The following is a 144,179-nucleotide window of genomic DNA, read 5'->3' as shown; positions in this document are numbered from 1 at the left end:
GAGGCGTCTCGATCTATCTCTATAGATCTTGATGCCTAATATATAAGCAGCTTCTCCAAGGTCCTTCATTGAAAAACACTTATTCAAATAGGCCTTTATACTTTCCACGAATTCTATATCATTTCCCATCAATAGTATGTCATCCACATATAATAAGAGAAATGCTACAGAGCTCCCACTCACTTTCTTGTAAACACAGGCTTCTCCATAAGTCTATGTAAACCCAAACGCTTTGATCATCTCATCAAAGCGAATGTTCCAACTCCGAGATGCTTGCACCAGCCCATAGATTGAGCGCTGGAGCTTGCATACTTTGTTAGCATTCTTAGGATCGACAAAACCTTCCGGCTGCATCATATACAACTCTTCCTTAAGAAAGCCGTTAAGGAATGCCGTTTTGACGTCCATTTGCCATATCTCATAATCATAGAATGCGGCAATTGCTAACATGATTCGGAAGGACTTCAGCTTCGCTACGGGTGAGAAAGTCTCATCGTAGTCAACCCCTTGAACTTGTCGATAACCCTTAGCGACAAGTCGAGCCTTATAGATGGTCACATTACCATCCGCGTCTGTCCTCTTCTTAAAGATCCATTTATTTTCTATGGCTCGCCGATCATCGGGCAAGTCAGTCAAAGTCCATACTTCGTTTTCATACATGGATCCTATCTCGGATTTCATGGCTTCTAGCCATTTGTCGGAATCCGGGCCCGCCATCGCTTCTTCATAGTTCGAAGGTTCATCGTTGTCTAACAACATGATTTCCAGGACAGAGTTGCCGTAACACTCTGGTGCGGAACGTGTCCTTGTGGACCTACGAAGTTCGGCAGTAACTTGATCTGAAGCTTCGTGATCATCATCATTAACTTCCTCCCCAGTCGGTGTAGGCACCACAGGAACATCTTCTCGCGCTGCGCTACTTTCCGGTTCGGAAGGGGTGACTATCACCTCATCAAGTTCCACTTTCCTCCCACTTAATTCTTTCGAGAGAAACTCTTTCTCCAGAAAGGACCCATTCTTGGCAACAAAGATCTTGCCTTCGGATCTGAGGTAGAAGGTATACCCAATAGTTTCCTTAGGGTATCCTATGAAGACGCATTTTTCCGACTTGGGTTGGAGCTTTTCGGGTTGAAGTTTCTTGACATAAGCATCGCATCCCCAAACTTTTAGAAACGACAGCTTAGGTTTCTTTCCAAACCATAATTCATACGGTGTCGTCTCAACAGATTTCGACGGAGCCCTATTTAAAGTGAATGCGGCAGTCTCTAAAGCATAGCCCCAAAATGAGAGCGGTAGATCGGTAAGAGACATCATAGATCGCACCATATCCAATAGAGTGCGATTACGATGTTCAGACACACCGTTTCGCTGAGGTGTTCCAGGCGGCGTGAGTTGTGAAACGATTCCACATTTCCTTAAGTGTGTACCAAATTCGTGACTTAAATATTCTCCACCACGATCTGATCGTAAGAATTTTATTTTCCTGTCACGTTGATTCTCAACCTCTCTCTGAAATTCCTTGAACTTTTCAAAGGTTTCAGACTTGTGTTTCATTAGGTAGACATACCCATATCTACTTAAGTCATCAGTGAGAGTGAGAACATAACGATATCCTCCACGAGCCTCAACACTCATTGGACCGCACACATCGGTATGTATGATTTCCAATAAATTGGTTGCTCGCTCCATTGTTCCGGATAACGGAGTCTTGGTCATCTTACCCATGAGGCATGGTTCGCACGTGTCAAATGATTCGTAATCAAGAGACTCCAAAAGTCCATCTGCATGGAGCTTCTTCATGCGCTTGACACCAATGTGACCAAGGCGGCAGTGCCACAAGTATGTGGGACTATCGTTATCAACTTTACATCTTTTGGTATTCACACTATGAATATGTGTAACATCACGTTCGAGATTCATCAAGAATAAACCATTGACCAGGGGGGCATGACCATAAAACATATCTCTCATATAAATAGAACAACCATTATTCTCGGATTTAAATGAGTAGCCATCTCGAATTAAACGAGATCCTGATACAATGTTCATGCTCAAAGCTGGCACTAAATAACAATTATTGAGGTTTAAAACTAATCCCGTAGGTAAATGTAGAGGCAGCGTGCCGACGGCGATCACATCGACCTTGGAACCATTCCCGACGCGCATCGTCACCTCGTCCTTCGCCAGTCTCCGCTTATTCCGTAGTTCCTGTTTTGAGTTACAAATATGAGAAACCGCACCGGTATCAAATACCCAGGAGCTACTACGAGTACTGGTAAGGTACACATCAATTACATGTACATCACATATACCTTTGGTGTTGCCGGCCTTCTTGTCCGCTAAGTATTTGGGGCAGTTCCGCTTCCAGTGACCACTTCCCTTGCAATAAAAGCACTCAGTCTTAGGCTTGGGTCCATTCCTTGACTTCTTCCCAGCAATTGGCTTACCGGGCGCGGCAACTCCCTTGCCGTCCTTCTTGAAGTTCTTCTTACCCTTGCCTTTCTTGAACTTAGTGGTTTTATTCACCATCAACACTTGATGTTCCTTTTTGATCTCCACCTCCGCTGATTTCAGCATTGAATATACCTCAGGAATGGTCTTTTCCATCCCCTGCATATTGAAGTTCATCACAAAGCTCTTGTAGCTCGGTGGAAGCGACTGAAGGATTCTGTCAATGACCGCGTCATCCGGGAGATTAACTCCCAGCTGAGACAAGCGGTTGTGTAACCCAGACATTCTGAGTATGTGCTCACTAACAGAACTATTTTCCTCCATTTTACAGCTGAAGAACTTGTCGGACACTTCATATCTCTCGACCCGGGCATGAGCTTGGAAAACCATTTTCAGCTCTTCGAACATCTCATATGCTCCATGTTTCTCAAAACGCTTTTGGAGACCCGGTTCTAAGCTGTAAAGCATGCCGCACTGAACGAGGGAGTAATCATCAGCACGTGATTGCCAAGCGTTCATAACGTCTTGGTTCTCTGGGATGGGTGCTTCACCTAGCGGTGCTTCTAAGACATAATCTTTCTTGGCAGCTATGAGGATGATCCTCAGGTTCCGGACCCAGTCCGTATAGTTGCTGCCATCATCTTTCAGCTTGGTTTTCTCTAGGAACGCGTTGAAGTTGAGGACAACGTGGGCCATTTGATCTACAAGACATATTGTAAAGATTTTAGACTAAGTTCATGATAATTAAGTTCATATAATCAAATTATTCAATGAACTCCCACTCAGATAGACATCCCTTTAGTCATCTAAGTGAAACATGATCCGAGTTAACTAGGCCGTGTCCGATCATCACGTGAGACGGACTAGTCAAGATCGGTGAACATCTCCATGTTGATCGTATCTTCTATACGACTCATGCTCGACCTTTCGGTCCTCCGTGTTCCGAGACCATGTCTGTACATGCTAGGCTCGTCAAGTCAACCTAAGTGTATTGCGTGTGTTCCGAGCCCATGTCTGTACATGCTAGGCTCGTCAACACCCGTTGTATGCGAACGTTAGAATCTATCACACCCGATCATCACGTGGTGCTTCGAAACAACGAACCTTCGCAACGGTGCACAGTTAGGGGGAACACTTTCTTGAAATTATTATAAGGGATCATCTTACTTACTACCGTCGTTCTAAGCAAATAAGATGCAAAACATGATAAACATCACATGCAATCAAATAGTGACATGATATGGCCAATATCATTTTGCTCCTTTGATCTCCATCTTCCGGGCACCATGATAATCTTCGTCACCGGCATGACACCATGATCTCCATCATTGTGTCTTCATGAAGTTGTCACGCCAACGATTACTTCTACTTCTATGGCTAACGCGTTTAGCAATAAAGTAAAGTAATTTACATGGCGTTATTCAATGACACGTAGGTCATACAAAAAATAAAGACAACTCCTATGGCTCCTGCCGGTTGTCATACTCATCGACATGCAAATCGTGATTCCTATTACAAGAATATGATCAATCTCATACATCACATATATCATTCATCACATCTTCTGGCCATATCACATCACATAGCACATGCTGCAAAAACAAGTTAGACGTCCTCTAATTGTTGTTGCAAGTTTTTACGTGGCTTGTATAGGTTTCTAGCAAGAACGTTTCTTACCTACGTAAAACCACAACGTGATATGCCAATTTCTATTTACCCTTCATAAGTACCCTTTTCATCGAATCCGTTCCGACTAAAGTGGGAGAGACAGACACCCGCTAGCCACCTTATGCAACTAGTGCATGTCAGTCGGTGGAACCTGTCTCACGTAAGCGTACGTGTAAGGTCGGTCCGGGCCGCTTCATCCCACAATACCGCCGAAACAAGATAAGACTAGTAGCGGCAAGAACAATTGGCAACATCTACGCCCACAACTGCTTTGTGTTCTACTCGTGCATAGTAACTGCGCATAGGCCTGGCTCATGATGCCACTGTTGGGGATCGTAGCAGAATTTTAAAAATTTCCTACGCATCACCAAGATCCATCTATGGAGTATACTAGCAACGAGGGTAAAGGAGTGCATCTACATACCCTTGTAGATTGCGAGCGGAAGCGTTCCAATGAACGGGGTTGATGGAGTCGTACTCGCCGTGATCCAAATCACCGATGACCGAGTGCCGAACGGACGGCACCTCCGCGTTCAACACACGTACGGAGCAGCAACGTATCCTCCTTATTGATCCAGCAAGGGGGAAGGAGAGGTTGATGGAGATCCAGCAGCACGACGGCGTGGTGGTGGAAGTAGCGGAGATCTCGGCAGGGCTTCGCCAAGCTTCTGCGAGAGGGAGAGGTGTTGCAGGGGGAGAGGGAGGCGCCAGGGGCTGTGTTATTGCTGCCCTCCCTCCCCCCCACTATTTATAGGCCCCCTGGAGGGAGGGCGCCGGCCCTGGAACCCATCTACATGGGGGGGCGGCGGCCAAGGGGGGAGGGGGGTGGCTTCCCCCCCAAGCCAAGTGGGGCGCCCCCACCCCTAGGGTTTCCAACCCTAGGCGCAGGGGGAGGCCCAAGGGGGGGCGCCCCAGCCCACTAAGGGTTGGTTCCCTTCCCACTTCAGCCCATAGGGCCCTCCGGGATAGGTGGCCCCACCCGGTGGACCCCCGGGACCCTTCCGGTGGTCCCGGTACAATACCGATAACCCCCGAAACTTTCCCGGTGGACGAAACTGGACTTCCTATATATAATTCTTCACCTCCGGACCATTCCGGAACTCCTCGTGACGTCCGGGATCTCATCCGGGACTCCGAAAAACTTTTGGGTTTCCGCATACTAATATCTCTACAACCCTAGCGTCACCGAACCTTAAGTGTGTAGACCCTACGGGTTCGGGAGACATGCAGACATGACCGAGACGCCTCTTCGGTCAATAACCAACAGCGGAATCTGGATACCCATGTTGGCTCCCACATGTTCCACGATGATCTCATCGGATGAACCACGATGTCGAGGATTCAATCAATCCCGTATACGATTCCCTTTGTCAATTGGTATGTTACTTGCCCGAGATTCGATCGTCGGTATCCCAATACCTTGTTCAATCTTGTTACCGGCAAGTCACTTTACTCGTACCGTAATGCATGATCCCGTGGCTAACTCCTTAGTCACATTGAGCTCATTATGATGATGCATTACCGAGTGGGCCCAGAGATACCTCTCCGTCATACGGAGTGACAAATCCCAGTCTCGATCCGTGTCAACCCAACAGACACTTTCAGAGATACCCGTAGTGTACCTTTATAGTCACCCAGTTACGTTGTGACGTTTGGCACACCCAAAGCACTCCTACGGTATCCGGGAGTTACACAATCTCATGGTCTAAGGAAAAGATACTTGACATTGGAAAAGCTCTAGCAAACGAACTACGCGATCTTTGAGCTATGCTTAGGATTGGGTCTTGTCCATCACATCATTCTCCTAATGATGTGGTCCCGTTATCAATGACATTCAATGTCCATAGTCAGGAAACCATGACTATCTGTTGATCCACGAGCTAGTCAACTAGAGGCTCACTAGGGACACGTTGAGGTCTATGTATTCACACATGTATTACGATTTCCGGATAACACAATTATAGCATGAACAATAGACAATTATCATGAACAAAGAAATATAATAATAACCATTTATTATTGCCTCTAGGGCATATTTCCAACACGGAGTCCCTAGGGCTTCTAGTGCCTGCCCACGGTGTTGCGCTTGGGATCCTTAGTAATCCCAGTACTGCTCTCTCCGGCAAGGTCGGGGATGACGCTGAAGATGGCGGTGTCCTCCTGCCCACCAAGGTGGGGAGTGGTGCTCCCCGTGCACCTCGGGCACCGCTACCACTGTCAGCCGCTTCTTCGAGGGAGGTGATGGGCCAAAGGCCCGGCATCCTCCCAGAGTGACAGTGACGAGGAAGAAACGAGCGAAGACGAGAAGGCAGGTGGCAGGCCATCAGGTCAGAGTACGATGGTACTGACACCTTCGTCTCGTACTGCCGGCTCGCTTCTCCGTCCTTCTGCCCTTCCCCTCCCTCCCTGGCACCATCATCACCAGCTTCTTCTGGGCGGTTGCCGGGGAGGGGAAGCTCTCTTGGTGCCTTCTGCCGGGTGCATCTTCTGGTCCTGGCGGTGGCGTCCCGGGCATCTCCTATCCGCCCCTGCCGCCTTCGCAGCCTCGTCACTCTCGATCTTATCAGGCCGCGCCTTGTGGGCCCTGACGAGGTTAGGCTGGGCTTCTGCCCAGGCACTCCTTTTGCCCTCTTCACCTCCCACCATAGTTCGTAGGAGAGGGACAAGAAAGGGATTACGGGGCACTTATCTTTTTTCAATCTAAAATGTGTAGGCACTTGCCAAACTTTAGTTTCAAATATGTAATATCTTCTATCGATGTTTGCACTCTGTAAGCTTTGTACTCGTTTATCTGCATATAATGAAAAAAGACGGTCTTGCGAGGTACTTGTGCATGTACTACATCCATGCATAGGAGGAGTGCCTCTATACTTTTAAGTAAACAAGTTTTCTCCAGCAAGCTATCATGCCGGTGCGTTCCGTTTGTTGCCACAGGGCTTGTCCTACCGGGCTCAAAGCTATGGAAGGGGACCAGCCCCTTGTCGAACCTTCTTCGTCAAATGCCACTACAACCATCCCGACCAAAATATCATCCGAATCGAGGGATGGGAGCACAAATGCTTCGAAGGTGATATTTTTTTATGCACAAGCTTTCTTCTTACAGAGACGACATGTATGGATAAAAAAGAACTTATCTGTTTGGCTTGTCGGGGATCGATATGCAGGCTTGTTTATGTTTCTTCTTTTCGGGACCGAGTCCGCGGCAAGAGCCCTGCAGTTAGTGCAGAGGAAAACAAAGCAACATATGATCTTACCTACATGATCATGGCAAGATTATACACTACAAAAAAATATACTTCTGTGATGATACGTGTTTGTCACAGTAGGTCACGTTTTCTGTCATGCATGTACATCCATGACAATTTTATGACAGATCAAGATAGTCATACTTGTGTTGTCGTGGAAGTGTTCCATGACATTACAAAAATTATCATCACAGAAGTGTCCACTTCCATGATGATAAATCGCGCGTCATAGAACTATAGAAGTGCTTTCGTCAAGGGTAACCGACACGTGGCATCCACCGTAACGGGTCGCCGTTAAGCTATCGGGTTCCGGTTTGGATCCGATAACCCGTTAACAGCATGGACCAGTGGGGATTTTCCATGTGTAAAATTCCCATTCGCCGGCAGATCCACGTGTCGGCCCGGCATTCGGACAGTTGTCATCCAGCGAATGGACGGAACGCGCCTATGATACGTCGACACGTGTCTCGGCCCAACAGTGGCCCATTCAGGTTAAAAGGTTGGGCCTGTCAAAATAAGCAGGCGGGCCCATTAGAGGCCTACTTGAGTCTGACCCATTCACAAGCACGGCCCATACAAGTTACACAGAATCGGCCCATCAAAGGCCCATTCTAGATTTGACAATTTCCAGCCCATCGTCAGTTTCAGCCCGTTAACGGCCCACTACGTCTTTGGGCCCAATTACGGCCCGAGCTTCTTTCGGCCTGTTAGCAGCCCATCGTCAGTTCCAGCCCATTAACGGCCCGGAACATCTTTCGGCCTTTTCTCGGCCCATTCTATAGTTGGGCCAATTCTAGCCGTTGTGACTTTAGGCCTGTCCTTGGCCCATTCAGTAAATGGGCCTATTCCTAGCCCATTTTGTCTTTCGGCCTGTTAACGGCCCGCACAACATTTGGGCCTTTGACTTTTGGTCCATTAGGGTCCCACGTTCCGTAGGGTAAAATTTCAGCCCGACGCGACTTTCGGCCTATCAAAAGCCTAGTTTGCAAATTGGGCCTCCTTTGGCCCATAACACTTTCGGCCTCTTACTAGGCCGTAACTAAAAGGGCCGAGACAAAATTGACATTTATTTCGGCTTGGTAGAGGCCCGCTGGCCATTTCCATTTATACGGCCCTATCGAGCTTTTGGCGTGTTAACGGCCTGCTAAGAGCCGTTGTTACGGTGGGCCACATCATTTGGGATCCACTAAATATTATTTTGACCAGCCCAATTAAGGCCGATTTGACTACACATGTTTGTGCGTTTGTATGGCGTCCACGAAATGTTTGGGCGTGTTGTCCCCCGTTTTAACGATATAGCATATTCAAGAATTATCCTACTCTATACTAACGCCTCTAAAAAACATACACTATACAATAAAAAGACTAAGGCATAGAAATGTAGAATAATCCTACACTATACAATAAAGAAATTACAGCCAAATATACCCACTGGGCATTATAGTTCGGCACCAGTGATAATAAAGCATGCACAAACAACAAATTACATACACTGGACAAATAAAGCTCATACATCATGGACACGCATCAACAGAACTTACCATTTGAACTATAATCTCTTCAAAAAATAGGATTGGCCGGATTCAGATAGCACAAATTTCAGTCTGCAAAATCTCCAATTCCTTCGTGGTTACCTCAGTGTTTCGTTTCATTTTTTTTACTCCTGCCTCTAATACCTGCAAGTCCAGTCTCAACTTGTTCATTGTACGTTGAGAATCATGTACACGTTGTCTTGCCACCTCTAGTTGATGCTCGAGAACATCAGCACATTCCTATTCCAATCCATAATCATTTGGTAACAGCCATGCAGCACTGCTCGCAGATCTTTGTGTTGATGTCACTTCATCTTGAAATGTTTCTGTAAGTACACATGACTAGGGCAAAAATATAGTTACAACAGTGAAGCGAGCAAGGCAGACTATTTTGTACATGGCAAAATAGGACTAATAATAATGTTACACATCATGAAGCATAAGCAGGTGATATTTTAAAAATTATAAAAATGGTAGTCTGTGCAGCCCGCATATAGAAATCTCTCTTAGCTCACCAGAGGAGCATGATGTTGGGGCCAAATCCAAAACAAAGACAGGTTACAAATTTAGACAGCATGTTGCGTATAAGTAAGCAAGCAGTTGGCCATTCTATAGCTCAATTAAAGTCTTAGGGAGCATAATGAACAACAGAGGGATCCATACAAACGTACTACAGCAAGCAAAACTATGCAATCATTAGCCTAGTATAAAGTAGATTGTGAGCCTCATGCAGTAATAGTTGGTTAATAGACTTCAAAGCTTCAGGCACACTTCTCTAGAGTAATTAAATGGTAAGGCCTTTAATTATGTCAACTAATAGTTATACAAGTACCCAACATCAGGCATCATTGTTTGGGCATCTCATTAACTAAGGACAAATAAAGAAATTGAAAAGAGCAAATTAACTATGCCTGAAACAAACAAGCAATTGAACTGTTGAGTTGGATACAGTGACTTACCTTAACTGGTTGAACAGGCTCAGTGCTGCTCCTCCTTCTCTTGCAAGGCTCCTTCCTAACATCTTGTACTTGGAAATCCTCAATCTTATCTTCATTGCACCCCCTCTGCAAGGTGACACAAACTAGTTACTCATCTCATTGGAAGATAAATATGCATACTTTCCAGTCTGTGAACAACACAAAAGGATAAGATTATAACAAAACAACACCACATAATGAAACATGCCACATCTCTTGCACTTGCACACAATGAAATGAGCATTTACTATATGTGTACTATGTAAAAACTAGGCATACCTTTGAGCTGGATCTCTAGGTACTCTTGGAGAGCCTACTTTAGTGTACAGGCAAACCTTTATGTCACCTATTGTCAGGGCTCAGGAACAACACCTATGCGATCCCTCGGGGAGTCCCTTCTACGGTTGGCGGGGCATGGAGCTGCGCAAAGAGCGGGTCTAGAAGATCAACACGGGGGGGGGGGGGGGGATTTTCACCCAGGTTCGGGCCGCAAACGATGCGTAAAACCCTAGTCATGCTTTGTGTGTATTTAGTGTTCTTGAGCTCTTGAACTAGCTGCGGTGCATGCCCAGTCCAAAAAGTCTGAATCCTTCCTCAGTACGCCTCGGGCCTCCTTTTATATGTCAAAGGGGTCACCACAGTGGCACACAGGAGGTGCAAAGCATCTACAGTGTACAAGTCTATCCCTGACATCATGGGACAAACGCATTTAATGCGCCACCTACGTGTCCTCTTGCTTTATCGGGGACGGCAACGAAGCTCGTCCCGTCCGTCGCCGCCTCGCCTTGCTTCGACGCGCGTCCGAGCTGACGAGGCATGCAGCGCCACGCTGGCTGGATGGCTGTTGCGCTGGTGCGGTGGCAGGGTCTTCACAAAGATCTACATGCCACCACGCAGGTGCTTGACTGGTTGGCCTAGAAGTTGCTTGCTGCCACGTAGGTGTGTGCCTAGTTTGGCAGGCTGGTTGCCATGTCGGAACGGCCGTGGGACAGCAAAACCTTGGTAGGTGCGAGCCTGGTTGTGGCCTCACAGATGTCCCCGGCAAGGGTCTTGCCGGGGTCTTGTGGGCGTCCCCGGCAAGGATCTTGCCGGGGGCCTTTGTCTGTCCCCGGCAAGGATCTCACCGGGGGTCTTCGTCTTCTGGTTCCCATCTAGATTTGCAGGCCTTTGGTCTTCACAAAGATCTGCATGCCACCACGCAGGCGCCCATGAGCCTTGGTCTTGATGTTTGTCGATGGTGTCAGGACTCTCAGGCTCAAGGGTGGCGGCCTTGCTAGTGTTGGGCAAGTCGCCTCGGCAAGGCTCTTGCCGGAGCTGTGTAGGCCGCCCCGGCAAGGGTCTTGCCAGGGGAATCCACCTTGCCCCTTTGCTCTTCAAGCTTCTGGCTTGAGTGCTGCCTCGGCAGCCTTGTACCTTCCCTTCCTCTGCCCTGCCAAGCCCGGCCGCAGGCGTGGCTACGACTGCTCGTGCACAAGTAAAGGGGTACAGAAAAGGCCCCTACTTTTGTACACCGACAGGAGCCCCCGGTCCTGGGCCACACACAAGCGCAAGGCGTTGTTGGGCCAAGCCCAGAATGGTGCGTGGGCATGCGTGGCAGAGTTTTAACTATGGTAACTCACTCGCCAGTTGTGCTTCCCCATGATCTGCATTGAGTGCGTGACGTGGGGGTCGTGCGTGGAGTGGCCGCAACACGCTTGCGTCATCCTACGGTGAATAGTAAAGAGGCGGCCCGCGTCTTCCCCATAAAAAAGAGGAAACTGCAGGGGCGCTATTCATTTACCCTCTGCGCCCTTTCCAATCTCGGAACCGCTGTTCCCTCTTCTTCCTCAAGCGCAAATGGAAGCTCTCGCCGCTGCCGCGCCCCCATTTCCCTCGATCCTTCATCCCCTCCCAGTCGCCATGGCGCCCAAGACAAGTAAGGGCAAGGGAGCGGCCAAAGACGACGGAGGGAAGGAGGTGCCGGAGAGCGAGTTGGTGGAGCTTCGGACACAGCGTGCCCTCTTCACCTCGACGGTCGATGCACTCACCCTCAGGGACATGTTCAGGCCCCTGTGAGGAAGGGAGACGTCAGGGCACCCTGCCACGCGCATCGTCCCTGCCTCCTTCGCCGAGGCCGGTCCAAACCAGTATCCCTTCTTTGTCGGTTATTTCTCCTGCGGGCTCTGCCCCCCTTTCTCAGATTTCTTCAACGACATCATGCACACCTATGGCTTCCACCTTCTGGATTTTACGCCGAACGCTGTGGCGTGCATGGCCTTCTTTGCCCATCTTTGCGAGGGCTTTGCCGGAGTGCATCCCAGCACGACGCTCTTCCGCCATTACTTCACCCCTCACATCCAGCCAGGGGGCGCCATCTCCGGCTGTATTACTTGGATCCCGAGGACCCAGAGCAGGGGCACGTACCCGGAGGGTGCCCAGAAGGAGAGGTGGGACAAGTGGCGGGGCCGGTGGTGCTGGATTGAGGAGGCAGATCCGCAGGAGTTCTGCCGGGCCCGTCGGAGGCCGCCGGTCCGCAGCAAGGACTGGGGCGAGCTCGATGCCGATGACAAGAAGCTCACGGTCGCCACCACCAGGATCCATCGCCTCACTTCGGCCGGGCTCACCCTCGAGATGATTGGGGCTGACTTCATCCGCCGCCGGATTGCCCCACTGCACAACAAGGGGAGGCTGGCCTGGGACTTCAGGAACGCGGCCGATGTCATGAGGCTCCGCCCCGGCCTGAAACACAATTTCACGATGCTGCAGCATGCTCATCTTTGCTAGAGGCTTTTTCAGCTCAAGGTTGACGAGGGCGGCGGGGTCGAGAGGACCGGCAAGGCCGAGAAGGCCAGTAAGGCCGTCAAGGCCGGCAGGTCCCTGTTTGGGTTGCCAGCGGGAGTGGTCCCATTGAGCAACAACTCTTGCCAGACCGCCATCATCGCGATGATGCCGGACTTCAACGCGCACGGCCTCGATCCAATCTGGGGCGAGCCGGAAGCGGAGCGGGTGCAGGCATTCTTCGACAACCTGTCGGAGTGGTATGTTCGTCACGAGCCACTGCTCGTCCGTGACACCACTGAGGAAGAGCTGGCGTATATTGCCGCCAGGGCGGAGGAGGCGGCACTTTCTAAGGAGGTCGGTAGCGTTGTCACCATGGAGGACGAGGCCGACATGGACGCAGAAGAGAAATAGTTCGCAGAGTGGGCGGGGTCCGCCGGGGAAGCCAGCGGCGCCGGCGCCGGGGCTCCCCTTGTTGAGGAAGCGGTCGAGGAGTCGGCCGAAGGGGAGACCAAGGCGGATGACTCCTCGGCCCCGGGGAGGAAACACGTCCTGCGGCGGGCTAGCTCTGGCGAGCCGGTCCGGCCCGGCAGGACCACGCAGCGGCAATAGGCCCAGGCGCAGCCCGTGCACCAGGCGAGGTCCGTGGCAGCAAAGAAGGCAGCTGCCTCTTCCTCGTCCAAGCGGTGCAGGACCCCATCCCCTTCTCCTCCTCCTTCGGACGGCACCCCGGAGGCCGATTTCTACCTCGGGTCCTTCAGCCCGAAGAGGAAGAGGAGGCCAGAGGAGGAGGACGAGTAAGCACCTCGCCCTTCATCATTTCTGACCCTCAGCCTGTGAAATATTTCCTGACATGATCTTATCTTTGTAGCGACACGGAGACGCTGGCCCAGAGGGCTGTGAAGAGGGCCAAGGCTTCGACGGGCGACAAGCCCCCGGCGAGCACTCCGCACACGCCGGTGTTGGTGGAGATCAGCCCGGACAACGGCCCTCAACGCAGCCCTCGCTTCAGCCCCCAGCGTGAGTTCACTACTCACTCCTCATCGATGGGCGTTGGGGCATGAATCCTTGGTGCTGACCTTGCCGGGTTTGCAGGAGGAGAGCGGCAACAGGAGGAGCCCCTGAGGGCAGCCCCAGACACGCCGCCCCCATTGACCACACCGCCCGGAGGGGCGTCCCCAGCAAGGGCATCTACCGCCGAGCCCACGCGCACGGAGGAAGAGGCGGCGGGCATGGGTACTGGCGGCTTCGTCCCGGCCACGAATGTTGGCGGGGAGGGAACCACTTCTTCTCAGCTTGGTACGGGTAAGCGGCCTGCCTCCCGTTCCTGTTTTTTTTTCTTTGTCCTGAACCTTGATTTTGGCCTTGTTTCATTCTCCTTTCTGGTTCCCAGACCCTCCCTCGATGGACCAGGAAGATATCGACACCGTCATCGAGGAGGTCACCAAGGATGCCGAAGCCGAGGCCGCCAAGATCGTAGCTGGGAAAGCCGCCAAGTCTGCTGCCGAGGAGGCCGCCAAGGGGCTTGCCGGGGAGATCAGCGAGGCCACTGTCGGGGAGGCCAGCAAGGGGCCTGCCGGGGAGTCCGGCGAGGCCGCTGTCGAGGAGGCCGCCAAGGAGCCCACCGAGGAGGAGGTGGCCAACGACCAACCTTCCTCCCCCGCAGCCTCCCGCCGCAGGCAAGTACCTGAGGGTGGGTGACGACCTGTTCGTCCGCCTCCCAAGGACGGCGAGCACTAGAGCGCCAGCTGAAGGGGAGGTGTTTGATGACGAGGCACTCGCCACCGCCTGGCTCCAGGTTGTTGACGAACCGAGCGCCGGTGGCGGCGGTTCCCAAGAGGAGCAGCTTCTCCAAGCCATGAGCGCCAACTTCCAGAAGCTCCAGGCGCTCCATCGTGCCCGCCAAGACAAAGTGAAATCCAGGATGGCGGCGGTGGACAAGGCAGAGGCGGATTTTGAGGAGCGCGTCGCTCAGACGCAGGTCTGGTTTGGCGAGGCCCAGGAGGAACTGAGGACTGCCCAGGGTGAGCTGGATGAGCGCAAGCGAGAGCTCATCGTGAAGCAGGCCGATATCGAGAAGGCCCAGGAGGCAGCAAAGGAACAGGCCGCCAAGGACGAAGCTGCCCGGCGGCAGCAGCAGGCTCTGCTGGACACCCAGGAGGAAGACCTCGTTGCTCGTGAGCAGGCGCTTGCCGCCACGCTCCGCGGCAAGGACGAGGAAATCAGGAAGATCGTCGTGCAACAGACCCAGGAGGTGGAGCAGAAGCACAAGGACGCACTTGATGCTCTGGCCCTAGACCACGCCAGCAAGGTGGAGAAGCTGGAGCTGGAGCGGGATGGGCTAAAAAAGGAGATCTTGGAGCTGACGGAGGAGAGGGACACGGCCAACCGCACTCTGGCGGATTCGTAGGTCGCCATCTCCGACAAGGCCAAGCTGCTCTCCGAGGCCAACGACTCCATCAATGATCTAAAGCTGAAACTGGACGGCTTGTAGGGGACGCTTTCGGAGGCCAGGGCTCGTGAGGAGACCCTGAACAAGGCCCTGGAGGACGAGAGGCAACTGCGGAGCGATGACGCCACCGCCCACAAGGACTACATGAATAGTGTAAACCTCTGGATCGGCCGCCTCGTCGTCATCGCGGGGAAGCTCACCACCCAGCTAGCCGTCATGGGCATGCCGGACGTCAGGTTCTCCAAGGAGGCGAATGTAAGCCCCAAGCCAGGCTAACCTTGTTCTTCGATCGCATCCTCGACGCCCTGGAGCAGCTCCGCTCGAATCGAGCAGCTTATCTGGCCAACGAGGCCCGGAGGCTGTGCCGGGGAGCCCTGACCAAGGTGCTCACCAAGGTGGCGTTCTCGAACCCCAGCGTCGACTTCGCCAATGCGCTGGAGAGCTTGCCGGAGGATGTAGACCTCACGGCGCTCGAAGAGCGTATCGAGCCCATCATCAGCTGCGTCGACAGAGTCAAGAGGGTGGAGGGCCAGCACCGGGACTAGGCACCCCATTTCTCATCGCGGCTGCGAGTTCATGAGCAAGACAATTTTATCTTAAGTTAGAACCGAAGCAACTATTGATGTAATAGAACTTTGCAGCATTCTGAAATGGTGCGTGCTATCTTCCTGTTTGATCTTTCTTTGTATGTATGCACCCTACGCTTAGTTGGATAGGCTTGCCGGTGCGTAAACCCGTGCTATGGCGCTTTGAGGAACGGATCCTTAGCAGCCTGTCGGGGGGCGCTTGCTGCCGAGCAAGCCACCTTGCCGTTCTCAGCGCGGCCGCTTGAACTGTTGAGCGGACTCGAAACAGAACAAGGGCGTTGCCAATAGCAGAAGGGTTCCATTGCGTGCAGGTTTTCCATCCAAGGAGCAAGATCTTTTGAGGAGAATAACCTTACATAAAAAAGAAATTGCTCAAGGTTTTGCGTGACTTAGCTTTTCCGTCGCCACGTGGATGGTTGTTGTGGCTGCGGACGGCACTAGAGTGTGGCTGATTGACGTCGCCTTCTTCTCTCGAGCCATCCCGATGAGGGAGTCGATGCGTTGGCTTAAAAACTGGATTTTCACAGCTTGCGTCCCCCTACCTGGCACGCCAAAGATGTCGGGGATCAAGAACGACACCTATGGGATCCCTCGGGGAGTCCCTTCTAAGGTTGGCAGGGCATGGAGCTGCGCAAAGAGCGGGTCTAGAATATCAACGCGGGGGGGGGGGATTTTTACCCAGGTTCGGGCCACAAACAATGCGTAAAACCCTAGTCCTGCTTTGTGTGTATTTAGTGTTCCTGAGCTCTTGAACTAGTTGCGGTGCATGCCCAGTCCAAAAAGTCTGAATCCTTCCTCAGTACGCCCCAGGCCTCCTTTTATATGTCAAAGGGGTCGCCACAGTGGCACACAGGAGGTGGAAAGCATCTACAGTGTACAAGTCTATCCCTGACATCGTGGGACAAACGCATTTAATGCGCCACCTACGTGTCCTCTTGCTTTATCTGGGACGGCAACGAAGCTCGTCCCGTCCGTCGCCGCCTCGCCTTGCTTCGACGCGCGTCCGAGCTGACGAGGCATGCAATGCCACGCTGGCTGGCTGGCTGCTGTGCTGGTGCGGTGGCAGGGTCTTCACGAAGATCTGCATGCCACCACACAGGTGCTTGACTGGTTGTCCTAGAGGTTGCTTGCTGCCACGTAGGTGCGTGCCTAGTTCGGCAGGTTGGTTGCCACGTCGGAACGGTCGTGGGACAGCGAAACCTTGGTAGGTGCGGGCCTGGTTGTGTCCCCGGCAAGGGTCTTGCCGGGGTCTTGTGGGCGTCCCCGGCAAGGATCTTGCCGGGGGTCTCATGGCCGTCCCGACAAGGATCTTGCCGGGGGCCTTCGTCTGTCACCGGCAAGGATCTCGCCGGGGGTCTTCGTCTTCTGGTTCCCATCTAGATTTGCAGGCCTTTGGTCTTCACATAGATCTGCATACCACCACGCAGGCGCCCCTGAGCCTTGGTCTTGATGTTTGTCGATGGTGTCAGGACTCTCAGGCTCAAGGGTGGCTGCCTTGCCGGTGTTGGGCAAGTCGCCCCGGCAAGGCTCTTGCCGGGGCTGTGTAGGCCACCCCGGCAAGGGTCTTGCCGGGGGAATCCACCTTGCCCCTTTGCTCTTCATGCTTCTAGCTTGAGTGCTGCCTCAGCAGCCTTGTACCTTCCCTTCTCTGTCCTGCCAAGCTCGGCTGCAGGCATGGCTACGACTTCCCGTGCACAAGTAAAGGGGTACAGACAAGCCCCAACTACATCAGCCCGTAGTGTTTAAATCGTTGACAAGCTCTGTTAGAGTGTTAGTTCAAGAACAGTAAGCAACCAAACCAAACAGTCCTAGTATGGCTGGCTGAAACAAAAAAGCAATTGAACAGATGTGTGAGCAAATCTTACATATCAAGAAAAGAAGCAAAGAAGGAGGCTTAAAGACCATCACTTGACTGACCAGATTTAAGGGGCATTTAAACATCATGTGCAACGTATGAACTAACATAAACATTGCATATTCCAGATTCTACAATGGAATGCACATGTATTAGGTTATGCCATGTATGATGATGCCTAAATGTACACTATAGCAGGCAGGAGTGATTCATCATTGCACGCACAATTGAATTGCAGGTTAAGGGCCAGTTCTATTCCGCCTTTTCAGATATTATTGTCAAAATAAGCCATAAAAGATGTAAAGAAGTCGATTTTGATTTATGGGCTTGGGCTTAACTTATTTCGCTTTGGAGGGGGGTGTTTCGGGTGGAAGCTCACTAAAAATTGAAGGGAAGGGGAATAGTGAAATGACTATGTTGTGTGCCTATATTACACTCAAAATGCCACTGCTCACGCCCGCGTCACACCTAACCCTCAAGTAAAAACAAACACACAAGCGTTCATTGCCCTGCCTGCTTGCATCTCCCCTTTCCCTCTACCTCGATCCCCTGCCTACAGCGCTAGGGTTCCTCCAGTGAGCCGTCACCACTGGTCCCATCTGGCCTAGTCCTCGACGATGCTCTGTCCAGCTAGGCTACATGGCCGGCGGGTAGGGCCAAATCTCCCCGGCTGCTCCTCCCTCTGGCGCCGCCTCTCATTCTCATGGTCTCCAGCAGCTGCTCCATTGTGGTCCATCCAATGCACTACTCCGGCGGGCGCCGCACAACTACGGCTGATGCCACACTGCGGCAGAAGGCACCTTATTCCCCCTCCCATCCTCCCAGGCCATGGCCTTGAGGTGCTGTTGAAGGATGAGCTCATCCAACAAGGTGAGGATCTCCTCTGATTTTTTGCCAAATTTTCATTCTGATCCGCTATACGATGAATTGCTATGAGCTGCTTCTGCTGCTGGTATATGATGCATTGCTATGAGTTGCTCCTGTTGCTGCTATATGATGAATTGCTATGAGGTGCTACTGCTATATGATGAATTGCTATGAGCTGCTGCTACTTCTATATGATGAGTTGCTATAAGCTACTCTTGTTGCTGCTATATGATGAATTGCTATGAGTTGCTCCTACTGCTGCTATATGATGAATTGCTATGAGATGCTCATGCTGCTGCTATATGATGAATTGCTATGAGCTTCTCCTACTACTGCTATATGATGAATTGCTATGAGCTGCTGCTGGTATATGATGAATTGCACACTGCTGCTGTATGATGAGTTGCTATGAGCTGCTGCTGCTATATGATGCTTTCAGGTGGTGCTGCTATATGATAATAACCAACCACTTGGACCATCGAATTTCGATAAAAAATTGTTCTTCATTTAAATTTGGGTCATGCGTTCTTTGTTTAAATTAGGCAATGGGATCTTTATGGAAGATGTTGACCAAAGTAGATTGTGCCAAGTAGATGGTATCTTTGTATTTGCATTTTGAACAAATAGTGATGGTATGTTTTCCTATCATATTAATTACTACACTGGGTTCAATTTGTGATGTTTGAAAGTCAAATTAATTTTCATATGGGCAGCAAAATGACAAAATATAATGCAATCTAGACTTTTCACTGATCATACCAAAGATAAGCTGAAAAGGAAGGCAATGAAAAGAACTGGTTGGCTTATTACCTAGAGCTTATATTCACAGGTGCTTATTTTCTTAGGATAACTCGTAATAACTGCCCCTAAGAAACTTGGCCAATAGAACTGACATACAAATAACATCTCACGATGATTGCAATGGAGGAGTGACCTACCATAGCACACTGTATAGGCTCACCGCTGCCTCTCCTCTTTTTGCGATGTTCCATGAAATTGCCACATACATCTTGTACGTTTTCATTGCGTAACCCTATATGGAAGTTGACATGGCTAATTTCAGACATCTCTACATTATAATAGATTGCATATCCCTTGCGCATATTTAAACCACCAATTAACGATTGTGTGCGTAGCATAAACTAGCCATGACTCCGTGTGCTGGACTAGCAGGCACTCTAAGGGAGCCTAATGTAGTGCACTGGAATTCCTACATGCCACCTATGATTTTGTGTAATGTATTACCTCTGTTCCTAAATATATGTCTTTGTAGAGATTCCAGTATGGACCACATACAGATGTATATAGATGCATTTTCGAGTGTAGATTCACTCATTTTGCTCTGTATGTAGCCTACAGTGGAATCTCTAGAAAGACTTATATTTAGGAATGAAGGTACGAGGTAGTATCATGTATGACATCTACATATCTAATTTAGCAGCCAGTAGTAGAAATCATTGTCTGCACAAAGGGATTACTGGTCGAAATCCCTAGCAAAGCACGCTGGCAGGCACACAACAATACAAGAGAGAAAGAGACGCACTTACAAGATCATAGCAATGCCTCAGTCCAGGACTTGGTTGGCCAAGCTGTTAGGTCCAGAAGAAACATCGTCCTTGTAGTTTTTGCCAGCTGCATAACATGTAACAGCGACCTGTTAGTATATTTGAAGTACATCAGGCAGGTGATGCTAGACGGGTTTAAAGGTGACAAGTACCTAGGCCGTGGCGGGTGCTTGGCATCTTGCCAGACGGTGGGAATCAGGTTAGAAACATCAAGGGTGATGACGCTACGCTGCCTGTCGGGTTCGGTAAGGAGATCTAGAACCGCCGAGTAGGGTGTTTGTGGAGCGGCTCCGGTAGGGTGGACTACCGTGTGGGCGAAGCGGATCTGAGGCCGTGGATGAGGGGGTCGGTGAAGCTGCTCCGGTGGTTGGGTTCAGGATGGTGTCGACGATGTGGATCTGCGGCCGTTAGGTTGCACGAGGGTGCGACGAAGCGGAACTGAGGCCGTGGACTTGTGAGTTGTGTCGTGGAATTGTCACGGTAGATGTCCTCAAGCTAGGACTTAGTCGTGGAGCCATCGCCGCTAGGAAGCTTGAAGGGGTTAACGGGACAAGGAACACGAGGGTTTATACTGGTTCGGCCCCTTACGGTGAAGGTAAAAGCCTACGTCCAGTTGAGGTGGTATTGATTAGGGTTTCGATGACCAGGGAGCTTAATTGCTATGCCCGGCTTTCGAGGAGATCTTTCTTGTCCCTAAACCGCCGCCGGGTCGTCCCTTTATATAGGGAGGCTGACGCCCAGCGGCTCTCAGAGTCCCGGCCGGCTCATAAGAGTGTCCGGCTCGGACTCTCAACTATTCTTGCCTTACACTACAAGTTCTACCATAATGACGGTTGTAACTACGGGCCTTAAGCCATATTCGGGTCTTAAGCCCGTCTTTGGCCCATCATCTTCAAGCTTGGCGCCGGGCTTCTGGCGATGACCATTATGAGTAACCCGGCCCCTCCTGGCGGGTGACTCTAAGGTCTATATCCTCAACATTAGGCCCCAGATTGATTTGAGCCGGCTCATGTCAATCTTCAATTCTTCCGACAGAAAACCTCCGGCTTACAATTGTGTGAAGGCCGTAACCCGGCGTGACGTCATCCTCTAGATTCCGGGTAATCCGCCGTGACGTCATCTTCCATTAAATCCATTTTTTACTCCACCAGATCCGCAACGGATCTTATCTTTACTGCCATCCCGAAAATCGAGGCGCCTCTCGGGCGAGATAACCGCGCCGTGGCCTCCTTGTTTCTCGCGCCCACTTATGAGACTGGCCTTATAAATAGCCCGACCCTCGGGTCTTTCCATTCTCCCCATTCAGTCGTCCTCTTCCTCTCGCTACCCTCGCGCTGCTCGAGCTCCGCCGCCGCCGCAACAGAGCTCCGCGTCCTCGTCGACCTTGGCCGCTGCATCACCCTGATCCGTCCAGAGAACCGCGGCGAACCCTCGCAGCACACCTGCCTCTGTAAGTTCCTTCCTCCTCGTAGAACAGATCTACGTTTAAGCTCCTGCTGTTCTTCCGTGTTCTTCGCCGCCGCCCGCGAGCTCTTGGTAATCTTTATTTTTACTGCCCTTTTTTTATCTTAGCCTTGTATAGAACCACTGCGGTAGCTGTTTAGCACCCATTTCACATGCAAGTAGACCTCTTTTTACTGCATAAAGGCTCCGTTCAGGCCCAAGAACTTCCCTTGCGTCTGTTTTTAGGTCTAGAAATTTTCCTTTTAGCCGACCGTTTTGATCCAAATTATTTACTGCAATGTGTGAAACCTGTTTCCACCACACTTAGTAAAAAACTGCACCTGTTGAGTCTTGGCGGTTTACATTTCCGGTTTAAAGAAGCCACGCGCCGTAGAACCTTCCGGCTCAAAGGAGGCCATGTACCATCAAATTCTCCGGTTTATCTGTGACAAGGTCGTAGACAACCGAATTACTCTTAATACCTCCAACGGCTTAGATAACCCGATGCAACTAGATATATGTCATTAGTCCCCAACATAAGCCGCCACTTTAACATTGAACTATAGATTTCCTCCGGCTTATAATTAAACCGGACGTTTCCTTTTATCATAGATTGCCGACTTTCACCATGCCTCCCAAAGCTCCTAAAGCATCCATCACTTGCAATTGGATGAGGTCCAATGTCACCGACGAGACCTTAGCGGATTTTGTAAAGTCGGGTTACCTGCCTAAGAAGGACGTCATGTCCTACCGTGCCCCTGACCCGTTAGAGGAGAGACCACAGCCAAAGGACGGGGAGGTGGTGATTTTTGCAGATCACATGAGCCGGGGCTTCGCACCGCCCGGCTCAAAGTTCTTCAGGGATGTACTGAATTTCTTTGACCTGCGGCCACAAGATATAGGACCTAACTCGGTGTCCAACATGTGCAATTTCCAAGTGTTCTGCGAGGTTTATCTTGGAGAAGAGCCCGGCCTGCTACTCTTCCGAGAGCTCTTCTACCTGAACCGCCAGAACGAGTGCGCCAACGGGCCAAGTTTGGAACTTGGCGGAATCTCCATTCAGCGATGGAGAGACTGCCTTTTCCCTTACGCCGAGCCGCCGAGTCACCCAAAGGACTGGAACCAGATGTGGTTCTATTGCCAAGACACGTCGCCGGCTGACGAGAGCCCGCTGCCCGGCTTTCGCCCTTCACGTCTGGAACCAACTCACCCTCTATCTGACAAGTTAACTCAGGCGGAGCGCCAACCTCTGCTCCCCACCATCAACAAGATCAAGGCTCTCCTGGGCAATGGTCTCAACGGAATTGACCTGGTCCGGGTCTGGATCTCGTGGCGGGTGATCCCCTTGAGCCGCCGCCCCGGCTTAATGTGTGAGTACACAGGCCGGAAAGATGACCCCCTGCGACACAGCCGCAACGATCTCCCTGAAGACGTTGCTGAGGACATGACCAAGGCTCTATTGAACGAGAGCTTGGCAGACTGCGGGAGGACCGGGTTAGCCCCCTTCTGCAAGACCAACCCAGCCCAAGCAGTAAGCCGCTGATCTGAACACCTTATCTTCTTCTGTAGATAACTTTCATCTGAATCTTTAAGAAATCATCATTGTATTTTTCAGGCTGATGACAAATTCTGGAAGGTCAAATATGACCATGAGGTGGCCAAGAAGGCCAGGAAGGCAAAGAAAGCCGCCAAGAGAGCCGCTCCCCGCAAGAAGGGAAGTAGGCCTACTGCTTCAGAGCTGATGCAACTAAGCGACAGCTTCGAGTCAGAGGTAACCCCTGAACCTGTAAGCTCTTGTTATATCTGTTATTTATTTCTATCCACCTTATCAATACTGTTCATCAACAGGATGACACCGGAGCAAGTAACCCGGTGGTTGAAGAGGTAATGTCACTTTCCTCCGACTCGGAGCCCTTGCCAAGGCTGAAAGTCCGAAGGGTAACCCGGAAAGTAAGATTTTCTCATCCTTTAGCTTATCAAGATCCTCAATTTCTTTTGAAGCAACAGACTCATGAGAGCCGGCGGCACACCCGGACCAACAAGGACGCTGACCTCTCCTCCGGCTTACCCGACGCATCGAGGAAACGCCGAGCCGAGGTTATCTCCAACTTGTACCCTTTTCATCCTTTGGCGGGTGTTATACGTCAACCGCTCAATTCCTCCGATTCAAACTATCAGGAAACCTCGCCCTCCTCTGGTGACTCGATGCAATCAAACCTGCCGGCCTTCAAGACCATACCCGGGTAATGATGACCATTTCTTGTTGTGCTTATCTTTACTCATACTTTTGACTAACCTTTTTGTCCTTTCAGTGCCCAGGAAAAGCTCAGCAAGAGGGCGAAAAAGAACAAGCCGGTCGACGAGCCAGACTTGCCTGAACCGGAGGCTGCAGCTCAAGAACCGCCAGCTGCCTCTGCTCCCGCAGCCGCCGCTCCAACCGACAAGCCAATCGCAGAAACCTCTGCTAACCCGGAGACCTTCAGCCTGGCTCACCCGGCCGATGACCCGGACGTGGTAATCACCCGGACGGAGTTTGTTGAGTCGGGGAGACCCACTGCACTGGCCAAGTGCTCCGCCAAAGAAGAGCTGCTAGGGCGCCGCCGGGCCAATCTGGACCTCACCGACTATGCCAATCTGAGCATCGGAGAGATCGTCTCCTGGTATGTCAGTCAGGTGCACAAGAGCCGGGACTTAGAGATCGACATGGTGAATCAGATTCAGCAGAAATCTGAGGTATCCCTCTTCTTGCTTACTCCATAGTTATCTTTACCATACTAGCCCCCAAGTCGACGACTTATGATTGAATATGTTGTAGACTTAAGTTCCGGGTTACTTCCATGAACCGGTAATTTGTAGATAGAAACGTTCGATATGCATTAGCCCCCAAGTGCCAAGTGTCTTTTCTTGGAAAACGCTTGGGACTTAAAAATTGCATAATAACTGTTCATCCTATAACCCGGAAATTATGCAGGCTGCTTGCAAGAAGTTCGAAGCTGACATCTCCGATCTGAAGACCCGCCTGAGGACGCAAGAAATGGAGACCCGGAAGGCCAATGCCAAATTTGTGTCCAGTATTGCTGCGCAAGAAAAGCTGAAGACGGACTTTGACGCTGAACGGAAAGCTTGGGCCGAAGAAAAGGCCACTCTGGTGAACCGGGCTGAACAGGCGGAGAAGGCTCTGACAGAGAAGACCGCCGAACTCTCCAGCTTAAAGCGCCAAGTGTCCCAGATGGTTGCCGCAATCTTCGGTAAGTCATTTCACCGGCTTTCATCAAGTTTATAATCTTTATATCTCATAACTCATCCTTGTCGGTGGCTTATCTTATTCTGTTAAACAGGTCCCAGAAGCGCCAACCTCAACCAAAGTGTGGTAACCAAGCTGAAGGCCGTGTACACCCTGGTGGAACAACTCTACACCGGGTCACAGCGTGCTTTGGCTGTGGTGGCCCTATCCAATGAGGTGCCAACTCACCTGGCGGAAGTTCTTCGCCGGCTCGCCGTTCTTCCTCAACGTGTCCAAGAGCTGCGACGGGCCTCTGCAAGAGCCGGAGCCATAGCTGCTCTGAGCCGGGCCAAGGCATTCCTTCCAGAACTAGACCCGACGGACATCGCTCTGGGCTACCCCAGCTTGAAGGAAGACGGCACCCCCTTCAACCAAAGGGACTTTGCAGCCTGCGTGAAGATCGTACGCCCGGTGGCCACTCTGATTGGCAATGATACGGATCTGACTAAGTACCAGCCGGGTTACGATTCAGAGAATCAGAGGATCCCCACTCCGCGCTACGAAGCCATCAGCTTAGTCCCGCCGACTCGGAAGCACACCTTTGCCCGGGGATTGACCCGGCCGGGTTAATTGACGAGGAAGCTCAATTTGAAGCTCTGAGCGGCATTGACTGGAAGTCATCAACTTTCCAGGTCTTGGGAACAGCCGGAGGAGCGGAGAGGGATGAGCCGGAAACTTCAACCCAGCAAGCATCGTAACTCTGCAGGCGGCTTATTAAACAATGCTTCACCTTTTTGGACTCGATGAGTCTTGTAATAGAGTAGGACCAACATTTTAACTTTGCCGTGCCATCGTGCACGCGTTGAATGCTGAATTCCATTGAAGCTGTCTCCTTTATACTTCTCCGGGTCATAATTGATCATTCATTTTCCTTAAGCTCAAATAGTTGCCTTTAACTATCCTGCCTAAAAGGACAAATCACAAGTCTCTAGGCGGCTTACCGCACTGAGAATCATAGTTTTAGACATATAACCTGGAATATGAATCAAAAAAGGCTGGTCCTCAATTATGTCCTTGATATAGCCGTAATAACATACTTATCGGTCTGCAAGCACACTTCCGGCTTATATAACCCGGGAATAAGGTTGGTACCTCAATTCTGGTTTACCAGTCTTAATGACACCGAGTGTATTCGACTAGTACCATAAATCAAAGTTAACCGGCAAAGTGAGACCCGGCCGTGCATACTTGAAATAATCAGAAGAACTCGCTATAAATCAGAAAAACTTAGGGGCTTCCAGTTCGAATACGACCAGAGACCCGTCCCAAAGGGGTTATGCTAGGATTCGAATACGATCATATAGCCCCCAGCGGGTGTGGCGATGCCAATCAAGAGGGTACCGACAGCTATGTTCTCTTTGGTTCGAATACGACCCATGTTTGAACAGGAAGCCCCCAAATGACTTTAAGAATTGTTTAACGACGCTGATTCGAATACGATCCACGTCGGTTCCCAAAGAGGTTAAACTATGATTCAAATATGATCAAAGAAAACTCCCCAATGAGCTCGGCACTTTGCCAATCAAATGGGTATCGACAGCTATGTTCTCTTTGGTTCGAATACGACCTATGTTTGAACAGGAAGCCCCCAAGTGACCTTATTGCCTACGGCTAGATTCGAATACGATCATAAGCCGGACCCTCCTTCAAGTTATCATGTAATCTTGTAATGAAAACAACACGCGCACATTTGGAGGAGAAAAAAGGACAGAGGTCCTTCTTTATTGCTTATCATAATATATACATGGCTTAGAGAAATATGTACATTATGAGAGCCAGTGGCTCAAGTGTAGTAAGGCCGAAGCTGAGCTATATTCCACGGCCGACGGGTCTCTTCCTCCGACTTACGTGAATCTTTGTGCTCCCGAATGTCAATGAGGTAATATGACCCATTGTGCAAATTCTTGCTGACCACAAAGGGCCCTTCCCAAGGCGGGGATAGCTTGTGCGCATCTGTTTGATCTTGGATGAGCCGGAGCACCAGATCGCCTTCCTGGAAGACCCGGGATTTAACCCGGCGACTATGATAACGGCGCAGGTCTTGTTGGTAAATCGCTGAGCGAGCTGCTGCCACATCACGCTGTTCGTCCAACAAGTCAAGAGCATCTTGGCGCGCCTGTTCATTATCCGCCTCAACATAAGCCGCCACTCGAGACGAGTCATGACGGATGTCACTGGGGAGGACTACTTCTGCCCCATAAACCATGAAGAAAGGCGTGAAACCTGTAGACTTGTTAGGAGTAGTGTTGATGCTCCATAACACGGAGGGCAACTCTTCCACCCAACAACCCGGCGTCCGTTGCAAAGGGACCAAAAGCCGGGGCTTGATACCCTTCAAGATCTCCTGATTAGCCCTCTCAGCTTGACCATTGGATTGAGGATGAGCCACTGACGAAACATCAAGTCAGATATGCTCTCGTTGACAAAACTGCTCCATGGCGCCTTTGGATAGATTGGTACCATTGTCAGTTATAATGTTGTGCGGAAAGCCAAAGCGAAAAACCACCTTTTTCATAAATTGAACCGCCGTGGCTGCATCACACTTGCTAACTGGTTCCGCTTCAACCCACTTGGTAAATTTGTCAACTGCCACCAAGAGGTGGGTCTTCTTATCCTTGGACCTTTTAAAAGGTCCAACCATATCAAGCCCCCAGACCGCAAAGGGCCAAGTAATTGGGATCATCCTCAGCTCCTGAGCCGGCACATGAGCCCGTCGCGAGAACCTTTGGCAACCATCACATTTGCTGACCAAGTCCTCCGCATCAGCATGAGCCGTCAACCAATAAAAACCATGACGAAAAGCCTTGGCCACAAGAGACTTTGAGCCGGCGTGATGGCCACAATCCCCTTCATGAATTTCACGCAAGATGTCTTGACCTTCCTCAGGGGAGACACATCGCTGGAATGCTCCCGTAACACTGCGGCGATGCAACTCACCATTGATAACAACCATTGACTTAGACCGCCGGGTTATTTGCCTGGCCAAAGTTTCGTCCTCAGGCAAATCTCCCCGGGTCATGTAAGCCAGATAGGGCACTGTCCAGTACGGGATAACGTGGAGAGCCGCCACCAGCCGTGCCTCCGGGTCAGGGACAGCCAAGTCTTCCTCTGTGGGCAACTTAACAGAAGGGTTATGCAGGACGTCCAGGAAAGTATTAGGCGGCACCGGTTTTCGCTGAGAGCCCAGCCGGCTTAAAGCATCAGCCGCCTCGTTCTTCCTGCGATCGATGTGCTCTACTTGGTAACCCTGAAAGTGCCCAGCAATGGCATCAACTTCGCGGCGATAAGCCGCCATGAGAGGGTCTTTGGAGCCCCACTTTCCTGATACTTGTTGAGCCACCAAGTCTGAGTCGCCGAAGCACCTTACCCGGCTCAAGCTCATCTCCTTAGCCATCCGAAAACCGTGGAGCAAGGCCTCGTACTCAGCTGCGTTGTTGGTACAAGGAAACATCAATTGCAACACATAATGGAACTTATCACCCTTAGGGGAAGCCAATACGACTCCAGCCCCCGAGCCCTCCAACTGCCTGGACCAATCAAAGTGAATAGTCCAATATGTGTTATCCGGCTTTTGTTCGGGCACTTGTAGCTCTGTCCAATCATTGATGAAATCCACCAAAGCCTGAGATTTAACAGCAGTGCGTGGCACATACTTCAGACCATGAGGCCCGAGCTCTATAGCCCACTTAGCCACTCTCCCTGTGGCCTCTCTGTTTTGAATGATATCTCCAAGGGGGGCAGAACTGACCACAGTGATGGGGTGACCCTGGAAATAATGCTTAAGCTTCCGGCTGGCCATGAACACACCATAAACAAGCTTCTGCCAATGTGGATACCGCTGCTTAGACTCAATGAGTACTTCGCTGAAATAATAAACCGGCCGCTGAACCGGATGCTCCTTACCCTCTTCCTTGCGCTCTACCACCACGGCCACGCTGACGGCTCGTGTGTTAGCAGCCACATACAGCAATAAAGGCTCCTTGTCAACCGGAGCAGCAAGGACTGGGGGCTCGGCTAACTGTCTCTTCAAATCCTCAAAAGCAGTATTAGCTGCATCATTCCAGACAAATTCATCAGTTTTCTTCATCAACTGATATAATGGCATAGCCTTCTCCCCCAAACGGCTTAAAGCAACAATACGACCCGCCAGGCGCTGGATGTCGTTTATACACGCCGGCTTGGCCAGGGAGGTGATGGCCTTGATCTTCTCCGGGTTAGCTTCAATGCCTCTGTTAGAAACCAAGAAACCCAAGAGCTTGCCTGCAGGAACACCAAAAACACACTTGGCCGAGTTAAGCATCATCTTGTAGACCCGGAGATTATCAAAGGTTTCCCTCAGATCATCTATCAGGGTTTCCTCCTTCCTGGATTTAACCACAATATCATCCACATAAGCATGAACATTGCGCCCAATCTGGTTATGAAGACAGTTCTGCACGCAACGCTGATAAGTCGCCTGTGCACTCTTGAGTCCAAAGGGCATAGACACATAGCAGAAGGCTCCAAAGGGAGTGATGAATGCCGTCTTCTCCTGGTCCTTAACTGCCATTTTAATCTGATGATATCCAGAATAAGCATCCAAGAAACTTAGGCGCTCACAACCCGTCGTAGCATCAATAATTTGATCAATACGGGGAAGGGCGAAAGGATCAGCCGGACACGCCTTGTTCAAGTCCGTGTAGTCCACACACATCCGCCAGGTGCCGTTCTTCTTGAGTACGAGCACCGGGTTAGCTAACCATTATGGGTGAAAGACTTCAACGATAAACCCGGCCGCCAAGAGCCGGGCCACCTCTTCACCAATAGCTTTCCGCCTCTCTTCATTAAACCGCCGAAGGAACTGCCTGACCGGCTTAAATTTCGGATCAACATTGAGAGCGTGCTCAGCGAGTTCTCTAGGTACACCTGGCATGTCAGACGGCTTCCATGCAAAAATGTCCCTATTCTCACGGATGAACTCGATGAGCGCGCTTTCCTATTTTGGATCCAGATTGGCACTGATGTTAAACTGCTGAGATGAATCTCCTGGAACGAAATCAACAAGTTTAGTCTCATCAGCCGACTTAAATTTCATTGCCGGCTCATGCTCCGTAGTCGGCTTTTTCAGAGAGGTCATATCTGTTGGGTCAACGTTGTCTTTGTAAAATTTCAACTCCTCTGTTGCACAAACAGATTCTGCATAAGCTACATCGCCTTCCTCACACTCCAGGGCCACCTTCCGGCTGCCGTGAACCATAATGGTCCCATTATGACCCGGCATCTTGAGCTGTAAATACACGTAACACGGCCGTGCCATGAACTTGGCGTAAGCCGGCCGCCCAAATATGGCATGATACGGACTTCTTATGTTGACCACCTCAAAGGTCAATTTTTCCACCCTGTAGTTGTGCTTATCTCCAAAGGCCACTTCCAACTCGATCTTGCCGACTGGATAAGCCGACTTACCAAGTACTACACCATGGAAAATAGTGTTTGATTGGCTGAGGTTCTTATCAATCAACCCCATACGACGGAACGTCTCATAATAGAGGATGTTGATGCTGCTGCCTCCATCCATGAGCACCTTAGTGAACTTATATCCTCCCACCTGAGGAGCCACCACCAAGGCCAAGTGACCCGGATTATCCACCCGGGGAGGGTGATCCTCCCTACTCCACACTATAGGCTGCTCAGACCACCGCAAGTAGTGTGGAACCGCCGGCTCAACAGCATTCACAGCCCTCTTATGAAGCTTCTGATCTCGCTTACACAGACTGGTGGTAAACACATGATACTGTCCACCGCTAAGCTGCTTTGGATTGGTCTGATAACCCCCCTGCTGCTGTTGATGACCCTGGCCAGACTGCTGATTAAAGCCCCCTTGACCGTTCTCAGGATTAGAATTTGAGCCGCCACCCGGGCCATGAAAGCCGCCGGCGCCTGAGCCACCGCCCGGGCCATTGTTGCCGTTAAAGGCGTTGGAATTCTTAAAGGCCTTCATGATTGCACAATCCTTCCATAGATGAGTAGTTGGCTTCTCTCTAGAGCCATGCCTTGGACAAGGCTCATTCAACAGCTGCTCCAGCGTCGGGCCTGACCCGCCGGCTCGGGGAGGGGGCCTCCCCTTGCGTCGCTGGTTATTACCCTGTGAGCTGGCGTTGGCTACAAACTCTAGGTTGCCATCGGCCTTGCGCTTGCCACCTCCTTGGTTCCCCGGGTTATGCTGATGACCCTTGCCATTGCCGTTCTTCTTTCCCTTCCCTGTCCTTTCATCATCTGAAGCGGGGTCCTTGGTACCATCAGAATCAGCGTACTTGACAAGAGCCGCCATCAGTGTACCCATATCATTGCAGTCGCGCTTAAGCCGCCCGAGTTTCATCTTCAGGGGCACGAAACGACAATTATGTTCCAACATTAAGACTGCAGAGCCAGCATCCATCTTATCAGAGGAATGTATTATCTCCTTAACCCGGCGAACCCAATGTGTCGTAGACTCACCCTCCTGCTGCTTACAGTTAGTCAAATCCACAATTGACATAGACTGCCTACAGGTATCCTTGAAGTTTTGGATGAACCGGGCTTTCAGCTCAGCCCAAGACCCGATGGAATTCGGTGGTAGCCCTTTCAACCAAGTGCGGGCAGTCCCATCTAACATCATGGTGAAGTACTTGGCCATTGCCGCTTCACTGACTTCCAGCAGTTCCATGGCCATCTCGTAACTTTCGATCCAGGCTGCAGGTTGTAAGTCAGCCGTGTAATTAGGCACCTTCCTAGGGCCTTTGAAGTCCTTTGGTAGACGCTCATTGCGGAGAGCTGGCACTAAACAAGGGACACCTCCAGTCCTGGTAGGGATACCCACGTCGACGAAAGTCGTCGGATAAGCCGGGGGAGTCTAGTCAGCCGTCAACTGAGGCACCTGCTCCGCCTCTTGCCGCGCTTTGTCTTGGTCTGCTGCGTGAAAGGCTCCGTTATGAGCCGGGCCATGGCCAGGGGGCGGGTCATGGCGTCGGACATTACTTGAGCCGGTCGCTGAAACCATGTGTCTGCTATAACTCGGGCTCCGGCCTGGACGAGGGGTCGAGTGGATCCTGTCCCGGCTGTAAGAGTACGCCTCTTGCTGCGCCAGTGCTGTCTGAAGGAGTTCCCTGACCCGGCGGGTTTCAATAGCCGTCGGAGAGTCGCCGTCAATTGGGAGGGCCACCAGCCGTGCTGCTGCGGCAACCATGTTCTCCAGCGGGTTAGCGTAATGACCCGGTGGTATTGGCACATACTGAGGCGGGGCAGGGCTCACCCGGGGAGGCCCCATCACTTGCGGCTGAATAGGGTTCCCAGACCCGGGCACTATAATCCCTGGCGGGTTACTAGACCCTACACCTGGCGTGTTGAAGAGGTTTCGAGGATCGTAAACCGGAGGGAGTCGAGATTGGGCCTTTTGATGCCTCCTTCTCATGACCTCATTGGACGCGTTCTGATCCATCGTGAGCCGGAAGGACTGCGCCTGGATCAACTGAGTTTGGGCGTCGAGAGCCGCCCTCTCCGCAGCCATCCTGATCCCTTCCGCTGCCAGATCCTCCTTAGCTTTCACTAGATCTAACTTTAACTGCCCCACCTCCGCATCATGCTGAGCTTGATCCGCCGGGTCAACCGCGGCGGTCAACAGGGTCGTCATCTTGTCCGTGAGATCCATCAGCACCTGAGCCGGCGAGGGCACCGGGTTTCCCGTTCCAGCAGCAAGGTTCTGAACAGGCTGCGCACCGGCCATGAAGATTCCAACCCGGCTTGGCGGCTCAATCGGGTCCGGAATACTGTCACCATCGGAACAACCCATGAGCCTGCCATCTTGAAGTTGATACAACGAGTTTGACTCATCTGTGGACGACTCGCCGTCAGAGCCGGCGGCCGTCTCATCACCAGATCCAGATCTATCAAAGAGCCCTCCATGGATACATCCCACAAAAGCATGCTTTAAGGCAGGCAGGGCCCGGGCGGGTCGTGCACGCTGAGCTGTCTCGATGAGATCGGCGCAGAGATCCGGCTCAGGGCCCGGCTCACCAATCTTGCCAATGAAAACATGAATTCCGCCGAAGGGGACCCGGTACCCGTACTCAATTGAGCCGGCGTCGGGGGCCCAGTTTGCATCGTCGATGTAGAGCTTGCCGCGACGACTCTTGGTCATCCGGCCCACAGCGTATCCCTTGAGCCCTTCGAAGCTGCCCTTCAAGAACTCAAATCCACCGTGCGCTGGCCCCACGGTGGGCGCCAACTGTCGTGGAATTGTCACGGCAGATGTCCTCAAGCTAGGACTTAGTCGTGGAGCCATCGCCGCTAGGAAGCTTGAAGGGGTTAATGGGACAAGGAACACGAGGGTTTATACTGGTTCGGCCCCCTTACGGTGAAGGTAAAAGCCTACGTCCAGTTGAGGTGGTATTGATTAGGGTTTCGATGACCAGGGAGCTTAATTGCTATGCCCGGCTCTCGAGGAGATCTTTCTTGTCCCTAAACAGCCGCCGGGTCGTCCCTTTATATAGGGAGGCTGACGCCCAGCGGCTCTCAGAGTCCCGGCCGGCTCATAAGAGTGTCCGGCTCGGGCTCTCAACTATTCTTGCCTTACACTACAAGTTCTACCATAATGACGGTTGTAACTACGGGCCTTAAGCCATATCCGGGTCTTAAGCCCGTCTTTGGCCCATCATCTTCAAGCTTGGCGCCGGGCTTCTGGCGATGACCATTATGAGTAACCCGGCCCCTCCTGGTGGGTGACTCTAAGGTCTATATCCTCAACAAGTTGGCAAAGCGGCCCCGGTAGGGTTGAGAATGGTATAGGCGAAGCTACTCCGGTAGGGTTGACGATGGTGTCGGCGAAGCGGCTCCGGTAGGGTTGAGGAAGGTGTCTGCGAAGAGGATCAGAGGGTGTGGACGAAGCGTCTCTGGTGGGGAGTACGAAGGAGCCGCTACAGATGCGCTGCGGTTGACAAGAGTACCGGCGAAGCAGATCCGGCGCCGTGGACAAGGCCGGCACTGAATGGGCTGTGGTACAGTGGTGGATGAGTAGTCTGCTTGTTTCTAGGGAAGGTGGGAGGGGTAGATGCGGCTGCAGAGGCAGATACGGCGAGGTGGACGCCGCTGGCAGTGAATGGGCTCTGGTACGCCGGTGATGAGCAGTCTAGGGTTTCGAGAGGGGAGGGGTAGAAAGGGCGATGATGTACGAACGGTGTGATGTAAGATGCTCTGGTGCTGTGGAGTTAGTCGTTTTTTGCGGGAGGGGAGAGGAAATGGGGGTGCCGTGTGGTGGGGGAACCGGAAGTTACAAAAGCAGCCCCGACCTTTATGTAGATGAGGGCGGTATGGTAACTATTGTTCTCCGTGCACCAAGGAAAAAAGGGGAATTTCGCATGCTAAAGACTAGGTGGCGGAAATTTTAGAAGGAGGCGGGAGATTTTTCCGCCCGCAGGATCATTCATATCCAGTTTCAACTAATTTTGGACAGTGCTAGCGGGAAGGTCATGCGAGACTATATATGTACATGGGGCACGCGTCAGTAGTTAATAACCGGTGTGATGTCCACCCCAGAAGAAAAGACAATAACTCGGGATATGCACCGATAATTTGGACGTTCACACGGGCGCGGCCAATCGTACGGGTGTAGAGGCGCGTTCACAAAAAAGGGATCAAACACTCAGCCTATGTATTTCTCGTGTAAATAGATAATTTAGTGCCATTGGTTATTTACTTTAAACATAATGCATTGACGTGTTATTGTAGAGGCGCACAAAAAGAAATGGATATTGTAGTCCCACAAAAGAAATGGATATTGTAGTCGGCTACTTAAAAGTGTTACCTCATATGATTACATAGCCTCCATTTCATAAATTGCGTACCCGTTGAATTCATATATAAATATTACATATATTACTTCATAATAGAACCTTAATTCATCCAAGACTAATGAATTTGAATGCAAGACTAACAATGGTGCATGTACATGATAGTTACATTGGTTGTTTGAAGAAACATCACTGTAACTTTGGCATGCACAATTGAAAAGGATTATTCAGAAAGAAAAAAATGTGATATGTGAGTGTCCAATCTTTATAGCGTTGAATCGATATTGTATCTTTGGCCACGATACAAAGTAGATATTGATTTATGTTCAAGCAATGCACATCCATGATCGCTAGATAGTGATACGTGAATGAATTGTGCAATCTCTCTCACACGCATACATATCTCATTTCTCCATGGGCATCGGAATCACACACGCGCACTTCGTGTATTTCTCTCCCTCCGTCAAGATTAGAATTCGTCTTTCTACCCCGTCCTACAAGTCTCTCACACAGAAACACACACGCTCTCTCTGTCGAACACGCCCACCCCTTTAATTCTTCCCACCCACTGCCACTAATGTCTCAAAGTATAATTATGTCTCTCACACACATATGCCTAAGCTTAACTCGAGTTATGGAACCATATGAATAGATACAATGGGATTCCAGCAGAGCACCTTTTGTTTTGAGATTTCGCTCTCTCTCACACACACACGCGCGCGCGCGCACGCGTGGACATTGTTTCTCGCTTCATTTTTTCCAGCACTTGCATGCACACCGTTTGTTTATCTCTGTGATGCTTTAGGTATGCCTTGCACACATGCTATCTACCTATCCCTTAATATAGATATGTGTCACACGAACTCCTTCTCCCTAGCTATATCTAAGTGTCACTGCCCCCCCCCCCACACCCACACACACACACACTTCCCGACACCGAAGGAGTAGGGTGACACCTCGATCTTGATACTAATCTATCGGCTTCTCTCTCAAACACACACACACACTACTCGACACCAAAGGAGTAGGGTGGCACCTTGATCTTGATAGTAATCTATCTATTGCTTCTCTCTCAAACACACACACACACACACACACTCGCTAGTTGTGCCTCTGTGCCTACCGCGCACACTCTCAATACGTCTTTCTCTCCCTCCCCCCAACAATGACAGCAGAAGGGTGACAACTCGATCTGATCTTAATCTATCAATTGGTTTCTCTCTCAAACATTGTGTCTCTGTGCCTCGCTCAGACACACTCGGTACGTCTTTCTCTCCGTAGCCCCCTCGATATGTAGACTTCTCGCGCGCGCACAGCTGTAGTGACGATGAAGCAAAACCCAGTGTGCCTTGTATTTACCGGTCTCATGTGATAGTTTTCACCCTGTTTTCTGTTAATTAACAAGGCAACCTTTTCTTTGTTACTACTAGTGAATCTGAAATCATTCGGGGCAGACATAAAATATATCACTTCAACCCAATTATCGCAGTAACTATTTTAAAAGAAACTAGCTAGATGCCCGTGCGTTGCATGGAACATCAAGATGCATTTGTATGAGTAGTTTATCTTGTGAGAGAAAAAGATGAACGAGGGAAGGCCTTATTTGCAAACGTGGAGAGGGGTGTGGGTATCTTTTTGCAAAATTGCCATAGTTTCCTTCCTATCCGTTAGATATAAATCCGACAGCCTATATTGCAGGATGGCACGCACACCATCATCACCAACTCTGTTTTCTACTCCCTCCATTCCTAAATATTTGTCTTTTTAGAGATTTCAACAAGTGACTACATACGGAGCAAAATGAGTGAATCTACACTCTAAAATATGTCTACATACCATTTCGTATGTGGTAGTCCATTTGAAATTTGAAAAAGACAAATATTTAGGAACGGAGGGAGTATAAGAGTAGACATGGAGATATATCTCCAGCATGGTCCACAACGAAAATGTGCTGGACTGATTAGCGCCGAATGCTCGCAACGCAATGACCTGAGTTTGAATTCTGTCTTTTAACTTTAGATTTTTTATATTATATTTTTTTTAATATATACTTCTTTCGCTAGTGTACTGATAGTGGAACTCACAGATTACTTAGAATACAAGATTAAGGATGGACTTGTTTCTTTTTAACTTTCTGTACGAAGCTGTAGCCACCCTGCAAGTCAAGTGCACATTGTACATGCAATTAACTTTTTATAGAGGGAGAATCATACACGCAATTAACTCAAATGGATTGGATGTGACTCTATTATTTCAAGCATAAGAGCATCTCCAACGGTAGCCAGCAAATTTCCTCCCGCTTCCTTCCGCGGAGGACGACATCAAACGCCAGCGGCATACATTTTCACAACTCTAACCAACTAGAGGAAATTCATGCAAACACGGACTGATTTCATATAAGCATGAAGGATTTCGTATAAAAAGCCGGATCTTCATATAAACATGATGGATTTCATTACATTTACATGAACTAAGCGATACTAATCCGGCTCTCGTGGTATAATTAATACTCCCTCCGTCTGGAAATACTTGTCCTAGAAATGGATGTATCTAGACTTATTTTAGTTATAGATACATCCAATTTATCCATTTTGAGAACAAATATTTCCAGACGGAGGGAGTGCCTAATATAAATGGCCGCCCGCGGATCCCTTTGTCTTTCTCCTGTCCGGCAGACACTTGCGGGGTCGATGAAGGTCCTCGGAAGAGACGAAGCAGCAAAGAAACCACTTGAATACGCAGTCGTCGCCAAGGCGGTGGCCTTCATGGGACCCAAGTGGCGGCGGCTTCCCGTGTTCTACTTCCCCTCGATGATGATGGCGGACACGGAGAAGTTGGCCACCGACTCGTCGCTCTCCATGCACCCGGCTTCTGTCTCTGCTTGCATGGCGCTGCCGCAGGCACGGGAGGCGCACCCGCAGGTATTGGAGATGCGCCCACAGACATGGGAGGCACGGCCACCGCAGACACTGGTGGCGCGGTACGAGGCGGCAGCAGCGACGCCCGTGCTGCCATGCTCGCTGTCGTGCCGGCGTGGAGCAACTCGCCACTCCTCATTGAGCTGAACTGGAGCGGCGAGTTGCTAAACCACGCGCCGGCTTGGGACGGCAAATGGCTCTGTCGGGCCAAGCGAGGTTGGTGAAGCACCGAGCGGCCTCGCCCGTATCCAGAGGGATCGGCGGGCCACCCAGCCGGGTAGTATGCCGGAGAACGGCTCCTCAGAAGCCATCGAAAGAGTGGAGAAAATGGTGAAGGAGGAGATGGGGGAGCGGCGGAGGGGTGCGATTCTTGCCCACTGTCTGTCTGGCCTCGTTTAAATAGAGGGAGGATGGTAGGAGCTTGGCCGGCGTCTGGCCTCATTTAAACTGAGGGCGGATGGGAGGAGCTTGGCCGGTGTTGCTTTAATTCTGGCCCGCTCATGAATGGACGTGTGGCCGGAGTAGGTTTCCCGGTTTGCATGCGGGTTTAATGGGGGCGTTTGATGGAGGCGAGGAGGCGTGTTCAGCCGGGCGTGCACCGGTCGATTTGACAGCGGGCGACGCAGTTCCCGATACGGCTTTAAAGTAGACGAGGGAGAGGGTAGCGGTTCCCGAAATGTTGAACGGCCAATGATGCATCCTCCTTCAATTAGCATCGTGAATGCATGAGGGAAGTAATGGGAGGAGGACCGGGAAAAGAGGTAGCATTATGTGAATGCAACGCGGTTTGCACTCATATAAAGGAGCCCATCCATTCCAGTGCATCTACCACATCGTACGCACCTAAGCATTTGCCTAAGCACCTACACTAAGCACAAAAGTGCTCACTCCAGACCCATGGTGGCGATGCACGCGAGCGACCAGCGGCTGTGCCAGATGGTCCATGACGCCGGCCTGCGGCATGGCGCCGAGGATCGTCTCCAGACGGTGTTGGCGACCGGCTGGTGGATGGCCCTCGTCGACGCCAGCTACGACTCTCAGTTGGACCAGATGGTCGTTGCCACCACCGACAAGTTCACCGTCGTCAAGAAGCTATCGGACAACATCACCGTACTCCTCCAGCCTGCGCGCCCGGCCTCCTCATTGCCTGCCACCCTAATCGGCCTCCATGGCCGGAACCTCTTTCAAGCACTGGTGGCCCTACGACTGCCCGCCTCCACCACGAAGAATTTCCACCTGGAGGTCGCGCTCGCCGCGAGGCGCCTTGCCCTGCAAGAATTCGTCGAGCTACACATCCACGTGTACGAGCAAATCCTGTACATAGGTATCTATGAGGCTAGTGAGGACGCTACGACGTTGGCCTTCCTCAACCGGCTGGAAGCCTTGGATGCCTTTGCCGAGAAGCACCTTGACCTCGCCACAAAAGCCGCCACTCCTTAGCCGCCGGTCGGTGGCCCGGCGCACTGAGTTGAGGAGGAGGAGGTCGTACGTTGATGGATGCGTCTTTCTTCTTGCCTCCTGTAACCACCACTGTGATCGCATCATCGTGGCTGATACGTCTCCAATGTATCTATAATTTATGAAGCATTCATGCTATTTTATTATCTGTTTTGAATGTTTAGGGCTTTATTATACACTTTTATATTATTTTTGGGACTAACCTATTAACCGGAGGCCCAGCCCATATTGCTGTTTTCTTGCCTATTTCAGTGTTTCGAAGAAAAGGAATATCAAACGGAGTCCAAACGGAATGAAACCTTCGGAAAAGTTATTTTTGGAACAGAAGCAATCTAGGGGACTTGGAGTGCAAGCCAGGGAAGCTTCGAGGTGGCCACGAGAGGGGGGCACGCCCCCCCCCCCCTTACTGGGCGCGCCCCCTGTCTCGTGGGCCCCTCGTGGCTCCCCCGACCGACTTCTTTCGCCTATATATTCCCATATACCCTAAAATCATCGAAGAGAACAATATATCGGGAGTTCCGCCGCCGCAAGCCTCTGTAGCCACCAAAAACCTCTCGGGACCCTGTTCCGGCACCCTGCCGGAGGGGGGATCCCTCACCGGTGGCCATCTTCATCATCCCGGCGCTCTCCATGACGAGGAGGGAGTAATTCACCCTCGGGGCTGAGGGTATGTACCAGTAGCTATGTGTTTAATCTCTCTCTCTCATGTTCTTGACTTCGCACGATCTTGATGTATCGCGAGCTTTGCTATTATAGTTGGATCTTATGATGTTTCTTCCCCCCCCCCCCTCTACTCTCTTGTAATGGATTGAGTTTTCCCTTTGAAGTTATCTTATCGGATTGAGTCTTTAAGGATTTGATAACACTTGACGTATGTCTTGCCGTGCTTATCTGTGGTGACAATGGGATATCACGTGATCCACTTGATGTATGTTTTGGTGATCAACTTGCGGGTTCCGCCCATGAACCTATGCATAGGGGTTGGCACACGTTTTCGTCTTGAATCTCCGGTAGAAACTTTGGGGCACTCTTTGAAGTACTTTGTGTTGGTCGAATAGATGAATCTGAGATTGTGTGATGCATATCGTATAATCATACCCACGGATACTTGAGGTGACAATGGAGTATCTAGGTGACATTAGGGTTTTGGTTGATTTGTATCTTAAGGTGTTATTCTAGTATGAACTCTATGATAGATTGAACGGAAAGAATAACTCATGAATAGATCGAGCAAAAAGAATAACTTTGAGGTGGTTTCATACCCTACCATAATCTCTTCGTTTGTTCTCCGCTATTAGTGGCTTTGGAGTGACTCTTTGTTGCATGTTGAGGGATAGTTATATGATCCAATTATGTTATTATTGTTGAGAGAACTTGCACTAGTGAAAGTATGAACCTTAGGCCTTGTTTCCTAGCATTGCAATACCGTTTGTGCTCACTTTTATCATTAGTTACCTTGTTGTTTTTATATTTTCATATTACAAATACCTATATCTACTATCCATATTGCACTTGTATCACCATCTCTTCGCCGAACTAGTGCACCTATACAATTTACCATTGTATTGGGTGTGTTGGGGACACAAGAGACTCTTTGTTATTTGGTTGCAGGGTTGCTTGAGAGAGACCATCTTCATCCTATGCCTCCCACGGATTGATAAACCTTAGGTCATCCACTTGAGGGAAATTTGCTACTGTCCTACAAACCTCTGCAGTTGGAGGCCCAACAACGTCTACAAGAAGAAGGTTGCGTAGTAGACATCAAGCAGTTTCTGGCGCCGTTGCCGGGGAGGTGAGTGCTTGAAGGTATATCTTTAGATCTTGCAATCGAATCTTTTAGTTTCTTGTTTTATCACTAGTTTAGTTTATAAAAGAAAACTACAAAAAAATGGAATTGAGTTTGTCTCATATGCTTCATCTTTTTAATATTTTCCGTAAGTATGATGAAAAGGAAAATTGTGCACAAGTGCTAGAAGAAGAAGTCTATAAAATGTTTGATACTAAATCTTTGAATGATGAGCATGATTGCAATGTTGTTAGTATGAACTCCTTGAATATCCATGATGCTAATGATGATTGCACTAGTTATGATGAAAATGTCTCCTATAAGCATGTCAATTTTTGTGGAGAGTATTGGGTTTGCAAGTACACACCAAATAGGGAAGATAGATATTGCAAGAGGCATAAGCGTTTAGAAACTAAATTGTTGCAAGAAAGGCTAGATGTGTGTGCTGAAAGATTCAATATTTTTCGCGCTCCTTGTGAACTTTGCAATGAACGTGGTCATTTAAATCTCCAATGCAAACTGTTTCATGATCGAATCGTGTCCAAAAATTGTGATAACTTGATTACCCTTGAGCATCATAAAGAGCTTAGTCTTCTTTTGGGGTATGAAGAAATGAAACGTATAACTGAGGGTATTCCAAAATTTAATCTTGATAGATTTCTTGATTTTGATCTAGAGGATATTTATATGTATTGTGCGGTGAATTGCATTGAAAATCCTTATATTGCCAATTACATAGAGAAAAGAAAGCAAATAGAAGATGATGAGAATACTAATGAAAGGGAAGAGACTTCCCAATATCCTCCTATTATTTCTTATGATGAATCAGGTAACGAGGAGGAGCTTTCTATTCAACCAATCTCATCAATAAGGAGTTCAGAGAAGAAGGTTGAACCCACACATAATGTGAAGAAGAAAAAGAAAAAACGGAGAAGCAAAGGTAAAAAGGTATCCCTCCCAAATGATGTTGCTCCTACTACTCATTGTGATGACGATAATTGCTATACTATTGGTGCTATCCATACTATTAATGATGAGAGTGATTATGCTTATGATATGAAAAGGCCCAAGCTTGGGGAAGCTATGTTTGATAAGGATGAAATATTTGAGAATATATTTGCTGAAATTGATGTTTGTCCCAAGCTTGGGGATGCTACGTTTAATGAAGATGATATTTTTAGCATCCCAAGTTTTGATATTCAAAGTTGTTATGATAGCATGCCTCTTACCTATGATGATTATATTGATGAAAGTGGGTTTGGAAGAGTGTCAACTTTAGGAAGTAATGATCCCACTATTTTGGAGGATGTTGAATCTTATAATATTTATGAAAGTGGATTTGGAAGAGTGTCAACTTTATGTAGTGATTCCACTATCTTGGAAGAGGTTTCAATTGATTATGATGAGAACAAAGTTGCTACTTATGATGATTATTGTGATGAAACTTATGCTATAAAAAGTAGTGATGATTATATTTATAAAACTTGTCATGATTATGATTACCCTTTTTCTGAACATTACTCTTTTAATGTGGAAACAATTTTTAGTATTCGAGTCTTTTATGATACTCCCACTATTCCGAATGAGAAGAATTTCGCTTATGTGGAGAGTAGTAAATTTACTATGCAAGTAGATCATGAAAAGAATGCTTTAGGTGCTGGTTATATTGTTGAATTCATTCATGATGCTACTGAAAATTATTATGAGGGAGGAACATATGCTTGTAGGAATTGCAATAATATCAAGTTTCCTCTCTATGTGTTGAAAATCTCGAAGCTATGCTTGTTTTATCTTGCTATGCTAGTTGATTATTGTTCCCCTAAGTTGTTTGCTAAAAAAATCCCTATGCATAGGAAGAAGGTTAGACTTAGATGTGCTAGTCATATGCTTCATGATACTCCCGTTATGTTTCAATTCTTATATTTTATGTGAGCATCATTTAAATCATCATGCCTAGCTAGGGGCGTAAACGATAGCGCTTGTTGGGAGGCAACCCAATTTTATTTTAGTTTCTTGCTTTTTGGTTCTGTTTAGTAATAAATAAATCATCTAGCCTCTGGTTAGATGTGGTTTCATGTTTTAATTAGTGTTTTTGCCAAGTAAGACCTATAGGATCTTCTTGGATGATAGTTATTTGATCTTGCTGAAAATTCCAGAAACTTTCTGTTCACGAAAACAATTGTTAAAAATCACCAGAACGTGATAAAATACTGATTCTAATTGCAGAAGATCAATAATCAAATTATCTTGGCCGTCCTATTTTGGTAGAATTTTTGGGGTTCCAGAAGTTTGCGTTAGTTACAGATTACTACAGACTGTTCTGTTCTTGACAGATTCTGTTTTTCGTGTGTTGTTTGCTTATTTTGATGAATCTATGGCTAGTAAAATAGTTTATAAACCATAGATAAGTTGTAATACAGTGGGTTTAACACCAATATAAATAAATAATGAGTTCATTACAGTACCTTGAAGTGGTGTTTCGTTTTCTTTCGCTAACGGAGCTTACGAGTTTTCTGTTGAGTTTTGTGTTGTGAAGTTTTCAAGTTTTGGATAAAGATTTGATGGACTATGGAATAAGGAGTGGCAAGAGCCTAAGCTTGGGGATGCCCAAGGCACCTCAAGGTAATATTCAAGGACAACCAAGTGCCTAAGCTTGGGGATGCCCCGGAAGGCATCCCCTCTTTCGTCTTCGTTCATCGGTAACTTTACTTGGAGCTATATTTTTATTCACCACATGATATGTGTTTTGCTTGGAGCGTCATTTTATTTTGTTAGTATTTGCTTGCTGTTATTTAGAATAATGTTTTGCATCTCTAGTTTCAATAAAAATGTCAGGGATAGCCTTTACCATGTTTATTTTGCAAGTCTACATGTTGCTGTTTGTAAACAGAAAGTTTACCGCTGTTGCAAAAATTCCCTAGAAAAGTCAGAATGTGATAAAATGTTGAAACCTTTTGCATAACAAGCTCTGATAAATTTACTACAGTGGGAATTTTCTTTAATAATTTTTGGATTTAGGGAAGTATGATGAATCTTGCATTCTTTATAGACTGTACTGTTTTGGCAGATTGCTGTTATGTTTGCATTGTTTGCATATGTTTGCTTGTTTAATGATTCTATTTGAGGATAGGAGTATTAATTATGCAGAGGCATTTAGTATTCAATGTTGAATAATAATTTTAGTGATTTGTTACAGTAGAGGATGATAATGTTATTGCGTTGATTTATACTAACCTATCTCACGAGTTCTTGTTGAGTTTGGTGTGTATGAAGCTTTTGAGATTTAGGAAACCGAGACATAAAAGGAATTAAGGAGACACAAAAGCTCAAGCTTGGGGATTCCCAAGGCACACCAAGATAATAATTCAAGAAGTCTCAAGCATCTAAGCTTGGGGATGCTCCGTTAGGCATCCCGCCTTTCTTCTTCAACAATTATCGGTTAGTATCGGTTGAACCTAAGTTTTTGCTTCTTCACATGAGTTGTGCTATCCTTGCAATGTCATTTTATTTTTGCTTTGCTTGATGTTTGAATAAAATACCAAGATCTGAAATTATTAAATGAGAGAGATTCTTCACATAGTTACATAATTATCTAGCTACTCATTGATCTTCACTTATATCTTTTTGGAGTAGTTTGTCATTTACTCGTGTGCTTCACTTATATCCTATGAGTAAATGGTTGAATGAGTTGAATGTCATAAATCTGAAATTATATATGTTTCATTTGCTTATCCCATGGGGAGTAATGACTTCACATCTAAGAAGTAGAGGTTGTAAATTTATTGAAGGTTAGCAAGCATTGTATTGGTCACTTGAACAATTCATGAAAGAATATTGAAGGAAGAGAAATTTCACATATAAATATACTATCTTGGACATCTTTTATAATTGTGAGCACTCATTATGTATGACATGCTAAAGAGTTGATGTTGGACAAGGAAGACAACGTAATGGGTTATGTTTTCTCACATCTCAGTTAAAGTATATTGTCATGGATCATTCAAACATGTTGAGCTTGCCTTTCTCCCTCATGCTAGCCAAAATTCCTTGCACCAAGTAGAGATACTACTTGTGCTTCCAAATATCCTTAAACCCAGTCTTGCCATGAGAGTCCACCATACCTACCTATATGCGGTATTTACCTGCCGTTCCAAGTAAATTTGCATGTGCCAAACTCTAAACCTTCAAATAATAATCTGTTTTGTATGCCCGAATCGCTCATGTAGCGACTAGGGGCTGTCAGTATCTTCCATGCTAGGTGGGTTATTCTCATGATGAGTGGACTCCGCTCATCATTCACGAGAAAATGGCTGGTAACCGGGATGCCCAGTCCCATGATCAAAAAGATCAAATCAAATCAAAAATAATTGCAAACAAAACTCCCCTAGGATTGATGTTAGTTGGAGGCACCCGTTGTTTCGGGCAAGCCATGGATTGATGATTGTTGGTAGAGGGGGAGTAAAAACTTTACCATTCTGTTTGGGAACCGCCTATAATATATGTAGTATGGAAGATATTGGGAACTCTTGGTTGTTATGTTGACAATGAGATCATACCTCTCAAAATTATTTTCATCTCTATTTTAAAATCGAGCTCTGGCACCTCTGCAAATCCCTGCTTCCCTCTGCGAAGGGCCGATCTTTAACTTTTATGCAAGAGTCAAGGTGATCTTCACCTTTCCCTTTTTCATTTTATCCTTTGGCAAGCACCTCGTGTTGGAAAGATCCTGATATATATATATATATATATATATATATATATATATATATATATATATATATATATATATATATATATATATCCAATTGGATGTAAGTTAGCATGAACTATTATTGTTGACATCACCCAAAGGTGAATACGTTGGGAGGCAACATTATAAGCCCCTATCTTTCTCAGTGTCCGATTAAAACTCCATAACCATAAGTATTGCATGAGTGTTAGCAATTGTAGAAGACTATATGATAGTTGAGTATGTGGAGTTTGCTAAATTAAAGCTCTAACATAGACCCTTCCCGAAAATAAGATGAATTGCAATTGTTTGATGACTGAGAATGAAGTTTGCTAGTTTCCAAGAAAGTTTATGATTAATGCTTTAACATGTGAATATTTGTTACTTGATCTTGAGAAGTTTTATGAGATGAACTACTGTTATGACATATAATCATGCTAGAAAAGGTGATTGAAATTATCATTGATCAAACTTGTGCACCTGCTAGCATTCACACTTCATAAATTCTTTCTTTTACCATTTACCTACTCGAGGACGAGCAGGAATTAAGCTTGGGGATGCTGATACGTCTCCGACGTATCTATAATTTATGAAGCATTCATGCTATTTTATTATCTGTTTTGAATGTTTATGGGCTTTATTATACACTTTTATATTATTTTTGGGACTAACCTATTAACCAGAGGCCCAGCCCATATTGTTGTTTTCTTGCCTATTTCAGTGTTTCGAAGAAAAGGAATATCAAACGGAGTCCAAACGGAATGAAACCTTCGGAAAAGTTATTTTTGGAACAGAAGCAATCCAGGGGACTTTGAGTGCAAGCTAGGGAAGCTTCGAGGTGGCCACAAGAGGGGGGCACGCCCCCCCCCTACTGGGCGCGCTCCCCTGTCTCGTGGGCCCCTCGTGGCTCCCCCGGCCGACTTCTTTCGCCTATACATTCCCATATACCCTAAAATCATCGAAGAGAACAATAGATCGGGAGTTCCGCCGCCGCAAGCCTCTGTAGCCACCAAAAACCTCTCGGGACCCTGTTCCGGCACCCTGCCGGAGGGGGGATCCCTCACCGGTGGCCATCTTCATCATCCGGCGCTCTCCATGACGAGGAGGGAGTAGTTCACCCTCGGGGCTGAGGGTATGTACCAGTAGCTATGTGTTTGATCTCTCTCTCTCTCTCGTGTTCTTGACTTCGCACGATCTTGATGTATCGCGAGCTTTGCTATTATAGTTGGATCTTATGATGTTTCTTCCCCCCCTCTACTCTCTTGTAATGGATTGAGTTTTCCCTTTGAAGTTATCTTATCGGATTGAGTCTTTAAGGATTTGAGAACACTTGATGTATGTCTTGTCGTGCTTATCTGTGGTGACAATGGGATATCACGTGATCCACTTGATGTATGTTTTTGTGATCAACTTGCGGGTTCCGCCCATGAACCTATGCATAGGGGTTGGCACACGTTTTCGTCTTGACTCTCCGGTAGAAACTTTGGGGCACTCTTTGAAGTACTTTGTGTTGGTCGAATAGATGAATCTGAGATTGTGTGATGCATATCGTATAATCATACCCACGGATACTTGAGGTGACAATGGAGTATCTAGGTGACATTAGGGTTTTGGTTGATTTGTGTCTTAAGGTGTTATTCTAGTATGAACTCTATGATAGATTGAACGGAAAGAATAGCTTCATGTTATTTTACTACGGACTCTTGAATAGATCGAGCAGAAAGAATAACTTTGAGGTGGTTTCGTACCCTACCATAATCTCTTCGATTGTTCTCCGCTATTAGTGGCTTTGGAGTGACTCTTTGTTGCATGTTGAGGGATAGTTATATGATCCAATTATGTTATTATTGTTGAGAGAACTTGCACTAGTGAAAGTATGAACCTTAGGCCTTGTTTCCTAGCATTGCAATACCGTTTGTGCTCACTTTTATCATTAGTTACCTTGCTGTTTTTATATTTTCAGATTACAAATACCTGTATCTACTATCCATATTGCACTGGTATCACCATCTCTTCGCCGAACTAGTGCACCTATACAATTTACCATTGTATTGGGTGTGTTGGGGAAACAAGAGACTCTTTGTTATTTGGTTGTAGGGTTGCTTGAGAGAGACCATCTTCATCCTACGCCTCCCACGGATTGATAAACCTTAGGTCATCCACTTGAGGGAAATTTGCTACTGTCCTACAAACCTCTGCACTTGGAGGCCCAACAACGTCTACAAGAAGAAGGTTGCGTAGTAGACATCAGTGGCCTTAATTCTTATTGTGCTATTGCATTCTCGTTCCAGCCAATATAGGCATGTGCGATCCCTTTGCTTAATTATGTGCATCATTGTAACTAGTACTCCATCCGTTAATTTATAAGTTGTGCTTACCTTTTTCGTCAACTTCGTGCAACGTACGGGCATCTTGCTAGAAACACTAGAACATGTCGGACCGCATGTGAGCAAACCGACGATGCGCCAACGTAGCTACTACCCTACTTATCTGGCGGAAAAAGCCCCGCCCAGCGTTTCCAATCATTATTTCTTTCTATCGATCGTGCCAAGGAGCAGAACCAAGTGTTACAATTTATACATGTTTCTCTACTCCTACTCCTATAAAGGACTCAGTTGGTGATGGTGGTGTGTCTGCCATCCGTCGTTTCTGACCATTAGATCTGCATCTAACGGCTGTGAGGTAAGTTGTGACATTTTTGCAACAATAGCCCACTTCTCTACTCCAATTTGCAGAAAACCCCTTATTATCTTGAAAGCAACCATGTACCTCCCTCACCTCATCAAAACCGCCTGAGAAATATATTTTGAGTGAAAAGTAATATACTTTTAGTGGTATATATGTATATCGAAACAAGAGTGTTTTCCTTCAAGTGTACTACTTTGGATCCGTCGCAACGCACGGGCACGTTGCTAGTAAAAGGAAAAGTCATGTCGCGTTCGCATCGCACCCCCACACGCCCGGGAATCGGGAGTACTCCATGGCCCGTACGGCATGCCACATAGCTAGGGAAGGCGTGTTGCCTAGCATTTTCACTTTCATGCGGGACCGTAGTTGAGCAAACCGACTATTGGCAAACCGCACCCCGCCGCCGTGTTGGAAAACAGAAACGAGGAGGGGAAGATCTAGCTGTAGCATGGAAGCCAAGAAATTTGGTGTCAGATGGGGCTCGCTGATAGAGTAGGAGCATTCTGTACTACTGCTCCTACTGGTACGAAGTTTGTACTACAACTAGCACTACCACTATACAACTAGGTACGTGCACGGCACAACATCGTAGGAACAAAAACCGGGAAGATCTTGTTTTGGGTGATTTATCTTTTTTCCAGTCAACGTAGTATGAATAATATGATGTGGGGGGCACCGATGAAGCTTATGTGGCTTGGTTGCATGGCTAGGAAAGGCTAGAGAAAAACAAATAGATAATGCGTTTAGAGTGCACTCCACTAAATAGATATACTTTGGATCCCTTGCAACGCACGGGCCGGCGCATTGGTAGTAGTAAGAAACAAATTCCGGGTTTGGCACGAGTTCGTACTGCGGGAGCACCACAAGGCCTGCAGCAGGAGTTGCATTTCCCACTCGAGGCCCATGGGACCGAGCTTCAGTGGCTTAGTGCACCGGCCTATGAGGCAATGACATGTGGACCTTAAATGCGGCTAGCCCGCATGTCATTCTCATGGTGGTGGTGTGGTTCGCGACTCACTCGTTCGAGATGAACCGGCCGGTGGTGGCGTGGCTGTGGCGAGGGTGCCACAACTGGGCGTCGGGGCATTACGAGGCGTAGATGGCCACACCGGCGGGTACTACATGTAGTACAGAAGTACTCCAGCTGAGGATTGATGCCCGGGACGAAATGTGTCACAGCCGTTGGATGAAAATTCGATGGTGCGGGAGTACGGATCGGAGCACAGGAGCGGAGCAGGCAAACCGAGTCCAATCGGGTGTGGCTGTGGTAGAAACTTGATGGTCGCCGCAGTTCAGCTGGCCCGCATGTCATGCACACAAAGGTAGAGGAGCGGTGGGGCCGAGAGGGATGAGGTGCACGTGAGGGGATGTCGTGCGGTGGGTTGGAGCGGCGTCGTGGGAATCGCATGTGGCAGTGGTAGAAACGTGATGGTCGTCGTGGTTCAACTTCCATGGACAAGCTGTCATGTATGCTGACACATGCGTTGCATACCGCTCACTTCAAGGAGCAGTAGTAGAGAAAACTTGTTCCAAAGATACCATTTTTCCGATAAAATTCTCGAGATATCATTAGTTTTTACACATGGGATTACTCCTGCAAGGGTCAATCACAATAGGTGTTTTGTAAAAAAATGCATCTTGATGTTCCTTGCAATGCACGGGCATCTTGCTAGTTATAGAAGAAGCCCACACGGGCATCTTGCCACAGGGTGTGCCACCGACCCAAACTCAATTTTTTTCAGACGCTTAGGTGCACCGGATGCTGTGCCATGCTACAAAATGTAAAAAAATAGCTCCAATTTTTTTAACACTTGTTATCTTCAAACCAGACACACCCGTCCCTCACCTCATCAAAACAGCCCGAGGAATATATTTTGAGTGAAGCATGATTTAATTTTACTGATATATGTATATCAAAACTAGAGTGTTTATATTTCAAGCCCATGCACAAGTATTATTCTACTACTTTGGATCCAGTGCAACGCACGGGCCGACAAATTGGTAGTAGTAGTCTCTAACTCTACTCTTATAAAAAACAGAGTTGTTGATGATGGTGTGCCTGCCATCCTGCAATATAGGTCGTCCGATTTATATCTGACAGATAGGAAGGAAACTATGGCAATTTTGAAAAAAGATACCCACACCCCTCTCCACATTTGCAAATAAGGCCTTCTCTCGTTCATCCTTTTCGCCCACAAGATAAAATACTCATACAAATGCATCTTGATGTTCCGTGAATCGCACGGGCATCTTGCTAGTCTACTACTCTTATAAAAACAGAGTTGGTGATGATGGTGTGCCTGCCATCCTGCAATATAGGTCGTCCGATTTATAACTGACAGATAGGAAGAAAACTATGGCAATTTTGCAAAAAGATACCCACACCCCTCTCCACATTTGCAAATAAGGCCTTCCCTCGTTCATCCTTTTCTCTCACAGGATAAACTACTCATACAAATGCATCTTGATGTTACGTGCAATGCACGAGGATGTTTCCTTGGGGGTCTCTCCAGCACGGAGTGGCCGTAGTTGCAAGTTGACGCCCCTTGAGATGCCTACGTTAAGGGGCACTCAAATTTTGCCTGATGAACAGGTAAGTGATGAGTTTGATCATGTAGTAAATGCATTCTAAAGACTAATTTTGTGTCCATTTCCTAATTGTCCCGCTGCCCACTGTTTCACAGGTTAGGCTCGGTGCCACTGGAGATTGGCTTGCATATGTACGGGAGTGTACCAACATCAATTTGCACAACATTTACAATGGTGACACCGTCCCTGTAGAACCTTTGTCCAACATTGGGATCAACCATGCAACGGGCCACCGCCAGAATTGGTACGATGGAACCACGGTGAGATTGAAGAAGATAGCAATCATGGAAGCCCCGATAAGGTCGTCTGCCAACCAAAATTACACTCTCATCATGGTGTTCGACATCGTGATTGCTTTCACGAACCTTGCACATGGCGGTCAAAGGTGGACCATGTTGTCTGCGACCGATTTGTTGTCGTACAAGTACGAAGATGATGTGCTCCTTTCTAACCGCATCTTCGCGGTGACAAACCAGGGGACTTGTTTCGTATGGGACACATCCTACGGTATACTCCCTCTCTTCCAATTTATTTGTTTTGATTTTTTTTTTGTTTTATAAGTTTCAAATTCAAATTTATAGCTCCCCATCACATGTTGAGATTACAATGTCCATTAAATCGTTGCGTGCATGTACTAGTAAGAAACAAATCTTGAGTTTGGAATGAGTTCATGCAGCGGTAGCACCACAAGGCCTGGCGCAGGAGTTACATTTCCCTCTCGGGGCCCTCGGGACTGAGCTTCAGCGCCTTACTACACCTGCCTTTGAGTCAATAACATATGGACCTGATAGGTGGCTGGTCCACATGTAATGCTCCCGAAGGCAGAGGGGCAGTGGGGCCGAGAGGGGTGAGCCACAGGTCGGAGGACGTGTGGTGTCATGGGTTCGAGCGGCGTCGTGGGAATCGCGTGTGGCTGTGGTAGAAACTTGATGCTCGCCGCATTTCAGGTGGCCCACATGTCATGCACACAAAGGCAGAGGGGCGGTGCGGCCGAGAGGGGTGAGGCGCACGTCGGGGGACGTGGTGCCGTGGGTTGGAGCGGTGTTGTGGGAATCACGAGTGGCAGTGGATGAAACGTGATGGTCGCCGTAGTTGAACTTCCATGGACAAGTTGTCATGTCTACTGACACATGCATTGCATACCGATCACTGGAAGGAGTAGTAGAGAAAGCTAGGCGGATAAATAGTTCCTAATAGTCAAGCGGACCCACGCTACACTTGTTCCAAAGACATGCACACCATCGAAATAGTCCATCTATATCAATATACACACAAAGGAAATAATTTTTTTACAAGAGAGGAAATAGTTCATCCATCCATAATGCCCTGCTGCTGGTGCAACTTCTTCTTCTTCTTCTTCTTCTTCTGTGGGAGACGGATTCGCAACAAGCTCTCTAGACCTTGCAGCTATCTCAAAACTCACACGTGCATCGAGGGAAGCATATTTTATCCGCTCGTACGTCAAGGGATAATTCTCCCATACAGACGACCTTAATGCCAGCGTCTCGTTACCCTTCTAAAGATTTGTTCCGAGCACAAAATTTGCTATGTCGAATAGGGATGGTGTCGGTTTATCACAATCTTCTACAGGATTTTTATTTTGGTTTGTACTTCAACGATGCTTTTCAAATCAAGGTTGTACGACTCCAACTTCTGTTTGTCCCTTGCGATGGCTGCCCCACAGAAGTATATGTCCTCCCGACACAAGAAATCGTGGAGCTCACCTGGTATGGAGGGCACGTGTATGATGTGGTACACCAAAACATCATCTTTGAGGCACAGCTAAAGGACGATGGCGCGTTGGATCTTCCCAGTGGTACGCTCCGTGTACTCTGCGTCGAGACCGATGACCTTCATCTCCACCTTTTGGAGGAAGTTGGATACAATGTTGATCCACTTCCGAACAACCCTTGGGTGGTCGGTGACGGTGGCAACTATGCTCAACGAGCCTTCGACGAGGACATGTTGGATGCTAAAAACCTGCATCTCGATCTCCTTCGCCATTTGGAACCGCTGGACTGGAGGGCTATGGTTTGGAGAATTAGGATTAGATGGCTAGTCTAACTTAAGAAGATGATTATTTAAAGGGGCTTCAGAATTACTCCAGGAGTATGTGAAGAGGTTAAAACAATGTGAATGCAGTGTGGTTTGGATGCAAATGAAGATGAAGGAGATGTGAAGAAGCAAGGAAAATCGGTTCCCGATGGAGAAGTAAATGGGAGAAGTGGCATGCACGCAGTTGATTAGACGGCTAGGTAGACTAAACGAAAAGGCTATGCGGGTAGACTGAGGAGTGGTACCTATCCGTGTACGTGCCCATCCTTCTAGCGCTACATGTGCCACTGGCTAGTTGAGATCACTCTTTCGAATCACCATGGCGAGACATTTTATGATTCCTTTTTATTTCTGCACCCCTCTTGACAGGTGGGACCTATGCAAACAGATAAAAAAATGTGTCGTAGCTGGTTCGGATGGATATTGGCGCATGCGTGGGAGACACAACATTCTCTGGTTAAGGAATATGCGGTTATCCTCAAAAAAGAAAAAGCCTTCTTCGCGCTTCCGCATGCACGAGAATTTGGTTCTGCTCACAATATGGATGATACCTGGAGGATGAAGTGAACCCAGAGGCATGCTAGCACGGGAGACCTATTTCCGCTATACAGTACTACTCATGTTCCTACTACTCCTACTACTAGTAGTAGTAGTACAACTATGGTACACTTGATGGTCAAAATATTATTCATCCGGTCCTCACAGTGAAGTGACAAGACCCTGCGCCCGAGGTGACACTAGTCTAGGCGGCGTGTTCGGGTTACCAAAGTCAGCCTCACCTTGTGCACTGTGCAGTCACTATCACCGCGCTGTATAGCATGCCTCGCCTCGTCTCCCTCTCCCCTAGCACCACTTCATCTCCATCTCTGTCTCGTCGGAGATCCTGAGGTCACTCTTCATCATCTCACTGTGCCCCCGCGTACCCTCGCCTCGCTCGCCTCCCCCAGTACTACTATTCCCTCGCTAGCTGCTCCAGCACCAAGAGCCTTCTCCCCCGTAAGTCAAGCCCCCAAAAACCCCACCTTCCAAACTGCACCATGATCGAACGCGAACCGCGCAGCATCCATATGAGCCGCGATTGGAGAAGTGGCATGCACGCAGTTGATTAGACGGCTAGGTAGACTAAACGAAAAGGCTATGCGGGTAGACTGAGGAGTGGTACCTATCCGTGTACGTGCCCATCCTTCTAGCGCTACATGTGCCACTGGCTAGTTGAGGTCACTCTTTCGAATCACCATGGCGAGACATTTTATGATTCCTTTTTATTTCTGCACCCCTCTTGACAGGTGGGACCTATGCAAACAGATAAAAAAATGTGTCGTACCTGGTCCGGATGGATATTGGCGCATGCGTGGGAGACACAACATTCTCTGGTTAAGGAATATGCGGTTATCCTCAAAAAAGAAAAAGCCTTCTTCGCGCTTCCGCATGCACGAGAATTTGGTTATGCTCCCAATATGGATGATACCTGGAGGATGAAGTGAACCCAGAGGCATGCTAGCACGGGAGACCTATTTCCGCTATACAGTACTACTCATGTTCCTACTACTCCTACTACTAGTAGTAGTAGTACAACTATGGTACACTTGATGGTCAAAATATTATTCATCCGGTCCTCACAGTGAAGTGACAAGACCCTGCGCCCGAGGTGACACTAGTCTAGGCGGCGTGTTCGGGTTACCAAAGTCAGCCTCACCTTGTGCACTGTGCAGTCACTATCACCGCGCTGTATAGCATGCCTCGCCTCGTCTCCCTCTCCCCTAGCACCACTCCATCTCCATCTCCGTCTCGTCGGAGATCCTGAGGTCACTCTTCATCATCTCACTGTGCCCCCGCGTACCCTCGCCTCGCTCGCCTCCCCCAGTACTACTATTCCCTCGCTAGCTGCTCCAGCACCAAGAGCCTTCTCCCCCGTAAGTCAAGCCCCCAAAAACCCCACCTTCCAAACTGCACCATGATCGAACGCGAACCGCGCAGCATCCATATGAGCCGCGATTGGAGAAGTGGCATGCACGCAGTTGATTAGACGGCTAGGTAGACTAAACGAAAAGGCTATGCGGGTAGACTGAGGAGTGGTACCTATCCGTGTACGTGCCCATCCTTCTAGCGCTACATGTGCCACTGGCTAGTTGAGGTCACTCTTTCGAATCACCATGGCGAGACATTTTATGATTCCTTTTTATTTCTGCACCCCTCTTGACAGGTGGGACCTATGCAAACAGATAAAAAAAATGTGTCGTAGCTGGTTCGGATGGATATTGGCGCATGCGTGGGAGACACAACATTCTCTGGTTAAGGAATATGCGGTTATCCTCAAAAAAGAAAAAGCCTTCTTCGCGCTTCCGCATGCACGAGAATTTGGTTATGCTCCCAATATGGATGATACCTGGAGGATGAAGTGAACCCAGAGGCATGCTAGCACGGGAGACCTATTTCTGCTATACAGTACTACTCATGTTCCTACTACTCCTACTACTAGTAGTAGTAGTACAACTATGGTACACTTGATGGTCAAAATATTATTCATCCGGTCCTCACAGTGAAGTGACAAGACCCTGCGCCCGAGGTGACACTAGTCTAGGCGGCGTGTTCGGGTTACCAAAGTCAGCCTCACCTTGTGCACTGTGCAGTCACTATCACCGCGCTGTATAGCATGCCTCGCCTCGTCTCCCTCTCCCCTAGCACCACTCCATCTCCATCTCCGTCTCGTCGGAGATCCTGAGGTCACTCTTCATCATCTCACTGTGCCCCCGTGTACCCTCGCCTCGCTCGCCTCCCCTAGTACTACTATTCCCTCGCTAGCTGCTCCAGCACCAAGAGCCTTCTCCCCCGTAAATCAAGCCCCCAAAAACCACACCTTCCAAACTGCACCATGATCGAACGCGAACCGCGCAGCATCCATATGAGCCGCGATTGGAGCAATCTCCCCAGTGAAATCCTCGACCTCTATTGTTCGAGTATGGATATGTTGAGCGCCCTGCGGCTGGCTGCATGCTCGAGGGACATGCACACGACCATCGTCGAAGCGAGGCCTAAGCTTTTCAAGACACCCTGCTTGCTGCTATCTCGTCTTGCGAGATTTGCTCACCATGATAAGGAGGCGTACATGATGCTCCTCGAATTCAATCCGACCTCCATTAGCCGAAACTTCTTTGCACGTATGTAGTGGGTCGCCATACATCATTTCCCTCGACTTCGATCCAATCACCATCGCCCGAAACTTCTTGGCAGGTCTGTACTGGGTCGGCATGAGCTCCCACTGGATGGCTGCCGTCAGACAAGACCGGAAAAAGTTGGTGCTCGTGAACTTCACACCTCACATGAGATTATCCTTCCTACGTTGGATTATATAAGGTTTTACCATCGCGGTCCAAGTAATCTAGATTACGAAGTCAGTTGGACGCACCTTATTTTGCAGAAGATTGTAATCCGCCAAGTGCCCACGCGAGATGTGAATTACGCAGACTTCAAGCTAATTGCCTTGTTCGACCGCGGACTCGCCTATCTTTCCGTTGGTGCCTTCTTTAGCTGGAGACAGCTCACCTCGCAGTGGATCATCAAAGCTGATACACACTTCTATGATGCTATTGAACACAATGGCATCATCTACGCGATCGACAAAGCAGATGGCACCACGTATTGCTGGGACTGCATGTGTAAGTTGTTTCCGTCTGATGTTAATGATGACGCCATGACACTGTTTGAACTTTTTGTGATGATTGGCATATCCCTGTTTGAGCAGAATTTGAGTAGAACTATGGCAATGTATTAGAGACGCCGTAAATCAGCTATATTTGGAATGAGTTAATTCATGCGATTGTGGCCATGTCATTACAACCAATTTGTACCCCTGGATAATCAAACGGTTAGGAAGATGTGGATATTCTCCTTATATTATAGTAATCTATATACTACTAAATATGAGTGTGTATCAATGGCCATGTTAGTTTCCTCATTTTCATGATGTAGGAACATGCATCACACTGTTGGTTTCATCTAACTATACATTAGGGAAGTAAATGTGCATATAGGGAACTATATATTTGGAAGTAGTGAAATCCTGTAATGCTTACCATGTGTACATACCTATATTCGCACTTCAGCAATCAATGGCTAGAGTAATATCCTCACAAAAAATTTGCCCACAGAACATGAGTATATAACAATGCATGGTCTGTTAGTTTCCTTGAAGAATTTGTTTGTGAGGACAAAACATGATTACATAACATGCATGACATGGTAGTTTCCTGTGAAGAATCGATTGCGGGATAACATGAGTATAACCATGCAAGGCACTTCTATATTTTCGAACCCAATATACATTTCCCTGTATTTTCCTCCCAGTTCCAACAGGGACATATCAGTGCTATTTCTTGCATTATCCTACTCATACTCTGAACAATGTTGATCTTACATTAACAATGCCTCTCCTTTTTGATATGATGCAGTGTCCCTACAGTTACTGCCCTTTGTAATCACACCACCTTCGCCGAAAACAGGGAAGCACAACTGGTTCCTCACTCGATCAGACGACGGCAAAAGACTGATGATCATTCGGACACATGAGACGGAAAAGTTATATTGCAAAAACCCCACTATGTACAAGCACCGTGAAATATGTGAGTATCCGGACAGTGGCTGTTACGTCTATGAGCAGGATACCAGTCTATTGGGGCCTTCAGGATTTTTGAGTTGGAGGCAGGTAATCAGCCTTGGTTCACACTCTCTGTTTCGCAGACTCAATTATCCGATTAATCAGGAGATCACCGTTGGCAAGGACCTTGATGGCAGAGAGGCTCTGTTTGCTATGGAAAACCGTGTCTACACGGTGAGCCCTAGGCCTTCGGGAGCAAACTCCCCTGATTGTCAACGATACATCCTGCAGCCAAAAGAAGGTGAGAATGACAAAGGCATCCAGATTAACTTTGATCCTTGGATGTCTCAAGTCCGACAGGCAGTGATATGGTTCAAGCCTTCAGGTTGATAGGTAATTGGGCTGTTGCGTCGAATGGGTGGAGTACTGGTGTCTCTAGATCACTAGTCGCTGAAGCGGGGCTGCAAATTATGATGGTGTTGGATCATCCCTCTTCGAATGACTTGTTGTCTTTGCTGCTTGTTCTGGATGGGTAGTTCTCTCTTTTGTTATGCATATTCCTTGTCATTTGGTCATCCTCGTCTATGTCACTCTTACTATGTAATAGTTGCCTCTATTTAGAATGTCATTCTTGTCTGGATCACGAGAGTCTGAGCGCTGCAGATGGGTGCGTTTTGGTGGTGTAGCAAGACTTCTTATGAACTATCATGTCTTGCTGTTTATGTCAGTAGTAGTCACTAGTCAGTGTTTGAATGTTGTATGTATCGTTGTTTCGAACTGTTTATTGTCTCGAACTGCTGGTGGGCTAAATGAGGGCATCACCATTCTCCAGTGTTCAGAGTATATCTCCTTTTTTCAAGTTATAATTTGAGCTCAGTGTCTTTTCGATGATGTATGTACACTTGTTTGGGCTAGTAAGGTGTCATTGAATATGGGCCAAGTAGTAACGCAATGCCAAACAGGTCAATTATGACTCTCAGGCCAGGCTCTCAAAAGATCCTAACAAAAGGTCGGGCTCCCACAAAAAGAAAGAATAAGGACTCTTAGGCCGACATGTGGGCGCCACTGGTGTTTTCGTGCGCTTGCGCGCCGAGAGCATATTGGCGCGTGTTCGAAATTCGTGCTACCTTTTCATCCCCAATCTCCCGCCCCTCCCCCACCTCTGGAATCTCGATTCCTACTCCAGTTCCCCCAAATCCCCCTCATGTACTCCCTGTACTCAAGCGCACTATCATGTCACCGGTCAATGCGGATCTCCGAGCCGGAGATCCTAAGGTCCGTCCTGCCTTCAGGCGCTGCGTGCTATCGCTCAACAGTGACATGGCGGTGCTTGATGACCAGTTTGTCGACAAGGTGCTGATGGTAACCATCAACGGCGACCGACCTCCCGTCTCTCCGGATGACCTTGTCAAAGCTCTTGGCATTGCGCACGGCATCCAAATAAGTGACTTGCTCGTCGAAGTCTGTCCGCCACCGGCTGATTTCTTCGTCAGGTTCCCGACAACTTTCGACTGCAATCATGTGTTTGTATCTTCCCGGCATTTGTTATGCGATGGCGTGCTGGTGAGCTTTGATCGGTGGCACCCAGGATGGGGCCTGGTGCCCTCTGAGCTTGAGTTTTTAACAAAGCTTACCTTCCACGGCATGCTTCAACTTGCTTGGAACAGCGAGTCCATGAATGAGCTTATCAACGACCTTGGAGGTGAGCTCGTAAGTATGTTTGTTCCTCTAGATAGCTGGGCTCTGACGGTTATGGCATGCATGAAGAAGTCGTCCACCATATCGAAGGTGATTGGTGTTGAGATACCGGTGCAGGAACCGGGGTTGTACTATTCGTCGCCACCAAGGCCGCTGCTGACCACGTTAGGGATGTACCTGTATCGAGTGTTCGTGCATGTCGAAGAAGTGGTCAATCCATCAATCAAAGTCCTGCCGCCGCTGGTGCCAGGGTCCGTCGACGACATCCATTACAGGAGTCAACGTCAGACTTTCCCCGTGTTGCTCGGAACGATGGATGGCACAGGGCCTACTCCATCGCGCGGCAGAGGCCACTGCTTCTTTGGGAGAAGGGGCATGGCTGGCTGCCTGGATGTGCTCTAATTTGAGGTAACAACTGAATCTTGTCAGATACTAGTTAAATCCGAGATATGGGTGTGAAGCACTGATGTGCCAGTACATTTGATTGTGACATGTTCTATTTTTGTACCTGAACTTTTTTAGAAAGGGTTGTATGTCAACTTAACGTGCTAGCATAACTTATTGTGTTGTGTGTCTGTTTTCTTTGCACAACATTCAAGATTTTCCCCATCATTCATAAAGACGATGAACCATTATGTACAACTTCGTTGGTTTCAACATAGCCCTACCCGTAGCGATCCACTGCTTCCACCCTGATTGTGCCGCCTGCGTGAAATTTTTGTATGCAAGTTCAGTGTGCTATGATGTTCAATATGATTGTGTCAACTATATAAGTTTTTATTGAGCATCAACAATGCATATGGCTGAAAGATGTATTTACGAGCATCGACCGATGGGTCTCTCTCTCTCTCACACACACACACACACACGCACACACATACACATGCACACACACACGCACAAGTGGGACCCGTTGAATTATTTCTTCGCTCGTGACAGCTTTTAATTAGGTGCCACTGTACTCTAACTTTTTTATTAAGTTATTAATTGAGCTCAATAACTTCAAAAAGTTGTACAGAAGCCTTGTTTGGGCCTTTCCGGCATCGCTGAATGTGGGCTGAGTAGCCATGTAAAGTTGTACTGTACTACATATGCCTTTTTTTTAACATCAGCAATGCAACTAGGCCGACAGTTGTACACAATATCCGGGTCAACTTGTTATTCTCCGTCCCACTGGGCTGCAAATCTTCCCTAGGAGGGATGCATTAGGCTTAACAAGAAAATGGGCTTTAAGAAATAATAAATGGGATGTAATTATAAAAACTGGGCAATAACTATAAAAAATGCACCAAACACGTAATTAGTTTAAAAAAATAATATTTTTGGATTTTGAAAATTTTAATTTCATTACTTGTTGCGCGCGCAATATTTCATTGGATTTTTACGTAATACAAATTTATTTTGAAATTATATTTAATCTGACTAGAAATTTCGGGATAAAAATATTTCAGATCTCATCAAAATATGGGAAATTTTATTGAATTTTGTTTTGAGCGGTTGGTTGAAATTATTGATCGTTGTCCTAGCTAGAAAATGGGCTGTACTTTTAACAAACTGTAAATGGGCTGTAGTAAATTCCATTAGAATTCAAAAATGGGATGTACATTCTTACAAATCGCAAATGGGCTATATGTTCTCTGCCACACACTTGTGGGCCTACTAAGTTGACGCGTACCCTAAAAAAACTAAGTTGACGTGTATGCAAGGCTTTGTCAACTTATAGTCAACACACGGTTCTAGCAACAGTGGCCGTTGGATGTCCATCCAACGGATGTCGTGCTTCTTCTTCAATCTCGGATATTCTTACTTCAGCCGCCCAAAAAATGATTCCTCCCCCTAACATCTGGGGCGCACCGTTTCGGAGGCTGACCTGTGGGCCTAGTAAGTTGACGCGTACCAAGGGCTTTGTCAACTTAGTCAATATAGGTGATTCTAGCTGCAGTGACCATACGATGTCCATCCAACGGCCGTCGTGCTTCTTCAACATCTGGTCTTCTTGCTCCAGCCGCCCAAATCAGCGCCGGCCGTGCCGCCTGCTCTTGCCTCCCGTGTCCGACTGTGCTGCCACCGCTGGCCATGCCATCCCTCTATACTCACCCACACCTCCTTTTATTCTCCAGCGATGGCAGCCTCACACCGCAGCCGACCCACATACTCCCCTCCGCATGGGCATCCACTGCCGCGTCTTCCCCGGCTCCGCGTCGTTCCCTTCCTAGGCCTCGCCGTCGTCCACCGCCTTGGTGCTCTCGGCGCGGCATGGTCAACATGGTCAACGAAGGACAGCCATCGGAAGAGGACTTTAGGCGGTGAGGCTGACAGCTGGACCCACCAGCTACATCTTCGAACACAAGGAAGTGCCTCCTTATTGCTCGCAAAATAAAAAGAATTCCTCCCCCTGACAGCTGGGACCGACCAGCTATATCTTCTCACGCAAGGAAGTGCGTCCTTATCCTCCCTGACCGCTAGGACCCACCCGGTCAAAGTGTACGTAGCGTTGTCTGTCTGGTCCCGAACGTGTACGTACATACTGGTCGATCGGTCTCTCTGCAAGTATGAACCGTGGCCGAGTAAGTAGCAGCACGTGTCGTTGTAGAGCACCCGACATAGCAGTTCACGCAGTCCCGTCTAAGTCCTGTACACGTACGTACAGCCACAGGAAAAAAACACGGCCATGTACGTACGTACGGGCGGGGTCTAGAGTGCGTACTCGCGCATATATACGGACGGCCAGGGCTTGTGTACATGGAGAGGCAACGGATAGCAGCAACAACGTCCTGTTCATCGGGCAGCGAACAGGCTGGGTCGGAACGGAGAAACAACGTCCTGTTCATCGGGAGGCAACCGACTGGGTCGGAATGCGTCCTGTTCAACGGGAGCCAACCGGCTTGGACGGAACAGCCGAAACGGGGTCTGGCGTACCACAAAATGGAGGAAACGGCCTTCTGTTCGACTGGTCACGGTCGAAACAGGAACCTGTTCATCAGGAGGGGTTTGGCGTACTGCAAAACAGAGCAAACAGACTTGTGTTCGAGTGCCTACGGTCGAAACGGGGTCCTGTTGATCGAGAGGGGTGTGGCATACCGCAAAACGGAGGAAACGGACTTGTGTTGGAGCGCCTACTGTCGAAACGGGGTCCTGATCATCCATCGTCTACCGCCTCGCTCCAGCCTCCATGGGCTACTGTTCATCCACCGTTGACCTCCTCCAGCCTCCACGAGCTACTGTTCATCCACGGCTACTGTTCATCCAGCCTCCACCCGCTGTTGTTCATTCCAGCCCTCCACGGGGTCCTATTCATCCACCCCCAACCGGCTGGGGTGCGGCGGCCTCCTCGGGGTCCTGTTCATCCAGTGGCAACGACCTACTACCACGGGGTCCTGTTCATCCAACCCCCACCGGGAACGGTTCATCCACAAGCAACCAACCGGCTCGACTCACCATGTCTCGACTCGTTCTACATACCACGCGCACGGTAGCAATGGTCACTGTTCATCGAGAGGCAACCCAACACCGGCTCGATCGGCTTCAGTAAGCAGCAGCAGTGATCGATCGCTCGGGTTCAGTTAGCAGCAGCAGCGAAGGAATTGCTCAGGTTTAGTCAGCAGCGAATGAATCGCTCGGGTTCAGTTAACAGCCAAGGGATCGATCGCTCGGGTTCATTAACGTGCGATCGCTCCAGGTTCAGTTAGCCAACGCCTCGCACACACGCGCGTACACGAGAGAAACGCGCAAACCATAGTGCATCGCTCAGCCCCGACCACCCACCGTAACCGGGAACTCCACGATATTTTCCTCGCCCTCGCTTCTACCACGATTTTTTCCGTCATGGACGGCCCAAAGAATGTCATGCAGCTGCGTCTCCGGCCTGCCCAGGACGAAAAGCCCATTTCTGTCATGATTTTTTTGTCATAGAAGTAGGAGCCCACCACATCTATGATGATACCGGGTTTTGTCACAATTATCTTCATAGAAGTGTCATAAGCATGACAGAAACAAAATTTGTTCGGCCATAAATGTCACGGATGTGTCTTTTTTTTGTAGTGATACTAAGCTATGCATGCATGCAAGTTGTCTTTAGGGCGCCAGCGCTTCATTTCATTGTCTGTGCTCAGGGTCTGCGCCTGGCTTTGTACAAAGGGTTACATGCGCATCGGCAAGGCTTGTACAAAAGGGTGGCTGCCGGGCAGGGCCCGATAGCCGCGCCTTACGGGTAGAACTTACGAAGATGCTCAATGTTCCATGAGTTTTGCAATTGAATGCCATCTTCGGTCTCCAGACGGACTGCGCCAGGTCTGGTGACTCACACTACCCGGTAAGGGCCTTCCCACTTTGGTGTCAACTTGTTTGCACCCTTGGCGGACTGAACACGCCTAAGGACAAGGTCGCCTTCCTCAAGGCTCCGGGCATGAACCCTGCGGCTGTGATAGCGGCGCAGAGCTTGCTGACACCATGTAGCACGCGTAGCGGCCCGGAAAAACACCCACGAATGCACACGCCATCTCTTTAGGTTTGTATCTCTCTCACCCACACCCACGTAGGTGGGGTACGTGCATGAAGAGAAGAGATGCACGCACGGCGCACGTACTCCCGTCTCTTTCCCAACCACACCCGCGCGGCATTTCTGTACGAAAAGGCAGCCCACGTGGTAATTTGACACGTGTACTAGTTGTCCACCTGATCGAGGATTGTGTACCACAGGTGAACAAACAAATTGAGACTTGACGCGTTATTTAAAAATATATTTTGTTCCTCGATGGCACTCGTACAGAATATAAACCAATTGTTATGGAGAGAAAAAAGAAAATTGCTCCACTATACTATACTATATAATATAGGCTGGATCCTCAATGCTTGCTTTCTAGGGTCGGTCTCTTCTACTCTCTCACACAAGATGGCAATGGCCACTCTCTCTCTCTCTCACCACTGGTCCCTGATTTGGCCGGATCCAGTCCGCCCGCAGAAAGGGATGATGTGCAGCATTGCTCCGGCCGCCGGCGTCGACACAGGAAACCCACTGCCGGCGCGTCCCGATCAGCGGTACCCGCCGTTCTCTCTAAGAAATCTCCGGCGCGGTAGTGCCTTTGCCCCTTGCTTGCTGCCGCAGTATGCGAAGATCCCCGCTCGCCGGTGCCCTCCTAGTTACATCCCGACGACCCTCAGGTACAACTTCCTCTGGAACCGGCCTTGCTCCATCGCCCATCTTCCCACATCGCTGCATGTGGATCTTCTGTAGTTATTTGCGTAAAACGTACTATAGCTCGGTCGGCGTACTTTCCATGTTTCATCAATAGTGCCACTATTATTGCAATCACACTTATTCAATATCCTTGTCAACAGGGATGCTCCGCTCCATTTTAGTGCAACTGCACAAAATGATGGGATGATGCATGCATCCAACTGCTACATGTCTTGGCGGGCATCAACAAGCCGCGTGAAAATGGCTACCAACATGTCCACCGTGGCTAGGAAATGAAAGCGTGCTTAGGGACCTGATCGGTCATTTTTTTCTTTATTTGTACACCTTCTCACAACTTTGTCTTAAGTTGTGAAGTAAATATTGGGTCTGATATGTGAATCATTGACATGCATTAGCATGCATGTTAGTTTCCTTTGTATTTGTTGGAATGTTGTAACAAGAAAACCTTCAAGGCAAGACACATGAAAGAAAAGTTGAAAGCTTTGTAGCATTGTAGTAGTATAATTTTAGCTCGCTGAGAAATTACATTTACTAGCACAATATATATAAAAAATGCTGAAAGGTCGATGGCATTGCGAGAAGCCATTCTAGGAGCACATAACTTCCTTTCCTCGACATGTGGGACATCCAGCATCTGGGTCCACATGCCATGCACCAAATTATGAGTGCACAACCGCAAGGAATACCACTAATGAGCCGTTACATCTTAAAGCTACACTGATACGTCTCCAACGTATCTATAATTTATGAAGCATTCATGCTATTATATTATCTGTTTTGGATGTTTACGGGCTTTATTATACACTTTTATATTATTTTTGGGACTAACCTATTAACCGGAGGCCCAGCCCAAATTGCTGTTTTCTTGCCTATTTCAGTGTTTCGAAGAAAAGGAATATCAAACGGAGTCCAAATGGAATGAAACCTTCGGGAGCGTGATTTTTGGAACGAACGTGATCCAGGAGACTTGGAGTTGAAGTCAAGGAAGCTTCGAGGTGGCCACGAGGGTGGATGGCGCCCCCTACTGGGCGCGCCCCCTGTCTCGTGGGCCCCTCGAGCGTCCCCTGACCGACTTCTTTCGCCTATATAAGTCCATATACCCTAAAACCTTCGGAGACGAGAATAGATCGGGAGTTCCGCTGTCGCAAGCCTCTGTAGCCACCAAAAACCTCTCGGGACCCTGTTCCGGCACCCTGACGGAGGAGGGGATCCCTCATCGGTGGCCATCTTCATCATCCCGGCGCTCTCCATGACGAGGAGGGAGTAGTTCACCCTCGGGGCTGAGGGTATGTACCAGTAGCTATGTGTTTGATCTCTCTCTCTCTCTCGTGTTCTTGATTTGGCACGATCTTGATGTATCGCGAGCTTTGCTATTATAGTTGGATCTTATACTGTTTCTCCCCCTCTACTCTCTTGTAATGGATTGAGTTTTCCCTTTGAAGTTATCTTATCGGATTGAGTCTTTAAGGATTTGAGAACACTTGACGTATGTCTTGCCGTGCTTATCTGTGGTGACAATGGGATATCACGTGATCCACTTGATGTATGTTTTGGTGATCAACTTGCGGGTTCCGCCCATGAACCTATGCATAGGGGTTGGCACACGTTTTCGTCTTGACTCTCCGGTAGAAACTTTGGGGCACTCTTTGAAGTACTTTGTGTTGGTTGAATAGATGAATCTGAGATTGTGTGATGCATATCGTATAATCATGCCCACTGATACTTGAGGTGACAATGGAGTATCTAGGTGACATTAGGGTTTTGGTTGATTTGTGTCTTAAGGTGTTATTCTAGTATGAACTCTATGATAGATTGAACGGAAAGAATAGCTTCGTGTTATTTTACTACGGAATCTTGAATAGATCGAGCAGAAAGGATAACTTTGAGGTGGTTTCGTACCCTACCATAATCTCTTCGTTTCTTCTCCGCTATTAGTGACTTTGGAGTGACTCTTTGTTGCATGTCGAGGGATAGTTATATGATCCAATTATGTTATTATTGTTGAGAGAACTTGCACTAGTGAAAGTATGAACCCTAGGCCTTGTTTCAACGCATTGCAATACCGTTTACGCTCATTTTTATCATTAGTTACCTTGCTGTTTTTATATTTTCAGATTACAAATACCTATATCTACCATCCATATTGCACTTGTATCACCATCTCTTCGCCAAACTAGTGCACCTATACAATTTGCCATTGTATTGGATGTGTTGGGGACACAAGAGACTCTTTGTTATTTGGTTAAAGGGTTGTTTGAGAGAGACCATCTTCATCCTGCGCCTCCCACTGATTGATTAACCTTAGGTCATCCACTTGAGGGAAATTTGCTACTGTCCTACAAACCTCTGCACTTGGAGGCCCAACAACGTCTACAAGAAGAAGGTTCTGTAGTAGACATCACACACCTTTCCAATAGTAAGTTGGACACACGAACAACACATCATTTCACACATCGTCGAATCCTCTCGTAATAATTTCCAAGAAAAACACCACACATGAAAGATTGGACGGTACTGTTGCAGCAAGGCATATAACCCTTCTCTGAAACATCAAGTATGGCCGTATGGGGATGGTTCCAGAAAATAATATTCCCTCTCTTCCGGTTTATGGGCCTCAAATCCAAAATTAAACCAAGCAATGAACTAGTACTACTGGATAATGAGTGTTTACTATTGTATCATGTACGTATTAATTGCAATGCATGCATGTGTTAGCAGTACAATGACCACGTACGATTTGATCGTATGATTTGTGTAAGTTGCATGCCATATTATTGCTCTAACATGTGGTCAAAGTTAGCCTAAAAAACGCACTGTAGACCCTATATGGATTGAGGGAGTACATGCATTGCTGAGTTTTCTCTTAATCCTTGCATGGAACGTTTTTATTGAAGCTTGAAATGTGAACATGTGAATGGGACGGACTATTACAACCCTTCCAAAAGAACTGTAGTACTAATGGTATCGTACTCCCTCCGTTCACCATCTCACATGCCCAGTACTTTTGCGAACTATGGAAGTAAAAAATTTATTCCACCACTCAGCATCTATTATGGTTAGGGAGATTTCAAATTGAGTCATATAGACCGGAAAGTAGGCATCCACAATGTATGCTTTTTGTTGCCTCTAAGCCCTCTCTCTCCTCTTAGAGGCAGACTCTATACATTGCATGAACTGCCTCTAACAAAAAATTGGCTAGCATCGCCTCTAACCTTAGAGGCTGCCTCTAACAATTTAACAATCCATGTGAGTGGGAATATTTGGGAATTTATAGAGCTGGAATTAGGTCAAGAGGTGCCACAAGGTCCCCACAGGCCCGGGGGCGCGCCTGGCAGGCTTGTCGCTCCCTCGTGACTCTTCAGGTCTTCTCTCGAAGATTATATGGTTCCTTCTAGTCTAGAAAAAATTGTCAAAAAGTTTCGTAGCATTTGGACTCCATTTGGTACCGATTTTCTGAAAAGCCAAAAATAAGCAAAAAATAGCAACTGGCACTGGGCACTAGGTTAATAGGTTAGTCCCAAAAAATGATATATAATTGCATATAATTTCATAATAAACATCCCAGATTGATACTATAATAGCATGGAACAATAAAAATTATAGATACGTTGTAGACGTATCAATTCCCTAACAGAAGGGACCGTAGAAGTAGACGGGGAAGGGTCGTGTGGTTGCCCCTCCTCCCTTCCTCCTGACGGTGGGCGAACTTGGGGCGCCTTCCTAGCCCTAAGCCAGTCTATAAATGATGTTGAGGTCAAAAAATACATCATTTGCTTCCTATGCGGATTTTGATTGAATGCGAGGTGATCATGGAAAAAGATTGGCAAACGCGCAATGTTTGTGATTTAGTGATGATTATGTGATTTGGGGGGAGGAGACGGTCAACAACGAACCATTCCTCCAAAGTATGATGGGTGATTCCGGCGGGACAAATGATTTCCATCTTGAGGGTGCATCATAGTCGCATTTTTAGCAAATGGATGGTCTGGTCAAGATACGGAAGTTGATAGATTCTAAGCCTCCATCGAAGAAGAAAGCAATTCATAGAGAAAACTTCACCCTGGATGAGGATATTGCGCTTGTTAGGGGATGGGAGGATATCTCTCTCGATGTGGTCACCGAAAAAGATCGAATGAGTGCAAAGTACTGGAAGTGTGTCGAGGGGTGTTTCAAATATCATCTTGGACGGAGAATGAAGTGTAGTGTCAAATATCTCATAAACCGATTGGTATGATTCAAGATATGTGCAGCAGTTGGTGGGTTTGCTTGGACCAAGTGAAGCATGCTCCTCCTAGTGTTGTCACCATTGACCAATATGTTAAAAAGTCATTTCCACATTTGCGCTACTTTAGCATTTTTTCCTTCAATTTGAGAATTTCATTATTTTAGGAAACTATAGCACAGATAGGTACCAAAAATGGCAAAGTTGAAGGGTGAATCATTTGGCCTCCTACATTGTTGGAATTTTCTGGAAGGGCATGAGAAGTGAAAATCGAGGAATGATGACGACAATCCAAAATCTGGGAAGTGCAACAATTTGGGAGACGTACGAGGGTGAAGATGTCAATGGTGATGGAGAGGCAAGGGAAAAGGTGCCTGACGATGTACATTTCTGTCGGTACGTCTCCAACGTATCTATAATTTTTGCTTGTTCCATGCTGTTATATTATCATTCTTGGATGTTTTACAATCATTTTATAGCAACTTTATATCTTTTTTGGGACTAACCTATTGACATAGTGCCCAATGCCAGTTGCTATTTTTTGCTTGTTTTTTACTTCGCAAAATACCAGTACCAAACGGAGTCCAAACGCAGCGAAACTTTTTGGAGATTTTTTTTGGACCAGAAGGCAACTTGGGAGCCAAGGAAGTGGACGAGGGAAGGCCCGTGGTGACCACAACCCACCAGGGCGCGCCAGGAGGCCCAGGCGTGCCCTGATGGGTTGTGGGGCCCACGTAGCTCTGTTGCACCGCCTCTCAGCTCTATAAATTCCCAAATATTCCAGAAACCCTAGGGGAGTCGACGAAACACAATTCCAGCCGCCGCAAGTTCCAGAACCACGAGATCCAATCTAACACCATCACGGAGGGGTTCATCATCCTCATCGATGCCTCCCCGATGATGCGTGAGTAGTCTACCAGAAACCTAACGGTATGTAGGCAGTAGCTAGATGGATTCCTCTCTCTTTTTGCTTCTCAATACAATGGTCTCTTGGAGATCTATTTGATGTAACTCTTTTTGCGGTGTGTTTGTTGGGATCCGATGAACTTTGAGTTCATGATCATCTATATCCGTCAATATTATTTGAGTTTTCTTTGATCTCTTATATGCATGATTATTTATAGCCTCATATTTCTTATTCGCATCTTAGGTTTGGTTAGGACAATTGATGTTGCTTGAACTACACCGGTATTTCCCTAGAGAGGAAGGGATGATGCAGCATAGCTACGGTAGGTATTTCCCTTAGTTATGAAACCATGGTATCAATCCAGTAGGAGAACCAAGCAACACTATGTAAACGGTACCTGCACACAAAGAACAAATACTTGCAACCCAACACTTATGAGGGGTTGTCAATCCCTCTTACGGGTAACGGCGCCAAAAAATGTCAAGTTGACGGGATAAAAATTGTGTAGATTGGATAAATAGATCTCGATAAAACGCGAAATAAAATAAGTAATACAAAAGTGCAGCAAGGTATTTTTGGGTTTTTGGAATAATATATCTGAAAATAAAAGCGAATAAAAATAGATCTCAAAGCAAATCTGATAAAGAATAGACCCGGGGGTCGTAGATTTCACTAGTGGCTTCTCTCGAGAAAATAGCATACGGTGGGTAAACAATTTACTGTTGGGCAGTAGATAGAAGATCGAATAATTATGACGATATCCAAGGCAATGACCAATATATAGGCATCACGTCCAAGATTAGTAGACTGACTCCTGCCTGCATCTACTACTATTACTCCACACATCGACCGCTATCCAGCATGCATATAGTGTATTAAGTTCATGGAGAAACGGAGTAATGCAATAAGAACGATGACATGATGTAGACAAGATCTATTTATGTAGAAATTGACCCCATCTTGTTATCCTTAATAGCAAAAATACATACGAGTCGGTTCCCCTTCTGTCACTGGGATCAAGCACCGTAAGATCGAACCCATCACAAAGCACCTCTTCCCATGGCAAGAAAAATCGATCTAGTTGGCCTAACTAAACCAAAGATTTGAAGAAGAATTACGAGGCTATAAATAATCATGCATATAAGAGATCAAAGAAGACTCAAATAATATTCATGGATATAGTCTGATCATAAACTCATAGTTCATCGGATCCCAACAAACACACCGCAAAAAAGAGTTACATCAAATAGATCTCTAGGAGACGATTCAATTTTTTTTACTATAAACAGTAGGGTAAAACCCCCCTGCAACTTTTATTAAATAGAAACAACAGAAAAGGAAAAGGTCTCAAGTACAATAGCTCCTCGATTCACCTCAAACTCAACCAGCAGTCGTCCGACCAACAACCACCCGCCGACAGCGTGGTGAGCCTCCTCCAAGTCGACTACAATTGAGGAAGAAGTTGCCATATTGCTACCAATCACCGCCTTGCCCTTACGCTGCAACACTGGGGGCGAAGGGAGAGCCAATGCTGTCAAGGAATGACACAAGTAGAACATCGTTGGCACGAAAAGCCCCATGACCACCTTCCACGACCTTTTCCCATTCCCCAAGCATGAACATTACATCATATGCATGTTATTTATCAAGGCATGTATCCGAACCTTTGACACAAGATCCCATGCAAAACATATATTCCTGAAACACCAGAATTGGTTATACCCCTTGTAATATGTAACTTTACTAGTGACAACCACCAGGTGGTCTCCACCGGCGGTGGACCTTCCTCCTAAAAATTGACATCACCAAGGTCCTCCTCATGGATACCAAACCACTCATCATACTCTCAAGATCATCCTTGCCCGCCGCCTACAACAACGGACACGAAGCTTCATCAATCATGTTAAACCCTAGTTGATCTACTTAGGAGAACTCGAAACCAACCCAGAATGCAAATCTACAAAGTCCGAGTGCGACTGTACTATCCCTTAGTTAGTCATAGTGATTTCGACGGTGGTATTGATCGTAGACGAGATGGGAAAACTCAATGTTGGCAAAGATAGTGAGAGAACACAAACCCATTATTTTTTAGGGCAAGAGCTTGTACCCCGGTTCCATTTCAAGAAATCATGTGACCATACATTTTGTAGCAAGCAGAGCACGACATTAGTACAAGGTTCGACAAAAAAGTTTTAAGAAATCTAAACAAGTTCAACCAGGTAACTGGAAAAAAGGTAAGTAGAGCCACCCAAAATATAGAGATTGACACCATTGTCCAACCCCCCCCCCCCCCAATGGTAGAGCACTCCAAATAGAGGATTGGGCATGATGTAGAACAATAAGCTTCACAACATTGTCCACTAACTGATGCCTCTTGGCTTTGAGTCTCGATGTCAAGCTTGCGGTATCCAGTTCCCATTCCTTAACAGATGTTTTCCTGAAAATCACATATAAGCCATATCAGTAAGAAGAATTAAAGCATAAATCATGCGGGTTCTCCATATAGACCACAAAGTGGTTGCATGGACAACATTTTCAACTTAATGATAAGCATTACTAATCCACCAGCATGTGACACAATCACCACTAGCTCTACATCTCATTCCAGTAAGCAAAGAGATGTATCTCCAAATCTTAGTAGAAACAACATACTCAAAAATCAAGTGAATATATGACTCATGCTCATAGCATAAAAGGCAAGAGAGGCCAGGTACATTTTGTCTCTTGTTGAGATTATCTCTAGTTGAGCAGTTTATTATTAGCTAGCAACCACAAAAAGATGTGAATTCGAAGGAACAACTAACTTCCAAACAATAGGAATTTTAACAGAGTTATACCTGTGAAATTAAAAAGAGCATGTAAGGAGCTAACTAAATAAATCCCTTTGGATTTGGACATCTTTCTCATCAAAGAGGTTAATGAGTTAGGTCAAACCATTTATTCAGTAAATTTTAACCAAACTATCTCCTAAAAGAGATTTTCAATTGCGATCCACCCCAGATTTCAGCAATAGTAAGGTTATGCTCATTAGAGATCATATAAAGATCCCAAAAATTTGCAGATATCCAATATTGGCATCTTTAGTGTCTCACAAAACTCCTTTCCAAAATGGGGAGATATCATTGTTGGGACAAGCAAAAAGGTTAGGAGATTGGGTTGTGCATTTCTGATAAATGATTTGTTTCTAGAACTTGTTATTATTTAAACAGTATTTCTTAATGCAAGAGGCTACGAGGCAAATGTTAACTTCAAAGAGATTAGGTATACCCAACCCTCCAAATTATTTCCTCATACATAACAAATCCCAACTGGCTAGGTGGTACTTATGATGGCTCTAGGTGGTACTTATCCCCAAAACAGTGAGCCATTTGAGAGTTAATCAAAGAAATTACCCATTTGAGAAACTTAATGACACTCATATAGGCAAGAATGCTGGCTAGTCAAGACTGAAACAAAGTCAATCAACCACTATGAGCTTCCCTCTCCATTCAACAACTCTTTTGACAGTCTTATCAACTACTGGTTGTAGGCCCCCTTCCTATGTTTAGCATGGTCAAGGGGAACACCAAGATACTACGACATCACACAGTATCACATGGTTTGAGCAAAAGGTTGAGCCTCAATGTTAATAGGCATCAAATCACATTTACTGAAATTAATCCTCATACCAGACAACTGTTCAAAACATACAAGAATCCACTTGAGGTTTCTAACATAGTCGTCTTATTTTTTTAAAGCAGGGTATCATGAGCATATTGCATGCTAATGATACCAGTAGGTTGAATTATTTGAAAAATCCCAATAATTTGCTCATAGTTGCCTTAATGAGCATTCTAGTGAATACACCAACAACTAAATTTAGTATCAAGGAGAAATAGGGTGACCTTATCTAACACCTCTACAGGATTCACAGAAATCACTAGTAATACCTACAAAACCATTCCTAAGTAATGTTTTGACAAGATAGACCCACTTATGGCAAAGGACACCTTTGAATGATAATAGAGGTAAGAAGTATCCTATTAACCATGTCACATGCCCTTTCATAGTCTAATTTAAAGATGAAACCACATTGCCCACTATGCACCACACCATCAATAACTTCATGAGTAGAGAATACTTTCCATAATATACCTCTTTGGGGCAATAAGTTCTTTCCTAATTTTTCTAAGCCTAAGTGGTAGGACATTTGATGGCTAGGTGGTACTTATCCCCAAAACAGTGAGCCTTTTGAGAGTTAATCAAAGAAATGGCCCATTTGAGAAACATAATGACACTCATTTAGGTAGGAATGCTGGCTAGGAAAGGCTAGATCAAAGTCAATCTGCCACTGTGAGTTTCCCTCTCCATCCAACAACTCTTTTAACAGTCTTATCTACCGCCCTTCCTATGTTTCGCATGGTGAAGGGGAACACCAAGATACTCCTACATCACATGGTATCACATGGTTTGAGCAGAAGGTTGGGCCTCAATGTTAACAGGCCTCAAATCACATTTATGAAAATTAATCCTCATACTAGACAACTATTCAAAACACACAAGCCATTTGAGGTTTCTAACATAGTCATCTTATTTTTTCAAATCAGAGTACCATGAGCATATTTGCATGCTAATGATACCAGTAGGTTAATTATTTGGTAAAGCCAAAAATCTACCCATAACAGTTGCCTTAATGAGCATTCTAGTGAATACATCAACAACTTAATTATGTCAAGGGGAAGTAGGGTGACCTTGACTAACACCTCAACCTAATTCACAGAAATCGATGGTAATACCTACAAAACCATTCGAAAGAAAAGTTTTGACAAGATAGACCCACTTATGACAATAGAGATAAGAAATATCCTATTAACTATATCACATGCCCTTCCATAGTCTAATTTAAAAGATGAAACCACATTGCCCAATATACACCACATCATGAATAACTTCATGAGTAGAGAATACTTACCATAATACACCTTTCCATAATATACATTTGACACCCCCCTAAAACTACAATTACAAAGAGCAATAGATCTATACTTAGGTGTAGACACTAAATCTGGTTCTTTAAATAGATCTAGTTCTTCTTTATTTCAACTATTAAACATGGCTATATGGTCATCCCTAAATAAATATGAGAAGTGTTGATAAAAAAAGGAAGGAAAGGCCATGGAGCCCAGGTTCAGCACAGGAAATAAATACATCATCCCTAATTTCAGATTCAGTAAAATTAAAGATATCACCCCTAATTTCAGATTCATTAAAATCAACATCCATGTCAATTTCACTAGAATCCCATAATCAAAAGGTAAAATACACATTCAGTTTGGGCCGTAAACCCCAAAACTGATGGCACTGTTATTTTAAGGGCCTATCGAGGGCACATCTAAGTATTGACATCTAAGTGACTCAATCACATATAAAAGGAAAAGATAAAAAAATAAATACTCACATCAATCTCTGTGTAAAATCAATGACATAGGACTTGGATGTCCAATACTAAGGGGCACATCTAGATGTGCTTTAGCAAAACCCTTTTTTTATTTAAATCTACAATAACTTATCAACATGTACTCCAACCATTCCAAAATATAAGGTGTATTATCTTTTCAAAAGTCAAACATGTGCATGTTTGACCAAGTTTCTAAGAAAAATAATATCAATATCTACAAGTACCAAATTTGTATCATTTGATCCATTATTGAAAGTATTTTCATATTGTATATATATTAGGTATTGCATATTTTTGACATTTTATTCCTTAATCTTGGTCAAGCATACAAACGTTTAACTTTCCCGAAAATTCACATCATATTCTGGAATGAATTAAGTAATATTGGATAGGATAAATCAAATAATCCATAGATGAGCCCAAATAGATTCAACTCCCTATAAACAGTAAATAAAAAACATTTTTTCAAAAATCTAATTTTTACACCGAAAATGCTGGAGTTTGCTAGGGAAGTGCAAAATTTCATGATGAAATGACAATAAAAAAACCCAGATTCACGTTTCCAAAGTGCCTTTATTCAAAGTTTTTTGAGAATATTTTTTTGCATAGACCTCTTGAATGTCATTTGTCGCTCCTAGCACACTCAGAACATCTTCGGCGCTGAATATTTTTAGATGACTTTTTTTTCTTTTTCTTTCGAATTTGATGTTCGTTGACAGGTGCAGATGCACTTGGGCACCAAAACGCCATCCTAGGATAAATCCCTGATTATACAAATATTGAACAAAATATGTCGCAACTAGAAGGGCACACATTCTGCTACATTCATCACAACTAGTACATTAACCAGGCTAACCTATATCACTGCAAATTCCACAAGGTTTAAGAATGCTACGGCAACCCAATACCTTCCATGCATCCTTTTCACGAGGTGGGACTGTAACGCAGGTGCTGCTCGTAGTAGTTTATCAGCACCAACGGGTTTGTAGACTTCAATTCCTTGTCATCCACAAGAACCTCCTGCCCATCAGACCTGAGTGCTCTGAATGTTATGGAAACCTGCTGCACGTCATCTGTCATGGTGGCATGATACCGCACTGGCTTGATGATCTTAGTGATGCAACGGTTAGCACCGCCCTCCCCCTTGGTCCTATCACCCGTTTCTCCTTGTGCGGAATCAGTTTTCTCATTGCCAGGCTTCTCACTTGTGCCATTGACAACTTGCCCTTGCTCCTGCTGCGCCTCATCCTGCTTGAACCTCCTGACAGACCCAAGCTTGCGCTTCTTGGCACCGGTCACCTGGCCAACCTGAGGTGGGGGTCCCTGTACTGAACTATCAACCTTTGATACACCACTCGCAGGCTGATGTTCATCCTGTTGATGAACCACAACAGACGGCAGACCAACCGAAAGCACATTTGAGCTGCCCTCCTGTGTAGCACCTTGTCCAAGCAGTTGCTGAGGAGCCACGTTCACTGATGCATCAGACCCCGCAACCAAGTTCCTGTTGCTGTTATCAGTACCTCTCCTGCTGCTTGCTCTGGGAGGCAATATCTTGCGCTCTGGGACAGGACGTTGGGACAGAGACCGAGGATCTGAACGCCGTGGGCGGCCCCTTCTACCCTGAGAAGAAGGGTTGGGACTTACCACCGGAGTAGTGGAGATCTTGCGCTTGCGCTTGCGCTTGCCATAGGACCTTGGTTGCTGCCGCTTCTCAAAGGCTTCAACAAAATCAGAGCAGGCCTTCAGGTTTTCTTCAGGCTCCCATGTGTTGGCGCTCTCCGGCCACCCACGCCATTTGACGAGGTACTGTATCTGGTTCTGGCGGCGGCGGCGGCGGCGTATGGTCTCGATCTCGTAGAATCCCTCCGCCAGCTTGGGCGGCGACCGCTGCTCCTCCGGCTCCTCCTCCGCCGAGGCCTCATCAGCCTCCTCTTCCTCCTGTTCCCACTCCTCTTCCTCCTCCTCCGCCTCATCCTCCTCGTGATTCCACTCCTCCTCTTCGTCTCCCTTGACTTCCTCCTCCTCTTCAACCTCCATCACCGCTGCCGCCTCCTCCACCTCCACCGGATCGACGGATCCGCGTGCCGCCCAGGGATCCTTTTTGCCTCGACCCATCACCAAAGATCTGACTCCGCTTCCCCTCGGTATGCTGTGGATCTGCTGGAGGCGGACTCAGGTTGCGGGCGGACCTTTTGTGGATTGGTGGATGCGGGCTCGGGGATTTTGGGCGACACGGGGGAGCAGATCTTGGTGCAGGGACCCGAGCAGGCGTTGATGCAGGGGGGCGGCGGCGTTGGTGGAGGGGTAGGGGATGGGAGGTGCGGCGCGGGCGGAGATTTGGAAAGGCTGGAGGCGTGGGTGCGGCGGCTAGGGTTGTCGCCTTTGACCGTGTGGGAGGAGAGCGCGTGACGAGGGGATTTGGGTGGGGATGGCCGATGGATGATGGACGGGCAGTGTTTTGTTCCAGGCTTTAGCTCTCCCGTGTTCGCCCAGAAAAGTGGCCCACGAGAGGCCCAACAACCTCTTCTCTTGGGCAAAACAAAACCAGCAGGCACGAGCGGACAGCTCGCCCTCTCCTGCGCGCCGCCACAGCACCTACCTAAGCCCTAAACCCAACGCGCCCACCACCTGCCTCGTCGCCGCCGCCGGCGAGATGGCCGGCGCGCGCTCGCAGGTCAACAAGCCGCACAAGACGCGCTTCGCCTCCAAGGCCTCCCGCCACTCGCACAAGATCGGTACAGCCTAGCTAGCTCCTCCCTCTTTGGGGAGCTCCCTACGTTTTATACAATCGCTTTTCCCCTATGTGTAACTAAAACTGCAAATCTCACTGGCTGCCCGGGTGCTGCTGTGTCCGCAGACAAGGTCAGGAGCGGGAAGCCAGCGGGCAGCCACCGCGCCGCCGTCAAGGGCGCCCGTGCGGCGCGCCTCCAGCACAGCAAAGCGGTGAGACGCTCTAGCTCAGCGAGCTGCCCCCTTGTGTGCTTTAGATGCGATGGTCAAGCTTCGGCTATATGATAGAGTTGACGAAATTTGTTCATATCCTTTATGATGTTTGGTAGAGTATATTTGCTAGCGATTATACTAGGCGGAAGTGACATACTAGAATGTGTCCGCTTTCATTGAGCTCTGTCCTGTTTTGACCATTTTGAAGCCAGAATTCTGTTGACCAACAGTAAACTTAATTTTGCAAAGGTGAAACTGTAACCTTCTGTATTTTGCCTATTACATTAGATTGCTTCAATTTGCATAAATTGTTTTGGTTGAGCTCGAATGTTTCTTCTGCCAACAAGCAGTAGGGGCTCATGCCATGTAAAGAATATTTATATTGGTAAAATTTACTTTGGCTTAAAATTTAATGAACTTCTTTTCTTCCAACCTTTATCTGTTCTTGCTAGATAAAGGGACAGCCTCACAAAATTCATTTCAATCTGCACATTCTCTTCGTTCAGTTTGTATTATTTTTAATCTACATGACTGTCATCCAAATGAATTCTATTATGTTGTTGGCTATGTTTTCTGTTGGATTTTCATTGATTTCCTGTTTAAAGAGTTTGATCATTACTATCACCATTTTCCATTCTTATCCAATTGCCTGAAATATTTTTAACTGGGACGCAGATCCGTGATCAGAAACGCGCTGCCTTGCTAAAGGAGAAGCGGTCATCTAATGGCTCCTCAAGTGCACCCCGTGTTATTGTTAGTATTCTTGATCTTTGCTCTCGTTGTCCTACACTACTGGCCATTTTTTATTGTTTCCTGCTGTCACACAATTGATATAATCTAATCTCTGGCTATTGCAGGTTCTTTGTGGCCTTTCCTCATCTGCAAATGTTGGACCACTTGCCGAAGATCTTTTGATATTTGCAGCAGGAGGAGACGAGAAACTGACTTCCAACACCGTTGCCTCTCCTGCCTATAAACTTCGAACCACGGTTAGTTCAGTAGGAACAGAGTACTAAAGATGCCCAGTACATAGTGCAGACATTTATTTTCAACCATTCCATTTTGTGGCTATTCTTGCATCATTTTGCTGCATGTTTGGCCATGACTGGGCTACACACAATTCTCATTATATATGTACCTGCGTTAATTTTAGTGTTTAGTTTTGTCTGTTTATTGAATTTAGTTAGTCAATTTCATTGTTTTAAATTCATGATATTTGTTAAGGTACTGCAAGCACCATATGGCGATCTCACCTCATGCATGGAACTGGCAAAGGTATGCTCTTCAACAAACTCAATATGGCACAATTATGTTTTGTTGGAATTTCTTAACTCTAATATCGAACATGCAAATTGTATTTTCCTACCTAGGTTGCTGATTTGTTAGCATTCGTAGTGTCAGCAAATTCATTATACAACAGCGATTCAGGCAATCCAATTGATGAGTTTGGATCACAATGTCTATCTGTTCTTCGAGCTGTGGGCTTACCTAGTACAGCTGTTTTCATTCGAGTAAGTTCGCCATACCAAGCTTTTCTCACTCAAGACGGTATCTCGTGAATACCAATTTAATTCTTTAATATTATCAGGATCTTCCATCAGATACCAAAAGTAAGCAGGAATTGAAGAAAGCAGCAGTTTCTTTCCTTTCTCCAGAGCTGCCTGAAGATTGCAGGTTCTATGCAGCAGAAACTAAGGATGATTTGCATATGGTAAATTTTCTTTTGTTTGTTTTTACATGGAGAAACATGATGACTTTTCCTTCTTTTATGTATTCTATTCTGTAGTCCTAATGCTCCTTCTGATTATTTATCACCGATTTGAAATTTTCCAGTTCATGCGGCTTTTCAAGGAGCAACATCTTTCATCACCACATTGGAGAAATCAGAGACCCTATGTTATGTCTGAGGAGGTTGTAAGAACTTCGTCCCACTTTCATCAAAAAGTTGTTAACTGTTATTTTGTTGTAACATAAACGTTTGCCCTACTGCATTGATGTTTTTCATCTTAGATGTTTCTTTGAGAATACTGTTTCTGTGCAAGTATGGTACTGTTAAAACACTTGGATAAAACTTAGGTTGTGATTTGTCACATTGGCTTTGATTCCAAAAAAAAAATTAGTAATAAAAAATTATAACTCATGGTTCTGCTCCAACTGACTATATTCTCACTAATTTTGTACACAAACAACTTCCGTGAGTTCACCTACCACTGGAACTCGCATACTTTGTGCAGAGGAGCTTTAATTTCACCCTCCCGCAAAGAATTGCAGTTACGATTGCGATCCCTTATTTCAGTTACAAATTAGGCTGAATATCAAAGCAAATCATACTTTTCATTAGATCTGCCTTTAATATTATTACATGTATTGTTAAGTTATACCACAATATCTCTCAAGTTTACTACCTGTACAATATCACCCAACTCTAGTCTTTTGCTTCTTGCAACTTTACGTGCACCTGCCTCCTTTTTTATTTGACAGTTGATGGTGCTAACTTAAGATCTTTCTTTCAGGCCTGCATAAAACCAGGTGACAGTATGGGATTGTGCACCTTGCTTGTGTCTGGATATCTGCGGGCCCACAATCTTTCAGTGAATCAGCTTGTGGGTGATCTTTGTTTTAATTTTTATTGGTAGTCTTATCTGCTCTTGTTCTAACACCTGCTCCATCAAAGGTACATGTGTCAGGTGCTGGTGATTTTCAGTTAGGACAAATTGATATCCTCAAGGATCCATGTCCTGTTAGTGAGAGGAAAAACTCCGATGTAATGGATTCAGATGATAATCAAATTCAGGTTTGTCATTATAGGATAAATGCAGAGTTTTAGAAATTAAATAGTGCAGTTACATGTATATTACGACATGCTGTCAGGGCCTCCCCTACAATTTACTTTCAAAGAAGAAACCCTATTATGATATAGAATCATCCACTATATGGTTTCTTGTTTTTTTCCATCTTACATACAGTTTTTATTGATCACGCTCCGGTAACTTCTCATTGTTTGCCTGTTTCAGATTATTGATACCTTCGTTCCAGACCCCTTGAATCAGGAACCATTACTTGTTGAAAATATTCCAGATCCTCTTGCAGGAGAGCAGGTGATAATTTCCCCGATCTAGCTTAGTGATTTAGTAAGCCATTGTTTTGTGTTCTTTCACTTTTGCGGTTGAAAAAGGAAATTGTTGCCCTTCTCAGAACTTCAATTTAGTGCTTAATTTCTGTTGGACAGTGATTACTTCCAAATTTCATCACACGTTGCACTGAGGTGTTCCTTTTTGTTTTGATGAATTGTTTCTTTATACATGAGATGCTTGGCACATGGCCTACTGATTCTTTATTGGAAGTGTTCTTAAAAATGGTCTTTTCCTTCAGCAGGTGCAACACATGTTTCAGTAGATAGGGCATATGCTTAAGCATAGCAAACTTAATGGTATATTTGTTTCTGTTGGGCCCATCTTTTTTGGGAGCATTTGTCAGATTTTTATATGATCCACTTCACACTTCCCAAGGCTGCAGATTCTCGTGAACTGCACTGTTTTTCCTTGTTGTGCATACTACGCCAATTCAAAAGTTTCCTCTTTATATTTGTTGATGGCATTGTTTTTCTTTTCAAGTAAAAGTCAAACTAGGCAAATCAATTGTAAGTACTAATGTGTAGTATTATTTGTATTTGATTAGACTTGGCCAACAGAAGCTGAGATGGAGGAAGCCTATGAAAGCAATAAACAAAGAAAAGTTGTAAAGAGGAAACTTCCTCGCGGCACATCAGAATACCAGGTTCACAAGGCTATTGAAGATTGAATATTTACTCTTAATATAGCCCATGATATTTTTATTTAAAAATAATATTAATGCTATTTGCAGGCTGCTTGGATTGTTGATGATACAGATGATGAAGGTGATGATTCTCAGAATGACAATCCAGATGGTGCTGGAATGGTAATTGATGAGAAAGATCACTCAGAGCACGACAGCGATAGTTCAGATATAGATGCAGTGTCTCACTTCACAGAGAAATTTGATCAAGAAACTATTGGGGGTTCTGAGATGGGAGTAAGTTGTCTCATTTCTTGTCCTTGATCTGATGACGTTACACTATTTAATGCACTTGCTCCATTCGCCAGCCTTTTACTGACTTAGCCGGTACATGCCAATACAACTCTTGCCTTTGGAATGCTTATGTTTTTTTTTTGTGACTGGTTTTGCACGATAGAGAGAATGTAATGTGCGCAGGGAGGGTGAGAGGGATAATGTAAGAAGGATCTAGCGAAAAAACTCCAATGCTCCTACCTAGAGAACTATTGTTCCCAGTGGCGCTGGACTGGACTGATATTTCCCACCCCATCTGGATCCGGTTGGGACTAGATATGGGCAACATTTTAATATATGTCTGGATGCAGATAGGTCGTTAAAGGTGTAAAACTTTCATGACATGAGTCATTGTACAAAATTACTTTTTGAAATGAGGGATTCAAATGTACACCTACTCAACGCGATACTTTATACTATATATTTGCTCAAAGTAAAGTTTAAATAATTCGCAGAAGTTTTCTAGCCCACCTTTTGCAACCTTACATGAACTGTTTGTATGGAGGGAGCATTATCTTCCTGGGGTACTTTTGCTCTTCTGTGCTGTTCTGTAAATTGTGAGGTGTGCCTTGCTGGCCTTTTGAAATTACTGTCCTCTCTTATTTTACTCTTTGGATTCCTTCATCAATTTTTAGGTACACGCCTCAAACTAAATGTATCCTTTGTGCATTTGCAGGATGATGAAAATCTTACCAAAGAGCAGATTGAGGAAGACATCAAGAGAATCAAAGAATCTAATGCTGATGATGAAGGTATGGGTTTTCAACTGCCTTCAAGTGTTTAAAATCCCTTTTAGTAAGCATCAATGTTCCAAATATCGGCCAGTTAATCGGCATCTCGGTAAGTTAATCGCTACTCTGTGGGTCACTGAATAACCGATTAACTGATTTATCGGCCGATTTGCGTATTATCCCTACCCAGCACCCGAGTGATATGGTACCAGTTACCGGTATCCTGAACATGGGTAAGCACACCACATGGAGGGTCTAAAACCTGGTTCCTGTTTTTTATTAATTGGCTTGCTGGTACATGTTTCCAGCTAATTCCCAGTGCCAATCAGTATGTACCAAACTGTAGACCCCCCCCCCCCCCCCCCCCCCCAAAAAAAAATACTGGCCCAGAAAAGGTGCAAAAGGCTTCTAAGTTAAAATTAAGTGAAGACTATTTACTCATAATGACATAACTGATTCTTGCTCTTGCCAATTCATGAAGTATTGTGTTGTCCATTAGGGAAAAAAAATGAAGGAATTAGTCAGATTAGGTGAAGACTGGTCATAACTCATAATAACCTGACAAAACTCGGTTTCGGAGAACCCAGATTTTAATAGTCTTTATTCTTGAGATCTTTTTGAGGACACTACATGTTTCAAAAGCATGTTCTATGCTATTTTGCAATATGGAGAGTTGGTGTTGTCAGAAATTAATCTTTGGTATGACAGATGGCAGCATGAATTAGGAAGCTAATTTTATTTCCTTTTATCACCCTATTATTGGCGTGTTATTAATTAATTTTGAAGTGTTATGGTTGCTTTGGGTTTCTTATGTGAAGGAACATAAGAGTAAATTCCCTATAACCATAACTTTTGGGGCAATGTTAACGCACACAGCCACTATTTACATTTCATTGCCGTGATCCCTCAAGCTACTACCACCAATGAACCCTTGTGCCACCCTGTTCATGGGCCTACACCGCTTACTCATGGCCCTCAAACCGCGACGATGATAGCTGTGCCAACTGCCACCACTATTGTACACGACACTTGCTAGTGTGCTGACATGTCGGACAGAAGAGGGTTCTATCTGTCATTTCCCATTGTATTTAATTTAGTTGTCAGAACTGGGTTTCTTGACCATTGCCCCAAAAGTCATCATTATATGAAGCTAAGTTAAATGGTTTTGCGTGTCCATTGGCCCAAAAGTTGTGTCTACGGAAATTACTTGAAGATAAAAATGGGCCATTAAAAAATATTGTGGATAAAGAACCTGGGCTTGGAACTGCCAAGACCAAGATTCTTGTTAGAATCATTGTGTCAATGTAATGACTCCTTGGGGAGGTCACCCGGGAATCAACTTAAGTCTCTAGCCTTATTAATTGTTCCAGTTGATGCCTGTTTGGTTGACTTTTAGCTCTGTTACTAGCCCTACACACTATGTGATTCCTAAATATGACACGCATATCTTATATAATGTTTCAGAATTTCCTGATGAGGTGGAGACACCCTTAGATGTCCCGGCAAGAAAACGTTTTGCAAAATACAGAGGACTAAAATCATTTAGGACATCATCCTGGGATCCTAAGGTGCGTATTATTTTGCTATTACTGCCTAGTGTAAATTTAGTCTAAACTTTATGTATTTCATGTGACGTGGTTGTTTCTCCGCATTTTGTTGACCTCAGGAATCTTTGCCACCTGAATATGCAAGAATATTTGCATTCGATAAGTTTACACGAACACAAAAACATGTGCTTGCTAAAAGGGCTGAGCTAGATGAAGAAAGCTCAAAGGATTGTGCCCGAATAGGATCATATGTTATGCTTCACGTGAAAAATGTTCCTACAGATGTTGCCTCCAAACTTTGTCATCCATCAAGAAGATTACCTGTTGTTGTTTCTGGTCTTCTTGAACATGAGTCGAAAATTTCAGTTCTTCATTTCAGGTATTCATTTTTTCATCTACTTGACAAACTCATGTGGTCCAGTTTTCTTTAAGTATGCATATACTAAGTTGTGTATTAATTTTTATTGAGGGATCCTGTTAGTGCGTGCTTATATGAATATTGGCATGCTGTACATGTAAACAGGCCGTAACACAGTTCCATTCAAAGCACTCATTGACAATTCAATATAATTTGGATGTTTGGTTAAATGGTTAGTGTAAGTTTGGGAGTAATTGTGTTATTCCTCAGGATTCCCTTGGCTACTAAAGTGGTCTTGTGTAGGACGTTCATACTAACTTGACAATAGTAAGCCAGTAAACCTCCACTAGCTTTGTGTTGACTGTTGCCTTATTGTACACATTATGTGCATTATCTTGGGTTTCAAAACTTGTACTCCCTCCGTCCGGAAATACTTGTCAAAGAAATGGATAAAAATGGATGTATTTTGAACTAAAATACGTCTAGATACATCCATTTCTCCGACAAGTATTTTCGGACGGAGGGAGTATTTGTTTGCTGGATATATAATGCTAGAATGCCCCTGCACTGAGCTTTAATTGACACTTGCTATTTATTGCAGCATAAAAAAGCATGACTCCTATGAAGCTCCCATCAGAAGTAAGGAACCTCTTATTTTCAATGTTGGATTCCGGCAGTTTACGGCAAGGTAATGAAAGTTTAGCCATACCATTGAGAATAATATACTCCCTCTTGACAATTAATATGGATCGGAGGGAGTAGATTTTTTTTTTCATTTTTTGTATAGGTATGCCGTTGCACTGTATAACCAGAGAAGTATGTTACTGATTGTTTTGACCCTTTTCTAGGCCACTATTTTCATCTGACAACATCAATTGCAATAAGCATAAGATGGAGAGATTTTTACATCATGGGCGATTTTCTATTGCCTCCGTCTATGCTCCAATTTCCTTTCCACCCGTTCCTCTGATTGTTTTGAAGAACATAGATGGGCAACAACCTGTCATTGCTGCAGTAGGTACACTGAAAAGTGTGGATCCTGACCAGATTATTCTCAAAAAAATTGTTTTGACTGGGTAAGCTTTGGTAGCATATTTTACTAGGCAAATATGCCTGCAACTTGTACATTGTTTTCCTACCAGTGTTATGTACTTGTGTCCACACAGTTTCATTTGTAGGACTGATGGTTGAATGTTATATTTCTTATTTTTAGAATTAATTATATGTAGTTGCGTTCATACAAAATTTGGTTCCCATCATAGTCACCTGTGTTAAAGGGTGGAGGGCTGATGTAGGCTTGAACCAGGAGGTATCTTTCAGTTTTTCTCCTATGATGAAGGCCTTTTAAGTGGACCTAGTTTCTTTCAAAGTCAAAATATGGGGCGATTGGTTTCTGAAACTACTCATCTATACCATTAGTGCTATATGTAGAAGGGGATTCATCTATGGAGAAATGGGTACATATCTTGCAATATTGTTTGATTGGTTGGAGGATAGAATAATAGAGCTAAACCAACTGTTACAATAGGTTCTACGCGGACCTGAAGTAGGTGCATTTGTACTAATTTTACTGAGATACTAATACTATTCTTTATAGAAGAATAAACAAACACATTCTTTGAGGAAAAATATAGAATGATATTGTTTAGTGGATTAAAAAATGATCAGAAACTGGCTTGTCAGCGCCCTAGCCCAGCTTGGCAATTCTTTGAAGTTCCTAGTGTTCAAAAGGGGATATATCAGATGATGCTGGCTGCTCAATCTGTCTAGGGTTGCAATCTTGTATTTTTTGTTGTTTCAACCTGAACTGAGCAATTGCAATCTGCCTATCCTGGAATTTTTCTTGGGATGTTCAGGATGAAATTGACATAGAGGATTGATCATATGAAAACGTTCTCAGTTGATGCATACACTTAACTCAGGATAGGAAGAAGGGAAATTGAAATAAAATAAAATAAAATAAATAAAGCCAAAATAACAAGTTGTAGATGGGAGAGCACAGATTCAAATGGTTTTGGCTGAAACTGTTTTCTTGTCCCAACACATTATGTGAGAAAAAAAAGTATTCAGCCTTGGAATTTTTCTTGGAAGTTGTTCTTCCTGGTCATATTTTGAATACATGCACCGCTGATGCTTCCACTTGATCTAATGTGATATGCGTAAAGTATTTCACCCCTTGAATGGCTCTTGTTTGGGTTTCATCTAATCAACGCTGTCTTATTTGACAACTTGTGCAGGTATCCCCAGAGAGTCTCGAAACTCAAAGCAATGGTGCGGTACATGTTCCACCACCCGGAAGACGTCAGATGGTTCAAGGCGAGTATTTCGGTGTTGTACCAATATATCCCATCACTTTGTCTTCACTGCTAGTAACACACACCATTGTTTTTTGCAGCCTGTTGAGCTGTGGACGAAACATGGCAAACGCGGCCGGATCAAGGAGACTGTCGGCACTCACGGTATGTTTGACTAATCCCGCCGCCGATGTATTGGTGCAATTCGATCCGGTTTTCTGTGCCTGAACCCTTCCTATTCTTGCCACCAGGTTCGATGAAATGCATATTCAACAGCAGCGTCCAGCAGCACGATACCGTGTGCATGAGCTTGTTCAAACGAGCTTTCCCCAAATGGCCAGCACAATTCTATCATCAGATATAAGAATACTTGCATGCTTTGCGTACTGGCTAAAAAGATTGCAAACGAGCTTCTGGCTCTAGGTGGTTTGTATCCCGTAGCCCATAGTAGAAGTGGAGCGGTGGCGCGCGCTTGCTGATGCAGCTCATATATGGTCTTGGCGGGAACACAACTTGTTGTACCAAGACGGAAGGAGATGCAGCTTTGCCTTGTGTTGTACTGTCACTGTTTTGATCGTTTATGTTGCCAACATGGCTGAATTTTGGGCATACTGATAGTATCTCTCAATATAGTGTGTTGTTTTCTTGCACCAGCCATCTGCTTGTGTGTGACGCATAGCTCTTTCTGAATTTAATATTGGTTCGCAGTTATGCAGAGAATGGCTTTGTAGCGTTTTCTTGGACAGAAATAACCTTAAACAATGTACTCCCTCAGTTCCTAAATATAAGTCTTTATAGATATTTCAATAAGGACTACATATGCGAAAAATGCGTTTGGTGGCCGCGCTACAGGCAGGCCGCTATCCCTGCCGTCTGGCCAGCATTAGGATTCCCGCTGTGAGTGTATACTGCCTGTATTCCATTTATTTTCAGCTTGTATTCAACCAGCTCTGACTCACCCACATGCAAAAGCACCTAGGGCTCTTACACTCAACTGACATGTACGCACAGCGTTGGGCTTTTTAGTACTGATGCCCCATGCGCGTGCAGACTTGTACGACCCGTGCATGCACGTCGTGGTCGATTGGTGAGCAGAGGAGAGCGCTTGTGTAGAACCAAAGAGGCCCACGTACATGCAAAGCCATCTAGACTCGGACGTGCCCCTGACATGTACGCACTGCTGTGCGAGCTGTAGACCTGTGCGTGCATGCCGTGGAGGATCGTTGGCCAGCGGAGACCACTAGCTGGTCAAGGGCGGACGTGGAGCACCGGCGGCCAGCGAACACGCATGTTCGTTCACCATTAGCTCTCCACGAACTAAGCAAGTTTATTTTGTTTGATGTTAATTTGTCTGTCCGTTTTGACTAGCAAATGCAGCACGGTTACGCTGCTGTTTGTGTTTAAAAGCCAGTACCACTAAACTTGGACTTGAGTTTTATCTGTTTTACACGCTAGAAATTTGGAACAGCTTAGCCACATGTGCGTCCTAATGCTGAATGCGATAGATCCAGAAGTATTAGTCTTGACTAATTACGCCATGTTCATCTATAATGGCCGATTTGCATTAGCGCTTCACATCTGCAACCTCACTTTGGTGGCAGCCAGGTAGGTCCCACCACATGCAAACGAATATAGACTTCCACCACTTGGTCTGACATGTACGCACACCGCGTAGCTGAGTGCATAGCCATGCACAGTAGGACGCAGACCTGTACGTGACCGGATTCCATGGCTGGCCACAAGTTCGACTAGAGGAATCGTGGAGCAATGCCGGCCAGCTGACTGTTAAGATTTGTTCTTCATTAGCCACTGTTAGCCACCCTTGATTAAGCGCATCCAGATTAATTTGTTTTTTGCGGCTGCACAAATAAAACTCCTCAAGCCCGTTAGTGTGAAAACCTCTATGTTTAATCTGGGAATCAATTTTATCTAGTATTTGACATCCTACACTCGTTAATCTACAAGAAGTTTGAATGTGCACGTAGATGAACCATGACCTGTAGGCTCGAGTTTGATAAATTAATGCCAATGCTGTTAACTTATTTAACCTGTATAAACAGCCACGCATTAACATGTTTACAAGGTTTCATGAATACGTGTACAGAACTGACCAGTACGCTGTAAGCGACTGGCACAAGTTCTTTGCTCCACTCACGCGCCGACTGTGCCATGAGTACTGGCAAATAAAATTAACCGCTCTCCCGATTACAATATTGGATTAGAGAGTAAACAGGACGAGGACTTACACATCAGAGTGTATGTAATGATAGCAAGGTAGTTAACTGGTACTCCCTCTGTAAAGAAATAGGAGTATAAAAGTGTTTAGATCACTATTTTAATAATCTAAACGCTCTTATATTTTTTTTACGGAGGGAGTAGTATTTACTGACAAATATCTAATGTTAGTTGAAACTCAGTATTAACTTCCACAGATGACTATGCACATTGCTTATCCATTTCCACAAATATCTAATAGGAGTATAAGAGTGTTTAGATCACTACTTTTGCACAGATTAGCATGCAGACCACAACTGAATCGAACTCAAAAATGACTGAAATATCAACTGCCTTACATTGACAGCTTACTTACTTACTTACGAAGCCTTTTATCCCAAACAAGTTGGGGTAGGCTAGATATGAAACTCTTTCACGAGGACTTCCCAGGAGGTCACCCATCCTAGTACTACTCTCGCCCAAATGGGTTTCATACCCAAAAGACTGGCTAGTTTTTACGTTGGTTCGCCAAGCCTATCACAACCCTTAGATATGAAACCCTTTCACGAGGACTTCCCAGGAGGTCACCCATCCTAGTACTACTCTCGCTCAAATGGGTTTCATACCTATGGGACTGGCTAGTTTTTACGTTGGCTCGCCAAGCCTATCACAACCCTCCTCCTTTACCCGGGCTTGGGACCGGCTATGCCTAGAAGACATAGGCGGAGTTCCTTACATTGACAGCTAAGTAATCTTTTTAATTACCCACTCAAGCCCTCTTTACCAACCAGCTTGCAGTTAGCTTGCGAGCACTTTTTCGGTCAGGCCTCCCTCCAAATTCTCCAGATATGCTTTTCCCACTCTCACCCTGATGAGACAACACAAACCATTATCACTAGAACTCAATTGAAAATCGACAAATTTTGACAAAATAACTTAAGCTAACACACAACATGTGCTGATTTATACTAATACACACATCATGTTCTACGTACAGAACTAGGAACAATGCATAATTGGAATACCCATCACCCACCTTAGCAATTTGATATGGTTCACAAACGGTACAAATACATTACAGTATTTACAAACATATGCCTTAGTGAGTCAAATGGATCGCTGACAGGGAACTTATCAGATGCGTATCTATATGATGGCAGATTTCAGTCCAAAACTATTGATACATTTCACAATTTACCAGGAAGAAACTTTCAGCAGCTCGTGCAAAAAACCAAGATTTCTGTTTGGTAAACAGAAGCACATTGCAAGACACGAGCGGTTGATCTGAATTTACACAGACGCACCGTGCAAAAAACCAGGAAGAAACATTTTTTTTACACAGACGTACCGCACATGCACACACAATCTCTTGCATACATCTTGTTCTCTGCACACTGAGCCTGCTCTTCGCCAGCCGTATACCAAACCCAGTTTCCCATGAATATAGATTGTAGAACTCATATGCCTCATCCAACGAGTCAAATTCCGTGCCAATTGTTGGATTGATGACATGCCCTTCACATTTTTCAGCATAAGCACGGACCGACAGCTCAAGCGCTGTTTTCCTGTCGGGGTTCATGTCCCTCTCATCAGGTGCTTTCCCGAGCCTCACCCTGAGCCAATGTGTCGCATCAAAAAGAACAACCATCAATTAGTTATCTATTCATGGTATAGCACTAGCATAAATCAATAACAACAAAAGATTTTGTGTCTGCATGCGCGGTGAGTCTCAGTACTCCAGCCATAATCACAACAAAAAGTTATCTTGCTTACTCTTGCCTAAATGTCAGACGCCACACTTAAAATCGAAAAACTACATAGTTCAGTATCGTCTACTAATTTGCATTTATGTATTTCACCATAAGAAAGCAACTCTAGTTACGTAATCCAAATATGCACGCCCATGATTAGCATAACTCATTCTATCTATTTTTGCAGCCTGCTACATACACAAAAAACACCCATAATTTCAAGATCCAACAGAGCATGCTAGGAATCCAAACATCACAGATACTGTGTGTCAATGACAGGTTGGTCTTATTAATCCTAGAATCCAAAAAACGAACCAGAAAGCTATTCAGAAATCTAAAACGAACAACCTGAAACCATTACTCTATGCGTCTCCTACTACGGACACGACTCAAACAGCACAAATCAGACACTTAACTGTTTGATATTTGGTCTTTCTAAATAATCCATCACAGGATTGTACCAGCAGGGTATGTCGAGAATGCATCTCTTAAGCTGAGCAGATGCGAATGAAGCATGATGGGGGGACAGAAAAAACCGCACCTCCTCGTCCAGCCGCTTGTAGCTTCAGAGCACACCTCGTATCTCTGCCCATCTCCAACCACCGCTGCTTCTTCGTCCTTCTCGAGCTCTAGGGCTGGAGCACTCATGGAATCTTGGGATTCCACCGGGAACACAACACTTTTCCATCCGGTGATGTTAGCTCCACCGCTCCTGCAGTCAAACCTAGCGCCATCAGTGAATGGATTTGCAAAGAAAAGTGGGGGGAGGAACTAGGGGGAGAGAGAACTTGGAGGAACAAGAACATACCCGTTGACCTCCAGTCCGTCCGTCGACATCTCGCCGGTGGGGAATCGCCGCCGCAGCGTGCCCGTGTGGAAAAAGAGAGCAGCCACGGACGCAAGCTTTCTGTGGAGGAGAGGGTAATGCCGAGGAAACCCACACGCGTGGATCCACCTGCTCCACACATGTCACCGGGCCCATATAACATGTGCTGTTTCGAAAGATCGCTCTGTACCAAAACTGCTGTCCAGGCCACCGAGTCACACCGCGGGCCGGGGTACAGGATGAAGGAAATATGCCCTAGAAGCAATAATAAAGTATTATTTATTTCCTTGTATCATGATAAATGTTTATTATTCATGCTAGAATTGTATTAACCGGAAACATAATACACGTGTGAATATATAGACAAACAGAGTGTCACTAGTATGCCTCTACTTGACTAGCTCGTTAATCAAAGATGGTTATGTTTCCTAGCCATAGACATAAGTTGTCATTTGATTAACGAGATCACCTCATTAGGAGAATGACGTGATTGACTTGACCCATTCCGTTAGCTTAGCACTCGATCGTTTAGTATGTTGCTATTGCTTTCTTCATGACTTATACATGTTCCTATGACTATGAGATTATGCAACTCCCGTTTACTGGAGGAACACTTTGTGTGCTACCAAACGTCACAATGTAAATGGGTGATTATAAAGGTGCTCTACAGGTGTCTCCAAAGGTACTTGTTGGGTTGGCGTATTTCGAGATTAGGATTTGTCACTCCAATTGTCGGAGAGGTATCTCTGGGCCCACTCGGTAATGCACATCACTATAAGCCTTGCAAGCATTGTGACTAATGAGTTAGTTGCGGGATGATGTGTTACGGAACGAGTAAAGAGACTTGCCGGTAACGAGATTGAACTAGGTATCGAGATACCGACGATCAAATCTCGGGCAAGTAACATACCGGTGACAAAGGGAACAACGTATGTTGTTATGCGGTCTGACCGATAAAGATCTTCGTAGAATATGTGGGAGCCAATATGGGCATCCAGGTCCCGCTATTGGTTATTGACCGGAGACGTGTCTCGGTCATGTCTACATAGTTCTCGAACCCGTAGGGTCCGCACGCTTAACGTTACGATGACAGTTTTATTGAGTTTTGATGTACCGAAGGAGTTCGGAGTCCCGGATGAGATCGGGGATATGACGAGGAGTCTCGAAATGGTCGAGACGTAAAAATCGATATATTGGACGACTATATTCGGACTTCGGAAAGGTTCCGAGTGATTCGGGTATTTTTCGGAGTACCGGAGAGTTACGGGAATTCGTATTGGGCCTTAATGGGCCATACGGGAAAGGAGAGAAAGGCCTCAAAAGGTGGCCGCACCCCTCCCCATGGTCTGGTCCGAATTGGACTAGGGAAGGGGGGCGCACCCTTCCTTCTTTCTCCTTCCCCTTCCCTTCTCCTACTCCCACAAGGAAAGGAGGAGTCCTACTCCCGGTGGGAGTAGGACTCCCCCCTATGGCGCGCCTCTCCCCTTGGCCGGCTGCCTCCCCCTTGCTCCTTTATATACGGGGGCAGGGGGGCACCCCAGAGACACAACAATTGATCCTTGAGATCTCTTAGCCGTGTGCGGTGCCCCCCTCCACCATATTACACCTCGATAATACCATTGCGGAGCTTAGGCGAAGCCCTGCGTCGGTGGAACATCATCATCGTCACCACGCCGTCGTGCTGACGAAACTCTCCCTCAACACTCGGCTGGATCGGAGTTCGAGGGACGTCATCGAGCTGAACGTGTGTAGAACTCGGAGGTGCCGTACGTTCGGTACTTGATCGGTCGGATCGTGAAGACGTACGACTACATCGACCGCGTTGTGATAACGCTTCCGCTGTCGGTCTACGAGGGTACGTGGACAACACTCTCCCTTCTCGTTGCTATGCATCACCATGATCTTGCGTGTGCGTAGGAATTTTTTTGAAATTACTACGTTCCCCAACAGTGGCATCCGAGCCAGGTTTTATGCGTTGATGCTATGCATGAGTAGAACACAAGTGAGTTGTGGGCGATATAAGTCATACTGCTTACCAGCATGTCATACTTTGGTTCAGCGGTATTGTGAGATGAAGCGGCCCGGACCGACATTACGCGTACTCTTACGCGAGACTGGTTTCACCGTTGCGAGCACTCGTTGCTTAAAGGTGACCGGCGGGTGTCTGTCTCTCTCACTTTAGTTGAACCGAGTGTGGCTACGCCCGGTCCTTGCGAAGGTTAAAACAGCACCAACTTGACAAACTATCGTTGTGGTTTTGATGCGTAGGTAAGAACGGTTCTTGCTAAGCCCGTAGCAGCCACGTAAAACATGCAACAACAAAGTAGAGGACGTCTAACTTGTTTTTGCAGGGCATGTTGTGATGTGATATGGTCAAGACATGATGTGATATAATGTGTTGTATGAGATGATCATGTTTTGTAACCGAGTTATCGGCAACTGGCAGGAGCCATATGGTTGTCGCTTTATTGTATGAGATGCAATCGCCATGTAATAGTTTTACTTTATCCCTAAGCGGTAGCGATAGTCGTAAAAGCAATAAGGTGGCGAGACGACAACGATGCTACGATGGAGATCAACGTGTCGCGCCGGTGACGATGGTGATCATGACGGTGCTTCGGAGATGGAGATCACAAGCACAAGATGATGATGGCCATATCATATCACTTATATTGATTGCATGTGATGTTAATCCTTTATGCATCTTATCTTGCTTTGTTTGACGGTAGCATTATAAGATGATCCTTCACTAAATTATCAAAGTATAAGTGTTCTCCCTGAGTATGCACCGTTGCGAAAGTTCTTCGTGCTGAGACACCACGTGATGATCGGGTGTGATAGGCTCTACGTTCAAATACAACGGGTGCAAAACAGTTGCACACGCGGAATACTCAGGTTAAACTTGACGAGCCTAGCATATAACAGATATGGCCTCGGAACACGGAGACCGAAAGGTCGAGCATGAATCATATAGTAGATATGATCAACATAGTGATGTTCACCATTGAAACTACTCCATCTCACGTGATGATCGGACATGGTTTAGTTGATATGGATCACGTGATCACTTAGAGGATTAGAGGGATGTCTATCTAAGTGGGAGTTCTTAAGTAATATGATTAATTGAACTTGAATTTATCATGAACTTAGTACATGATAGTATTTTGCTTGTCTATGTTAATTGTAGATAGATGGCCCGTGCTGTTGTTCCGTTGAATTTTAATGCGTTTCTTGAGAAAGCAAAGTTGAAAGATGATGGTAGCAATTACACGGACTGGGTCCGTAACTTGAGGATTATCCTCATTGCTGCACAGAAAATTACGTCCTTGATGCACCGCTAGGTGACAGACCTATTGCAGGAGCAGATGCAGACGTTATGAACGTTTGGCTAGCTCAATATGATGACTACTTGATAGTTTAGTGCACCATGCTTAACGGCTTAGAATCAGGACTTCAAAGACGTTTTGAACGTCATGGACCATATGAGATGTTCCAGGAGTTGAAGTTAATATTTCAAGCAAATACCCGAGTTGAGAGATATGAAGTCTCCAACAAGTTCTATAGCTAAAAGATGGAGGAGAATCGCTCAACTAGTGAGCATGTGCTCAGATTGTCTGGGTACTACAATCGCTTGAATCAAGTGGGAGTTAATCTTCCAGATAAAATAGTGATTGACAGAATTCTCTAGTCACCATCACCAAGTTAGTAGAACTTCGTGATGAACTATAGTATGCAAGGGATGACGAAAGTAATTCCCGAGCTCTTCGTGATGCTGAAATCGACGAAGGTAGAAATCAAGAAAAACATCAAGTGTTGATGGTTGACGAGACCACTTCAAGTGTTGATGGTTGACGAGACCACTAGTTTCAAGAAAAGGGCAAAGGGAAGAAGGGGAACTTCAAAAAGAACGGCAAGCAAGTTGCTACTCAAGTGAAGAAGCCCAAGTCTGTACCTAAGCCTGAGACTAAGTGCTTCTACTGCAAAGGGACTGGTCACTGGAGGCGGAACTGCCCCAAGTATTTGGTGGATAAGAAGGATGGCAAAGTGAACAAAGGTATATTGGATATACATGTTATTGATGTGTACTTACTAGTGTTTATAGCAACCCCTCGGTATTTGATACTGGTTCAGTTGCTAAAGAGTAGTAACTCGAAAACGGGAGTTGCAGAATAAACAGAGACTAGTAAAAGGCGAGGTGACGATGTGTGTTGGAAGTAGTTCCAAGATTGATATGATCATCATCGCACACTCCCTATACTTTCGGGATTAGTGTTGAAACTAAATAAGTGTTATTTGGTGTTTGCGTTGAGCATGAATATGATTTGATCATGTTTATTGCAATACGGTTATTCATTTAAGATTAGAGAACAATTGTTGTTCTGTTTACATGAATAAAAACCTTCTATGGTCATACACACCAACGAAAATGGTTTGTTGGATCTCGATCGTAGTGATACACATATTCATAATAATGAAGCCAAAAGATGCAAAGTTAATAATGATAGTGCAACTTATTTGTGGCACTGCCGTTTAGGTCATATTGGTGTAAAGCGCATGAAGAAACTCCATACTGATGGGATTTTGGAATCACTTGATTATGAATCACTTGATGCTTGCGAACCGTGCCTCATGGGCAAGATGACTAAAAACGCTGTTCTCCGGAACTATGGAGAGAGCAACAGATTTGTTGGAAATCATACATACAGATGTATGTGGTCCGATGAATATTGAGGCTCGTAGCAGGTATCATTATTTTATGACCTTCACAGATGATTTGAGCAGATATGGGTATATCTGCTTGATGAAACATAAGTCTGAAGCATTTGAAAAGTTCAAAGAATTTCAGAGTGAAGTAGAAAATCATTGTGACGAGAAAATAAGGTTTCTATGATTTGATCGCGGAGACAAATATTTGAGTTACGAGTTTGGTCTTCAATTAAAACAATGTGGAATAGTTTCACAAATTCACGCCACCTGGAACACCACGGTGTAATGGTGTGTCCGAACATCGTAACCGTACTTTATTAGATATGGTGCGATATATGATGTCTCTTACCGATCTACCACTATCGTTTTGGGGTTATGCATTAGAGACAGCTGCATTCACGTTAAATAGGGCACCATCAAAATCCGTTGAGACGACGCCTTATGAACCAAAGTTGTCGTTTCTTAAAGTTTGGGGCTGCGATGCTTATGTGAAGAAACTTCAACCTGATAAGCTCGAACCCAAATCGGAGAAATGTGTCTTCATAGGATACCCAAAGGAGACTGTTGGGTATACCTTCTATCACAGATCCGAAGGCAGAACTTTTGTTGCTAAATTCGGAAATTTTCTAGAGGAGTTTCTCTCGAAAGAAGTGAGTGGGAGGAAAGTAGAACTTGATGAGGTAACTATACCTGCTCCCTTATTGGAAAGTAGTTCATCACAGAAACCAGTTTCTGAGACACCTACACCAATTAGTGAGGAAGTTAATGATGATGATCATGAAACTTCAGATCAAGTTATTACTGAATCTCGTAGATCAACCAGAGTAAGATCCGCACCAGAGTGGTACGGTAATCCTGTTCTGGAAGTTATGTCACTAGACCATGACGAACCTACGAACTATGAAGAAGCGATGGTGAGCCCAGATTCCGCAAAATGGCTTGAGGCCATGAAATCTGAGATGGGATCCATGTATGAGAACAAAGTATGGACTTTGGTTGACTTGCCCAATGATCGGCAAGCCATTGAAAATAAATGGATCTTCAAGAAGAAGACTGACGCTGATGGTAATATTACTGTCTATAAAGCTCGACTTGTTGCGAAAGGTTTTCGACAAGTTCAAGGGATTGACTACGATGAGACCTTCTCACCCGTAGCGATGCTTAAGTCTGTCCGAATCATGTTAGCAATTGCATTTATGATTATGAAATTTGGCAAATGGATGTCAAAACTGCATTCCTGAATGGATTTCTGGAAGAAGAGTTGTATATGATGCAACCAGAAGGTTTTGTCGATCCAAAGGGAGCTAACAAAGTGTGCAAGCTCCAGCGATCCATTTATGGACTGGTGCAAGCCTCTCGGAGTTGGAATAAACGCTTTGATAGTGTGATCAAAGCATTTGGTTTTATACAGACTTTTGGAGAAGCCTGTATTTACAAGAAAGTGAGTGGGAGCTCTGTAGCATTTCTGATATTATATGTGGATGACATATTACTGATTGGAAATGATATAGAATTTCTGGATAGCATAAAGGGATACTTGAATAAGAGTTTTTCAATGAAAGACCTCGGTGAAGCTGCGTATATATTGGGCATCAAGATCTATAGAGATAGATCAAGACGCTTAATTGGACTTTCACAAAGCACATACCTTGACAAAGTTTTGAAGAAGTTCAAAATGGATCAAGCAAAGAAAGGATTCTTGCCTGTGTTGCAAGGTGTGAAGTTGAGTTCTCAATGCCCGACCACTGCAGAAGATAGAGAGAAGATGAAAGATGTCCCCTATGCTTCAGCCATAGGATCTATCATGTATGCAATGCTGTGTACCAGACCTGATGTATGCCTTGCTATAAGTCTAGCAGGAAGGTACCAAAGTAATCCAGGAGTGGATCACTGGACAGCGGTCAAGAACATCCTGAAATACCTGAAAAGGACTAAGGATATGTTTCTCGTATATGAAGGTGACAAAGAGCTCATCATAAATGGTTACGTTGATGCAAGCTTTGACACTGATCCGGACGATTCTAAATCGCAAACCGGATACGTATTTACATTGAACGGTGGAGCTGTCAGTTGGTGCAGTTCTAAACAAAGCGTCGTGGCGGGATCTACATGTGAAGCGGAGTACATAGCTGCTTCGGAAGCAGCAAATGAAGGAGTCTGGATGAAGGAGTTCATATCCGATCTAGGTGTCATACCTAGTGCATCGGGTCCTATGAAAATCTTTTGTGACAATACTGGTGCAATTGCCTTGGCAAAGGAATCCAGATTTCACAAGAGAACCAAGCACATCAAAAGACGCTTCAATTCCATCCGGGATTTAGTCCAGGTGGGAGACATAGAAATTTGCAAGATACATACGGATCTGAATGTTGCAGACCCGTTGACTAAGCCCCTTCCACGAGCAAAACATGATCAGCACCAAGGCTCCATGGGTGTAAGAATCATTACTGTGTAATCTAGATTATTGACTCTAGTGCAAGTGGGAGACTGAAGGAAATATGCCCTAGAAGCAATAATAAAGTATTATTTATTTCCTTGTATCATGATAAATGTTTATTATTCATGCTAGAATTGTATTAACCGGAAACATAATACACGTGTGAATATATAGACAAACAGAGTGTCACTAGTATGCCTCTACTTGACTAGCTCGTTAATCAAAGATGGTTATGTTTCCTAGCCATAGACATAAGTTGTCATTTGATTAACGAGATCACCTCATTAGGAGAATGACGTGATTGACTTGACCCATTCCGTTAGCTTAGCAGTCGATCGTTTAGTATGTTGCTATTGCTTTCTTCATGACTTATACATGTTCCTATGACTATGAGATCATGCAACTCCCGTTTACCGGAGGAACACTTTGTGTGCTACCAAACGTCACAACGTAAATGGGTGATTATAAAGGTGCTCTACAGGTGTCTCCAAAGGTACTTGTTGGGTTGGCATATTTCGAGATTATGATTTGTCACTCCAATTGTCGGAGAGGTATCTCTGGGCTCACTCGGTAATGCACATCACTATAAGCCTTGCAAGCATTGTGACTAATGAGTTAGTTGCGGGATGATGTGTTACGGAACGAGTAAAGAGACTTGCCGGTAACGAGATTGAACTAGGTATCGAGATACCGACGATCAAATCTCGGGCAAGTAACATACCGGTGACAAAGGGAACAACGTATGTTGTTATGCGGTCTGACCGATAAAGATCTTCGTAGAATATGTGGGAGCCACTATGGGCATCCAGGTCCCGCTATTGGTTATTGACCGGAGACGTGTCTCAGTCATGTCTACATAGTTCTCGAACCCGTAGGGTCCGCACGCTTAACGTTACGATGACAGTTTTATTGAGTTTTGATGTACCGAAGGAGTTCGGAGTCCCGGATGAGATCGGGGATATGACGAGGAGTCTCGAAATGGTCGAGACGTAAAAATCGATATATTGGACGACTATATTCGGACTTCGGAAAGGTTCCGAGTGATTCGGGTATTTTTCGGAGTACCGGAGAGTTACGGGAATTCGTATTGGGCCTTAATGGGCCATACGGGAAAGGAGAGAAAGGCCTCAAAAGGTGGCCGCACCCCTCCCCATGGTCTGGTCCGAATTGGACTAGGGAAGGGGGGCGCACCCTTCCTTCTTTCTCCTTCCCCTTCCCTTCTCCTACTCCCACAAGGAAAGGAGGAGTCCTACTCCCGGTGGGAGTAGGACTCCCCCCTATGGCGCGCCTCCCCCCTTGGCCGGCTGCCTCCCCCTTGCTCCTTTATATACGGGGGCAGGGGGGCACCCCAGAGACACAACAATTGATCCTTGAGATCTCTTAGCCGTGTGCGGTGCCCCCCTCCACCATATTACACCTCGATAATACCGTTGCGGAGCTTAGGCGAAGCCCTGCGTCGGTGGAACATCATCATCGTCACCACGCCGTCGTGCTGACGAAACTCTCCCTCAACACTCGGCTGGATCGGAGTTCGAGGGACGTCATCAAGCTGAACGTGTGTAGAACTCGAAGGTGCCGTACGTTCGGTACTTGATCGGTCGGACCGTGAAGACGTACGACTACATCAACCGCGTTGTGATAACGCTTCCGCTGTCGGTCTACGAGGGTACGTGGACAACACTCTCCCCTCTCGTTGCTATGCATCACCATGATCTTGCGTGTGCGTAGGATTTTTTTTTGAAATTACTACGTTCCCCAACACAGGAACGGGTAATGGGCCGAACACAATACGCCTATTGAAGCCTAGCTGTATCACGGACCGTAATTCACCCACTAGGCCTGCCACCCCACAGCAGTGAAATGACGGATCGCCAATCCCAAAGCCCATTCGAATGGATGAGATTGTGGCCTGCCTGTAGCCCGGCCACCAAAAGCCCTCACTCCTACATATGGAAATATATAAACATATTTTAGAGTGTAGATTCACTCATTTTGCTCCGTGTGTGGTCCTTATTGAAATATCTATAAAGACTTACTCCGTCCGAAAAAGTTTGTCCCAAGCTTGTTCCTTAAATGAATGTATCTAGCACGAGGAACAAGCTTTTTCAGACGGAGGGAGTATTTAGGAATGGATGGTGTAGTATACAATAGATCATTGTGCTTGAGTTTGATGTTAGGTTGCAAAGGTTTGGCACCTTTGGTGATACTATAGCTGCTTGGATCTGGAGAAGATAAGCTTTGCGACACTTTTCAGATGAACCTAATATATCATACATTGCCATTGTCAAATCAAATAGCAATTCGACTTAAAAATCAATAGATTAAGAGGAGAAGAGCATATCAAAGCTACTACTAACTTGTACAGTGAAACATTTTCCTCACCGCGTGAGTGGTTCGCGGTTGAAGCACCCTTCGACCTAAAGTCTCCACCGGCTACTGTTTAACTAGCCCTTTACGGGGTTCTGTTCATTCACCCTCCACCGACTATGAGTTCTGTTCATCCACTCCCAACCGGCTCGGATGTGTGGCAGCCTCCTCGATCGGGGTTCCGTTCATTCAGCGGCAACGGCCTACTAATACCACGGGGTCCTGTTGATCCAACCCCCATCGAGAACTGTTCATCCAACCCCCAACAACGGTCACTGTTCATCGGAGGCAGCAGGTTCGATCGGCTTCAGTTAGCAACAGTAGTGGCCAAGGGATCAATCGCTCGGGTTCAGTAAGCGAACGCCTTGCTCAGTAACCTTTTCGGACAAAATCATCATGTCGGTGGTTATTATGCTAACATGGCGTAACCTTTTAGGGTTGAAGCACATCGCATTGTACTTCAGTGCCTCGAATCAGCTTTGTCGCACAGCGAACCCGTAGCTGATTTTGTCTGAAGCCCAAACAAACAAGCCCAAAGTCAGGTTTGGAGCATCGTATCGTATGCATAGAGGAGCATTGCGAAGGGGGGGGGGGGTTCGGATCCACCCTGTGACGGGCCAGTGGGGATGTGGGCATGTGGCGCTGGTGAATGATATTTTCTGGCCGATGGTCCTCCATCATGATTTTGAAGATGGTTGGGTGCCCAAGATGACAAGCGCGGTATACTCATCCATTACCAACTTTATTAGTATACCAAGATGGTCAAACACAGCCAGTGTACAGGATGCAGCGCCAGGTTGAAAACGCCAAGTAGAAGCCTGCCCATCTGTGGTCGCCACCACAACCAGGACCTCAAGTGGTGATAACGTGGATGGAAGTGCCCTGGCTATATGTCACTGCAGGCGCGGAATGTCAAAACAAGAAAAAACAAGTAAATAAAAACTTGCAGTTCACCAACTATGAAAGCAAGAATTTAAGCAGAGTACTCCCTCCGTTCGGATTTAGATGTCGCGACGCCTTTTTTTGTGAAAACCCCCTCCATCTATTTCTGACCGAACCTGCGGTCCTCGTCCTCACTCTCTTCTCCGGCTGGCCGCCGCGGTCCGCTCGATGCTCTTCTCTGCCTCGCCGCCGCGCTCTCCCCCCTCCCCCTCCCCTCCCCACCTTCTATCGCGTCGCCGCGCTCTCCTCTCCCACCTTCGGTGGCCTCGCCGCGCTCCTCTCCTCCTTTATGCAGCGACGGATTGAGTTCAAGCTTGGACCTTTAAGTTCAAGCCAGCGACGGATTCCGTCGATGCGAGGCCTTCACCGCCGCCAAGCTCCTGGCGCCGGTGGCCGTGAGCTTCAGGGGAGACCCCATCCTCTCTCCCTCCCAGATCCACCACGCAGCTCGCTCGCACGCCGGGATGCCGACGCCATGGAGGACGCTGCTCCACCCCTGCTCCGCTTCGTGCCCCCGACGCTATGGAGGACGCCGCTCCACCCCTGCTCCAGCCTCAAGGTACTCCACCCCTGCTCAAGCCTGAAGGAACAACCTGCGCCGCTGCTTATGAATGTTGTGCCGCTGTTCATCTCAGAATGTTGGGCTCCATGCACCACACATATTGCATATTGCCCCTCTAGCGCGCGTGGCAACAGTAGGCATAGATCAAGAGTGTGTCAGTCCCAATCCCGACTGCGGCGGCACCGACGAAGAAGAGAGGATGGTGAATGGTGAGTTCCTTTTGAGGCCATTCGAGGCAATGGATCCGTAATCTCTTGTTTCTTCTCTGGATTTTACTTTTCCCCTTTCCATTGATTACACACGGAAATTAATCTGACAGTCTCAGGCTCTCAGCGACTGCATACAGGGAAAGGAGAAATAGACAATTCATTTCATTAGCATTAATCTGACAGTCATGTGTGTCCCTCAAAAGTTACTGTTAGGCTTCTTTGCTGGATGTTGATTAGTCCTGTTACTATTATTCCTGTTACAGCATGAAAAAGTTGATTGGTTAATCTCAGTGTCCAGCCACAGTATAGATCCTTGCTCAAGTCGCCTCATGTCTAGCCACTGTGCCTTTTCAGTTTACCTCTCATCTGAAAGACTGCTCTTTTTCTTTTTCTCTTGAGAGTATCTGAAAGGCTGCTCAGTTAACCCTCTTATATGGAAAACAAAAGGCATGTTCATTTAACCTCTCCTAGCAGGGTTATTTTTGTTGAAATACTTGCCTCAACTTGTTTCATATTGAGATACTAATTTTTTATATAAAAAGAAATACTAATATTTTGTTATGCCTAGGTGTGGAACATGAAGCTGGCAATGCCAAGAATGAACAAGATGAGGGCACTGACAGTACCCCTAGTCAACTGCTTTTGGGCGCAAAGCCAAAGAAAAGACTCACTTCCAAGTGCAGCCCTGGGATTCAGACTCAGAAGAGGCAAAAGAATCAGGTGCTGTTTTGAACCTTCCAGTAAAACAAATAGCATGGTTACACAAGGTGAAGACAGATTACGCACCCTAGACAGATTACACAAGTTGAATTACATATATATGAAAATAATTGCAGGAGTAGGTTGCTAACATAGATTGCTACTCTCCTATTTAATGAAATGTCCATGGGTTGATTTCAGTTCTATGCTTGGGGTCAGCATATTCATTAAGGCTGATCTATTCTAACTCAGCCATTTTTTGCCTACACTGAGCAAATGCATAAGAGTTCTTCCCTTGAGAAATTAATTAATTAATTATAAAGGGGGGCACAATAACAGCTCATTAAGCAAGAGGAGATGGCAGGACCATCCAATTAAATCCCATTCTTATCTTCTTCTTCTTTCTTCCCTTGAGAAATTAATTAATTAATTATAAGCAGGAGTATTTTACAGAGAAAGATGCAAAAACCAGAGCACTAGCTGAATCTTCTTCCAAACCAACTTATCTGAATCTTCTTAACCAACTGGTCATTCCTAGCACCAACCAGAGCACTAGCTTTTTAGAAAAGGACCAGAGCACTAGCTGACCCTAAGTAAAGAAGAGTTGCTCTTTTCCTGCTGCTTGGAGGCTGCTGGTGCTTTTTTATTGTTGCTTGAAGGCTCTTGGTTCTCTTTTCCTGCTGCTTGGAGGCTACTAGTACTTGAAGGGTGTTTCTGCCGCTTGAAGGAGGTGGCTGCTCTTTTCCTGCTGCTCGGAGGAGGCTGCTCGTGCTCTTTTCCTGCTGCTTGAAGGTTGTTGTTGCTCTTTTCCTGCTGCTTGAAGGTTGTTGCTGCTCGAAGGGTGTTTCTGTTGCTTGAAGGCTCCTGGTTCTCTTTTCCTGCTGCTTGGAGGCTGCTGGTATTCGAAGGGTGTTTCTGCTTCTTCAAGGCTGCTGCGGCTCTTTTCTTGCTGCTCTTTTCCTGCTGCTTCTGCTCTTTTTCTGCTGCTAAGATTGCTTCTGCCTCTTCTATAAAGGCTTTGGTCTGTCCAACTAGCTCACAATCGATAGATAGAGCTATAGGAAGTCGTCCTTCTGCCTGCCGGCGTTCCTTGTTCATGTGAGGGATCGAGTAGTTTATCGCTCCCTTGTTTCTCATTACTTCTCGGATGCATGACTGCAGCGTCACGAAGCTTCTAGCTAGCTTATCAACCGGGTAGTTTCGATATTCCTCCTCCACACCTTCTATCAGTTCCCTGATGCTTTGAGGTGCTCTGCTATCGGTGTGGGACTGGAGAGACCTGAATATGCAGAGATCAAGAATGTTCATGTCGGGACTGTTTGGAGGCTGTTGAAGCAACTTAATATCCAAATCAGTCTGTTCTATGACTTGTCGGAAAACCGGGTCATCGGGAAGAATATGTGGTGTGGCATTATCTTGTTGGATATAGATTGTCCGTCCTTCATCTTCGTCCGGCCAGCGCTCTTAGATCGCAGGAATAAGTTTCTCACACATGTAATACCTCATTACATCTCGTGTGACTTTCAATGATTTGAGCTCGAGCGTCCCTTTATCTCTGTTTTCACTGGTTCTTTGAGCAGGAGACTCTGTGACAAAAGCCCAAATGCCGAGCTTTCCATCAAAAGTGACCTCACCACCTTTGCCGTATCTTGGTTTAGCCACGGCTGCGAGAAACATCACCTTGGCAATGCTATCCTTATGATGCAAGGTGCGCAAGGGGTCGGGTTCTTCGGGAAGCAAATAGTAGTTGTTCACCTCCCCAGTCATGTTGAACCACTTTTCATCCATGTAGGCTATGTTGTCTAATTCCCGTGTCGCAGACCAATAATCTTCACACATAGCCAAGCACCATTTCAATCTCTTTACAATGTTGGATAGGTTTAAGTGGGGCCTCAACTTATTACTGTGACGCCTCAAATGACCCCACTCGAACCTTGAGTGTAAGGTCGTGCAGCTTACACCCAATGCCTTTGACAGACCTCGCAATGTTCTCCTTCTGTTCAATGGGATTGTCACCACCCTCGACAGATCCAAATCTTTCCACTTGCGGCCAACTCTACCTGGCTTTTGATTTGAGACATCAACTTTCTCCCCTTTTTCAATCTGTTTAAGAGCTCTTTCCCATATTCTCTCAACAGTTCTTACGGTTGTATCGAGTAGGCTAGCAGTGACCTCCTTGTCTTTTTTCAGAACTTGTCCATTTTGGGTCTTGATCACCATGAGTGCAAAATAAATACCATATCTCTCCTCATTTGTGAGTTCCCCATGAATTGGTTTCTGTACAGCACTTGCTTCCTCATGAATTGCTTCCTCTACACCACTTGCTTCTTCATGAATTGGTTCCTCCACACCACTTGCTTCTTCCCCTGTCAAATAAGGAGCAAAAGGTAAGTCATGTAACTATTGCAAATAATAGGAGTAGATCATGGAAATGAAAATGAAAATGCAAAAGTTTTGGAGGTAGTACCTGTTGCTTCATTATTGACTGGTTCTTCATTGTTGTATCGTTGTTGACTGTTGTGTTCTTCCTGTTGATCTGCAGGTTCTGAGGCATTATCTTGTTGAGGACTCATGTTGAGATCAATCACAAACATCATTGCGGCGGTGGAGCACTTGCTCAGGTAACTGTTCATGATCCAATAAGAAAGAACATGAAAGTTTATATAAAAATGAGTACTCCTTCAAGTTGCCCACTTAGCACATGAAAGCAAGCTGAAAAATGGAATTGCTGGCACAAAAATGAACTACTAAAAACTGATGATAATTTCTTTTCCCTGTAAAAATGATAATTTCTTGTTCTTCCCTGAAGAAGTGTTAGTAACTTGTTCTTTCCTGAAAAAAGTAAAAAGCAAATCAACACTGATAAGGTATTTTACAAAGTGATATCCTGCAGAAAAGCTAATTCCATATTTACAAAAACACAGAGTAGATGTAATTTGCTCTTTATGTATTGGCGTGCAACTAATGCAAGGCAGCTAAATGGAATAAGCATCTCGCAGCTGGTCTCTAGAGAAGCATTGTCCTGTTAGCCATGTGTTCTTTGGTCACACAAATTAGCCATGCATTTACTTTATTTATTTATTTTTTACTTTTACTGTGAATGCTAACAAAACTCTGCACTGGTACTTTTTTGTTTTTTTGAACATCTCTGCACTGGTACTTGGTGCCTGGAAAAATGCCCTTTCAGAAATGTAGCTTCTCGGCAGGTCTGTCATGTTTTTCACCTTCAGAAGCAAAGAAAATGAGATGCAGAGGAAGACGACTTCAATCAAGAGCAACAAAGGGCTATGTGGTATATATAGCCCAATCTTGCAGCTTAACATCAATAGGTACAGTCCAAAATCCTCAGCTACATAAACACTTGTAGCATTACGAACATTATGAGGATTCGCAAGTGCTAAAGGAAGTTCAGTTCACAAATAAAAGGTGCAAAAAGAAAGGGCTATGTAGAACAAATGAGCCTCCCAAAATCACTTCATCATGAGGATTTCCATGATGAAGTGATTACTCTAGTTCTTATAGTATTTGGAGTACATTGCCTGGTGTTATACTGCTTGCAAGATTAGCATAGGTTCAGAAATGGGGATTTGCTTGATTGATTCATGCTGCAGCAGGCTAGAACCTGAACCAGATCTGAATCCAAGAATACACTAATTGCAACCGCGCAAGATTTTGGTGTCTATCTAAGGAATCTGAAACCAAAAACTCTCTGACAGCAACACTCCAATCCAATTCAAGCACAATGCTGCTCTTCTTACCGTGGGGCAACATGGTCAGAACATGGAGTATATGATTTATTCCAATGCTTTCAGTGGGGAATGTTTTTTCAGAGCAAGGAGCAGCAGCAACAACCTGTAACTTCTTCAGAGAAGAACTCGAAGGCAGGGAAGCAGCAGCAGCTCGAGCTCCACCGGCTGCAGGGGAGAAGCAGAAGCACGAGCTCGACCGGCTGTAGAAGCAGAAGCAGAAGCACGAGCGCCGCCGTTTTGTGTTCATCGGAGGAGCCGTGACGAGCTTCAGCGGCGGCAAGCAGCGACCGGATTGGGAGGGGACGGCGGCGATTCAGTTGATTCGTTGCTTTCCGACAAGCGTGGCTCGAGGCGGGCATAGCTCTCGGCGCGGCGGAGCTCGGACTGGCTCGGGGAGGACTGAGGTCGCCCGTCGGCGTCGAGCTCGTGGGGGCAGCGGCGGTCATGGTGGGAGGAGATGGCCTCGATTCCGTTGATCCACGGCCGGAGGCAGCAGAGGAGCTTCAGGAGATTTTTGGCAGGGGATAAGGATCGGGATCAGGCTGGCGACCGGAGCTCCACTTGCCTGTAGCCTCGCCGGCGGCCGATTCTTCACGCGCGAGCCGCGCACGCCCGTCGTCGTCTATTTTTGTACAATTTGAAGATGCGCAGGGGGTTTCTTGTAAATGTTTCATAGTTCAAATTTTAGAACCCCCACGACATCTAAATCCGAACGGAGGGAGTACATTAGAACATAAAACACATAAATAGCACCTCCCATGTCCCAGCCAGCCTCTCTAAATAAAACACCCGAAAATAAATCCCAGCCAGCTGACAAACCATTGCTGCGCTGCTACTCGACATTTTTCAGATGGGAAAGTTACTTACATTATACATTGGCATTCTCATATCAACTAGCAATTTGACTTGAGTCAGTGGATCAAGAGCATAAAAGAGCCAAAGTTAACTTATAGTACTAGAATAAAGGACAAGGCCATCAGCTCATGTCCTCATCAGACTCACTACTCCATCCTCCTATTGGACGAAATTCATCAGAGTCACTGTCCTCATAATACAAGGGAAATTGTGTATCTTCCCTGCCCATATCGTACATCCCTTCTAATGGGTGCCTCAAGACACCCATTCCTTGGTTCTCACATGCATAACATTCACCTGCCAAAGTAAATCACAATGTTAGAATCTTTTTAGGTCCACTACAAGCCATAAGGTGAATGAAATTTTTCGTACCATATTGATCTTGCTCCAAAGGATAACAGACATAGCGTTTTATCATGCATATCGATTTGACCTGAGCGAAGTACCACTACTGGAATCAGCTAATTTGCCATCTGCCAGCTCTTTGCCATCTGCTAGCTGACGGTAAAGAAGCTCTTTGCCATCAGCTACCCAAAAGCAGACGGCAAAGAGTGAGGTGGCCCCCACCCCCCGCCCGTTTGGGAAAAACTTAACGGGCCACCTCTTTGCCGTCCGCTAGCAGACGGCAAAGAGGCAAAAAGGCGGACGGCAAAGAGAGGCGGACGGCAAAGAGGGCACTACCTAACGGCCCGTACCCCCCCGCCCGTTACTCACTTTCTCCTCGCCGGCCGTTCTCTCCTCCCACCCCGCCCCCGCCGCCGCCGCCCGCCGCGCGCAGCCGCCCCGTCGCCCCACCGCCCCGGCTCCCCGCCGCCCCACCGCCCCGTCGCCCCCCGCCCCGGCCCCCCGCCGCCCCGGCCCCCCTCGCGCCCCGGTCCCCCGCCGCCTCGCGCCCCACCGCCGCCCCGGGCCCTGCCCCCCGTCGCCCCAGGCAGCCTCCTCCACCGCCCCTCCCCGGCCCCCCGCCGCCCCGGCCCCCCCGCCGCCCCGGGCCCGGCCCCCCGCCGCCCCAGGCCGCCTCCTCCACCGCCCCGCCCCCCTCCTCCACCGGCCTCCTCCACCGGCCCTGCGCCCCAGGTGAGCCCCCCCCTTTTTTTTTTCTGTTTTTTCTGTTTTGTTCTGTTTTTTTCCTTTTTAGTTTTAGTTTTAGTTTTAGTTGTAGTTTTAGGTTTAGTTTTAGTTTTAGGTTTAGTTTTAGGTTTAGTTTAGTTTGAGGAAAGAAGAAGAAGAAGAGAAAAAGAGGAGAGGAGGAGAAGAAGAAGAGGAAAAAGGAAAGGAAGAAGAAGAAGAGGAGGAGGAGAAGAAAAAAGAAGAAGAGGAAGAAGAAGAAGAAAAAAGAGGAGAGGAGGAGAAGAAGAAGAGGAAAAAGGAAAGGAAGAAGAAGAAGAGGAGGAGGAGAAGAAAAAAGAAGAAGAGGAAGAAGAAGAAGAAAAAAGAGGAGAGGAGGAGAAGAAGAAGAGGAAAAAGGAAAGGAAGAAGAAGAAGAGGAGGAGGAGAAGAAAAAAGAAGAAGAGGAAGAAAAGGAAGAATAGGAAGAAGAAGAAAAGGAAAAAAGAGGAAAAAACCCCGACCCGACACGGCGCCCCGACCCCGACCCGGCACCCCGACACGACACCCCGACCCCGACCCCGACACCCCGACCCCAACCCCGACCCCGACACCCCGACCCCGAGCCTGACCCGACACCCCGACCCCGACACCGACACGGCACCCCGACCCCGACCCGGCACCCCGACCCCGACCCCGACACCCTGACCCCGAGCCTGACCCGACACCCCGACCCCGACACCGACACGGCACCCCGACCCCGACCCGGCACCCTGACCCGACACCCCGACCCCGAGACCCCGACCCCGACACCGACACGACACCCCGACACCGACACCCTGACACCACACCCACCCTTACCCCGACACCGACACGGCACCCCGACCCCGACCCGGCACGCCGACCCGACACCCCGACCCCGAGACGGCACCCCGACCCGACACCCCGACCCGGCACCCCGACCCGACACCCCGACCCCGAGCCTGACCCGACACCCCGACCCCGACACCGACACGGCACCCGACCCCGACCCGGCACCCCGACCCGACACCCCGACCCCGAGACCCCGACCCCGAGCCTGACCCGACACCCCGACCCCGACACCGACACGGCACCCCGACCCCGACCCCGAGACCCCGACCCCGACCCCGACACCCCGACCCCGAGCCTGACCCGACACCCTGACCCCGACACCGACATGGCACCCCGACCCCGACCCGGCACCCCGACCCGACTGCCCGACCCTGAGACCCCGACCCCGACCCCGACACGGCAACCCGAGACCGACACGACACCCCGACCCCCGACACCTCCCGAAAAGGTGTTCTTTGGCCTTCCAGAAGCCGACGGGGTCATATATTTGTGAATTATTAGTTAGGTCATATATCTTTTGATTTTGTTATGAAAAACATCATATATAATTGTGTTGATCGGGTAGTTTTAAATGTGCAGTTGTTTCATCGCTGCGAGGTTTGGTGTTCGACGACCTCGCCGTGCGTTTGACGAGCTCTGCCCCTTCGTTCGTGGGTTAGCACAAATGACATGTCCTCCTCCCCCATTAATTATTTGATCTATTCCGATGAAACTTGATAGCTAGCTACATATGTGTCTTGAATCATCAGTATGCGTAACCAATATGTGTCTCCCGTTCGAAAGCGTCATAGTTATAAATATGCATGCATTTGCATATTTATAACCTTGATTCTTTCGAATTGTCCAACGCTATCCATGGACAGCCCGAGTATGTTTAGATTGGGTTCGTTTTCCCATATGCTTTGCTCCGGATCCGACGCATAAATTTCGTCAGTGCCTCCCCTGTTGTTCTCCGGGTACACATCCTCTCTGTTTATTGCAGAGACGTGTATCAGGAGAACAGCGGGGAGGTGCTGCCGAAATTTTGCGTAGGATCCGGAGCATAGCATGGGAAAATGAACCCAATCTAAACATACTCGGGTGGGATTAGGACCTATCATTACCTATTAGAGTGTAGGTTGCATGGACGTAATAAAATTGACAAAGTAGATCAACTGATGAATATATACATGGTGAATTATATATATATATATATATTTGTTGTGTGTCTAGTAGCTCTGAAAGTCAAGATGAGTGATCGTGCGTGGATGTACACCGGTCACACTGGTCAGAACAAATGGAGCACTGAATGGTTCACAAAAACCAAGGGGTTTGTGCGAGACGCATTTGCAAATGGCCAGAGGAAAACCTGGTGCCCCTATTTACGGTGCGGCAATTGGGAAAAGAGGACAGAGGCTGAAATGGGCAAACACCTGCAGAAGAGTGGTTTTACGCCCGATTATACGGTGTGGACATTTCATGGTGAGTCTGCCCAACGTGACCGAGCTGAGGTGGATTGTCGTCGCACCGACGAGCATGGTACCGGGATGGAAAACATGGTGCAAGACTTTGATGATGCTCGGGATTCGGACGAGGAGATGGAGGAATCTGCAAAGGCCTTCAATGAAATGTTGGAGTCTTCAAAACGTCCGCTCCATGAGCACACTGAGCTTTGTCAGTTGGATGCCATCTCACAAGTAATGGCTCTGAAGACTCAGTTCAACTTCGGCAGAGAATGCTACGATGCAATGATGACAGTATTTGGACGCTTTCTACCCAAAGGCCATGTAATGCCTGCAAACCTGTACCAGTCGGACAAAATCCTCCGTGCACTGAAGATGCCCTATGATAAGATACATGCCTGTGAGAAAGGATGTGTCTTGTTTAGGCTTGACTATGCGGACTTGAACTATTGTCCCATTTGCAAGTCTTCCAGGTATGTTGTGGTAGACAACGGTATGGGTGAGAAGACACAGACCAAAATCCCCGTTAGTGTTCTTCGGTATATGCCAATCGTACCAAGACTTCAACGTCTTTTCATGGTCGAAGAGACGGCCAGACAGATGACATGGCACAAAACGGGCAAAAGAACCGAACTAGATGCAGATGGGAATCTGATGATTGTACACACATCGGATGGTGTTGCGTGGAAAAAGTTTGATGAATTACATGGTGACAAAGCGGCAGATCCGAGGCATCCTCGAGTCGGCATCAGCACGGATGGGTTCAGTGTGTTTGGTATGACGGCAGCCCAATACAGTTGTTGGCCCGTATTTGTCTTTCCACTCAATCTCCCCCCGGACAGATTATGCAAAGAAAGAACATTTTCCTGACGTTGATAATTCCAGGGCCCAACTATCCGGGGAAAAATATGAATGTGTACATGCAACCGCTTAAGGACGAATTGCAAGAAGCCTGGGATAATGGGTTCAAGACATACGATGCCTATAGCAAACGGAACTTCATAATGCGTGTCTGGTACATGTACTCGACGCATGACTTGCCGGCGTATGCGCTATTCGTTGGCTGGTGTGTGCATGGAAGGTTCACGTGCCCCACATGCAAGGGAGCTCTTGAGTTTCGTTGGCTTCAGGCCGGTCGCAAGTTTTCTTGCTTCGACATGCATAGACAGTTCCTGAATCCTCGCCATAAGTTCAGGAAAGACAAGAAGAACTTCATCAGAGGTAGAGTTGTCAAAAACTCTGCACCACCTGCATTGACAGGCCAACAGACCCTGGATCAGTTAAACGCTCTCGAGCCAGATCCAGAGCATCCAGGGTACTTCAAGGGGTATAATTCTAAGCACGCCTGGACTCACAAAACATGCTTATGGGATCTGCCTTACTTCAAAGACCTCCTTTGCCCACACAACATCGACGTGATGCACACTAAGAAGAATATCGCCGAGGCACTTTTTGGTACATTGTTCGGCATAGATGGGAAGTCAAAGGATAATACTAAGGCTAGAGTCGATCTGGAGGCGCTATGTGATAGGCCGTTACAAAACATGAAAGAACTGAAAGGAAAGCAGAACTGGACGAAGCCAAAGGCATGGTTCAATCTTGGAAGGCCAGCTATGAGGGAAATTATCTTGTGGGTGAAAATGCAGTTGATGTTCCCCGATGGGTATGCAGCGAATCTACAGAGGGGAGCCAGTCTTGATAAATTGAAGATATTTGGTCTCAAGAGTCATGATTGGCACATATGGATTGAGCGGGTAATGCCGGTGATGTTGCGTGGCTTCATCCCTGAGGATGAATGGCTAGTACTGGCAGAACTCAGCTATTTCTTCCGTGTTCTTTGTGCGAAAGAACTATCGCCTGGCGTGCTAGAAGAAATGGAAGAGTTGGCGCCGGAGTTGATCTGCAAGTTAGAGAAGATCTTTCCACCGGGCTTCTTTAATCCAATGCAACATTTGATTTTGCATCTCCTGACCGAGGCAAGATTGGGGGGGCCCGTGCAAAATCGTCGATGCTACCCAACTGAGAGGATGCAGAAGACGCTTCGACAAAAATGTAAAAATAAACGTAGAATTGAAGCATCGATGGCTGAGGCATTCATCACTGAGGAGGCGGCAAACTTCGTGACAGCACACTACGAAGCCAAAAATCATCATTTGCATAATCCGAAGCCTCGGTACAATGCTGACGACCCTAAAAAGGGTGGATCCAACCTCAGCCTATTCAAAGGGAATCTCGCACCAGCCAGTGTTTCAAATCCAGTATCTTTGGATAACGAACAATGGCGGACCATTTCGTTGTATACCTTCAACAACCTGATAGAAGTGCGGCCGTACATCGAGTAAGTTCTCGGTACATAGTTTCGCAACTTCTATTTCCTTTGAACTGCTCTTATTCCTGGATATTTCATACAGTCGATACGTCGCCTTATTCTCGTATGGAGCGGTGATCCAAAAGGATTCTGTCGAAGAGTATGAGCTTCTCGCAAAGCAAGGAGGCGGCTATCCCGGTTTCATCTCTTGGTTCAAACAAACGGTAATTTCTATTAGACTTGTAGGCTAATTTGTAGGCGGCTATCCCGGTTTCATTCGCTAATTTGTGCGTAATGCAACAATCCTTTCATATTAAACTTGTAGGCTAATTCAGAGTCTATGGACGCCGAATTGAGACAAGTCGCTAATGGTTTTGACTATAAGGTCCGTTCATTTGACAAATACGACATCAACGGGTATCGCTTTCGTACCTATGGCAAAGAGCTATCTATGGCCGACCGAAAGTCTACAAATTGTTGTGTATCTGCTATCAGCGAAGGAGGTACCAAGTATTATGGGAGAGTTGAAGCAATTTATGAACTTCTATTCTATGGTGAAAACCCACCGAATGTCGTAGTCTTCAAATGTTATTGGTTTCAGCCGAAGGAGACTAGAAGGACTCATGAACATATAGGGCTAGTTGAAATCAACCAAAGCACCCATTTAGATGTTCCTGATGTCTATATTACGGCTCAACAGGCGACCCAAGTATTCTATCTACCGTGGGCCTGCCAAACTAATCCAAATCTGAAAGGTTGGGATGTCGTTTATGAAGTGCCGCCACGTGCTAGACTATCTCCCCCAAAGGAAGAGGACTATGAACCTCACATTAACCCAGACACATATGAAGGAGAATTCTTCCAAGAGACACGTCTTTCCAAAAAGCGTTTCAAGAACCGCTATACTTCACCCCAAAACATTGAAGTAGACAGCGACAGTGAATCCGACATCACCCCAGAGGAGGAACAAGAACAGCCGGAACAAGAAGAGGTTACTGCTGCAGATGACCTATCATTGCTTGACCGATTACGTCAAGGTGGCCTTCCACATGTTGATGCCACTGAACCCTATGAGCCCGTCATTGATTATAGTGATGATGATGATTATGCATTTATTGATGATACTGATCGAGATTATTAGTAGTGTCAGGTATTAAATTTTTTAATGTTGTACTTGATGATGATACACTTAAGTGATACACATATTATTATTCATGTCGGTCTTTTTTTATGTTGTACTAATTTTGTTTACTGTTTGTCATGGCAGGTGTTGAAAGATGGTGGGCACTGGTCGGGAGCGCGCCAAGGCCCCTTCTTCGTCGGCGCGTGGTCTGAGGTCTTCGATTCCAGACGCACCTCTCCGCCGAGCGTTGCTGGACAGTATGTCCACACCGTCGGGCCCTTCTTCGTCGACCGCGGTGCCCAGCAGGGGACAAGGTAGGAAGAGAGGAGGTGGGGCACGTGGTCGCGGGAGAGGAGGTAGGGTGACTGCTACGGCGCCTTCCTCGCCGCCACCCCCAGCTGTTTCACCCGAGCACGTGACTGCTAGGGTGGACTCGTCCGAGGAGGAGGCTACACGGACTCCGGTCCACGAGCCTCCGGTCCACGGGTCTTGGGCCCACGAGCCTCGGGTCGACTGGCCTTCGGCCCACGAGAGTTCAGCCCACGAGACCCCGGAGGAGCACACGTCCGGATGGGGTACCTGGCCGGATCAGCCCGAGGAGCCGAGTGGCCATGCTGATGATGGCGGGGAGCCGACTGATCTTGAGGAGGAGGGTGGCACCGTCTACCAGCGTGGTGCTACACGGCTCCCGTCCGTGCCGGCGACCCGCGAGCAGAGGTGGTTGATTTTCCCTGATGGGGAGAGGTACGTAAGTGCATTTAATATTTTTGTACCTTCTGCATTCACGTTTCTTCAAATAACTAATGCGTTGGCCTTGTCATGCTGCAGGGGTTGGGACCACCATCATAGTGTCCGCCGGCCCAACTCCGTCCTTGGAGTTCTTTGCCAGCAAAACTTCCCGGGGTTTGTCACGTTGCCTGGTGAGGGTCGGCTTCCAGAGCTTGGGTTGAGCTGGGATCACTACGTGGCTGCCCCGGCCCCGCCGGATGTCATTATCGACGGTGTCGTGTGCGACACGAGGGCAGACATGGTGATCAGGACATTCTGGGTAATTTCTCCTTTACACATTTCAAAATTTTCAACTAGCTAGTTATTAATTGTACTAATCAATATTGTCTCATTTGATTGCAGACATTCTACAGGTGTGAGGAGGGATACGAGGAGGACGCGGCAAATGTTATCCAGAACGTTTGCAAGCGCCTACTCCAGAACTTACGGCACGAGGCTCGGGTGCAGGCTGTTCGAGACTACTACGCCTTGCGTGGTATCAAGAAGACCAAGCCGGCGTGCCGTGATAAGTTCCTGAGTAAGGAGCAGTACATGAAGGTAATTCTTAAGGCCTTCTACTTAAGTTCCTTCATTTAGTAATTCTTAGCCGTAGCGCTCAAGTTTCTATTTGCTAACTTAGGCGCCTCCGAGATGGTGTGCGGATCGGATGGATTGTTGGGAGGTGTTGGTCGATGGGTGGTGCTCAAAAGAATGGCTAGCCCTCCACAATGAGGCCAAGGACAAACGTGCCCAAATGGAAGGTGTGCCACACCATCAAGGCAGCTCCAATTTATATCAGTTCGGGCGCAACTGGGTATGTGGTTTGCTTCATGATTCATGCAATTCATTCATCATGCTAGCTTGAGCCCTTTAATTACTAATTTTCATTGTTTCTCTCTTTCAGGCACGCTACAATAAGGCGGATAAGGTGCCAGAGGTGTACGACCTGTATGCCATGGCCCACACTGCCTCTTTCAAGAAAGTCAAGGCTTTCTCTCAGTCTGACCTCGATGATGCAAACAACTTCACCAACATCTCCTCCCACAACAAGCTCGTGAGATATAGAGATGAGGGGAAGGCGAGGAAAGGGGAGGACTTTAACCCGAGCCAGGGTCCCATTGATCCAGAGCTGGTGATGATATCTGGTGGCGGGAGGTCCCATGGCTCCATAGCCATTGGAGATGGACTTATCCGTTGTCCTAGCACTCTCCCGGAGATCAAGGCGCGCCAGTCGAGCTCCGCTCCTGAGATAAGGCCTCGTGAACGGCCAGTGCAACTCGCCATCAAGGTTAGTGATACGTACTCAGTTATCTTTCTCCATTACATTGTGTGCGCTTCCATCAATGATTACAAATGGTCATGTGAGTGGTGTTGCAGGCTGCTATACAGACTGAGAGAGATAGAACGGAGAAACTTCTGGCGGAGGCGGCGGAGAGGCAGCGGGAGATGGAGGAGAGGACGAGAAAGATGATGGAGGAGGAGAGGGCACGGAATGACATGCAGGCAAGGGCCATGTACGAGCTCCTTGTGGTAAGTTTCTTCTGCAGATTACTTGCTAGTCTTAACATTTGAGTCTCATTACTAACTAGTATGACTCTGTTGTGAAAACCAAATGTGCAGTCTGTGTGCGAGAAGTCCGGTCAGCCCGCTCCACCGATGCCAGTGATTGCTCCTGGGAGCACGGTGAGTTTAATTTGAATGGACATTACTTGCTAGTCTTAACATTTGAGTGTCATAATGCTAACGAGACATTGGAAATGATCTTTGGTGCAGCTTAACTCCAGAAACGCATCGCACGATCCTTCTCCAGGTAGCGGCACTAGCCACCCCGCTCCTACACCTCCCTGATCACGGTAAGTTTCTCTAGTGTTTTGCTTAACAAATGCATAAAGACCTAGACTTAGCTTTATTTCCTCCAATATGCTTACCATAATGACCTAGAGTTAGCTTCTTTTCCTCCAAAATGACCCATTTTACCTAGGTTAGCTTATAAATGATGCAGTTCATCCAAGTTAGCTAAAAAATGACCCATTTTACCTAGATTAGCTCCTAAATGATCCATTTTACCTACGTTAGCTTTAAAATGGCCCATTTCACCTAGGTTAACTCCAAAATGACCCATCTTACCTAGGTTATCTCATAAACGATCCATTTCAACTAATTTAGCTCATAAATGATCCATTTGACCTAGGTGAGCTAAAAAACGATCCATTTCACCTAAATTAGCTCTTAAATGATCCATTTCACCTAAGTTAGCTCAAAAAGATCCATTTCAACTAAATTAGCTCATAAATGATCCATTTCAACAAAGTTAGCTCAAAAACGATCCATTTCAACTAAGTTAGCTCATAAATGATCCATTTGACCTAAGTGAGCTAAAAAACGATCCATTTCACCTTAGTTACCTCAAAAACGATCCATTTGACCTTAGTTAGCACATAAACGACCCATTTCAACTTAGTTAGCTCATATATGATCCATTTCACGTAAGTTAGCCCATAAATGACATACTCTTCTTGTTCTAGTCTTCTTCTTGTTCTAGTCACCTATTTCTAACTTTCTTATTTTTCATTTTGCAGATTTCATTCACTTGACGAAAGCTTGCATAGATGGAGTGCTCCTTATCCCTTTCTCTGTTTCTTTTGTATCATTGAACTATGCATGTATCTTGGTAGTTGGATGAACTATGCTATGTATGATGGAACTTGCTAGTTGGATGGAACATATGTGATGGAACTATGTATGATGGAACTCTGCATGTTGGATGGATATCTTATATGTTTGCACTTTGCTGTGAAAATTGTTGTCATATATATCATATATATCTTATATGTTTGCTGTGAAATATATCTATATATGTCATATATATTTGTGATGAAAATTGTTGGATTTAATAAAAAACAGAAAAAAGAGCCAATATGCAGGCTCTTTGCCGTCTGCCACCGACGGCAACGGGCTCTTTGCCGTCAGCCGCAGACGGCAAAGAAGCCACGTGGCAGCCAACTGTGCTTCCTGGGAGCTGACCCATTTGGTCAGTTTGCCTACAGTGGCAGACGGCAAAGACTTTGCCATCAGTGGCAGACGACAAAGAACCTGCCATCTAGTGACGTGTAGATGACATCATATGGCGGACGACAAAGACACTAGAAATTTTGCCGTCGGTGGCGGACGGCAAAGGCCTGCCGTTAGCCACTTAACGGACTGACAGCGCAATTATTGCCGTCCGCTCTCTTTGCCGTCCGCGGCAGACGGCAAAGGGCCTTTGCCGTCAGCCGCCAGGAAGCAGACGGCAAAGCAGCTGTTTACCGTAGCCTACTTTGCCGGAGCCTTTTGCCGTCCGCGGCTGACGGCAAAGGCCTTTGCCGTCCGCCGTGGCAGACGGCAAAATAGCTGTTTCCTGTAGTGTACATAGCCGATGTCCAATCAGCTGAGCCAGGCTTCTTTGTCTTGACAGTAAAGTTGAAGTGATGAAATGTCTTCAAATAATGCTCCACATGGAAACATTGATGGACAAGCTCGTCAAATTCATAATCAAGTCCCTAAGATGAAACAAGTGTTAGTCATACTTCTCCACAGTGCCAACAATAAAAATGATTTAGAGCAGAAATGGAGAACCTTAAGTTCATCTTTGCTCTCAATGTATCTTCTGAAAGCCACCATCGCCTCCTCGCTCATCCATCGTTTCGCATTTGCAGCAACCTTTTCTTTTTTAGAAGCATAAGTATGTTGTCCTCGCGCTTCGACTGATTGAGTTTCTTTTTCAGCTTGTTTGTCTGCATATTCTGTATTAGCTTGATAGTCGAGTGGCCAATATCCTCGTGCTTGGAATAGTTGAGCTCGTTCTTCATCTTGTTTTCTTGCAAATTCTATACTACCTTGAAAGTCGAGTGGATACAACCTTCCAAGTTTATGCTTCCTAGATAAAAATACCAGAATACGGTCAGCAAAACATGGTTACTAATGTAATCTACACATGTACCGAATACAAGGGACAAAATGCAATAAACTGATTCTCAACTAACTGAACTTGTATTAATAAACTAAGCACTCTTTCCTTGGATATAGGAGAAAGTTCATGTAATAAACCTTGCTTGATTCACAATGAACCTTTCATTATAGTATTTGTGTATGTGGTAGAAACTAGGGTTCTACCGGGTATAGGACGGAGGTTGTAGGGGAAGGAGGGAGCTGGTCGTGGACCAGTTCGCGGCCGCCGGCGGCTGGGCGCCGTCGTGCGCGAGGAGGCAGCGGCTGAGAGGGAGATGGCGCAGGGAAGGAGGCGGCTAGGGTTAGGTCTCCCGGCTCTCTAAGGAAGCCGAGCAAATATGATTGCTTCTTTGCTTAATTCCAAAATGGATCCTTACACGAGTTTATATAATCCTCCTACTAAGATAATTGGGCTAAGCCCCTAATAACGATAAGATAGACTGGGCCACAACTAACTGGGCTAAGCCCCTAATATGCTGGTCATAACATTTCTCCCCGCCTACATAAACAGCTCGTCCTCGAGCTGGAAGGCGGGGAAGCGCTGGCGGAACTCCTCGCAGTGATCAACCGTTGCCAAACACCTCCGCGGCAGTTGGGGTGGGCAGGTCGCCGAGCCCGGCGGCATCCTCCGCAATGTAGTCCGCAGCCTCTAGGTAGAAGAGTCGCGGGCTGACATGGCCAGGCTCGTAGGGCTCGTCGCAGTGAAGCACAACCCTTGGTGGCGACGCTCGAGTTGCTCGGCCTGGGTGAGCCGGCGGAACGGGCGCGCCGTGGTCGCGGCGAGGGGTGCCGCAGAAGCCTAAGTAGGCCAACCCTGTGCGGGAACGTCAAGCCAGGGTGGCGGCCCAGCGGCCCGGGACGGGGACGCCTGCTGGATGGCCACCGTGCGGCGCTCGAACGCGCGGGCGTAGGACATGGCCGTCTGGAGGTCCTGGGGTCCCTGCAGCTCCACGTCCACGCGGATATGATCCGGCAGACCGCCGACGAAGAGCTCGGCCCGCTGTCGAGCCGTCACGCCGGGCGCGTGGCACGCCAGGGCCTGAAAGCGGTCGGTGAAGTCCTGCACCGTAGAGGTGAAGGGGAGACGGCCCAACTCCGCCAGCCGACTCCCGCGTATCCGCGGCCCAAAGCGAAGGAGGCATAGCTCGCGAAAACGCTGCCATGGAGGCATGCCGCCCTCGTCCTGCTCGAGAGCGTAATACCAAGTCTGTGCGGCGCCTCGGAGGTGATATGAAGCGAGCCAGGTGCGGTCCGACGCAACCGTGCATTGCCCCCGGAAGAACTGGTCACACTGATTAAGCCAGTTGAGGGGGTCCTCGGTGCCGTCGTAGGTGACGAAGGCGAGCTTGGCGAAGCACGGCGCCGTCTGGGTATGACCACCGTGGGGGTACGGCTTGGCGATGCGGAGCAGCGGCACCGGGTCGGTGGTCACAGGGGCCCCCCTGTGGAACGGCGGCGCATCGAGGCCAACGCAGGGGCCCGCGGAGCTGGAGGACCCACTGTACTGCGCCTGCTGTGACGGCACGTGCGGCGGTCCCAAGGCTACCGTGTAGACCGGCTGAGACGAGGATTCGGTCAACCAAGCCGGTAGCGGGGACGACGAGGGCGGGAACCGGACCTGGTGGATCGGGACGCCCGCCGACGCGGTCGATGCGGGGCCGGAGCCGACCGGCGGTGGCTGCTGCAGCTGCAGCGGCTGCTGCGGTGGCCCGGCGAGCGCGGCGGAGGCCGCCTGGTGCGGCGGCTGCCACGGCGGCGCGGTGGCGGCAATGGACGATGCAGCCGGGTGTGGCCCATAGGACCACTGCAGCCAGGGCGGGGCGGTGGTGACGGTGGTTGGCAGCTGCAGCGGCCCGACGAGCGCGGCGGAGGCTGCCTGGTGCGGCGGCTGCCACGGCAGCCACAGCGGCGTGGTGGACGCTGGCGCCAGCCACTGCGGGGCGGCGGTAGCTGCAGCTGGGGCTGCAGCGTCTCAGCGAACGCCGTGGAGGCCCCTGGAGGCGGCGCGTACCACAGCAAGGCCGGCGGCGGCGGCCCGTAAGGGCTGGCCAGGTACAGCCGGATCCCCTGGACGGCTGTGACGAGTTCTTTGAGGACCCCGGTGATCTCCTCCGGGGTGTAGGCAGCGGCCGGTGGTGCGGTGGAGGGCGCCGGCATCTGGGCGGTGGCGGCGCTAGAGGGTGCAACCAGCGGCGCGGACGGGGAGGGCAGCGGCGCGGTGGAGATGGCCAGCGGCGCGGTGGTGACGGTCGGCAGCGGAAGCGACGGGGTGGGCGGCGGCGAAGACATGATCGAAACTGAGCTACCTGATACCAAACTGGTAGAAACTAGGGTTCTACCGAGTCTAGGCCGGAGGTTGTAGGGGAAGGAGGGAGCTGGTCGTGGACCAGTTCGCGGCCGGCGGCGGCTGGGTGCCGTCGTGCGCGAGGAGGCGGCGGCTGAGAGGGAGATGGCGCAGGGAAGAAGGCGGCTAGGGTTAGGTCTCCCGGCTCCCTAAGGAAGCCGAGCAAATATGATTGCTTCTTTGCTCAATTTCAAAACGGATCCTTACATGAGTTTATGTAATCCTCCTACTAAAATAATTGGGCTAAGCCCCTAATAACGATAAGATATACTGGGCCACAACTAACTGGGCTAAGCCCCTAATATGCCGGTCATAACAGTATGGGTATAATACTAAAACCAGGTTCTAGAAGTACAAATGACGTGGGGTTCACTATGCGTAGCAACTGAACTAATCTGCATTATGACCTACGGAAGACGACCGCATAGCTCCAATAAAAGCTATTGTTTTGACCTAAAGAAACATAACAACACGAGTGTTTTCTGAAAATCAGTATGCATCATATGAAATTATGAATCGACTGTTTCAGCATGCATCACCACCCTAGGTAAAACAGTTTATATCCATGCTTTAGTCAACATCTACTGTGACTAAATTGGAGGCTTGGAAAGCTTTATGAAAACAAATATCAATAATCAATCTTAACCATGACGATGCAGATTTAATGAAGCATGTTTAGAGCATACACCACAACTCTAGATCACAGAATAAATAAACCCACAGAGCCAGCTAGAATCCATTCCAAGCTTTTGCAAAATAATGACTAATGGTTGTATCACTGGTAGGCTGGGTGCATGCCACAGCCAACTGGTTGTGGTTGACAACCAGATCCTGGATAAACTACAACCATATAGTACATCAAAATAAACAAAATGGTACCAAACTGCCTCACCGCCAACAATAGTTTTTGACAGAGATCAGCACGTCCAAGGAGCCGATGCGATCAGCACGTCCAAATTTAAACTTGAGGCTTGGACGTACTATCTCACTATTGATTGAGCTAGTTCACAAACTAAAAGAAAATAAAACAGTGGCAGGGAAGTGAAGGGGAGGAAATCTTACTGAGTTCCAGTTTCACTCGAAGTGGAGGCCGGAGAGCGGGCGGGAGGGGAAGGGGGTCGGTCGCCGGCCATCGCGAGGAGCCGGCGGGAGTGAAGGGGAAACTTGGTTGGGTCTCTCCCGCAATTCAGGCGATCGACACTTTTTATTTTGTTTTCCGAGGGAGGAGGAGACCTCCTTTTTTGTTTTGTTTTTGAGAACAAGGAGGAGACCTCCTATTCCACGCTTAACACTCGGAGCAGACTAGGAAACACGCACCTGAGCCTAGCGACGGGTGTTGGGCTTCAACTGCTGGCCCATCCGCGTACCGTTTTTTCTTGGCTGCTCATTTCTTCTTTTTCTGTCGTTCGCTGGACTGTCTCGTGTGTGAGCAAAAAAAGGAAACCCTAACCCTATATGGTGTCAGATATTGAAGTTATCTTGTTCGGCAAAAGTCAAAATTTTCTTATGGCGGACACTACATGGAACTCTTCCATGTCGGGCAACCCTCACCAATAGACATATGAAGGTCTCGCCTCTTTGCCCTACCTGTTCTCAGGGTGTAGAAGATACGAAGCACTTGCTTTTCCTATGTACAAAAGCAAAGGAAGTATGGAAAAGTTTAGGGATGTATGCGATTATTGATAAAGCTTGTGAGATTGATCATGCTGGAGAGGCGATATCGAAATACCTTTTACTCTTTCCAGATCAAGATAAGCATATTATGGGGTACCAAAATGTACGAGAAATGATAGCTATCTCAGCGTGGTATCTTTGGTGGGAAAGACGGAAATTAGTGCACAAGGAATTAACTTAGAATGCGACTCAGATATCAATGGGGATCATAGCTCTTACATATAATTTTGTAAATGCGTCATCTTCAAAGGCATCCATGAAAAGTGGGGGGGGGGGGGTTGGCACTGTCCTGTTGGGGAACGTAGCATGCAATTTCAAAAAAATTCCTACGCTCATGCAAGATCTATCTAAGAGATGCATAGCAACGAGAGGGGGAGAGTGTGTCCACGTACCCTCGTAGACCGAAAGCGGAAGCGTTTGTTAATGCGGTTGATGTAGTCGAATTTCTTCTCGTTTCGACCGATCAAGCACCGAACGTACGACACCTCCGAGTTCTGCACACGTTCAGATCGATGACGTCCCTCGAACTCTTGATCCAGCAGAGTGCTGAGGAAGTAGATGAGTTCCGTCAACATGAAGGCGTGGTGACGGTGATGGTGAAGTGATCCGCGCAGGGCTTTGCCTAAGCACTACGAAGATATGTCCGGAGGCGTAAACTGTGGAGGGGGGCGCCGCACATGGCTAACAATTATTGGTGTGTATTCTAGCAGTGCCCCCCTTCATATATATAGATTGGAGGGGAGGAGAGGCAGCCAAGGGGGCGCCCCATGTAGGAGGAATCCTACTTGGGGTCCTCCCAATTTTGCCTCCCCCTTTCCTATTCCTATTCGGAGTAGGAAGGGAAGAGGGGGAAGGGGGAATCCTATTCCCTTTTGCCTTTCCTCCTTCCCCTTTTCTACTCCAATTTGGCCAGCCCATAGGGGGGGGGCGCACCAGTCCCTTTGTGGCTGGCGTGTTTCCCCTCTTGGCCCATAAGGCCCATATCTTTTGCCCGGGGTGCCCGGAACCCCTTCTGGTGACCCGATAAGTACCCGATGCATCCCGAAACACTCCCAGTGTCTGAATACCATCGTCCTATATATATATATATATCAATATTTACCTCTCGACCATTTTGAGACTCCTCGTCATGTCCGTGATCTCATCCGGGACTCCGAACAACATTCGGTTCACCAAATCACATAACTCATATAATACAAATCGTCATCGAACGTTAAGCGTGCGGACCCTACGGGTTCGAGAACTATGTAGACATGACCGAGACACCTCTCCGGTCAATAACCAATGGCGGAACCTGGATGCTCATATTGGTTCCTACATATTCCATGAAGATCTTTATCGGTCAAACCGTAATGACAACATACGTTATTCCCTTTGTCATCGGTATGTTACTTGCCCGAGACAATCGTCGGTATCTTCATACCTAGTTCAATCTCGTTACTGGAAAGTCTCCTTACTCGTTTCGTAATGCATCATCCCGCAACTAAATCATTAGTAACTTTGCTTGCAAGGCTTCTTATGATGTGCATTACTGACAGGGCCCAGAGATACCTCTCCGATACTCGGAGTGACAAATCCTAACCTTGATCTATGCCAACCCAACAAACACCTTCGGAGATACCTGTAGAGCATCTTTATAATCACCGAGTTACGTTCTGACGTTTGATAGCACACAAGGCATTCCTCCGGTAGCTGGGAGTTGCATAATCTCATAGTCGAAGGAATATGTATTTGACATGAAGAAAGCAATAGCAATAAAACTGAACGATCAATATGTGATGACCCACAAGTATATGGGATCAATTGTAGCTCTTCCTGGTTAGTAAGAGTGTCGAACCCAACGAGGAGCAGAAGGTAATGACAAGTGGTTTTCAGCAAGGTAATGTCTGCAAGTGCTGAAATTGTAAGTAGCAGAGTAGTTTGATAGCAAGATAATTTATAACGAGCAAGTAACGATAATAGTAACAAAAGTGCAGCAAGGTAGTCCAATCCTTTTGAGGCAAAGGACATGCCAAAATAGTCTCTTATAATAAGCAAAGCGTTCTTGAGGGTACCCGGGAATTTCATCTAGTCACTTTCATCATGTTGGTTTAATTCGTGTTCGATACTTTGATAATTTGATAGGTGGGTGGACCGGTGCTTAGGTGCTGTTCTTACTTGAACAAACCTCCTACTTATGATTAACCCTCCCGCAAGCATCCGCAACTATGAGAAAAGTATTAAGAATAAATTCTAACCATAGCATTAAACTTTTGGATCCAATCGGCCCCTTACGGAATAGCGCATAAACTGGGGTTTAAGCTTCTGCCACTCTCGCAACCCATCATCTAATTGCTACTCCACAATGCATTCCCTTAGGCCCAAATATGGTGAAGTGTCATGTAGTCGACGTTCACATGACACCACTAAGGGAATCACAACATACATACTATCAAAATATCGAACACATATCAAATTCACATGATTACTTGCAACATGATTTCTCCCGTGACCTCAAGAACAAAAGTAACTACCCACAAATGATAATAATGCTCAAGATCAGAGGGGTATTAAATAGCATAATGGATTTGAACATATAGTCTTCCACCAAATAAACCATATACTCCCTCCGTTCCTTTATATAAAGTGTATTTGTTTTTTGACAAAATTTCACAATGTAAGGTGCATTTCTTCTAAATCCTTATAATTCTCTTTTTATCCCTCCAGAAAGAGGAAAGTATCTCTCTCCCAATTTCCTGTATCTCTCCTTGTATCAAAAGAAGTAAACTATCTCTCTCTCGATTGCATGTATCTCTTACTTTCCTCGACTCACTGATTTACTTGCCACCAACCAACAAATTTACCAAGGGTAATTTTGTCCTAACGCATCTATAATTATGCGCCTTGGTCACCGTGCTGAAAATAATACACCTTACATAAAGGAACGGAGGGAGTAGTAATCAACTACAAGATGTAATCAACACTACTAGTCACCCACAAGCACCAATCTATAGTTCTGGTAACAAGATTGAACACAAGAGATGAACTAGGGTTTGAGATGAGATGGTGCTATTGAAGATGTTGATGGAGATTGCCCTCCCCAAGATGGGAGAGTCGTTGGTGATGATGATGACGATGATTTCCCCCTCCGAGAGGGAAGTTCCCCCGGCGGAATCGCTCCGCCAGAGGGCAAAAGTGCTCCTGCCCAAGTTCCGCCTCGAGACGGCGGCGCTCCGTCCCGAAAGTCCTCTCCTTATTTTTTCTAGGTCAAAATGACCTATATACCAGAAGATGGGCACCAGAGGTGGGCCTGGGTGAGCACAACCCACCTGGGCGCGCCTGGGCTCCCCGGCGCGCCCAGGTGGGTTGTGCCCACCTGGTGGGCCCCCTCTGGTAGTTATTTGCTCCAATATTCCTCAAATATTTGATAAAAAATCTCTGTGAAGTTTCAGCTTGTTTGGAGTTGTGCAGAATAGGTGGCCTGACATAGCTTTTCCAGGTCCAGATTTCCAGCTGCCGGAATTCTGCCTCTTTGTGTATACCTTGCATATTATGAGAGAAAAGGCATTAGAATTACTCCAAAAAGCATTATGATGGATAAAAACACTGTAAATAACAGTAAGAAAACATGATGCAAAATGGACGTATCAACTCCCCCAAGCTTAGACCTCGCTTGTCCTCAAGCAAAAACCGAAATCGAAAAACATGTCCACATGCTTAGAGAGAGAGGTGTCGATAAAAACAAAATACGGACATAGAAGCATCATGTAGATTATTATAATAGCAACAAACTTAAACATAAGACTTTTATCATATAACTTCCATCATATACTTCTCATGAATAGTGAAAATTCATCACACAATTGAAGTATAAAGCAAAAAATCTATTAAAACCAACAAACTATGTTCTCCGTCAACTTTGCAACTACAATTCATCATCTTTTCAGGAAGGTCACGTATCGAAGCCTTTAGGCAAGTCCACATACTCAACCATCATATAGTCTTCTATGATTGCTAACACTCACCGCGTACACATGAGCAAAACGTTTCAACCTGACACATAGAAAGATAGGGGCTTATAGTTTCGCCTCCCAACGTATTCACCTCAAGGGTGATGTCAACAATAATAATTCATGCTATCTATATTCAACTGGACATATGTGCCTAGATCTTTCCTCACAACATGATGCTTGCCAAAGGAGAAAAATAAAAAGGGATAGAAGGAAAACTTTGACTCTTTGCATAAAAGTAAATACATAAAAGTAAAAGATAGGCCCTTCGCAGAGGGAAGCAGAGGTTGCCATGCGCTTATTTGTTTGTATGCTCAACCCCTTAGTGCAAAAGAACGTCACGTTGCATTGCCCCTTGTGATAGCGACCTTTATTATGCAGTCTATCGCTTTTATTCTTCACCATCACAAGTTCATGCAACGCTCAATTTTCTCTTACACTAAATGATCTCACACTTTTAGAAGCAATTTTTATTGCCTTTTTGCGCCGATGACAACTTACTTGAGGGATCTTGCTCAATCCCTAGGTAGGTATGGTGGACACTTGAAAGTAAGATTTGGGTTTAAGGGTTTTTGGATGCACAAGTAGTATCTCTACTTAGTGCGGAATTTTCGGCTAGCAAAGACAGGGGGAAAACACCACATGTTAAGGGATCTATGACAATATGACTTCTATGTGAATATAAACAAACAAAAACCATTAAGTTGTCTTCCTTGTCCAACGTCAACAATTTTGGCATATAATATTTTGATGAGGGCTCACAATCACAAAAGATTTCTAGGATAGTATATTTATATGTGAATATTCTCTTCCCTTATTAATTCTTTCATGAGTTGCATCATTGACTAATGCTATGTTTGTCAATCTCTAATAAAATTTTCTACTTATACTTTTCCTTATGTGGTGTCATCACCTACCATAAGATTAGTATATGATCTTTTCTTCATTTATTTCCTTTCTCTTTTTCTTTCTTATTTTTTTTCTTTTATTTGCAACATGAAAGTAAAGAAAGCAAAAACTCAAACTAAACTATATTATATAACTTGCACACGATTACAAGGATAAATCACTAAGCAAACTCTCAAAGAAGAAAGGATCGAACTAACTTTTATTCATCTAAAGAAAAATATTGAACTAAAATAAATAAAGGCAAAAAGATAGTGGGATGATACGATACCGGGGCACCTCCCCCAAGCTTGGCGTAAGCCAAGGGGAGTGCCCATACCCGATACTCAGTTTTCCTTTGGTGGTGAAGAAGATGATGGTGATGATGACAATTGTGCTTTCAACTTTTTCATATTGTAGTTGAGGAGAGCAATTTCCTCCTTTAAATCATCGACTTCCAACTCCAGCTTCAAGATCTTGTCACATAAATCCCCTTTGCTTTGCCGCCTAAAACGAAAAGGAATAGATTGGTTTTTAGACCGATTAGCTCTCTTAGGAAGACTTGACTTCTTGAACTACACGTGCATACCCCCAGGTTGAGGTAGAGGAACATCCTCCTCCTCCGAGCTTGAATCATCAATCCTCATCAAGTGAGCATCCTCCTCGTCATCTGTAGTTCGACCGTAAGGGGATAGGTCCCCATAGGTCTTTGGGTCAACAATGAGATGTGAGACATAGCTCTCTCCGTCGGAGTCTTGGGATGACATATTTTCAGAACTGCTTCGAAAACAGCAAGAAAAAAGAACAGAGGATTTCCCGCGATACGGTGGTTAACAGGTTCGGGAAGTATATATAGATTTTTTATCTTGGGAAACAAGCAAGCTGTAGAAAAACGGAGTCCAGAAGTTGTCCCAGGTGGGCACAACCCACCTGGGCGCACCCGCCTGGCGCACCCTGGTGTCTTGTGCCCACCAGGGTACGCTTCCTGGAAGTTTCTAATTTTCTAATTTTCTAAATATTCCAAAACTGATAAAAAATATTTTTGCGGATTTTTCGGAGTCCGTTTACTTATCGTATCACATACCTCCTTATTTTCATGATTCTGGAGTGTTCCGGAAGGACTCTTTTATGTGTTCTTCCGGTGTCAAAGTTTGGATAATATTACTTTCAACATTAATGGGTGTACCTGAGATATAATGTTTTATTCGTTGCCCATTGACAACCTTCGGGTTAGTACCTTCAAAATTATTTATTTTGATGGCTCCAGACCGATAAACCTCCTCGATAACATAGGGGCCTTCCCATTTTGAGAGGAGTTTTCCTGCAAATAATCTGAAACGAGATTTGTAGAAAAGAACATATTCCCCGACTTTAAACTCACACTTTTGGATTCTTTTGTCATGCCATCTTTTAACTTTTTCTTTGAATAATTTTGCATTTTCATAAGCTTGGGTTCTCCATTCATCTAATGAGCCAATATCAAATAACCTCTTTTCACCAGCAAGTTTGAAATCATAATTGAGCTCTTTGATGGCCCAATATGCTTTATGTTCTAACTCAAGAGGCAAATGACCAGCTTTTCCATAAACCATTTTATAAGGAGACATACCCATAGGATTTTTATATGCTGTTCTATAAGCCCAAAGTGCATCATCTAATTTTTAGACCAATTCTTCCTGGACCTATTGACAGTCTTTTGCAAAATTAATTTTATTTCTCTATTGCTAAGTTCAACTTGACCACTAGACTGAGGATGATAAGGTGATGCAATTCTATGGTTAACATCATACTTGGCAAGCATTTTATGGAAAGCACCATGAATAAAGTGTGAACCACCACCAGTCATTAAATATCTAGGGACTCCAAACCTTGGGAAAATAACTTCCTTAAGCATTTTAATAGAGGTGTTGTGATCAACACTACTGGTAGGAATAGCTTCTACCCATTTAGTAACATAATCAACAGCAACCAAAATATGTGTATACCCATTAGAGGAAGGAAAAGGTCCCATGTAATCAAATCCCCAAACATCAAATGGTTCAACAGCAAGTGAATAATTCATAGGCATTTCTTGACGCTTACTGATATTACCTATTCTTTGACATTCATCACAAGATAAGACGAACTTACGGGCATCCTTGAAGAGAGTAGGCCAATAAAATCCAGATTGCAATACCTTGTGAGCAGTTCTATCTCCAGCATGATGCCCTCCATAAGCTTCAAAGTGACATTTCTGTAGGATTTGTCCCTGTTCATGCTCAGGTACACAATGTCTAATAATACCATCTACTCCTTCTTTATAAAGATGTGGGTCATCCCAAAAGTAATGTCTTAAATCATAAAAGAATTTTTTCTTTTGTTGGTATGTAAAGCTAGGTGGTAAATATTTAGCAACAATGTAATTAGCATAGTCAGCATACCAAGGAGTATTATGAGCAACATTTAGTGCAGCTAACTTCTCATCAGGAAAACTATCATTAATAGGTAGTGGGTCATCAGGCACATTTTCAAGCCTACATAAATTATCAGCTACGGGGTTCTCAGCTCCTTTTCTATCAATGATATGTAAATCAAATTCTTGTAACAAGAGAACCCATCGAATAAGTCTAGGTTTAGCATCTTTCTTTTCCATAAGATATTTAATAGCGGCATGGTCTGTGTGAATAGTTACTTGGAATCAACAATATAAGGTCTAAATTTGTCACAAGCAAACACCACTGCTAAGAATTCTTTTTCAGTAGTAGCATAGTTTCGTTGAGCACTGTCTAGAGTTTTACTAGCATAATGGATAACATTCAATTTCTTATGAACTCTTTGTCCTAGAACAACACCAACAGCATAATCACTAGCATCACACATAATTTCAAAAGGCAAGTTCCAATCAGGTGGTTGAACAATAGGTGCAAAAATTAAGGCTTTCTTGAGTGTTTCAAAGGCTTCTAAAAACTCATCATCAAAAACAAAAGGAATATCCTTTTGCAAAAGACTCGTAAGAGGCCTAGAAATTTTAGAAAAGTCTTTGATAAATCTCCTATAGAAACCAGCATGACCTAAGAAACTACGAATACCTTTTATATCTTTAGGACATGGCATTTTCTCAATTGCATCAACCTTAGCTCTGTCCACTTCAATACCTCTTTCAGAAATTTTATGACCCAAGACAATGCCTTCATTAACCATAAAGTGGCACTTCTCCCAATTCAAGACAAGATTTGTTTGTTCACATCTCTGCAAAACTCGATCAAGATTGCTTAAACAATCATCAAAAGACTTCCATAAACAGAGAAATCATTCATGAAAACCTCAACAATCTTTTCACAAAAGTCAGAGAATATAGCAGTCATACATGTTTGAAAGGTAGAAGGTGCATTACATAAACCAAAAGGCATACGTCTATAAGCATAAGTTCCAAAGGGACAAGTAAAAGTGGTCTTTTCTTGATCAGGTTGAGAAACAGGTATTTGTGAAAACCCAGAATATCCATCAAGGAAGCAAAAATGTGTGTGCTTAGATAATATTTCAAGCATTTGATCAATAAAAGGCAGAGGGTAATGTTCTTTTCTAGTTGCTTTGTTTAATTTCTAAAATCAATTACCATTCTATAACCTATAACAATTCTTTGTGGAATAAGTTCATTCTTATCATTAGGAACAATAGTCATACCTCCTTTCTTAGGGACACAATGAACAGGACTCACCCATCTACTATCAGCTATAGGATAGATTATACCTGCTTCCAGTAGTTTTAAATATCTTTGTTCTTACCACTTCTTTCATCTTCGGGTTTAACCGACGTTGGTGATCAACAACGGGTTTAGCATCAGGTTCCATATTAATTTTGTGCTGACATAGAGTGGGACTAATGCCCTTTAAATCATCAAGAGTATATCCAATAGCAGCCCAGTGCTTCCTTAGAACTTTTAATAATCTTTCTTCTTCATGTTCTGAAAGGTTAGCACTGATAATAACAGGATATATCTTCTTTTCATCAAGATAAGCATATTTCAAAGTGTCTGGCAATTGTTTTAATTCAAACACAGGATCACCATTAGGTGGAGGAGGACCTCCTAGAGTTTCAATAGGCAAATTGTGTTTAAGCAGAGGACGTTGTTCAAAGAAAATCTTATCTATTCCATTTTTTCATGCATATGAAAATCATTTTCATGGTCTAGCAAATATTGTTCTAAAGGATTAGTAGATGATACAGTAATAGAAGCAAGACCAATTAATTCATCCTTACTAGGCAATTCTTTTTCATGAAGCTTTCTACTAAACTTGGACAAATTAAACTCATGAGACTCATCACCAAAACTAACACCAACAGTTTGTTTCTCACAGTCTATTTTAGCATTAACGGTGTTCAAGAAAGGTCTACCAAAGATAATGGGACAAAAGTCATCTTGTGGGGAACCAAGAACAAGAAAATCAGTAGGGTATTTTATTTTCCCACACAAGACTTCAACATCTCTAACAATCCCAATTGGTGATAGTGTCTCTATTAGCAAGTTTGATAGTAACATCTATGCCTTCTATCTCTGCGAGTGCTATGTCATTCATAATTTCTTGATATAAGGTGTAAGGAATAGCACTCACACTAGCACCTATGTCACATAAACCATGATAACAGTGATATCATATTTTAACTGAGACAACGGGGATGCCAACAACAGGTCTATGTTTATCCTTTTTATCAGGTTTGGCAATTCTAGCAGCTTCTTCACAGAAGTAAATAACATGCCCATCCATATCTTCTTCCAAGAGATCTTTAACCATAGCAATACTAGGTTCTACTTTAATTTGTTCATCAGGTTTAGGTGTTCTAATATAGATTTTGTGAACCATAGTTAAAACTTGAGCATGTTCCTTTATCCTAACGGGGAAAGGTGGTTTCTCATTATAAGGAGAAGGAACAACTGGATAACCATTGTAAAGTATAGTTTCTTATTTAACTGGTACCGGTTCTTTAATTTCTTCTTTAATAGGTGGGTCATATTTAAACCACTTCTCCTTAGGGAGATCAACATGATTAGCAAATGATTCATAAAAGGAGGCTACTATCTCAGAGTCAAGTCCATATTTAGTGCTAAACTTTTGAAAAGCATCGGTATCCATAAAGGAATTAACACAATCATACTTAAGTTTAATACCTGACTCTTTACCTTTGTCGAGTTCCCAATCTTCAGAGTTGCGTTTAATTCTTTCCAAAAGATCCCACCAGAATTCAATAGTCTTCTTCATAAAATAACTAGCACAAGAAGTATCAAGCATGGTTTGATCATTACGAGAAAGCCGAGCATAAAAGTTCTGGATAACAATTTCTATTGAGAGCTCATGATTGGGGCATGAATATAACATTGACTTAAGCCTCCCCCAAGCTAGAGCGATACTTTCTCCTTCATGAGGCCAAAAATTATATATATATAATTCCGATCACGATGAACTAGATGCATAGGATTTTTTTGGCGGAACTCCAATTTCAAACGATTCCAATTCCAAGACCCAATATCATTGCATAGCCTATACCATGCCAATGCTTTTCCCTTCAAAGATAAAGGGAAAACCTTTTCATAACTTCATCTCCGAGTAAACCTCCAAGCTTGAACAATCCACGAATTTGTTCTACATATGTCAAGTGCATATTAGGATGTTCGGTTCCATCTCCTGCATAAGGATTAGCTAGCAGTTGTTCTATCATACCCGAAGAAATTTCATATTCAATATTTTCAGTAGGTGCATTAGGTTGAGGGGCAGCTAATTGTGGTTCCAGTCGAGGTGAAGATACCCCGAACAAACCCCTCAAAGGATTGTTTTCTATAGTAACAAGTGACAATAAATTTTAGCACACTATATAAATGTTTCCTTACCAAATTCCACTTACCAAAGGCGCCTCACTCCCCGGCAACGGCGCCAGAAAATAGCCTTGATGACCCACAAGTATATGGGATCAATTGTAGCTCTTTCTGGTAAGTAAGAGTGTCGAACCCAACGAGGAGCAGAAGGAAATGACAAGTGGTTTTCAGCAAGGTAATGTCTGCAAGTGCTGAAATTGTAAGTAGCAGAGTAGTTTGATAGCAAGATAATTTATAACGAGCAAGTAACGATAATAGTAACAAAAGTGCAGCAAGGTAGCCCAATCCTTTTGAGGCAAAGGACAGGCCAAAACAGTCTCTTATAATAAGCAAAGTGTTCTTGAGGGTACACGGGAATTTCATCTAGTCACTTTCATCATGTTGGTTTAATTAGTGTTCGGTACTTTGATAATTTGATATGTGGGTGGACCGGTGCTTAGGTGCTGTTCTTACTTGAACAAACCTCCTACTTATGATTAACCCTTCCGCAAGCATCCGCAACTACGAGAAAAGTATTAAGAATAAATTCTAACCATAGCATTAAACTTTTGGATCCAATCGGCCCCTTATGGAATAGCGCATAAACTGGGGTTTAAGCTTCTGTCACTCTCGCAACCCATCATCTAATTTCTACTTTATGCGGCTTGAAGCTAAATCGGTATTTTCCCAAAGAGGAAGGGATGATGCAGCATAGCAGCAGTAGGTATTTCCCTCAGATGAGACCAAGGTTATCGAACCAGTAGGAGAACCAAGCAACACAACGTAAACAGCCCCTGCACACAGATAACAAATCCTCGCAACCCGACATGTTAAAGGGTTGTCAATCCCTTCCGGGTACGGCGCTTCAAGTGGCAAACGGACGTGAGATAAATTTGTAGTAAATTGATAGATCGAACGCCAAATAAAATAAATAAGATAAAATTGCAGTAAGGTATTTTTTATTTTTGGTTTAGTAGATCTGAAAATAAATGCAAGGAAAAAGTGGATCGCAAAGCAAATAATATGAGAAAGAGACCCCGGGGCCGTAGGTTTCACTAGTGGCTTCTCTCGAAAAAAATAGCAAACGGTGGGTGAACAAATTACTGTTGGGAAATTGATAAAACTTCAAATACTCATGACGATATCCAGGCAATGATCATTATATAGGCATCACGTCCAATATTAGTAGACCGACTCCTGCCTGCATCTACTACTACTACTCCACACATCGACCGCTATCCAGCATGCATCTAGTGTATTAAGTTCATGGAGAAACGGAGTAATGCAATAAGAACGATGACATGATGTAGACAAGATCTATCTATGTAGAGATAGACCCCATCGTTTTATCCTTAGTAGCAATGATACATACGTGTCGGTTGATGTCGCTTGAAGCTACGTCGGTATTTCCCCAAAGAGGAAGGGATGATGCAGCACAGCGGCGGTAGGTATTTCCCTCAGATATGAAACCAAGGTTATCGAACCAGTAGGAGAACAAAGAAATCACAACGTAAACAGCCCCTGCACACAAATAACAACCACTCGCAAGCCGACGTGTTAAAGGGGTTGTCAATCCCTTTTGGGTACGACGCCTCAACGGTGCGTGGACGGGAGAAAATTGTAATAGATTAAATAAATAGATCGTAAATAAATAAAAGTCTAGTAAGATATTTTTGCATTTTTGGTTTAATAGATCTGAAAATAAAAGCAAGGAAAAAGTAGATCGCAAGCAAATATATGAGAAAGAAGACCCGGGGGCCGTAGGTTTCACTAGTGGCTTCTCTCAAGAAAGATAGCAAACGGTGGGTAAACAAATTACTGTTGGGCAATTTATAGAACCTCAAATAATTATGATGATATCCAGGCAATGATCAATACATAGGCATCATGTCCAAGATTAGTAGACTGACTCCTACCTGCATCTACTACTGTTACTCCACACATCGACCACTATCCAGCATGCATCTAGTGTATTAAGTTCATGGAAAATGGAGTAATGCAATAAGAACGATGACATGATGTAGACAAGATCCGTTTATCTATATGGCGGTAGATATAGATCTCGTCTTTTTATCCTTAGTAGCAACGACACATACGTGTCAGTTCCTTTTCTATCACTGGGACCGAGCACCGTAAGATCGAACCCACTACCGGGCACCTCTTCGCATTGCAAGATAAATAGATCAAGTTGGCCAAACAAAACCCAAATATCGGAGAAGAAATACGAGGCTATAAGAGATCATGCATATAAGAGATCAAAGAAACTCAAATAACTTTCATGGATATAAAAAGATATGACTGATCATAAACTAAAAGTTCATCAGATCCCAACAAACACACCGCAAAGAGAGTTACATCATATGGATCTCCAAGAGACCATTGTATTGAGAATTCAGCGAGAGCGATGAAGCCATCTAGCTACTAACTACGGACTCGAAGGTCTACAAAGAACTACTCATGCATCATCGGAGAGGCACCAATGGAGGTGGTGAACCCCATCCGAGATGGTGTCTAGATTGGATCTGGTGGTTCTAGACTCAGCGGCGGCTGGATGAATATTTCGTCGACGTGCTTAGAGTTTCTGGAATATTGGGGTATTTATAGAGCAAAGAGGCGGTCCGGGGGGCACCCGAGGTGGGCACAACCCACCAGGGCGCGCCTGGGCCTCCTGGCGCGCCCTGGTGGGTTGTCCCCTCCTTGGGACTCCCCCAGGTGCAACCAGGGCCCAACTTCTTCCTTCTGGTCCATAAAAAATCTTTGTAAAGTTTCGTGGCATTTGGACTCCGTTTGATAAGGATTTTCTGCGATGTAAAAAACATGGAAAAAACAGCAACTAGCACTTGGCACTATGTCAATAGGTTAGTACCAAAAAATGATATAAAATGATTATAAAACATCCAAGATTGATAATAAAGCAACATTGAATAATAAAAAAATATAGATACATTGGAGACGTATCAGCATCCCCAAGCTTAACTCCTGCTCGTCCTCTAGTAGGTAAGTGATAAAAACAGAATTTTTGATGTGGAGTGCTTACTATCATGTCATATCATATTCTTTTCTTTATAGCATGGACTTTGGGACTATTTATGTGATTCAAAGCAATAGTCTAGTTTTGACATAATAATTTAGATACTCAAGCATATCAACAAGCAACCATGTCTTTCAAAATATCAACGCTAAAATAAGTTATCCCTAGCCCATCATGCTCAAACATTGATCCATTCATGAAACACACTCGAATATTAACTACACCCAATACTTAAGTACGATCATATTGCCTCCTAGTTGGTGCTTTTATAAGAGAAGATGGAGACTCAAATTTCAAAAATAAAAATTGCATAAAGTAAAAAAGGCCCTTCATAGAGGGAAGTAGGGATTTGTAGAGGTGCCAGAGCTCAAAGCGAAAAACTTAGAGATAAAAACATTTTGGGAGGTGTATCCATCCCACCAACGAAAACGATTTAGAGTTCCGAACACTTTCCATACTAGATATGCCATAGGCGGTTCCCAAACAGAAAATAAAGTTTATTCCTTTTTCCACCATACTTTCACTTTCCATGGCTAACCGTATCCATAGGTGCCCTCCATACCAACACTTTCCAAGGAATTTATTATTTGACAACATAAAGTAAATTCATTTTTTTGCATTTCGGGACTGGGCATCCCTAATACCTTTGCCTTACTCTCGTGCAATGACAAGTGAATAAACACTCATCTTGAGAATAACACATCTAGCATGGAAAATATTAGCCACCCGTTACCGTTCCGCGAGCGAAACAAACACACAAAAGAGAAGTTTATTTTGAAAATTAGATATGGCACATGCAAATTTGCTTAGAACGGCAAAAGAATACCGCATATAGGTAGATAAAGTGGACTCATGTGGCAAAACTGGTTTAAAGGATTTTGGATGCACAAGTAGAGGTCACACTTAGTGCAAAATGAAAGCTAGCAAAAGATTGGGAAGCGACCAACCAAGAAACGAATAATCTCATAAGCAAGAATTAAGCATAATTAACACCGAATAATGCACCACAAGTAGGATATAATTTTCATTGCATGATTATTGACTTTCGTGCATGCATAGGGAATCACAAACCTTAACACCAATATTCTTACTAGAGCACAATTACTCACCAACATAACTCACATATCACATCATCATATCTCAAAACTATTACTAAGAATCTAGTTTATTTTGTCCAATGATCTTCATGATATTTTTTATTTCTTTATCCTATCTATCACTTTGGGACTAATTTTCATGTGTTGCTTTTCATAAGCTCAAACAAATATAAGTGAAGATCATGATCATAAATTTTTTCTTTCTCCCAAAATAATTTAAGTGAAGCAAGAGATAATCTTCAAGATTTTACTAACTCTCAAATAAATCTAACTGGAGCAATAAAGCATTTTCTTCAAAAATACTAAGCACACCGTGCTCAAAAAGATATAAGTGAAGCACTAGAGCAAGTCCATTGCTCATAAAGATTTAAGTGAAGCATAGAGAGCAATTCTAACAAGTCATGGCATAATTTTGGCTCTCTCAAATAGGTGTATCCAGAAAGGATTGAGGACTTAAAACATAAAATAAAAAACGCAAAGACTCATATCATACAAGACGCTCCAAGCAAAACACATATCATGTGACGAATAAAAATATAGTCTCGAGTAAAATACCGATGGTCGTTAGAAGAAAGAGGGGATGCAACTCCGGGGCATCCCCAAGCTTAGTTGGTTGCTCATTCTTGGATAATAGCTTGGGATGACGTGGCATCCCCAAGCTTAGGCTCTTCTATCCTTCTTTCATCCATCGTAAGATAACCCAAAACTTGAAAACTTCAATCACACAAAACTCAACAAAACCTCCGTGAGATCCGTTAGTGTAAGAAAGTAAACCGCTACTATAAGTGCTGTATCAAACCAATTCATATTTTGTTTTTGTAGTATATCTACTGTATTCCAACTTTTCTATGGCAACAACTCATCAAAGAAACCCCACTGAGCCATCAAAATAAGCACACAATACAAAGAAAACAGAATCTGTCAAAACAGAACAGTCTGTAGCAATCTGACTTAAACGAAAACTTCTGGAACTCAAAAAATTCTGAAAAAATAGGATGACCTGAGAAATTTGTATATTAATATTATGCAAAAGAATCAGGGCAAAAGCTCTTTCAGAATAAAAATGAGAATTAATTTCGTGAGCATAAAGTTTCTGTCTTTTTCAGCAAGATCAATCAACTATCACCCAAGAAGATCCTATCGGTTCTACTTGGCACAAACACTAATTAAAACACAATCATAACAGTAGCATAATTGTGTTAACACACAAGAACAGAAAGCAAAAAGCAAAAATAAATTTTATTCATTGGGTTGCCTCCCAACAAGCGCTATAGTTTTACGCCCTTAGCTAGGCATAAAGCAAGGATCTAAGTTTTGTCATCTTTGGTTCGAGATCCATAAGATGCCCTCATGATTGATTCATAAGGTGGCTTAATTCTAGTTCTAGGAAAATGTTCCATCCCTTCCTCAAAGGAAATTGGAACTTAATATTGCCTTCTTTCATATCAATCACGACACCGATAGTGCGTAAAAACGGTCTACCAAGAATAATTGGACAAGACGGATTGCAATCAATATCAAGAACAATAAAATCTATGGGCACATAATTCCTATTTGCAAGAATAAGAACATCATTAATTCTTCCCATAGGCTTTTTAATAGTAGAATCCGCCAAGTGCAAATTCAAAGAACATTCTTCAAGATTAGTAAGACCAAGCACATCACATAAAGATTTTGGAATTGTAGAAACACTAGCACCCAAGTCACACAAAGAAAAACACTCATAATTTTTAATCTTGACTTTGATAGTAGGTTCCCATTCATCATGCAACTTTCTAGGAATTGAAACTTCTAATTCCAATTTTTCTTCAAGAGCTTTCGCCATAGCATCAACAATATGTTTAGTGAAAGCTTTATTTTGTCCATAAGCATGGGGTGAATTTATCATGGATTGCAACAAAGGAATACAATCAATCAAAGAGCAACTATCATAATTAAAGTCTTTGTAATCCAAAAGAGTGGGCACATCACTAGCTAAAGTTTTCACCTCTCCAAACCCACTTTCATCATTTTTCTTAACAAGATTTTCACCCTCCGAAATATTGGGACGCCTTCTACCTAAAGTTGACTCTTCTCTAGTCCCTTTTTCATCATTCTTAATTTTACTAAACAAGGAATCAATAGAAGAAACACCAATCATTTTAAGATCTTCATCATCTTTGCAAGAATAATCACTAGAAAAAGCTTTCTCTAAAAATTCTCTTTTAGATCTAAGCATAGCAGTTCTTTTCTTACTTTCGTCCATAGAAACATAGAGAGATTTAATTGATTCATCTACTTTAGGCACAAAAATTTTCATCTTGGGATTTTCCACATCATGAGCAATTCTATCAACACTTCTAGACAAATCATCAATTTTATTCAACTTCTCTTCTATGGAAGTGTTGAAAACTTTTTGTGTGTTGATAAATTCTTTAATATTATTCTCAAGATCAGAGGTGTTCTTATTATTATTATAAGATTGATTTCCATAGGAATTGCCATAATTATTAGAGGAATTACTAGGAAAAGGCCTAGGATTAAAATTACCTCTATAAGCATTGTTGTTGAAATTATTTCTAGAGATAAAATTCACATCAATGGCATCACCATTTTGCTCAATCAAAGTAGACAAAGGCATATTATTAAAATCAATAGGAGCACTTTTACTAGCAACCAATTTCATAAGAGCATCAACTTTATCACGCAAAGAAGAAATTTCTTCAACCGAATTAACCTTTTTACTAGTAGGAGCTCTTTCGGTGTGCCATTCTGAATAATTTGCCATTATATTATCAAGCAATTTGGTGGCTTCACCCAAAGTAATTTCCATAAAAGTTCCACCCGCGGCGGAATCTAAAAGATTACGAGAAACAAAATTCAACCCCGCATAAAATTTTTGTATGATCATCCAAAGATTTAACCCATGAGTTGGGCAATTCCTTAGCATCATTTTCATCCTTTCCCAAGATTGTGCAACATGCTCATGTTCAAGTTGATTGAAATTCATGATCTGGGTTCTAAGGGAAATAATTTTTGCGGGAGGAAAATACTTAGTGATAAAAGCATCTTTGCACTTATTCCAAGAATCGAATTGCGAGGCAAAGAAGAGAACCAAAATTTTGCAAAATCACGCAATGAGAATGGAAATAATTTCATATTGACCACATCATTGTCCACATCTTTTTTCTTTTGCATATCACATAACTCCACGAAGGTATTAGGATGGGACGCGGCATCCTCATTAGGAGTATCGGAAAATTGGTCTTTCATAGCAAGATCCAGCAAAGCAGTATTAATATCACAAGTCTCCGCACTAGTGGCGGGAGGAGCAAGTGGAGTGCCAATAAAATCATTGATGTTGGTACTTGAGAAATCACATAACTTGGTGTTCTCTTGAGTCATGATGACCACACAACAAGATTGCACTCAAAAACAGATCCGGCAAGAAAACGACGAACGGAAAAAGAGAGGCGAATAAAACGACAAATTTTTGTGAAGTGGGGGAGAGGAAAACGAGCAGCAAATGGAACATAAAGTAAATTGCGAGGAGATGAGATTTGTGATTAGGAACCTGGTTATGATGAAGATCCTCCCCGGCAACGGCGCCAGAAATTCCTTTTGATGTCGCCAAAGAGGAAGGGATGATGCAACATAGCGGCGGTAGGTATTTCCCTCAGATATGAAACCAAGGTTATCAAACCAGTAGGAGAACCAAGCAATCACAATGTAAACAGCCCCTGCACACAAATAACAACCGCTCGCAATCCGACGTGTTAAAGGGGTTGTCAATCCCTTTCGGGTACGGCGCCTCAAACGGTGCGTGGACGGGAGAAAATTGTAATAGATTAAATAAAAAGATCGCAAATAAATAAAAGTGCAGCAAGATATTTTTGTATTTTTGGTTTAATAGATCGGAAAATAAAAGCAAGGAAAAAGTAGATCGCAAGCAAATATATGAGAAAGAAGACCCGGGGGCCGTAGGTTTCACTAGTAGCTTCTCTCGAGAAAGATAGCAAACGGTGGGTAAACAAATTACTGTTGGGCAATTGATAGAACCTCAAATAATTATGACAATATCCAGGCAATGATCAATACATATTCATCACGTCCAAGATAAGTAGACCGACTCCTGCCTGCATCTACTACTATTACTCCACACATCGACCGCTATCCAGCATGCATCTAGTGTATTAAGTTCATGAAAAAATGGAGTAATGCAATAAGAACGATGACATGATGTAGACAAGATCCGTTTATCTATATGGCGGTAGATATAGATCTCGTCTTTTATCCTTAGTAGCAACGATACATACGTCTCGGTTCCCTTTCTGTCGGGCACCTCTTCCCATTGCAAGATAAATAGATTAAGTTGGCCAAACAAAACCCAAATATCGGAGAAGAAATATGAGGCTATAAGAGATCATGCATATAAGAGATCAAAGAAACTCAAATAACTTTCATGGATATAAAAAGATATGACTGATCATAAACTCAAAGTTCATCAGATCCCAACAAACACACTGCAAAAAGAGTTACATCATATGGATCTCCAAGAGACCATTGCATTGAGAATTCAGCGAGAGAGAGAAAGCCATCTAGCTACTAACTACGGACCCGAAGGTCTACAAAGAACTACTCACGCATCATCGGAGGGGCACCAATGGAGGTGGTGAACCCCATCCGAGATGGTGTCTAGATTGGATCTTGTGGTTCTGGACTCTGCGGTGGCTGGATGAATATTTCGTCGACGTGCTTAGGGTTTCTGGAATATTGGGGTATTTATAGAGCAAAGAGGCGGTCCGGGGGGCACCCGAGGTGGGCACAACCCACCAGGGTGCGCCTGGGCCTCCTGGCGCGCCCTGGTGGGTTGTCCCCTCCTCGGGACTCCCCCAAGGTGCAACCAGGGCCCAACTTCTTCCTTCTGGTCCATAAAAAATCTGCGTAAAATTTCGTGGCATTTGGACTCCGTTTGATAAGGATTTTCTGCGATGTAAAAAACATGGAAAAAACAGCAACTGTCACTTGGCACTATGTCAATAGGTTAGTACCAAAAACTGATATAAAATGACTATAAATGATTATAAAACATCCAAGATTGATAATAAAACAACATGGAACAATAAAAAATTATAGATACGTTGGAGACGCATCATCAGTTCCCTTTCTGTCACTAGGATCAAGCACCGTAAGATCGAACCCACTGCAAAGCACCTCTTCCCATTGCAAGATAAATAGATCAAGTTGGCCAAACAAAACCCAAATATCAGAGAAGAAATACAAGGATATAAGAGATCATGATAAAAGAGATCAAAGAAACTCAAATACTTTCATGGATATAAAAAGAGAGATCTGATCATAAACTCAAAGTTCATCGATCCCAACAAACACACCGGAAAAGAGTTACATCATATGGTGATAAAAGAGATCAAAGAAACTCAAATACTTTCATGGATATAAAAAGATAGATCTGATCATAAACTCAAAGTTCATCGATCCCAACAAACACACCGGAAAAGAGTTACATCATATGGATCTCCAAGTGACCATTGTATTGAGAATTCAGAGAGAGAGGGAGATGAAGCCATCTAGCTACTAACTATGGACCCGAAGGTCTACAAAGAACTACTCATGCATCATTGGAGAGGCACCAATGGAGGTGGTGAACCCCATTCGAGATGGTGTCTAGATTGGATATGGTGGTTCTGGACTCTGCGGCGGCTGGATGAATATTTCGTCGACTCCCCTAGGGTTCTGGA

The 144,179-nt window shown here is 45.8% G+C and overlaps 3 protein-coding genes across 4 annotated transcripts; 1 reads left to right on the top strand and 2 right to left on the bottom strand.

The window, feature by feature from the left end:
• Positions 1-71,389: 71,389 nt before the first annotated feature.
• Positions 71,390-77,170, bottom strand: LOC109761215 (probable chromo domain-containing protein LHP1). Its single transcript, XM_040394051.3, has 2 exons — positions 75,672-77,170; positions 71,390-71,763 (listed from the first exon to the last, which is right to left on the bottom strand). The coding sequence occupies exon 1, from the start codon at positions 76,879-76,881 to the stop codon at positions 75,688-75,690; it is 1,194 nt and encodes a 397-aa protein (XP_040249985.1). The 5' UTR covers positions 76,882-77,170; the 3' UTR covers positions 71,390-71,763; positions 75,672-75,687.
• Positions 77,171-77,221: 51 nt separating this feature from the next.
• Positions 77,222-87,538, top strand: LOC109761214 (uncharacterized). The gene is made up of 21 exons (XM_020320022.4): positions 77,222-77,501; positions 77,624-77,709; positions 78,385-78,462; positions 78,567-78,698; positions 78,934-78,984; positions 79,080-79,220; positions 79,298-79,420; positions 79,543-79,620; positions 80,223-80,312; positions 80,384-80,503; positions 80,724-80,807; positions 81,388-81,486; positions 81,574-81,762; positions 82,475-82,550; positions 83,994-84,097; positions 84,196-84,455; positions 85,036-85,122; positions 85,283-85,510; positions 86,672-86,750; positions 86,830-86,893; positions 86,980-87,538. The coding sequence occupies exons 1-21, from the start codon at positions 77,420-77,422 to the stop codon at positions 87,090-87,092; spliced, it is 2,364 nt and encodes a 787-aa protein (XP_020175611.1). The 5' UTR covers positions 77,222-77,419; the 3' UTR covers positions 87,093-87,538.
• A 1,224-nt stretch (positions 87,539-88,762) lies between these two features.
• On the bottom strand, positions 88,763-91,644 carry LOC141027423 (uncharacterized). 2 transcript variants are annotated; one of them, XM_073504453.1, is made up of 5 exons: positions 91,502-91,644; positions 91,235-91,405; positions 90,291-90,555; positions 89,727-89,810; positions 88,763-89,022 (listed from the first exon to the last, which is right to left on the bottom strand). In XM_073504453.1, the coding sequence occupies exons 1-5, from the start codon at positions 91,528-91,530 to the stop codon at positions 88,978-88,980; spliced, it is 594 nt and encodes a 197-aa protein (XP_073360554.1). In that variant the 5' UTR covers positions 91,531-91,644; the 3' UTR covers positions 88,763-88,977. The 2 variants fall into 2 exon arrangements, with proteins under 2 accessions (XP_073360554.1, XP_073360553.1); XM_073504452.1 differs by having other exon boundaries at positions 91,235-91,417; positions 91,502-91,585.
• Positions 91,645-144,179: the final 52,535 nt, after the last annotated feature.

This window comes from Aegilops tauschii, chromosome 7 (assembly GCF_002575655.3).
Source record: "Aegilops tauschii subsp. strangulata cultivar AL8/78 chromosome 7, Aet v6.0, whole genome shotgun sequence".
NCBI lineage: Eukaryota > Viridiplantae > Streptophyta > Magnoliopsida > Poales > Poaceae > Aegilops > Aegilops tauschii.
Note: the sequence above shows the minus strand (reverse complement) of the source record. Positions and strands in the feature narration are given on the sequence as shown.

Excerpts from the sequence above, each read along its gene's own strand:
- LOC109761215 (XM_040394051.3), bottom strand. The coding sequence starts at position 76,881 with ATGGGTCGAGGCAAAAAGGATCCCTGGGCGGCACGCGGATCCGTCGAT.
- LOC109761214 (XM_020320022.4), top strand. The coding sequence starts at position 77,420 with ATGGCCGGCGCGCGCTCGCAGGTCAACAAGCCGCACAAGACGCGCTTC. Across the intron at positions 77,710-78,384 it reads GCCTCCAGCACAGCAAAGCG|ATCCGTGATCAGAAACGCGC; the intron begins GTGAGACGCTCT and ends ACTGGGACGCAG. Across the intron at positions 81,763-82,474 it reads TTGGGGGTTCTGAGATGGGA|GATGATGAAAATCTTACCAA; the intron begins GTAAGTTGTCTC and ends GTGCATTTGCAG.
- LOC141027423 (XM_073504452.1), bottom strand. The coding sequence starts at position 91,530 with ATGTCGACGGACGGACTGGAGGTCAACGG. Across the intron at positions 89,811-90,290 it reads AGATTGTGTGTGCATGTGCG|GGTGAGAGTGGGAAAAGCAT; the intron begins GTACGTCTGTGT and ends TTGTCTCATCAG. Across the intron at positions 89,023-89,726 it reads AGCTAACTGCAAGCTGGTTG|AGGGAGTACCAGTTAACTAC; the intron begins GTAAAGAGGGCT and ends ATTTCTTTACAG.